Source organism: Thunnus thynnus, chromosome 10, assembly GCF_963924715.1.
Source record: "Thunnus thynnus chromosome 10, fThuThy2.1, whole genome shotgun sequence".
NCBI classification, from domain to species: domain Eukaryota; kingdom Metazoa; phylum Chordata; class Actinopteri; order Scombriformes; family Scombridae; genus Thunnus; species Thunnus thynnus.
The window spans coordinates 20,131,433-20,244,539 of record NC_089526.1 but is presented as its reverse complement, the minus strand read 5'-3'; the positions used below and the strand labels follow the sequence as shown (position 1 = coordinate 20,244,539).

General features: G+C 40.2%; 5 protein-coding genes across 7 annotated transcripts; 2 read left to right on the top strand and 3 right to left on the bottom strand.

Annotated features, from left to right (window-relative positions):
* Positions 1-8,345: 8,345 nt before the first annotated feature.
* LOC137190596 (endothelin-2) lies at positions 8,346-11,336 on the bottom strand. Its single transcript, XM_067600138.1, has 5 exons — positions 11,169-11,336; positions 10,313-10,454; positions 9,954-10,055; positions 9,183-9,245; positions 8,346-9,068 (listed from the first exon to the last, which is right to left on the bottom strand). Exons 1-5 carry the CDS (start codon positions 11,224-11,226, stop codon positions 8,999-9,001), a joined length of 435 nt encoding a protein of 144 aa, XP_067456239.1. The 5' UTR covers positions 11,227-11,336; the 3' UTR covers positions 8,346-8,998.
* A 6,152-nt stretch (positions 11,337-17,488) lies between these two features.
* LOC137191680 (transcription factor HIVEP3) lies at positions 17,489-59,852 on the bottom strand. Of its 3 annotated transcripts, XM_067601974.1 has the most exons (10): positions 59,580-59,852; positions 37,191-37,236; positions 28,570-30,928; positions 27,605-27,894; positions 25,267-27,291; positions 24,938-25,083; positions 21,017-21,192; positions 20,746-20,847; positions 19,368-20,017; positions 17,489-19,196 (listed from the first exon to the last, which is right to left on the bottom strand). In XM_067601974.1, exons 3-10 carry the CDS (start codon positions 30,575-30,577, stop codon positions 18,540-18,542), a joined length of 6,054 nt encoding a protein of 2,017 aa, XP_067458075.1. In that variant the 5' UTR covers positions 30,578-30,928; positions 37,191-37,236; positions 59,580-59,852; the 3' UTR covers positions 17,489-18,539. The 3 variants fall into 3 exon arrangements, with proteins under 3 accessions (XP_067458075.1, XP_067458074.1, XP_067458076.1); XM_067601973.1 differs by lacking the exon at positions 37,191-37,236; XM_067601975.1 differs by lacking the exon at positions 37,191-37,236 and having other exon boundaries at positions 19,368-20,014.
* A 4,175-nt stretch (positions 59,853-64,027) lies between these two features.
* On the bottom strand, positions 64,028-72,146 carry serinc2l (serine incorporator 2, like). Its single transcript, XM_067601972.1, has 10 exons — positions 72,009-72,146; positions 70,752-70,913; positions 70,073-70,260; positions 69,540-69,619; positions 69,286-69,423; positions 68,982-69,151; positions 68,016-68,106; positions 67,041-67,191; positions 66,717-66,926; positions 64,028-66,236 (listed from the first exon to the last, which is right to left on the bottom strand). The coding sequence occupies exons 1-10, from the start codon at positions 72,045-72,047 to the stop codon at positions 66,098-66,100; spliced, it is 1,368 nt and encodes a 455-aa protein (XP_067458073.1). The 5' UTR covers positions 72,048-72,146; the 3' UTR covers positions 64,028-66,097.
* A 3,231-nt stretch (positions 72,147-75,377) lies between these two features.
* On the top strand, positions 75,378-78,497 carry stmn1b (stathmin 1b). The gene is made up of 5 exons (XM_067601971.1): positions 75,378-75,484; positions 76,698-76,741; positions 77,512-77,684; positions 77,770-77,961; positions 78,068-78,497. The coding sequence occupies exons 2-5, from the start codon at positions 76,726-76,728 to the stop codon at positions 78,125-78,127; spliced, it is 441 nt and encodes a 146-aa protein (XP_067458072.1). The 5' UTR covers positions 75,378-75,484; positions 76,698-76,725; the 3' UTR covers positions 78,128-78,497.
* Positions 78,498-81,788: 3,291 nt separating this feature from the next.
* On the top strand, positions 81,789-88,257 carry paqr7b (progestin and adipoQ receptor family member VII, b). The gene is made up of 2 exons (XM_067601970.1): positions 81,789-81,988; positions 84,816-88,257. Exon 2 carries the CDS (start codon positions 84,822-84,824, stop codon positions 85,878-85,880), a length of 1,059 nt encoding a protein of 352 aa, XP_067458071.1. The 5' UTR covers positions 81,789-81,988; positions 84,816-84,821; the 3' UTR covers positions 85,881-88,257.
* The last annotated feature ends 24,850 nt before the right edge of the window (positions 88,258-113,107 follow it).

The window sequence follows — 113,107 nt, the reverse complement described above, 5'->3', positions numbered from 1 at the left end:
AAACATTGTATATGCTACTAGACTTGCATTCTATACGTTTAATTCAGAGCTTTTCTTTTCACATGTGTCCTTTTGGACATATCACCAAATATTTTCACAATAAAGCCCCCAGATACAAATGCATAACCATGACCTACCAACTCAAAAGTAAAATGTGCAGCTACAGATACATACAGATGTCAGCCCCCCCCCCCCCCCCCCTTCACAAACTGCAGGTGCTAGTTTTTATGTTTAAAAAATAAATTATATTATGCTATTTTGCAGTGTTGTGATAAAACACTCTTTGAACTGTCACATTTATACATTTTCTGACTTGAAGGAAATTCCTCATTCTCCTGAACTGAGACTGGCTGAGGTCTCTGGCAGCTTTCTCCATCACTGACTTATTGTGCAACAACTGTTGTGGGAAAAGTATCATTTACTTCAGTAAAAGAAGCGACACCGATGTTGATAAACTTTAAAATTAAAAATTCTGAATTTATAAGTCAGGTGAAGATTGAGCAACAATGCATTAGAAGTATTTTTAAGGGGAAATCCACAAATTTCATGTTTTGCAATTTTGTTGATCTTTGCACATTAAATTACTTGTTTTTTTAAAAATATATACATTAATAAAAAAGTGTATGTACAAAACTAAACTATGGTCTCCCTAAGTTGTTACCAGGGCAGAAAAATTGTAACTGTCAATGCCAACAGATGATACTTTTTAGAGTTATTAGACTGACTGTGGGCCCTCCCATCAACACAAAAGGCAACATGAGAGTGTGAGAGATCTGTTCTGGTCTGAGTTTGTGGTACACAGAGGCCATCTAATGGCCGACTGCAGTGATAGCATGATTCTCTACTTGGTTCTGAGAGAGTCAACGACTATGACCTGAGTTTTCCTCTGTGAAATCAGGGGTTTACTTTTAACACTGTATCATAAACACAAACTTTGAATTGATAAGACTGCATAGTTTGAAGCTTTTATAGGTGTTATATTACTACAGCAGGGAAAACCCCAAACAAACACAATCTTGTGTTTTTATCTTTGGGAGCCTTTGATTCAGTTGATGAAACCTGGTACATATATACTTCACATCCGCAGCCCAAATTTCCTGGTTCAATAGGATATCTTCTATCTGCAATCCATAATTTCCTTAATGTTTGAGATAAGAAACAGTATCAAATGAGGTGTTGATGCTTGTGATACTACTCATCTATAATGGTACTTCTTGTTAGCTCTTTTTTAAAAAAAGAGCTAACAAAAACGTTTGCTTTTCCTTAGTAGGAAAAGCAAAGGTGTTGCTAATAACATAGCGTCCCAAAAAATCATGACAGTGTTACAGTGAGCCCAATACCAGGACCCTGAAACTGATGCAGCTAAATTAGACACCATCATCATCATTAATTTTATTATTTAGACCTGTACTTTTCCTACCGTGACATGTCAAAATGTGAAAAAAAGCCTGTAGCAGAAACAGACCATTCAGTAACACCAATAATTTGAAGAGATTAAATTTGTTGATGTAAAAACTGGTATGAGGAGAAGTTGAAGATTTTTAAATGTTTGGAATGAGAGGTCCACAGCGTGACACTGCATATATACCAGTCAAATGTCCCATACTTTATATCAATGTTACACAGTATGGTCTATGCTATTTTATATAGTATATCTGTCACAGTTGATCCTAAATATTCAAATCATGAGCATAACATAAAACTAAAGCACTGGGTTACTACTCTAAGTTTCATCAGCTGCGATCCAGGAAGATTGACTTTTTTAAAAACAGCAATTTTTAAAAACATGCAATCAAATAAAATACAAAACATATATACAATACATATATAATACATCTGCATTGGACTGGGTGGCACTTTCTGGCACTCATTTGAATCCTATATTCAGGAGAGGTATTATTTTGTGACGATTGGTAAGTACACATCTGAGCATACAAAAATTACATGTGGAGTTCCTCAAGGGTCCATCCTCGGGCCTCTTCTGTTCAACCTCTACATGCTCCCACAAACTCAGATTATGAAAATCAACAAAAAATCTCATTATAACTCTGTGGATTACACACAGATTTATATAACACCAGGTGTCAATGATGTGATAAAACTTCTCTAATTAAACAAAGACAAAACTGAAATAATTGTTATTGGAGCCAAGGAAGAATGCTTAAAAGTCAGGGCTCAGCTTCAATTGCTAGTATTAAAGATCATAAACCAAGCCAGAAATCCCTGTGTAGTCATGAACTCTGACCAAAATTTTAATAACCACACCATGACAATTATAAATCAGTCTACTATCACCTGGAGAACTTATCAAGAATTAAAGGACTTATGTCTCAGCAGGACTTAGGAAAACACTTGGCTACCAAAGACTAACAATGTCTTTACAAGTCCCTGTCTCTTAAAAATTTGATTTGATTTGATTTGATGAGGCTGATTCAGAAGGCTGCTGCTGGAGTCTTTACTAGGACCAAGAAAGTGGATCACATCACTACAGCTCACAGATCTTTACACTGACTTCCTGTGTGTCAAAGAATTGATTTTAAAATACAAAGCACTGGATGGTTTAGGGCAAAAAACTTCTCTGATCTGCTTCTGTGAACCCGTCAGACCTCATAGATCGTCTGGGACAAGTTTGCTTACTATCCCCAACTAAACATGGAGAAGCAGCATTCAGTTTTTATACACCACACATCTGGAATAAGTGCCCAGAAAACTTGAGCTCTCAATTCTTTTAAATCAGCTGCACTGTAAATATTATTTTTCTATCTTATGCTATTTTAGCATATTATTATCTTCTATTTTATTTTAACATTTTAAAATCATATTTATCCTATTTATATCTGTCTCTTTATATTGTTTTGTTTCTTTTATACCTGCTTTATGTAAAGCAGCTGTGCAGTACAGTGTCTACACTATATTTCTGTTTTTGTTTTTGGTTTTTTTTCATATATAAATGCCTTAATAAGATGATATTGCTAGCTAGTATCTTTGAATGAAACAGATATGATCTATAAACAATCCATAAATGAATAAATGAATCATTTATGACCTTGAATTGCCCTGCAGTGATGACGACAGTACGACCTTTTCATGACACCACCTGAAGGGCGTGGTGGTCAAATTTGAATATCTATTATTTTGATTGTAGTGATAATTCCTTCAATGTCATATCCTCCTCTACACGAGAGCTTTTCAATTTGTCCTATACTTTGTTAGTCATTTCTCTCAGGCCAAGTCTGACAAACAGCAAGGTACCTCCCAGAGTTGCACAGTATGGATTGTTCCTGCATGGGTTTGGATGTTGACACAAATAGGACAGGCAGCTGTCTCAGCCCACATAAAGAAACATGATCTTGTGCCCTGGTGGTAAAGAATCATTGCAATGCACAGTAGAGGGTAAAACACACACTTGCTCTGCTGTAAGGGTTAGTTTATGTTTTTGACTGTAGGATCTGCTTGTCTTGACATGATACTGCACAGAAAAACATCCCTCATACTAAATCTGCAGCAACAGTTGTGTGCATGTGTGTGTGTGTGTGTGTGTGTGTGTGTGTGTGTGTGTGTGTGTGTGTGTGGTGTGTGTGTGTGTGTGTGTATGTGACTTTGGGCTATTGCTGCACTGCACATTCTTGGGGAACAGCTGCGGAATATTTGACCACTGAATGTATCAGAATTGTTTCGATCCCAGTCTCTGCTTAAACACATTTTCATTTGCTTATAACACTCATAGCCTGTGAAGCAAGGAGCCTGTGACTCATGATGAACAAGAAGAGGGCAAAGTGCATCTTAGCCTCATTATTTATGATTTTTTAAGCAATTAATTATGAGCATAATTTTCTTAATTTATTGCAGAGCTCTTTCACTCAGTTCACTGAGCTGAAAAGATGTACGATACAGCGATTTATTTTAAGAGGCGGAACATGCTGTTACCAATCATGATCAATGCCAGTAGGCTGTGACCCAAATGACCCAAATGCCTTTTGAGTAAATCAGAACACATTTCACTTCAAGCATTTAAGGAATGTTTACTGAGTGTGTTGAATCACTATTGGTTGTATTGAATGTGATGTGACCATTTAAAGCTAAATATACCACAGGGGTCAGTGCTGGTGCAGTATATGAGTTATTTAGAGGATTCAATGCTTTTCAGATGGATCACGCTCACAATATGCATAAATGAGATTACGCATTCTGAAACATAAGAGCATTACTCGGCCTCAATCCATCGGGACTTTAGGGAACAGATGTTAATTAGACCGTGGTCACTTCCCCTCGATGAAAAATATACATGCAGGCATGAAATATCTAAATCAGCACCAGATGTGACTGATTCTACACCTGTATCTTTTCAATTTTACTCAATTTTTGCAATTTCAGGTCAGCTGTCCTTTAAGTTCACTGAAAAAGAAATATCTCCAGTTTCACATGCATGAACTCCCAACCACAATGTATACAAATCTATCAGTTACATAACAGATATTTGGAGCGCTGCCAGGTAAAACCGCTGAATGTTAATATTAGCAACCACATGACTGATACTGGTGGTACAGAACCTGTCACCAAACTTACGCTAGTACATTTTTTGGCCAGGTACATATTGTACCTGCAGTGGGAGCCTAAACCTTGCATATCCCAGACGTCTTCAATAAAATATCTAATTTTGATTAAAGACTGAATTTTGACTTGTGAAAATTTTGACAACCATGTAAAGATATTTCACATGATAAAATTCAGGGACCAGACAGAAAGAAATGGGATTTGTAAAAAAAAGTGTCATGTAACTGTTATGTAACTGCCTAAAGCCACAATGTATAGACTGAGAACACAGCTGATTGTGACAATGTGTTATATTATTTGTGTGAAAATGACTCCCAGATGGTTTTACAGTAAGAAGCACCCTGGAGAAATGATTTTGCCTTTGGTGTGAGATTAAAACAAACTTGAACTTTGAATTAATGGACTGTCAAATAAGTCCTTGTATGTAAATAACGGTGGCTTGTTAGTGTTTTCCAAAATGATCCATATTACAAAAATGACTCGTAGAAATGTTTTTATTGATAGAAGAGGCTGTCTAAGATTTGTTCTTTAACTTTTTAGTAACCTTTTGTGACTGTTTTTTTTAAACTTAGAGAAGAGAGAATCAGATCAAGACTTAAACTTTTAAGAATTAATTAAAATGGTCTCATTTATGGCAATCTTGAGTAACTAAACTTCATAAAGAAAAGTGCAAATTTTGATTTAGACATATAAATGTTCTCATACTCTCTTGTGTCAAATATTTCCTGGTTTATATATGCATTATGTTATGGTATACTATCATTATTATGTTATAGCCTTTCATCCTATTGGCGTTCATTGAAAAAACACTAAAACAGCTGAGTTAAAAAGGTTTCACAAAGTGTTGCAACATTTATTCACACAGAGCATCATGTAATCCTTTGACAAAAGCATGAGAACAACCAGAACAGGAGATACAAGACATTTACATGACAACAGCAATATTATGGTGTATGTGACCTGAACTTATTTTTCCTCTTCAGATTTTTTAATCTTTCCCATAACAACACTCCACATAAATGAATTATCTACAGTCACGTAATGTAGATTAAAGCAGCTAAAGGAGCCAAACAACACAATGCCAGAAACAACACAACATCCAGTAGCAATAATGCCTTGACAGACTAATGGGGTGACAGAGTTCGCTGGACAATGGCAGAGAGTTGGACTCACTGAGGAGAAAAGGTGATTTGTTTGGGGGAAGCAAAACTTCCTGTTTTGAAGCTCAAAGTTGGCTGAAGTGAAATAGTTTCAATCAGTCAAAAGTCGTGAGAAGTCATTAATACAGTAGGCCTACAGAGTTTAACCTGCAACTCAAGTAGATAATTAGCAGGTTAGAAAAGAGTTGAAAGCACCAATATCTGTGCATCTGTCATTTATATATAGAAGAGCTTTTTCCCCACCACTATTGCAAATGAAGACAATTGTGTCCTTTTTCACAGCAGACGTTTTGCTCATCATAGAAGGAAGAGAACAGGTGTTACTGATGAAACTAATGATATCTCTGTTCTATTTAAGCATTCCTGGTTAATTAATTACACCTGTGCTTTGCCTGCAATGAGTATAACTTCCTGCTGTGAAAAGGACCTATTGTCAAGATGAACTAAAATCTATTTTAATCCCAAAGTTGTTTCTGTTTGGAAGATACCTGATGTACAGTACACCTGATATATGTGTGTAATTTTGCCATCCTGATTTTCTATTATGTAATTTTGCTGTTTTGGTTTATACACACAACATGTATTGTAATCATCCTCTGCTGTTCTTCCTGAAGTCTCGTCTGTTTTTTCCCCCCGTAAGCTTTATCTAAATTGATGGTGTAGAGATGAAGGCTATTGTGTTTACGTATGTTTAAAAATTGATTTGACTTGGCACTTGATATGTATTGAAGATGTGATATTGATAAGCTGTAGTAAAACTGCTTTCAACTTCTTGACAATCAATCTGATACAGTATTGGAATGTGCATGCATTACAATCTAGCTTAACCTTCGTATTATCAAACATGCATTACCATTTAACAGTATAAGGTATTAGCATTTTATATTTAACGATGATCAACTAGTGTGAAAATGATTCATTTGGATCTAAGTATGAGTTTATGTATCCTCCATTCAGCTTTCTTTTCCTTTTTTCTGTACACCTATTAGGCTGTTATGTTTTGACAGATAAATCAGGCAGAATATTGCCTGCATGTGGTTTAATTTGTTCCCATTGGGAGGGTGTGTCCAAACTTTTGACTGGTGCTGTATATGTATATGATAATATCTCTGAATGCATCCAAGTGAACACAAAGGTTACATTCAAAGCTTTGCTGGAAATCTTGTAATGTTCTGTATGTTGTCAACAGTGAACTGATTCACCAAAGTTTCTGCTGTTCCAGCACCATGGACAGAGTTCTGCCACTGCCTGTGGTTTGTCAAAGCTCAGCTGACAGAGTTATTTCCTCATTACCTCATATTAGTTAATCATTAATAAGCATTCCTATGTTTTTCATGTAACCTTTACCTCTTTACACATTTACAGCATGGTCAATACTGTTGTTTATTGTGGCTGTTGGTGCCACCTGGCAACTGGATTGCTGAAAAGCCTTGTGTTAAAATGTATCCACCATCTCGTCAACCCGCAACGACCACATATCGCTTCCGGTGATTGACCCGAGACTGGCGCGAGACTTCCTGCCATTTCTCCTCTCTCTTCTCTGAGCTGGCGGGAATGTTGGAGTTGTATCCTGTTTTGCTGTGTGACCATTAAAACCTAGAGAGTTCAATATTAGCAACGCAGATTGCAGAGACAAGAATGTAATGTTAAGTGTGTTTTTTTGTGAATGCCATGAAATATTTTGATGCCATTCAACTTTGAAAGAACTTGGAAATTGACATCAAATAAAAACATTGTCCTGATTGATAGAACATAAGTCTCTGAAATTGCATGTATTTCATTCTGAATTCATCCACTAAGTTGAGATGTCAAAGCTGACTGAAGCAGACTGGAGACTCTTTTGGATGCAGAGCAGAGTGTTCTGCAGCCTGTCTGCGATACTGTCTGAAGCTGAGCTGCGGCTGCACTTGGGCCTGTTAGGAAAAGATGGCTGCAGGCGCTCTTCCCCCCCCCCCCCCCCCCAGAAAAAAAAGTTGAAGGAGAAGAATGACAGGAATGAAATGAAATGAAATGAAATGAAGCAGGAAAACCTACTCCTGAAGTCAGAGCCACATTAACACTTGAGTCTTATCGTTCATCAGTGTTGTTAGATCAGACCAGCAAAAGCAGGTCAGTCAGCTGCCGCTTTAATTCATTAGATGACAGATGAATTATCTCCCGAGATTGTTTTTCTTGGGCTCTGGCTCTGTCTGCCTGCTTGCATATTCATGCGTGCGTGGACGGTATGTACAGTAAAAGCAATCAGAAAGGAACATGGGGTGACAAGACCACATTGTACCTCTCTCTCACCCCCCTGAGCAAAGTTACAAAACACTGCATTCTTTCCACAGATCCTTATGATAACACAGGCTGCACTGCTTTTGAATAGCAGGTAAACTTATTATTGATTTCAGTCTTGAATTCCTGGATCATTCATCCATCTCAGGCCTCCTTTTGAACTCAGAAAGGTGTTTGCTAGTCACACACAGGATTTGTTTTCTCTCATATTATTCTTCCCGTAGGGTTTCTTTACAGTGATTTATTTGTTTACTCAGTACATTTTCCCTAAAGCAAACAGAGAAGGCATCAAGCCAGAGTCCCTGTTTATTTTAATAATCAAAAACCTTGAAAGAGTGACACAAGCAAATATCGTCATGATTCAATATTTAATTTATTCACTTCACACACTTGCACACAATAATTCTCGATACAGAGATGTTCTAATTCAAAATTGTCACTCTTGATAAGTTGTCTAATATAACATTAATAAAATAAAATATAAATATATATGTATATAAAATATATTCCTAAAATGTCTTCTGGGTCACCCATGACAAAAAATCTTTAACTAAAATTATTTAACAAAAGAATAAGTTAAAAACATGTTAAGAATGTCAGACATTCCTGTACATGTATGTACAGTATGTCTCGCTCTTTTACATTCTTCTTTATCAGTGCTGGTCTGGTCTCTCTGTACAGTCACAGACTGTCCAACTCTTTGACGACAGGAGGCAAAAATGGCCACAGGCGCAGCATTCTCCAACCCTGATAGTAGCCCCCCTCGAAGCTGATCCTCCACATCTGCTTTCCATGATGCGTCTGCGGACCTCTGTCATGTTTTCCACCCTTTATATTCCCGGGTTACAAACAGACATCTTTGTGGTGCTTCGGCCTTCCTGTGTCAGACACATCTTTCAGCAGCCCTTTGTTTCTCTCCTTTCTGTCAAAGGAGCATCATTTGTTCAGGTGCTCGTTGCTCTCTTTCTTCCTCTCTCTCTCTCTCACTGCCTCAACAGCCACATTGTTTAGCGAGTGCTCTCTCTCTGAGCCTCGGAGGACTCGTCTTGGACTCTCTTGGACTTGCTGGCCACAGCTCTGAGGAAAAAGTCACATAATTAAAAAATATGATCAAAATGTAAGTGAAATCATGAGATCCCCTGTTTTTCTCGGGCAGTAGCAGTATATGTAATCATGATATTCAAAACTCACCTTAGGATGCTGAGTATGAGTTGACTTCTCTTCACAGATGTCTTTGGGGAAGTGGTTTCAAGGCTGCACACAATGAAACAGTATAATTAACAAACAGTGACCACTTCCTTTGAAATAATCTGACATTGCAGTTTGACCGCTTTAAATGCTTTATTGTTATTGCTGCTGTTAAAGAATACCCCACTTACATCACACTCTCAATAACCCAAAATGTCCTATCGTTAGCACATTTAGCTCACTAAATGTTTTATGTTACAACATCAAAAAAACAATTGCTCCCACTCAGCAAATATCATTTCTGTTTAAACACGCTTTCATGTGATGTCTCGGCCTGTCGCTCACTGTCTTTGCTGTTTCTAGGTGGTGACAATGTTTGTTTTCTATTTCCAGGAAATGTGAATTCTCCACTTTAGCTTTGCCTCCAAACTCCTACACACCTTACTCCTTGGTCCCTCACAGCCAATCAAAAACTGAGTTATGTGAACTTTGTGCACCAGTCTGAGATTATTCTACTCCCTTAAACCTCAGCTGTATTGCTTTCATGAACACACCTTAAAGGACAAGTCAAACTTATGGAATACAGTAACAAAGCATTAGGCTAACAATAGCACTTCACCACTCCTTGTCATCCACAAAGGGAAATAATAGCTGCAAACATAACCTCCTAACAACCCATGATGGAAACACAAATGTAGACTCATAAGGGCCTTTAGGTGATGCTTGACAGTCTGCTGTGGGTTTTGTGTGTGGGATGCAGCAGCCTTGACTTACCCGTAATAGCAGAAATTGGTGCAGGTGCGATCATCAGGGTTGGCACAGGTGCAGCGGCCAGCAGACCTTCGGAGTCTCCCGAGACCATAAACTGTTGTCTTACTGCGGAGAGAAAAAGAGACTCAGTGCCATGCTCATGATATAAACACAGACTTTGCTCTCTGATATGTTATGAACCACTGCCCATAATTAGACAGTGATAATGACAAAAGAGATGGTGCTCTGTCTTACAGGATATGATAGAATTAATTCTGACCTAGATGCTTATCATGATAAGAATTTCTGTATTTTTTTCACTGTACAGGTGAGTATACTGCATTTGTGGGTGTGTCCAATGCAGTGTTTTTTCCCATGCTCACCTAGGTGTATTGATCCAGATGATATCCAGGTGGCAGAAGTAGTGGCACTCAGAGTCCAGCGGGCTGCTGCAGGCACAGCGTTTGGTCCTCACTCTATGTGTTGCCTCCATGTCCTGGGGTTTCATTGCAGGAAGACCAAAACCTATCCGAGATGAAGAAGCTCTCAGTGATCCAAGGTTCAAAGCATCAACTCCAGGAAAGCCAAACCAACTAACTCCCTGTGCTGCTTTTCACTTTATGGATATGTCACATCACTAGTTTATAATATATAGAACGCACAAGTGAGAACATGAACAAGACTACAAGACTACTCATCACTCTTATATGTTCACTCTTGATATTTTACACTGAGCAAACAGGATGGTAATGCTATGGTTATGTCAAAAAGGCTCAAAGTCTATTTCTTTATGGTTTTAGATAAAAGCCTGCATGATATAGAGAAAGCACAGCCACATTCATACAACTTGTACTTGAGGTTTTACAAACTGTAGCTCATATAGCAACAGGAAAAGTCTCCTTGAGATAAAATGAGCAGCTGTTGTGTGATAAATGGTTCCTATTAAATGTTCTGTGCTCCTAGGGCTTGCCAAAACATGTGTGTGCACCGACATACAGTGATGACTGCTGCTGCTTGATGCAGCATAAAGATTAATGCAAATACAGTATGTGAGGCACAGTCTACACTGCTGTTTAACAAAAACACAGAGGCATAGCAATATGTTTCTCTCATCTAGCATAACTGAGAATGTTGTTGTTGTTGATGCAAAGACGATGGACTTACAGCTTATGGCATGCACATCCCTCTAAAACAAGAAAAAACAACAAAAAAACAAAAAAAAGTAAACAGTAGACTTACCTTCCTTCATAGAAACCCAAAGAGTGATGAGAAGAAGAATGCTGGTGTAAAAAGACATAGTTAATGAGAGATCGATGGAGCTCTGCAGAGAGACTATTATCCAAAGAGTTACAGCTGTTTTCTTTATGTGCTGCTGCTCTGATTGTGTGCAGGTGCAGAGCTCTGTCCCTCTCTTTATACCTCACTCTCTCCCTCTGCCTCCCATGATATCATGGTAGAAGCTCCACCCACGACTTCCTGCCGTGGAACCACAATGTACGACCCCAGGGTGTTCATACCTGTCACACATTCCAGGAATAACTGCCACCTGTTAAGTGACATTTATGTCTGCACTGATTTGCATTTATTTGAATGAGGAATTGTCTCTTTCCTCTTGCAATACATGAGGCTTGAGGGGGAGGGAGAGAGTCATAGGAGACAGGAAGTCTAAATGGGTTAGAGAGAGGACTTACCCACATGACAGAGGTAAAACCAGTGGGAACAGTGGGAACACAAGTGGGAGGAGATAAGAGGGGAGATACTTATGATATTCATCGGGTTTTCCCAAGGCCAGTTTCTCCATTGGAACAAAAATTAAATAAAATAAAGGTTAATAACTGATATGGAAATCACAAGACCAAAAGCTTTGCATTTTCAATATTAAACTAATGTGAAGCTCCTGATTTAAAGACTGACACGATATCGCAGGTATGGGTGATTTTTAAATGTAATATGAAACTGTATCAACTTTCTTTTTTTTAATTACTGAAGCTGTTTTGAGCTATAATGGATTAATAAATGTCCTATTGTAATGATAAAAAATGTATAGTACAACCTGTGGCAATTCAAATTAAAATCAGTTGACTAGGTGTGCTGTTCAAATTCCCTTCTATTTTAATGATAAAAAATCTGCATTGGACTGTCCTGAGTGGCAGAATGATAATCATTTTTGATTTGATTTGATTTGTTTGCACATACTGCATGCAAAAGTTGATATACACAGAAACAATGAAAAAAATGTGATGGAAGAGGTGCCAAAAAACACTTAGAAGGGCTTGATCATCTCCCCGATGCATACCTTACTCAATTAAAAAAGAAGTAAAAAACATGGGAACAAACAAACCATTTTAATAGTGACTGTATAATTTGTTTTTTCTACTGATTCATTGAGCTGTAGACCCAGAAATCATGTAGACTGAACTTTAGCAATGATAGTAGTATTCATTTTTACATTTATTTTATATTTCATTATTACTTGGCCAAATACGAAAGTAAAAGTTTTCCTAATATTGACAGATGATTTGTTGCAGTTAAACCAACCACTTATCTTAATGAGGTCTTTATTTAATAATTTAGCTATTTCATCAAGGTCTTTATGTAAGTAAAAAATTGTTGTGTCATCCGCAAATAATACCTTAGACAATTTGTTTGAAACATTACATAAATTATTAATTTAAATTAAAAATAATAATGTCCGAAGGACTGATTTTGGAGTTCACCACAAGTAAAGAATTAATATCATTGTAAGAGACAAACTGCTTTCTGTCTTTAAGGTAACATGAAAACCAGAGAAATGCAGATTTTTTTTTAAATACCAAGATGGGAAAGTTTATGAAGAAATATGGGATGATTTACTGTATCAAAAGTTTTAAATAAGTCTAAGAAGATTCCAGCTGTGCTTTCCTTTCCTTTCTATCTCAAACTCTACAGATTTCATTCACAACATATTGACATTTAATATGCACACACTAAAATTTTAACTTTATTAACATTTATCAATAGATTTTGACTCCATGACAAACAGTGTAATGGTCACAAAAGAAATTCCAATGGCACAGTCAACTGAATTGATGCCTTCCTGATTGGTGGTGAAGGCCCACACACACACGCAGATAAGCTGATTGCTCTTCCCTGCCCACAGGCAGTGAAGCTGCTGGTTATTTCCCTCCCACATGCTGCACAGTATGCAGTTCAGACATGCCATAGCCATGCAAAAAGCCATCACTCATGTAAATGTAGTAAATGCACGCTCAGATTACCAGCATGGATATTATCTTTACCACAGTCATTATGCTCAAGCTGACAGGTTTAGTGTCAGTTATCCGATAGAGAAATGGACTAATGACTATGCAAATTTGGAGTAGATTATGATGTAATTGTTTGCAACTGTAAGCTCTGATTATTATTTTTTTTTTTACATTATTATATTTGTTGTGTGCATCACAATAATACACACAACATAATTACAGTGCTGATTGTAGGCCTGAACTAGAGGAGAAAGAAAGAGGCAAAAATAAAAATGAAAAAACAATGAAAACATAAAAACATTTTAAGACACATACACACATAGACACAAAGGTAGTGGGGGACCATTGTTCCTCTACACTGTAAAGAACTTACAGGACACATTTGGTGCACATTTACACTAAATGTTCGAACTGTCCCTTTGGATTGAGTCACTTAGATCACTGATGAATCTACTGGAGGCCGTCATGTATCCATAGAGCTGTTGCCATTTCCCTTTATTTTGGCAATGAGCCTCTCCAATCAAAAAAAAAAACCTCTACACTCTCTAAAACACTGTATTACTGTGGAAGATTTTTTCAATGCATCTAAGTCTCGGCTGCTCAGGTGATTTTTGTCCAGTGGAAACATGTGAGCAGATGAAGCAGGCAGTGTTTGACCAAAGATCAAACATGCATATGTGACTTTACAGTTTGTTTGTTCAGTAGCTCTACCTATGAGGATAGATAGAAACACATTTTCTACCTATTTGTCACTGTGTTTACTTAAAGATGCTTATAATCCACTTTCCATGAAACCTGATACCTTGACATATAGAACGCAGCAGAGAGCAGACAATACTTTACCTCCGAGCAGTGGGAATGTTCAGCACTCACAAAAACACAAGTGCCGATGAGAACAGAGGAGAGGATAAATTGAAAACAAAAAAGGAAAAGGGGACGGACAGAACAGAGCATAGGACAGTCTTTTAGATTATTTTGCTATACAATAATATACAACACAGTGTTTAATACATTCAAAACACATTTACACAGTGTGTTGTGTTTAAACTTTCATTCAAAGAGCGTAATCATAAACACTGCCTCAATCTATTTCTAGAACCTTTCTTCCCAGCCTCTCAGGGGAAGATATAGCCAGAATTCAATCAGGATACTCCAGTATGTAAAACATAATCTACCAGACTTCCGGTGGGGAAGGGAGAACATGTTCCACTTGCATATTAAAGATGTGTGGAATGTGTGACACGGTGATGAGATTGCCACATAGCATCATGATAGCATCGATTTTTACAACACATTCTTGCACCAGAGGTCATAAGTTCAGTTCCCTCAGGAGCACAGATGTGCCCCTCTCCACAGGCATCACATCACATTAGGCAGCCCGGTCTCTGAGAAAATGGATAACAGTGAAGGATGCAAGTCAGAGGACAAGACAGTCTTTTCTTAAGCCAAATCCCGCTATTAACACTCTCAATGTGTCTGCTTTTGTCCTAGAAGCAGGTGTTTATTTTTAATTAGCAGCGTTACCTCCTCAGTTTACTCCTTTGAAAATGTAATCTACTAACCCTGCACAGCTCTTTGCTTAACTGTTGTCAGCATGTGAGGGGCTTCGGAGGAGGAAGAGGGATCATTCACTCCAGACTATTTTTGATGTGGTGTTTCTAAAAATACAGGTGCCTCCCTGTAGCCTGTTTTGTAACATTTTCTGTGGAATGTCGAGTCACAGCAACAATCATCATTTGACTCCTTGTCAACACTCTCGCTGGCTGTGCCTGAGTGAGCTTTATGTAATCCATGTCTTGCTGTGTTTAATGTTGTTGTACAAAGGGACCAGAGAGAGTGAACAAGAAAAACTGGTGGGGTGTGATAGGAGTGATACATTTTATATGAATATTGATTTATGAGTGGATGTGCCATATAAGAGTGCTTTGAATAGCCGATGAAATTACACTGGGTCAATGTATATCGTCAGCATAAAAGATATGAAGGTGTTATCAAAATCAGTCTGACGAAAGTGATAAATGTGTGTCTACCTAATAAAAATGGGGCGGTGTTTTCAGGAAACAGAGTTACAGAATGTAGCGAACCTATAAATAGTTAACGCATAATGATTACCATAGTTGAGAATTTATGGACGTGTTATTTGAGCTTGGTTCAGATTTGATAAGATGAAGTTCTTAGGAAAGGTGTGTGAATGTACTCTCCTGACCCCAGTCAGCACTAATGCCAAAGAAACCAAGATGGCAAATGACACAAATGTCACTGTATGTCAGGTTTAAAAGCACATCACATATCAGCTGCATGGATGAGAAAAAATATTTTGATGGATACCTGAGGGTTAGTGACTAAGTAAGGACATCTAGTGGTACAACTGAAGACATACAGCTGTAAAAGGGAAAAAAAACCTATTTCAATTATTTCAGATGCTTCTACTGTGTACAAGGTGCAAAGGGTTGAGTCATTGAAAATTTAATATATACTATGGCTTTTGCAGTCATCAGAACTCAACCCATATAACCACCTGTGGGGAATTTTGGACCACTGTTTTAGACGGCAGACTCCCATCATCAAAACTGGTGTACAATCACTGTAGCAGAGCTCAAGTCTTGAAAAATCTATGCCAAGAGGCATTAAAGCTGTTCTGGTAACTTGTGGTGGCCCAACACCTCATCTGTAGGTGCATCTCTGTCCCAGTATTGTTTTTGTTATCTCTCCAAAGAGATATAAGAGATGTATAATCATATAATCTACAGTCTCTTATATGTCACATTATATAATAATCTTTCTTTAAAAATATGTTACAGATCATCTACAAAATACTACAATTTGATTCACCAGAAGATACATCAAAGAAAAGTGGGAATTGGAAGCCAATATAATAATTATAGACAAAGATTTGGAAAGGATGTGCTTGAGTAGTCATAAAACCACTAAAAGCCCAACTTAAAAAGAATTTGATTGGAAGACCAGAACAATATTTTAAGTGACCTCTACATTCACTTGGCTCATCACTATTATGTTGTAAAGGCTGTGGTCAAATTGGTGACCACACCCACATTTTTTGGGACTGCCCAAAAGTATTGGGAAGGCATACATGCTGAGATCAAACATTGATGTACCTTCAGAACTGTGTTACTTTATACTGGGAGAAGTACCAGCTGGTAGAGTTAAGAACTCTATTGTTAATTGTGAGTAACACGATTACTCTTTGATGGGTACAAAACCAGCCACCAAAACCAGCAATGGAAGGAAAGACTAAAACAAGTATACATGATGGAAAACATGACTGCAAATTTATGTATGAAAATTGACTTTTTGAATAGGTGGACCCCAGTCACCACATACCTTGACTGTCCCAGCAAAACTCTATGAGATTACTACTTTAACTCAATCTGTTCTTTTTTTTTGAGAACCCTGAAAAGAACTAAATAAAAATAAAATGTATTATTATTATGTATGAACATATGTGCATGTACATGCAAGTACAATATGCATGTATGTGTCAACATCTTTTGTATTTCTATGTGGACACTCCTGCCAGAGTAAGAACACTGCCTTCCCATTTTCCCTCTATTATTTTTACTAATAATTACTATCATTATTTTAATTTCTCTAGTTAAAAAGTAAAGAAAGAAAGAAAAAGAAATGCTAAAGATGAGACATATTTAACATTCTAAGACAAAACCACTACTTGTTTTTCGTAGGAAGGAAACAAGAAAAACTATCTAAAGGGAGAACACATGAAATTTAAAGTTGTTCTGTAGCCACCAATCGCCACATATTATCACATGGAGTCACACAGTTCAACTTAACATATCACAAACTACCATTTACTGGAAGTACAAGGTAAGACCACAAAGTTCTACAAGAGATGTGACAACATACTGCAAAGAACCACACATAACAAGAGTGCATTACAAAGTAGTGCAATGTGCCACATGAGGTTCTGCCTCATAGTACAAGAACCACTAAGTGGGACAATGTGTATTGTTTGTGACTGTCTCTAGCCTCGGTCATGCACCCAGCAACAACTTGTGTTCTTCTAAAAGGAGGTAAACACTTGTGATCCAATATGCTGGACACCGTTGTAGGTGTTTATGATGTAGTTTTGATATTTTCTTTATCCATGTTCTAACTTCACTCATCTCTTGTGGAAAACCAATGTTGTTAACAATCATTAAACATGTATGGAACAAGATGTCCTAAACCTCTCACTGTAATTAAAGAGAACTGTGGTACAAGCTCAATTTGAGCAAAAACTATATTTATATTACGCTATTGTACACAAAATGGAAGAAAGGCACAACCTCATGGGAGTCTGGTGCATTTTTTTTTAATTTTTTCAATGACTAGAAATTTTGCTGTGTGTGAAATCTGCAGGGCACTTGATCCTCCGGTACCAGCCAAACTCAATCCCTCATCTTTGTCACCAATTCAAGTCACAAAAACATCATGTAAAAGACACACATATGTAACAAAGAAAACGTCATTTTTTTTCCAATAACAAAAAAGTAAAAAAAAAAAAAAACAACAACTTCCAAACAATGATCATTGTCATCAAATAACAATAAATAAGGAGCGCTCTTCCCTGTACAGAGATATATTCTAATCTAAAGTCTTTTGTAATAAAAAATAGAACTTCAGTGCATTTCCTTTCACACGTTTCTGCTGCTCCTTCAATATATCCTCGATGCGACTCTTGGTTACCCTGGCATTAAAGCAATGGCCTGAAGAACAGAAACAATAAGAACACCAAATATAAACCCTCCTTGACGACACAAAAAGCGGATATAAAATTTCACAGCCTTCTCTTTGTCAATGTGTATTGTACACCTCAAAACACAAACCTGGACAGAAAAGGCACAAGTAACTACAATTTGAGTAATACTGGACAAAATTTGGACAAACAAAAATGGAATTATTTTTGATTTAAGATTTTGGTCATTTACAAATGTATTCATATTCATTTTACATGTATTTAAACAGACATTAAGATTACCAGTATCAATAGAGATACAGGAGGGATATATTCATATATATATATATATATATATATATATATATATATATATATATATATATATATATATATATTTATATTTATATGTATATATATATGTATATATATGTATGTACATATATATATATTTATATATATGTATATATATATAGATTTACAGAAACATTATTTTCACAAAGAAAAAAGTGCTTTTTTTTTATAACAAACCTGAATATTGCCAAAGAACAAACATTTAAGTTAACAATTGTATTGAAAACTGTATAAAAACAAAGCAATTAAAAAACAAGACTAGTGTAGCAACCAATAAAGCAAAAATGGGATGCATGATGCATCAAGGTGTAGACACTGTTAAGTTCTCTGGTCTGCTCTGGCAGAATCTCCTTTAGCTCCTCCCTCCACCAGATCACTTCCAGGTAGTGGCTCCTCCCCCTCTGACTGCTGTTCAATGACACGCGAGGCTACGTGGGCTGCTAGACTGAGGGGTGCTCTGGAAAGACTGTCTCTGACGCAGCGTTCGGTGGTCTCAGTAGCAGACCTGCGGGTGTGGGCGGAGCTATGTGAGCTGCCATATTGCTTTGAGTCTGTGGTCTCCAACTCCGGTTTGGAACATGTTAGTGCTGCGCTGAGACCGCACCGCCCTGACTGGCTGGTTCCTGCTTCCTGGTGCTCTGACCAGTGGTCTCCAGGAGTCCTAAGCCCTTGAGTTCTGGGGGTCCCGCCCCAGTATGATTCAAACCTGGCCAGTGACGGCCCCTCCATGGGGGGAGACGTTGGGGACGAGGGGGTGGTAGGATGGGACCTTGGTCTGGCCTGTACCATTTGGATCCCTCCAATGGGGATCATCAGATAGGGGACCTTGGCTTGTTGGGAGTGCATGGGAAGATGGCTGAAGATGTTGTCCGCTGCTTGGTGGCCAGGATAACCCTCACAGGTGGAAAGACGAAAAGCAGGTGGAAACAAGCTGGTTTCTGATGTTTGCCTTTCCCCTGCTGTACCACTTTTCTCCTGTAGGGGGAGCAAAGACTTCATCATTACAAATTATGAACGGTCAGCAGGGCAGGTACTGTGCACTGGGAGCCTTCACCGGAGGAAAGTGCAGAGAACATGCATTGTAATGTTGTCTGTTTCTCTAATTAAATTTCTAGGCACAGATGCAAACTAATAAAAAAGACTTACTGGTTTGACATGACTGCCCTTTGTACCGGGGCTCTCCCAGGGCAGGTATCCAGGGGTCCTGTGCTGCAACCCGAGAGGAGAGGGAGGGGTCTGAACTTGTGATGACCGGTAGCAGCTGGGAGAGATGGGACGAAGAGGAGAAAGGGGTCTGATGGGAGATGGTCCTCTCTCAGGTGAAGGTGAGACATGTCGGCCAGGTGAGGACAGCTCGGTCCTGGGGGAGAGGCTGTGAATGGGCGAGGACAGCTCCAGGCGTGGGGAGAGGCTGCGGCTCGGGGAACAGCTCTTGCTGCTGGGGGAAAAAGCCCTTTGTGATGCCTTCCAGCCCCGCTGGGAGAACAGTGCTCTCCTGCTGCCTGGTGAGGTGGCTCGTCGGCTGTGCCAAACCCCCCTCGGGGAGGGCTCCTGACCAGGGCCCAGGGGCTCGGGCTCAGGGGTGCCCTGCTGAGAGTGTCTGCTGCAGCTGGAACGCCCCCCTGTTGATGGATGGGTGTCTGACGAACAGGAGGATGGCGGGTCATCATGAGATGCGGACTCCTCTTCCTCATCATCGTCGTCATCGTTATCGTCATCATCCTCAGACTCCTCCACATCGGAAAACTGATGTTCCTCCTGTTCTTCTGAGCCACACACACGTTCATCACTTCCTACTGAAAAAAACATACATTCTTCAATTTACATCCCTTTACATTCATTTTGTAAAATTTAAAACTCCTGCACTGACAAAAATCCTCACACTGAGAGACATTAACAGAACAATTTTCAACAACAAAGGGTTAGGACAGCGTGCTGTATCTTTCTGACAAACCTCACCCACCACCCATCAAACCCATGTTATAAATAGACCGGAATTTAATTGAATAGCACCATGCCTCTATTCACAAACTATCTCAACAGCCTTGTGAATGGAAAGACGGTTTAAATGGCACGTCCTTGGCTGTGATGAGTGTAGTCTGTCAGCAAGAAAAGGACGGCAAGGGGAGGGGTAGTAGAGGAAGGTTAGGAAGCAGATTGTGAGGTGGCTGGCTTTGAGGCTCTTTTGTGGCTTTGACGGAGTGGGCAGACGTAAGTGTTGGAATGTGTATTGTTTTATGCCAGCGACACATCCTTGACAACAAGGTATACTTGCCAGACTGCCACAACTACATCAGGAGACTGTGGAATGCTCTGTATTCTTCATTTATTTATCTTATACTTTTTTTTTCCATGTTTCTTATGCAAGGCCAAAAGGGAGGAGAATAGTACATGGTGTTGCATAACCTGTCAGTGCTGAGCAGCTACAATTCTTCACAGGCAGAAGTTCATCCAGCTGTGTGCCAATATTTCTCTACAGTGGAAGGGAAATATGTGAGATGGCTCCCCATCCCCTCTTAAGTACCTGTCTCCTCACTCTCTGGCTCGTCCAGGGATGATTCAGATACTCCCATTGCCTGGCATTTTTTCCCATGAGCCTTTGACTTCATGTGTTTAGTAAGGTTCCCTTGGAAGGAACAAGAAAAGCACATTAAAACTGCCCTCAATTTACACAGGGCAAGGAAAATGAGGATATGTCAACAACAGAATGTTGCTGTAAAATGTCATCACCACACAAAAAGTAGAGGAAAGAAGAGTAATAAAAATCATGTTTGAAGTGTAAATTGTCCCCTTACCTTTGGTTTTGAAGGCAAAGTTGCAGTGTTTGCAAATGTACGGACGGACGTCGGTGTGTGTTCGGATGTGCTTCTTCAGCATGCTGGGCTTCTTACAGCGGATGCCACACTCTCCACATATGTACTTTCCCCTGCCGCGACCTCGCACGTAAACATACTCTTCATTAGATTTATACCTGAGACACAGGGAGACGGAGAAGACGTGAGCAGAGAAACAAACAGAAACATAAGATTTGGTCACAAAATCACAAATTAGAGTCACTTTAATATAGACCACTGATCTCACTGCCTGGTAGAATGTGGCAGCTGAATGTATACTGTATATCCAGCTTCTCCAATGATCAGAGATAACCAGATGTAAGATTTATAATCAATTGAACTAAATTGATTTGCACTATTAAAAGTGCATTAAATATTTTTTGTCCACTTGGTGGCTGAAAAAACAACACTGACATATTATCGCCTTGTAAAGTTGTGTTAGCAAACAGTTGCCTAATAACACATCCAACACAGAGCGACAAACATCAGGTTACAGTTGGAATTGTGTTTCTGGCCTCTTGGTGAATGTTCATTCAATATTGGTCTCCACTAACTCATTTGAAAAATATCTGGCTGTTTAGCTGCCAAATGCTCCACTATATTCACTAGCTTTTCTGTTAGTCATGGTGCTGGGCAAGTTATGTACAGTTGATTTATCAGGGCTTTTTCCCTGAAAACTTGGAAACAAGGTTATGAGAAGGGAGTTTGTGGGCCGAAAAAACCAAAACAATGAACTACAGAGTGGGGTGATAATTGTCTGAGGCTTTGTCCCTGCGAGCGTCCCCTCATTTGACCTGTTGTTCTAATAAAAATATTGATTTGTGCAGCTTAATAATAATGATGACTGTGGATGTGGGTTTGTGTTTTTTTGGCACAAATACACGCATACACATGCACCCAAAACGCACACACGTACACAAGAGAAACTGGGAAACAAGGCTCTCTTTATGGAGGCGGGTTAGGGAAGCCCCACCAAAACCCCAGCAGCACTGAGTCCCTCGGTTGTTCCCTCCACTACACCCTCGGCACACAGAGAATACCAGCCATTCTGCTGTGTTCGGGTGGCCCTGCCAACAACAGCAGCAGCTAAAGAGAGGGAAGGGAAGCCTGGCTATGGCCAACAACCTAAAATAGACACTATATATAAAAATCAACAGCACATTTGGGTCTATTCTATAAAAAACATTGTTTATACACAATCTTGATGTTTACCAAAAGGCTATTTGTGGACATAGTGGACCACAGACATGTTATATTTGAATGAATTGTCCTCTATGAAAAACTCCATCTGCTCTCACTACTTATGAAGAGACATACAATCCATTCTGAATTGTAAATATCCAATGTGTGCTGACTGTGTTTAATTACAGGATATGCACCACATCTACAAGAACCCAGTCTGTGAATGCTCCCTGTTGTACACCAGAACCAATAACAGGAAATCATAACAAATTGTTACACAAATGTAAAATAGTCTCAGCAGTGGCATTATGTTGTATTCATTCAGGAGCTGGCTACTGTTCACTGGCATGTATTTCTTGCCACTGCTAATAATATCCACCCACATCTCAGGAAAAACAAGGCAGAAGTTGCACTTCACACATTGAGCATTAAATCAGCAGCACGTCTCTCGATAAACTCAACCGACAATCTGCCCCCGCTTGTACTGTAGCTTTACGACCGCCATGGCAGATTGGTGTCGAGAATATCACTTCCAACCAGAGTGTGATTGATTGATAAGGCAGTTGAATTTAAAAGCAGCTGCAACTGAATGACATTAAAAGGCATTTCAATCACCATTTGGCAGGAAACAAGTTCGACACACCTAATCCTCTTGACAAACTCTGCTCAAAGGGAACGGTTATACTCTTTAACCAGTGCAGTTAAAGTGTTATGACAAATCTGCAATGTTAACCACTTACACCAAGGAAATCAATCTGCACGTTTCAACAGAATCCAGAGGAGAGACGGTTCAGCTTGTGCTCTCTAAGAAGGATTAAAGCTGATGTTCCATGGACTTTTGCTGCCACCAAGAAGGAACAGCTATGCTTACTTAATTGTTGAGACAACTGTTATTGAGGAGAAAGCTGTCTGGATCCCACATCGTTTTCTTTAGCTACGTGATACTAATAAACTCTACAGACTCCAGCAACACTCTTTCTTAAAGGAATCTCTGAAATTGGATCAGAATTCAATTGTGCAAGTCACTGGAACATAAAAAAAGCTGCATGATGCATATTTATATTTAAAAAAGTGTTGCTTGTTCTCCACAATAAAATGAGCGGCACACAGTCATGATTTCAAAGTGTCGACAAAAGGGAGATTGGGATAATGAGTCCTAACAGAGTCAGGGTACAAAGCACTCTGTTGTGTTCAAAGTGTGGTTAGCTGTGCTTATTTGCATGCATGAAGAAAATACAGGACATCAAGGGACGCAGGTATGCCGAGAGAGAGGAGACAGAGGAAGTTGGGAGGGTGTAGCATTTATTTACTTTGTATTTTTATATCCTTTCAGAAACACACCCATCTACAGTATACGTCCACATACTGTATGGAAGAATGAGTGACATTAAGTGACAATGAAAGAAAGTGACATTTGGTTTTCTCTTATCGTACACCCTTCAGTGGACATGGATTTTGTTACTAACCAGCTATAGCAAATAGTACTAGGGTAGCACCACCTGTGTCCCCCGTTTTTGACAGAGGGAATGAAGAGAAAATAATAATAAAGTAAAACTGGAAGAGCTGCCAGAGAGAAAGAGGCAGCATGAACAGAGGGAGAAGGGTGTTAAAATGAAGACAGATGAGCGGAAGAAGGAAGAGAGCTGTAGGCTGTTTATGGATGAAAATGCACTTCCTGAATGTGTGTAATGTGTGGCTGCAAATGATAAAGACTAGTAATTAGTGCCTTATCTACTGTTAAGCAGACAACTCTTTCACACTCAATCTGTGTGTACATAAGCACAAAAACCAGGCCTTAATTTGTACGTGTTGACACACACGCACACACACACACACACACACATATAAGCAAAAGCCCTCCCTATAAATCTCTTATATCTCCTCCTGAATATCCCTCTAAAATATTTCCATGTCCATCAAAAGGAAAACCAGTGTGTTCTCATTAATTTGGAACATTTTACTTTTCTCCATTACACTACAAATTCCATCTTTTCTTTCTCTTCCTTTTTTATTTCTTATCTATTTCTAGAATTCATAAAGTTCATGGAGTTCATTGAGAACAGAATCAGCTTCTGGGGAAACTTTCAGCTCTAAACACAGTAAACCTTGGAAGTGAGACAGGCTCCACTGGAAAAGCTCACTCAGACATTTATGGAAAGCACACATAGAGTATGTGTATATGTGAACGCAGTGAAGTACACAAACACGTACAGGTTTGAAGACAAATACATCGCACCCCTACACGAAAATCATGACTATGACTGTGATTACTTGCAGATTTCTTCATACTGTGACTCTGTCTCTTCTTATATAAGTGTAGAAAACAGGTATTAATGAGAGCCTCACAAAGTGAAGTTGGCGACAACCTTTTCCCCTTCACACATTCACATGCACTCACACACTGCCATCTCTGCAAATTAACACTTCTAAAACACAGAGATTCATGCCAGCAGTAAGAGGAAAAAGCTTGGCTACAGGTACAAATGAAGTCCCTGCGGGCTCCACTGCCTCCCATCTGTTACTGTAATTTTCTGTGCACTCTTGTCTGCTCTCCATAGTTACTGTTTTGCTGTCATCAGGCATTGGTTTGTGACAGAAGAACAGATTACTTGTGTAATGAGGCACTGCCATTATTCGCAAATATTGAATGTTGAAATTAAAAGATGTGCGTTTAAACGGTCTTACTCTCGTAGCTCTTACCCGCCTTCGAAGATGCGAACACGAGGGGCCTCACTCTGTTTGGAGGTGGAGGGTCCTCCCTCTTCTCTCATCTCTTTGTTTTCCTCCTTTTCATGGTGTTGCTGATCCTTTACTTCAGTGAGGGTGCTGGGTGGGGTGGCATGTACCTACACTCAAGACACACATAGGAAAATTCAAAACAACTTAAAATAAAATGTTATATTGTTAACTGTTTTATTGTTGAGCACATTTAACCTAATAGCTAATTCTATAGAGGTTTAGTGTCTCTTTAACAGAGTCGTCTATATCAACCTATAAATACAGTAAGTGTATATTGTGGTTATGTTTACCTCTGACACACGTGGGGTCCTGCTACTGGCAGGGGGCAATTTGCTTTGGGCTGGGATCGGGGCCATGGCCATGGTGTACGTCTCTGAGCTGTGCTTCTGTTTGGAGCACAGTAGAGACAAGGCCACCTTAGTGCTGAGGCCCGGCAAGTTAGGGTTGTGAGCACTGACACTCCAGGTAGAATAAACTGAGGTGCTGGGGTCCCTCTGTGGAGATGGGTTAGGTTTGACATAGTTCCGGTAGCACCAGTTGACTGACGTGGCGGTGTGGAGGCTGGGGTATGAAGGGGTGCTTGGTCTCTCAACCCCCTTTTCCACAACTAGCACCTCTTCCTTTTTTTGACTTGTCTTCCCTGTTGACTCCTCCTCATCCTTTTCCTCCCTGTTAGGTTTCCGTTGTGCTTGCTCCTGCTCCCCCTCCACTTTAACAGCTGTCACCTCAGCCCTCTCTGATAGTTTCTTCTCTCCTTCTTCCAGTTTTCTCCCAGTAGCTTTACTTTCGTCCTCCTCTCGTACCTTCTCCTCTACATCCTCCTCCTCCTCTCCAGCCTTATGTTGCTCCCCCTCCTCTTCCTCTTTTACCCTTTTCTGGTGACGCTGGGCCTCTGTACTGAGCTCCAGACTGGCCGCAGGAGAGAGCATGCGTTTACTTCCTCCAGCCCCAAGTGGACCGTATCCCTCCCCAGATCCTGAGGCCAGCTCCACAGGCAGGGACAGGGGAAGGAGACTCTTGATGTCTGGGGAGGGGACCTTCAAATAAGACCTCTGCAGTTTGTCCCTCTCCACCTGGCCCATGATGACCATAGCTGTGCAAGAAATGGGCTCCTGTGAGCAGGTGGAGGCCAGGATCTGGGACAGGGTGGTATACATGGCACTAGCATAGGTAGGTATATGGGTCTGGAGGCGTACTGGCACCACAAAGGACACTGCTGGTGTAAGCTGCGCTAGGCATGTGGCGATGACTGGCCGTGGGTGGTGGTAGGAGACTGTTACAAGGGATTGATGGGTAAGAGCAGAAGACATGGAAGAGACAGAGGGTCTGCCCTCTGTAGTGGTAGGGGAAGGAACATGTGCACTAAGTCTTGGAGGAGCAGGCAAGTACAGAGCCGGACTAGCTCTAGTCCTTGAGGAGAACTGTGGAGGAACCAGAGCAGGAAGCTGATGGAGTGGTATACCCAACCGCTCTGCCATGTGGAGCTGTGCTGGGTGTACCTGTATAGGTGGGGGTGCTGTCTGTGAATGTAAGAAGGCTCTGTGGATGATTTGGGTGGACAGCACTTCAGAGATGGCTGTGGTGACTGGGAGTAGCTGGGATAGTGATCCTGGAAGGAATGCCTGCTGGCCTCTGGGCTGTAAAGGGAGCACATCCTGAGAGAGGATTCGTGGCTGTAACAGTTGCAAGCATTTCCCTGTGGCTTCCAGGCTGAACCGGGAGCTTGCCTCAATTGAATGGAGAGGAGGATGGCTGGAGCGGGAAGGTCCAGGCTTAGGACTCTCTGCTCTGGATGACATGCTGGCCCCCTCCTCTTGCTCAGGTTCCCCTAAGGTGGCATGCTTCACAAGGAGACACTTTCTCCTTTCCTTCCAAGAAGATGCAGACTGCTGAGGGGACAGGGAACCATAGTCAAAGGACTTACTTCTGGTCTCTGAGATCTGCTCTGTTTGTTGGGGGCTGGCTGGGGCCTGCTCTGAGGCTGAGCGCCTCATCTCCTTGTGGCTTTGGTGGTGTTGGTGGGAAGCGGATGGCACCATCAACATTTGGGAGCTTTGGCTACTGGAGGCCCAGACGGCAGGCTCCGATCTTGCTGTATCCTCAAAAGAAGTAGAAAGGCTTGAAGTGTGTGAGATGTTGCTCTCTTGACTGGGGCTGCGAGGCAGAGACACAGACTCAAAGCTCGACTCCCCAGAGGACTGGGCTGCTTCTGCCAGGCGGAGTCTCTTCTTCTTTGGTGGCAGCTTCTCTGCAGGAAGCTGGGCCAGAGTCTGGCTACGCTGAGGCCACTGGAACTCCTCCACTCTCTCTGCCTCCTAGGACAGATAAATAGTTTACCAATTTAACATCCTATGTGAGATGAAAAGAAATTGACTGCTCACCTGCTCAAAAATGTTTTTAGGACATTTAAGTTAAAAACAGAATTTAAATCAAGAAGGAAAACACCCTTAAGTCAATGCATGTTTCACATTTATTTAACATGAAACCTGCAATGATTTAAAAACCTTGCGTTCTGTGGGGAGGCGGATGAAACAGATGAACATTCAGTGATAGATAAAGGCAAGGTGGCGAAATTGAACAAAACATATAAAAATAATTAGCCAAATGCTCCTTTAAATAATCATGTACCTTGGATGAGGATGCTGTCACTGGTGGTGACACAGATGGCATGTCAGCATCAGGCTCCACAGTAACAAGGATCTCTGGCACTTGGATGTTGGGCTGGCGGATGAGGCGAGATGTAGAGGGTGATGGTTTTGGCTCGGGTTGTTGTGTTTGCTGACTCTCTCTGATGTCTGGTTCCTGACTTTCCATGGATATACTCTCCTGCTTCTCAAAAGAGCTTGTGTGTTGGATGACAGACACACCCTTTCTGTCCTGCTGCTGTTGTTGTTTTGGCTCAGTCTGTAAAGAAACACCTAGAAACAAGCAAAGTGATACAACACATTAGCTATCATATTATATCGGTATACTGCTTTTAAATTATGACATGTTTATGGATTTATGGAATATAAGTTTTTAAGATGGTGCCACGGATGGCTTCCCCTGTGTTGCACGCTAATATTTTTTTCTGTTTTAAATGTGCAATACATTTCACTCACTAGTGTATATCTGAACAGGCTGTATACACTGTATGTATATAATGTAATGTCTTTTTTTTTTTACCATTCAATACTTATGTCAGCACTCTTATGGTTCACAGAAACGGTTTCACCTGTATATTGTCATTCCTTATGTATATTTCTGAAGATTTAAGTGTTGTTATTCTGTATAAGTACACTGAGAGCCACTAAACCGGAGTCAAACTCCTTGTATGTGTGAACATACTTGGCCAGTAAAGATGATTCTGATTCTGATTTCATTCCCTTCTCAGTAGTGTAGTGTAATTTCACACAGTAGCTTTTCCTTTGTTTTCTTTGCTTTACATCAGTGATGCAGATGCAGATACTGACTCGTTATGTATATATTTTAGTATTCAGGTTTCTCAGATATCAAAGGAACAGAAAAAAAAGTTTGAAAGAAAAGAAACTTATTTCTCCCACAGGATCATGTTATAATTTTATCTGCTACTGCAGGGATACACAAAAACAAACCTGAGAGGCTCTGGCTGTGCTCCGGTCTGCTTGGCACTGGAATGAGGCCTGCAGAGCTTCCTGACATGGCTACAGACCCAGGGCTGGGAGGATCCTCCTCCAGACTCTCCTCTTTCCTCCTCTTCCTCACAGCCATGGCCAGCGCTTTAAACTTATAGTGCATCATCATCTGGGGGCGATCCTCCCTGCATGTTTTACTGGCATCCACACTCTCTTGTTCCAGTGTTTGCTGTCCTGGGCAGATGCCTCTGTGGGCCTCGTAGCCTTCACTGTGTTGGAAGCGGGACCCACATGCTTCACATTCAAACAGGCTCAGACTCTTCTGCTGTTGTTGTTGCTGTGGCTGCCTGGCTAGTTCAGTGCCTCTGGCTGAGGAGGAGGAGGTGGGACCGGTCTCCTCCAACATTAGCTCAGCTCCCAAGGGAACTTCTATGGCAGGCTGGCGCCTCAGCATACGCTGGGCATGACCAGCCCTCATCTCTGCTACCACCGCTTGCTGCTCATCGAATGACTGGCAGAGACGGTAACCTCTGGGAGACATGGTGCCAGATGTGGAGGGCTCTTGTTGGCTGGTAGATGATGGCATTGAGTGGCTTCTAAGCAGAGGCACTGTTGACAGATCCTGGGTACTTGGCGGATCAGTCTCAGGATTGTGGGTGTGCCTCAAACCGCTGGGGCCGGGGACCTCTCCTTTGGGATCGAATGCGTATGGATCTTTAGGGGCGGTAAATTTGGGTGACTCCATGCTGCTCTTCCTGGACAGAGAGGAACGTCTGGGCTTTACACTGTCAATCTCACTGGTGTCTACTACTGCTTCATTGATAGTGATGAGCTTGGTAATGTGTTCTATTACTTGAGTTTTGGGTACAGCAAAGGGAATGGTCTTCTCCTCCGTTCCTGAGGATGACGAAAGCGGAGAATGAGGCTGCTGCTGATGGGAACCACGCTGCTGCCCGCCCAGCCTTCCATATTTCCCTAGAATAATTTCTGCGTAGGTTTTGGCACTGGCACTAGGAGGACTAACTTGGGACAGATCAGTGCTTCCTGATCCTGAGAAGTAGCCAGACTCTGTGCTGCCCTTACTGCCAGGGCCTAGAGAAGAAGATGAGGTGGAGAGGGAGGAAGGAGGGTCATCTGGGGAAGCCATGGGGGCACGTTTCCTTTCACTAAGCCTCAGTGCCAGCCTCTGCTTGACAGCCTGGGAGTCTTCAGGCCTCTGGCTCTCCTCTGAGCCTCCAAGCAGCTCCTTAACACCTTTTCTCTGCTGGCCCAACATCTCCTTAGAGGAGGATTTTCTGTGTTGGCCTGTCTCCTCTTCAGACTCAGTGCTTTCTCCCTCTGCGGGTTCCTGTGGGTCTTCTCCAACGCCACTGCCCTCTGGTCCACTCAAACTGGGCTCATCACGACGGGACGCCAGGCCTGCTTTTATGCGATGGGCATGGGACTTGCGGTGTTTGTACAGGTTGCTCTTGGTCTTGAAAGAAAAGCCACAGGGGACACAAGGATAGGGTCTTTCTCCTGTATGGGAACGAATGTGTTTCTGAAGAACGCTTGGCTTGGCACATGGACGGCCACAGAAAGTGCACTTATATTTCCCTTCTTTTTGGGGTTTCTTCTCCCCTCTTCTGGGTGAGCTGACCCCTTCTCTGCCCTCTTGGCTCGACTGAGATGGGACTCCGTGACCATGCTCACCCTGGGTGGAGGAAGTGGAGGGGAGGGATGAGGTTGATGAGGAAGCTGGAGAGAAGAAGCTGCCGCCTGAGGGACCTGGGGTGTCTGATTGCTGCCATGCTACTGCTTGCTGCTGCTGTAACCGAAGCAGAAGGTCAGTGCGTTTGGGTTGGCGATTTTGCAGGCGGCCCAAGGCTCTGTGTACAGGACGAGGATTAGGAGGCTGCTGGGGCTGCTGAGGTGGACAAGACCCTTGTGAGGATTCAGCTGACACATGCTGCTGCTCTTGCCTTCCAGAGCGCTCCCCATCAGCCGGACGGCTGGGCTCAGCCTCCATAGAGTGGGGAGGAGGCCTCACAGACACGCAAGGGAGGGCTCTCTGAGCCTCATGGGGCTAACCGCATGGCAGCAGGGAGGTCAAAGGCAAGGGATCATCGACAGACTGAGTTGTAAATCACAATGAAGGGCCTTTTTCAGTGTGGGCCTAAAGTTATTCAAGAGGACCAAACGCGGCATCATTAAAAGGTGCCCTGGAGCTGCATGGATGCAGGTAAACATAGATCATCTCTCTGTACAAAGCAGCTCTGCTTCTGTCCAGCCTCAGCCATTCTAACAGCCCTCCCAAGGTCTTCTCTGCATCTTCTTTGTTGGCTCTCAAGAGTGTTAGCGGTTCAGCTTCCGAATGGGTCTAAAGAAACACAGAGAAAGACAAGCATTGAGTCATGAAAGTGGAAACATATTAATGCATATATTAGATTCTCTTTTTTTTCACGGAGAGGTATGGTAAAGTGCTGTGGAAATATTAATGTTCAAAGTGAAACAAATATTCACCTGTTCTCTTCAATATGCAATTTAAAAATTGCATATTGAAACAAAAGCAAAAACCAAAAAGAGAGGTGATAAAGAAAGGTTTAGCTCTGTTAACTTGAGTCGTCCCCAGAGCTCATTACAGCAACTTCAATAAAATCAAGAAAACACACAGGACCTTGTGAAGGTGACTTACACTTCTTGACATGCTAAGGGTTTCAAAGAAGAGTTATGTTGGTAGAGTAGAAGGCCAAAATCATTAGTGTCCTATTATCAAACTCCTCATTAAAATATGCTTCCACATATCATATTTTGACAAATAGGGTTATATTTCATGGTGTGTTATTGTAAGAGATGTGGGTGTGTGAGATGGAATAAAACAGTCAAACACGTTTTGAGTTTTCCTCATAACTTTTTAGTGAAGACCGAACACAGATCAGTATGCTGCCATTACACTTCTCCTCTCAATCAAAACCACTCGCTGTCTGAACAGCGCCACCCAACCAGAGCAGCTGACACTAGAATATCATTCAAACACTGCAATCACCAAACATATGCAGACAAGATGACAGGCAACAATTCAATGAGAACACAGTAAACCCATGTTTAAACTCATGTTTACATAAGTTTTACCCATACACCACAACTTCACTCTTACAATATTGAGTGGGGTCAGTGTTGTAATGGGAACATTAGCAAGGTAATTACCTCAGCAGCATGTTATTGCTGTCATCTGTGCTGGCTTCACCTCTTAATAAGCAGATTGTGTGCAGTGATTCAGGAGACAGAGGCAAACCTGCTGTAAATCTATTTAGAAATGTTAGGTCAAGATGTTCTGTTAAAAAGACAAAATGATCTGAGGCATCTAGTACTATGTGCATGTCCACACAGTGTACAAACACGTGTAAATCTCTTTAGAATTTAAATAAAAACTAAAAACACCTTTCAAATTGAGACCCCTACTCAAAACAGATGTATCTGATTCATATCTGACCCATGACTAGCCTACTCTGCAGGAGTCAGAGCAGCTGAGGGCCAGCCAGGCAGCATCCACAGCACTGGCACCAACAGAGGAGACCACAGTGTCAGGGCAAGGAGTCAAAACAAATGTTGGCTATATAGCCTATGCATATCTGATCTGGCAGTAAACCTAAAGGGGGTAAATGGAGGGGGCTGTTTTCTAGTGGATAACTGTGTTTAACTCTGTCTAGTGGACTACTGGGTCTACACCCCTCACACTCTACTATTATACAGCCACCAGGGTGCAGTATTTATAAGGGGCCAAGAGTGGTTGCTTGCTACGAAACTCATTGAGAGAGGGTACTGTGAGACCTTTTATCAAGATAGATCTATTGTAATATTTCCCACTCACACACTGCTAGAGAGCTGCCTTTATGAGGATCCAAGTACGGCTGATCATGAAGACTTAGAGATGAAGGTACGGTGAAATCTCCTCTTTTATCAAGATGTATGTGCTGTAATATTTCCCCACTTAGTACAAATCCTGCACTCCGTCTCAACTCGAGACATGGGATTCTTGCGCTGCAGCCAATCAAAACATACTCTGGGAATGGATGGGGCCAATGATAACATTTTCACTGAGCAGCCATGCTCAACCGCTGACAATCCCAGCAAAAACCTCATCCAGAGTATCAATCATCGTCTGAGACATTGACACTACTCGCAGCTCCCCGACTCTGTCTGGAGATCAGCACTCACTGAAGGAGGATGCTGTGTGTGTTCACCTCATAGCTGAAGATCTCTGTGATGATGTACACAACATGCATCGCCTCTGACAGTCAAGAACATGCCCGGAGAGAGGATAATGAGGGACGGGGGCTTCGAAAGTTTCACATTGATACAGAGCAAATGCAGAAACTGACTGAGAGGAGGTGAGAGAGAGAAAATGTATAGATATAATATCATAAATATTCATAAGAAGTAGAGTAAGAAAGAGTGCAAGATGAAGTGAGAAGAGGTGGGGAAGAGAGAAAAGAGTGAATCAGTGATCCAGAGGCTGAATAAACAGGCCCAGGCAGAAGACTGCAGCTTAAGGTGCCAGCGGTGGCAAGGCAGCACTGACAGTTTTTTTTTAATGAGCCATACTTCTGCTCTCTCTCCATATGTCTAAAAAAACCACTCTGCACAGTCAGCCTTCATTAGAGCCAGTTTACACTGGGAAAAAAAAGAAAGAGAATCACTCTTCCTCTTGGAAACAACTTGACAGATTCGCAGCTCCATCTCCACATTCCCCCACATCTGCTAAGGACCGATCATCTGTTTAGTGTGTCTCTCTCCAAGCAGACCAGTGCTTTGATAACAGCAGATTTTTTTTTACCATCAACAATCAGCAATTAGGCAGCACAACAAACCAAACCAACACCATTAAAAATCACTTCTCCGTTTTCATTTTGCTCGTGTTTCACTTTCTCAGCTGTACAGGAAGACTTTTGTATGTATATATATAGCTTTTTCTGTCTTGAGCTATGGAGTTACATGTAGATAAGTTAGATCAGGAGGGAAAGGGGCTCACAAAGAGTTAAATATCAGATCCTGTCTGAATAGTGTTATTCCTCACACACATGAACATAAGAGAGGAAATTGAGATGACAATAAAAACATTAAAAAGTAGAGAGGGAAAGGGTTAGAGAGGCAACACAGTGGGAAAATATGGGTACAAAGTGAGTGGGTCTGGATGTGAAGAAAGATGATGTTGTGCATAGAAAATAGAAAGATTGAGCAGGAGGGAGAGCACAAAAAGCAAGACAAACAGTCCTCCTCAACCCCCCCCCCCCTGTAATAAATGTGGTTGGTTATCAGAGTCTAAGCTTAATGATCTCTGGCATAGCTGTTGATGCAGCCCTTAAACAGGACGATTAGAAGGTTTTAAGGTTGGGGAGAGCACTACTTACATTATTCATAGCAGCCTAGACTGCCAGCTCTGAGCAGGGGAAACACACAGTCAGGGCCTTGCCAGGAAGATGAGGGGAAGGAATGCCAGAGTCTAGCCTACATTAAGCCAAAACACACACACGCACGCACACCCTACAGCGCGCATACAGTGTTACAGTACGACTCCCCCAAGAGCTGTACCCGCTAACTCACAGCAGCCTTAAATCTACTCTGACAGATCTGACCAGCCAATCAACTGCACTGCCCTGAGGTGACCTGCCCTGGTTCTACTCAGGCAATCCTCCTGCTGTTGGACCAGGGGTTTTTCTTTCTCATCGTCCTCATTCCACAGACATGACTTGTTATCAACGGCGCCTCAAATGCACTGCGGGCTTGTATACACATATTTAATGGAAATCAGTTACTTGTAGATGAAAATGATATCAAAATAAGACGTCACACACACCTTGTCTAACCTTATTGATGATGGTGGGGCAGGGCTTTTCTCTGTGCTCTATTTTTAGATTGTGGCGCTAACAGGAAACCACTGATGCAGCTGTTATACAGTGCTATTTATTTATTTATTATTTTGATTGAAGGTCAGATTAAAACCGCAAAGCTAATATTAGTAGCCCCCCCCCCACCACCACTACCACCACCACCACCATTTTCCCACCTCCGCACCATGTTGAATCATCGGTATGTTTATTCACAGAACAGTCTCATGGTATCTGCAATGATTTGTTGTGTGAACTAGTTTCTGGTGTCTGTGCCTAAAATGTGATTAATGACTGGTCCACAGAGAGTAGACGAGAGAATGACTGAGGAGTGCGTGTAGAAATGTGTGTGTATGTGGGGTATGTGTAGATATGCAAAGAGGCTTTGTCAGCAGAAAACAGGCCCTGATGCAGGTACCCAGGGGAGCCCTGACACACGGAAGAGCTCACACTCCATCTCCTTCACACACACACACACACACACACACACACATGCTGTCACACACTGTCTCCTTCCGTCATCTCTGCTGCATCGATCAAGTCCGGCAGTTATTCTTCTACAACTGTAAATCCAATAAAACAACCATTTAGCTCAACTTCTGCTCAGTAAGTAGCGCAGGAGCTTTGCAGCAGTTTTACAGTTAAAACTTCATTATCATGCACAGGAGAGGACGACCGAAAGATTTTGTGTTATTTCCTCATCAATATCTAGACGTATTCATGCAGCTGGTAATGATGGATAAAAATATGGGCTAAATATTAAATTACCTTGTGCCCCGAGAAGAGATAAACCCTCTTAAGTGCTTTTTAAAAAAATGTGCTGTCATACCCCCACCCAAACACACACACACACACATACACACACACACACACAAACAAACACACACACACACACACACATCTCTCTCTCTCTCTCCCCATTCTCTCTTACTGGCGGTAGCCTGGTGCAGGTTCCCATGGAAACCAGCCTACTCTGAGCAACGGCAGATGGAGAGGGAGCTGGAGGTCTAAATTTATCTCCCAGCATCCTCTCTGACTACAGGCACACACTGGCAGCAGGAAGTGAGGAGAGGAAATGCTCGGCCTCTGCATGCATTGACAAGCTGGCATGACCCTTGACATCCAGCCCCTTTGAGTGACGACGGGTCGATGTCACAGCAGACGAACACATACGGTAGCGTCTGCGACAGCTTGAACCGCACTAGTCCTAATCTCAGTGAAGCGTTACAGCATTTGATCTTGCACAAGAGGCTCTGCAGCATTCTCTAAATATAAGGTGTATGGAAAAAACTTAAATCACAGTCCTTCCCCTGCTGCCACCACCACCACCAAAACACAGAGCTGTCAATCAAACTCAAGCCCCAAATCCTAGACAGTAACACTAACTAATCACAGCAGTTTGCTTTGGTAGTAAATGACAGGAAAAGAAACCCCAAAGACAGAACCAGACGCCAGAGAGAGTGTAAAACCTCAGAGACCAAGACTCTCGCTCACCCAGGGATATCACTTCTGTCAGTAGCACTAAGGAGGACGCCGTCTGAAAACACAACGCATACCAGAGCCCTCACTCATTCTCTCTCTCTCCCTCTCTCTCTCTCTCTCTCTTTCTCTCTCTGAGCTCAGAGCGGGATGCGTCTGGATTGCTGCACCTCTGAGGCGAGAAGGTGTAGAGAAGGATTTCACAGGGCTTTGATAAGACAGGCAGTTCACAACCGTCGCAGTGTTCACTTTGATTAAATACAAGCCAGTGAACTGCAGGTCAATACCGGCCTTTAAATCAAACACGGGAGGCTCAGCGGAGCCGCGTAATGCACACCTCGACGACAGGAGAAGATTGCACTGAGAGTTTTAATAATATCCCTGGTCCTCTGGTGACATAATCAACTGTAAAAACAAAGTGACCACAACTTTGACTAAATTGCAGGTTGCTGGGTTTTCCATCATTTTATTTGAGGCCAAGACCTTCACGGATGGAAATCATGTTTTTGTCGCCACTTAGTCAGTGAGTCAATTCAATTCATGTAGCCCAAAATTTGTCTCAGAGGGCTTACAATATGTACAACACAGAACATCCTTAGACCCTCGATTTGGGTAAGGAAAACTCCACAAAAACACTAACTTTAATGGGAAAATAACAGAGGAGTGATCCCTCTACCAGGACAATCACACAATAAGTGTCATATATATAAAGTCTTGTACTGGAAAGGAAACTCTTTCCAACTTGAATTAAATTTGTGAAGTAAAATCCTTGTGTTGTGTGTCCAACACCTTCAGTGACACCCTTTGACATGATAAAACACTTGTTATCCTTAAACCAGTGAAAAAGAGCGTCTGACATTCACAAAGTGGATGAAGTTAAATCCTTCAAACACCTCTGGGTGTTAAACCAAAGTACTGAGATACATCACATTACATTAAATAGAACATTTTCAATAATAAATCATCAAATACATACACAATTCCATACAATTACAACTGCTACAAAAACTAAATAATTCTGTTTACTGTAGCTGACAAGTAAAGAAATAATGAGTGAAAGAGAAGAGGGGAAGACTGAGGAGAGTTAGACTAAGAGAGAGAAAGACAAAGATGGATTAAATAAGAGAGGAAGACAGAGAGTGAGGGGGGAGAGAGAGCGAGAGAGAGAGAGAGAGAGAGAGAGAGAGAAAGAAAGAGAGAGAGAGAGAGAGGGAGAGAGGGAGAGAGAGAGAGAGAGAGAGAGAGAGAGAGAGAAACAGACAGAGTTTAGATTACCTGACAGAGCAGTCTGGTCTTCCCCCTCAGAGACGCTTCACAGGCACTGTGAGACAAGCAGGGAGAGCCAGAGAGTGAGAGCGGATATGACTTTTTGAGTGGGTGTGTTGCCGAGAGAGGGAGAGAGGGACAGAGAGAAAGAGGGAGGGTGGGGGTGAGGCAAAAACAGAGTGATGGAGAGAGAGAGGGAGAGAGGAAGACACTAAAATGAATGTTTCCACTGTATAAATGTAAGGGGAGGAGGAAGATGCCAGCGAGAAGGAACTGAGAGCGATTCCCGTAGAATGAGTAACATCTAAAAATCATCACTGCAATGCAACCAAAGTTCATGACAAACCAAGAAAGTGAAACCAAAATCTATAGATTAGGGACAGGAACTGCCTGCTGATGTTTCTTGAACTTGTGCACATTCATTGGCAGTGGCACACTGCCCATAGATAGGATTACAAACAGGTCTTACATGGGGTTTTCCCCTGCAACACAGAGCCCTGGAGGCAATTCCCTGCAATTATCACCTCCTTATCAGCTAAGTTATCTTATTGTAGCAGTGGATGAAGAAAAAAGAAAAAACAACAGCCTTCTTCCGAAGTGATAAACAAGCAGCCTACATGGCTCATTTACGTAAATCTCCCAGTCCCAGCCAGAGTGCCACTGTGCCGCATCTGTAAATGAATTCCAGAGTGGCATCCATTCAAGCAAGCCCCCGCATTACGCAGAGCTCGGGTTGGGCCTATCAGCGGTGCAACATGAGAGAGAGGGAGAGAAACAGAAAGAGAAAGAGAGAATTGAGAATGAACGGAGGTCCTGCTGTTCCATAGAGCTTTGCCTGCACTGGCAGAGCACAGGAAGTGTGAGTCACACACTCTAAAATAAACACACTCACACAGCGACGAGCCGGCACACAGAGCTAGTGGATGGCTGGGCTACTGATCAGAAAGCAGGCAGAGGGAACATGGATCCTCACAGGACAGCAACATGTGGTGGCCTGGCGGGAGTCACAGCCAGATGATGGGATGAGTCAAAAGAAAGAGCTGCTTCCCTTTTTGTCTAATTGCTCAATTACAGTACATTTCATTTTTGTTTTTCTTTTCAACCTCATTTAAGCTGTCGGTTTGCTCTCTTTATCAAATCTCTACCAATTAAGTTTTGTTTCCCTCTCGTCTTCCCCTGTGCTGTTTTTCTTGGATCGTCCAAATGCCCCCTATTCTTTCTCCTCTGCTCTGTGTTTCCTCTCTTATTTTATTTGGTTCCAGTCAATAGGAGTGTTGTTCAGGACTTGGTGATTACCCCTCGCTCCGTGTGGCTGCTGGCTTACTGCTGTAGGGACCGCTGTGCTGGCCTGATGCTGGGCTACTCTCACAGGCTGCTGGCTATGCTGGCCGAGGCACTGTATTGTGTCTGTCTGAATGTGCTCATTGTCACCCTTTACAGCACACACCTTCTATACTGTACTTCCCTGTGAGGGACTTTCACCCATCCATCATCCCTTTGTCCTCTGTTCCTCAGACTGAGGGGTTCTGACGGGAAGGTGGGGAGAGAGGGCAGAGGCCCGGGAACAAAACTGCCACTGTGGCGATGATTGACAGGAAAGTTGCTCTACACAGACGTAACGATTAGCAAGGCCGGGGACCAGGCTGCAGACACACAGTAGTCTGGTTAGAAGCTAGAGAGAGCTAGGAGGTGTTAAGTTCAACAGCCATGTAAGCAACAACACAAGAGATAACAATTTGGAGTATTGGGATCAACATGGGATGTGCAAAGAATGTGAAAGCAAGCTTTCATGATGTTGTAATAAACAGAGACCATATGCTACCCACTGGCCCCAAGCATGTCAGGCTCACATTATGCAAAGCTGTTCTCATTTACAGTAAACGGAAACAATGGCTCCCCTGTGGTATGGTCACATGAGGCAATTTCACGTATACGACACAAACGTACCTATATAATATAATGCAGAAGCACCTAAAATGCAAATATCATGCTTTAAAGAAACTTTTAATGTTGCTTTGGTTCAGCCACAGACTATAATTTAGACCAAATGAATGGTTTGTGCAGTTACACACAACCATACACATGACATATTTTTGGTCTTTCACCCCATAAACTGCAGACACAGGCAGTAAAAGGTGCAAATATGGGAAAATTCAGAGAGGGTTGTCTATGTTCTGAGGGCAGATTATTTCAGACGTGTGGTGTTCCAGTAAACTGACCCTCTTCTGTCCATATGACTGCGGTATTATGATAGAAATAAGATCCATTTAAAGAGGGATCCCACCTAGTGTATAAAAGCCACTGTGGCTCTGTATTGCTCTACCTGTTTACATTCATTTGGAAAATAACTGAGTGCAAAGAAGACATCTATATATCCAACGGGCGGACAGAAAAACAGGATGTCAAACCTCTAAATCTAGTCATTACGCGGGCAAATGTAGCTGTATCATTGCTTCGCCCTCCACCTCAAAATAAAATCTTAAAACTTGATTATTCCATACATCTTATGCAGTATTCTCCTGAGGTACAGCTACAACAAGTTTGGTTTGATAAGACAGCATGACAAGCGGAACATCTGCAGATGATTTTGACTGTAGCGCCCCAGTATATAGTATTAAAACACTATTGAGCAGAGGAATGAAGATTTTAATATTGATACCAAAACAGTTTCTGAGGAAATAAATCTTGGATCTGACAGCAATTTGTGAAACAAAAAGGGTGCTCTTGATTCACACGTGGGCAATGAATGGCCACAAAACAGTTTTTCAGGACTTGTGTGAGTCAACATTTTCACAAAAAACTGTTACAACTTAAAATTTAAATGTGTCCAGTATTTTGATGACAACATGCCTGCAAAACAAAACACGTTTGATGTTAGCATGATGTTAGCATGCTACTGTGCTAAATTAAGATGGGGAACATTGTTGTAAACTCTTTAAAATGCATCATGAATTTTTCCTAGATAAAGTACATCAGATAAAATATCTAATTCAAAATAATCAACATAATGGTTTAAATCAAGAGATAAAAGTAAGCAAGGAAGAATAAGCAAGGCTAAGAATCTAAGGCAATCTGTGCCAACTTTCAGTACACTGTTGATATTTTGTTCCATGGACACAATTTGGTTGGTACTCAAAATTACTGAGGTTCAACAACCAGGTTTAATGGTGCCTTGGTACAAAACTATAAATGCAGTGAAGCATAAAAGGCCAAAGGCTTGTCTTCAAATATACATAAGCACATCCATTTTCACACAAACATACTCAGACAGCAATATTATACAGCTAGAGGAGAGAGGACTTACACATGCAACCAACCAGCCAGCTAATGGAGTTGAGCATGCTAGTCTTTTGTTAATGCCGATCGATATGTATCCTCAGCAGATGTGATATCTGATCCTGTAAAACACTGAAAGACTGACCACCCTCTGTTTCACTCAGCATCTCTCTTTTATCGTAGGGGCTTTCTAACTCCTTCTCTGCTTCTCTCTTTTCTATTTCTCTTAGACACAGAGAAATGCAGAATTCTCCCCTTTGTGGCCACTCACTCCCCATTTACAGTAGTTCTCAATTTCACCCTCACAACACACTCTCATTATCTTTTCCTTTTCCAGGGCACTGAGGCATTAATAAAAACCACTGTCTTTATATGCAGCAAAGTAAACTTTACGTATATTATGAAGAAGGCTACAGGAAATCATGTCTCCAGGGTTGCTCTGGTTAGTGATTGTGGAAAGTAGCCTGGCCTGAGTAAAGTCCCTGACTGGTAAGGCATATCATATAATGACCTAATCTATCATTAGCAATTTGTGACAGTGGTGAAACGTCATGATAGTTGTACAGTATTAGTATTTTCTGACTCTTAAGCATTACTGCCCAGAGGGCAAAATGGTCTTGTGACATGATACAAGTATGTTAGTGACAAAAAAAGTGAGCTAACAAACACATCGAGTGTCTGTCAAAGAAACATAATCTGCCTTTAGACAGCTCAAACATGAAAATGCAGCACGAGTGGTGTGCAAATGAAATAAAAGAGTGACAAAGCACGGAGAGCGGGAACGGATAAATATAGAAAGAGGAACTGACATTTTCAAAAGCTGTCCTCCCTGCACCCACAAGTTTCACTGATGCGTGGATGTCAAGATCACAGTGCAAATTCTCCCACGCAGCTTACTGTACCCGTCGTTCACAGTTGGCTGCTTTATATTTGCTCTCTCAGTCATGGCGCAACAAAAAAAGAGGAAAAAAAATGGGCTTGAAGCAAACCTTTGATGAGACGATAGTTTTCACTTAACATGATAGGAGAGAAGAAAAATAAACAACTGTCTGCTAACTATACAATGCAACAACTTATCATCGTGAGAAAACTATGCTCCTTGCTTTATACTGTAACTTTCATTAGATAACTACCTGCCGGACTTGAGCTTGAGGTTACATAGGTTAGAAAGTTTTGTGATTATTCGATAGTGAAAACATGATATTATCAGTAATTTTATGTACTATAGAATAACAAAATCTGCTTCTACATGTTGGCCATAGACAACTGTCATATGTTTTTTGTGATTTTTCTTTTTTCTATGAAGTCACCCGTATGGATTCCTCAGTGATGGGACAGCCTTTGCTAGTTCCTCCTTTCTGCAGCTGCTGTACTACATCCTGTGTGAGGCTGCAGCAGGTACAACGAGCGCTGCTGTGGCACTGTGCATGACCTGGCGCCATGCCTTATCTGCACACCTCAGTAACCTGTGACTTTGTTAATCTGAGCTGTTAAATTGGAGCTGCTCGTGCTTTTAGTGCTGCACAAATACAGACACGGGGGAATAGTCAACAGGTGAAAAGCTCAGCCTGAGTGTGTTCAAACACGGGGACCAGGCCGCAGAATGTTTCAACACGGCCTCCGCGCCCGGCATGTAAGGGGGGCACCCTTCTGATCAGGGAGTTTACTTAAGGCCAGTCTGGTCCAAGTAATTGCTACCTGCAGTGACAAACAACTCCATTCAGCTCGAGTGTTGGTTTACAGTTTCCTCTCCCTCCTCTCCTGCATAGCCCCTGTTGCCCATTCTGCCCGGTGCCACGCTGCATTAGTGGCCTGTCAACAGAGACTCTCAGGACGCATCAACGCCTAGTAAGCCGCCTTTCAAACCCAACACACATATACAAAAAGTGTGTGCCAGAACCTGTCTGTTTATATGTGTTTGTTTCTGTGAGCGCTTGAATGTGGAGGTGTGTGAGCTCATGTGTTAGAGAGAGCTGGAAAAAGTGCAAAACTGTGGGTGCGCCTCAATACTCTTATTTGATCTTTCCTCACTCCTGGCTTGAACTGGTTGAGGCGTGAGGAGCGAGGATAAACGAGAGCAGCCTTCATGGATTACTGGCCAATATGCTCTCTTATTGGATATCGGTTATTGATTGGACGCTGCAGCTGATCAGACTGATCTGATACATCACAACATCACTGAGTGGACACAGATTACAGATTAAACTCAAATGTATCACTCCCAAGTTTTATATTCTATTTGTTTTCTGATTCACTATCTAGTTAAACATCTGTTGTCGGCCTGATCAACAAAAGAACCATAAACAACTTTTTTCATTTATTAGAAAGATTTTGCTTTTCATGATCCCCATTAACTTTTGTTATGGGTAAAATTAAAGTCAGGGAGAGTCTGTCAGCAAGAAACACATTTTAAACACATTTATATTTTGCATAATTTATCTTCATTTTCATTCAGTCACGTGAGGTGGAAAACTCCTGAGCGTTGGGTTCGATATGAGTTACATCATTTCAATTTTCCCTGAAACATTTAGCCTAATAAATAATTTCCAGTGGCACCCTAATCATATTCTGGGTCAATCAACAATGAATTCACAATCAGAATATCAATAAATACAGATGCAAATAATGAATAAATAATATAAATACTACTCTGCCAGTAGAAATGGTTCATGTGTCTCTGAGCAGGACACAGTACACAGTATAAATAAAGAATGTCGGTTTTTATTCATGTGCAGGTGTTTGTTAAACAGGTAACAGGCTACAGAGAGAAAACAGCTGCTCTGACAGTGATAACTGTGCCCCTTTATTAGTATTAGCACAGTACACATGTGTGCAAACACAAACTCCGTCTAAAGTCACTATAGCTGTTAAAGCTGACTGACAGCTGATCAGCTGTGATCAGCTGCTGCCGTCATCAGAAATGGACATCACTTCATGTGACGCTTCAGAGGAAAGGACGTCTCCTTTCTCTAAAAACATGTTTCCTCATTTCCTCTCCTTGTATGGTTTCCTTGCATCTCTTCATGAATTGGTGGGAGGGACTAAGATGCAAGGAAAGGACGCAAGTGAGGGAAACGTGGATGCAGTTTAAGGAAATTGAGATGCACCTAGAGAATAACAAGAGGGAAAGATAGGACATTTTATGTCCTCAGCACAGAGCTCTGACCCACAGTAGTGACTCTATCAGCCATCTGAGACAATCGTATGAAAGGCTATCAAAAGCGCGTGCGGTGTGCAGCCGCTATATCTCGAGACTGCAGCTCCAGGGCTGAGTTAGACAGCTCATCAATCACACATGACAATCAAGTGCAGCTAAGACAGTCTTTTAGTAAATTGTGTGTGTGTGTTTATGGAGTTGTGAAATGCTGAATCAACTGAAAACATGAATACATGTCTAACATAAATTGTTCTGAAGGCTGCTTACTATATGCATAAAGGTTTCTATATTTCTATTAAAATAATTGTGTACAACAATGCTTTAAAATCTGAGCACAATCCCTCGTCCACATGTCCAAATGTTCACAATGTTTTTCTTAAATTTACCATTAATTACAAATGAACAAATGAAACCAAAAATGTTCATGTTTCCGCATGAACAGACACCATTGAATTTATGTGAGAAAACTGAGTATGTTTTTTCATAATTTATGGCTGCACCATTACATCAAAAGAAAGGTTCCAGATGTTTTGCTAATAACTTCATCCTCACACATTTGTCTATATGGAAAGTTTGGGATCTTCACTAAAATTTAAAAAGAAGTTCTTTCAAGTTGGTATATGCTCGTCCACACAACATGAGCTGGTAACGATGGATCCACCAAAGGTTTAATGAGACCAAACATGTTAAATCATCATGCTGCTTTCTTATCTTTACGGTAACAGTTGTCAACAACAGAGAGCTAAAGAAACAGTGCCTTGCTGTACTGTAAACACAAGGTCGAGAAGGATTAAGATGTCAAGATCAGTGTCAATACCTTCACGCTGCTTAGTAACGACAGGCCAGGAACAAGCAAACATACACTGGCGTCCAATTTTTCCACCAAAAGTCTCACTACAAGGAAATCGAGTTGTGGTAAAAGGCTTTTTGCAACAACCAAAAATAATAAAGCAGCCCACTCTACTGCAAACCAACTGGCCCACTTTGCCTTACCAGACAGACAGAAATGTGTCGCTGGCTGTACTCATTGTTGCTGGGAGGTGCAGTCTACTCTGGCCACTGGGGAAGGCCACACACCACCACAACGTCTGGTTCCAGGCGACACTAACAAACCCCATATTCCTGCAAATACACACTGCTTCTGATTGAGGTAAAATTTACAGTATATGACACACACACATTGTAGGTGAGCATTTTTCTCTCTCTGACGACCACCCGGCCTGTTCAAATAGCTTTGGACGGTAACCCAACCCGAAGGGTCACGTGACCCACGTTAGGGGAATTAGCGGTGCATTCCTCCAGCTGTCATCACCTCATGAAGATCTGGTTGGGAGAAACTTGACTCCAAAAGCCGACTCGCCACCTCTCTTCTCCTCCTCTCCCACCTCTTCGGAGCTGCATCCTCCTGCCTGTGAGCCCGATCATTTGAATACAAAGCAGAGAAACAAAGATGTCCTTAAAATAGAGATGCTGTGGCTTTCAAAGAAGCACACTGCAGAGGCACAGCGAGAAAAAAAAAAAAAAAGAGAGAGGAAAAAAAGAGAGCGAGAGAACAAGAGGAAGAGAGAAAAGACAGTGATAGGAGCAGGCTTATGGCGAGAAAGTGAGACACTGTATTGATGTAGTATAGGTGGCTGGATACATTGATTTCCTGTTAGTTCTTGCCCGGTTACGTACGGCTGATTTGTCATCCAATACAGGTTGAAGCGCTGTCTCTGAGCATGCCCTAAGCTGGGCTTTACTGGCTTCTCTGTAAGGATATACACACATTGGATCATTATGTTACCTCAAAGAATGTATCCCCACTGGGAATGTTTACTGTAAGAGCTTTCTGTCATGTCAGGTTCCTAGATAACGCTGCAATCTGAGTGTTACCTCTGGTGCACAATTTGCTCACCTCGGGACTGCAGATTGGTTATCGAGCAGTCGCATGATGAAGCAAATTGTCTTTTATAAAGCAGAAAGTTCCTATCAGTTCTGATAATAAGGCTGATACCTGTTTGTACTTAGTGCAAAATACCCAATAAAATGCACTCCTAAAACCACATGGCTATTAATTTAATATTATGCTAACCATAAATGACCTCATCTCACTACCATCTCATACAGGCACTTAAGAGCTGCTTTGCAAGCAGGGTTGTTAGCTACTTTTCAAGAACTTTTAATGATTATTTCATCATTACTCACTAAAATAAAGGGTTTCTGGACATTCTACCACTTTATATAACTGTTTTTCTAAGTTAAATGAGCCACTCCACTCACACTATTTTTGCCCTGATTTTGGAAAAACAAAATCGTTGGGCATGACGCAAAGCTCAGCCTCTCATATCTAATTGTTTAAATGCAGGTAGTCACATCAGGATACAAACAAGTCAATTGCACCAACATGACGAATAATATAACAGAATATAAGAATATAAGAGGCTTTACAGAGGTATCTGTTTAGAATTTTGTAGAAACCAATAAGTCTCTAAGTTTATGAATTCAATGATGAATCTTTTAAGGACGCCTGAAAAGTTGCACATAGCCAGAATATTTGTAACATAAATGGAATGAGAAAACTTAGCTAATATTATTTACATAGTCCACGTTTCATATCGCACTGCCTTGTAGTCTTTTGTTTTTGGTCTCCTGATTAATCTATGTACTTATTTTTATTTATTTTTTGTTTTGCATCTGGTCGTCATAACACAACGCTGAGATGCGTCAGATACACACTACTAGTCTATGTTCATCTGTGTGTGTAAGCACAGTATATACTAGTAACAGATACATATATCTACAAGTCCATAACATATGTATTAATGTTTGTTGAACAACTTTTCAAAAATGATGTGTTTGAAAGTCAAATAAAATATAAATAGCAACAACTTTCCTCTCTCTTGTGCAAGCAAATATTTAGGACAGGAACACCCTTTTATGTATCCCAGGACATATTTTCTCACACTGTTCCATTTTTTTGTTGCTGAAATTTCAATAGTTTTCATGCTTTGAATTCACTGCCTCTGTGGTCAGCACGGTCCAGTTCACCCTGCGGCTGCTGATTCAGCTGTGCCTCCAGAGTGCACCTCTCATATGGATCTCAGAAGGAGAATTCTCAAAATTCACTAAATAAGAATTGAATTGAAGCTGACTTTGATAATAGTATGCAGAATATGAAAGGGTATACTGTATCTTCAAACCGTCAAATAGCATGTACTATTGTACAGATAACTGTATGAGGTGGGAAAGTTCACTTTCATACAGTCTCTTGTTCAAGAGATTTCTTGCTTTGCTAATGTACCGGTCAACTAAGAGGAACTGAAACCACACTGATGTTTGCCCAAGCAATAGTATTATGAGGTTGGATCCCAGTTTCTTTACAGCCATTAAATAATATGTGTACATAAAAAAGTGGTTCATCAAAACAAAATACTGACTTCATTTTTTTCAGGGATCAAATTCCTCCTCTGCACACAGCCCTTCATGATAAAACACAGACTGTGCATTCTGACCATATATTCACATTGCAAGCAGTTTAATCAACAGGTCACTGTTCATTTTCTAGAGAGATGACCAGTGAGGGAAACCTGGATGATGATGATGATGATGATGATGATGTGACTAACAAACTTGTCAACTGACTTTTTGTGGTCAGCAGATGCTGATTCAGTTTCTCCTGACAAGTACAAAATGAAGTTGATTGCTGCCAATCTGGGTTTCCCTGCTCCCCACAACACTAATTAAAAAAATGTATTTCATTGTTTTTTTTTCAAATATAAATGGAAAGATAGCAAAACATGCCAACATCAATATCAAAAATGCACAATAATGAATAAAAGAAAACAATGGTACAGCAGTCCTAAATAAAATTAGAGCTGAGACAATTGATCAACCAACTGATCATCAGAAAGACAGTGTTTTTGATAGTCTATTAATCGTCCAAGTCATTTTTGAAAGCAAAGATGCCTAAAAGTACTTGTGCTAAATGGGAATTGATGGTATGATTTAGAGAAATTTCTTTTTTTCAGTTAATTTTCAAATAATGAGATTTATTTAGTGATTTGAATCAAGCTGTGTTAAGTGAAACATAATGTAACACTATTTCCTATTCAAAACCACAACACTGATGTAATCTACTGCAGACCTCACACTAAACACTACTGGTCATCAACCAAATTACACACAGTACAACGCCACTAGTGAAGAGTTCATCAGCAAAACAAATCTACAGCCCAACAAAAGAACTTACTGGGAGAATAGAAATTTGTTTATAGACTGTTAAAATAGCAGATGAAGAAGTCATAAACCTGAATCCACAAAATATAAACAAATGGCAAGACGTGCCCTCCAGTGAACTGCTAAACTGAGAGGAAATCTAATCTAAAGACCAAGAAAATCAAATCGGGGGACTGGCAAGTCTGTTAACTTTCACTGTTGAAGCAATCTGACTACAATCTTAAGAAAACTAAAACTGTGCATTCCATCAAAGTTTAACTGCATCTGAACAAATCCAACTAAGGAGGTACAGTAAGGAGCAGCTGAGGTTTGTGATTCAGAAGATGTGGAGAAGGAAGTGTGAATCAAGATGGCCTCAGACTCACTGAGAACACTGCCTGGATTTTATAGTCAGGCAAACATACTGTATATATGCACATACACACTTCTACATACACATGCAAACACTGACACCTACCAAGAACATAAACTGCCACATTCACATGCAAAATCACATTAGGCAAGTCTTGGCACACCCTGGCCTTGCTGACCCACAGTTTTCACTTTACTCATTGTGGTCTGGCAAGACTCAATAGGCGTTTGGTTGGAACGGACGTCATTTCAAGTAGGCTGTATAACAGATGATTGACAGGTCTCTCAGACATCAACATGAACTCTACCTCTGTTTACTGTAAGTAGCAGCCTAGAAGGTTTCCATAAGAGAAAAGTCCTGTAGAAACATTAAAAGCAAGAGCTGATTTGGTGTAAAACATGAACACAATTCCCCTTTTTTGCTTTATTTTGGGTTTGTTTCAAATGAAAAAGGTTAACTAGTGGATGTAATGGAGCCTGAGGTGAAGGACGGCCAGGCTAGACTATGACACAGCATGTTTTTTTCTTTTTTAGCCCTAGCCTGATTTATTTTTTTCTTTTCCGGTGACTTTTCTTCTTGTTGATGTCTTCCACTAACTACTCTAGATCCCCAGTAAAAAAAACCCATTGGATATGCCTAAACCTGAAAAGCAACATTTTTTTTGATGTGATATAGTAACTGAGTCACCACTGAATCTATTTGGCTCTGATGTGTGAAAACAAGACTAGGCTTTTCAAACATTAAATGGAGGAAATAATCACATATCATGCTGAAATGGCTGTGATGTATGAAACAACTATCAGAAAATTTCTCACAGCTGCCATCCACTCTTAACTCTGACGCTTGATTTTTCAATCCCATCCCAATCCTAGTTTAACCATATACAGGGGTCAGTATGCCTCAAAGTTCTTGTCGACATCGTCCACTAACCTTTCCGACGACGCAGTTGGGACGACTGCATCCAACAATTTTTGTAACTTTCTCTTGAACGTCTCTCTCAAACTCTATTTTTTTTAATTCTTCACTCAACTATGTTACTTTTTGGATGTGCAAACATATGAAACACCATGAATGCCTTTGAGAAAAGATTGTTTGTTTGAACAATTGACACGTCTCACAAGTCTCACCCCTTTCTGTGATGTCAGGCTTTTTTCCCTACCTCCCCTTCCTGAGTATGGCCCTTTCAAACAGCTATGAACACTTTTTCCTTCCCGATATGATTGAATGACACATCTGAACTATTTATTTCAAGCATACCTCAGCCATAAAAGTCCAACGGTTTTGTGAGGTGAATTAAGTTCCCAAAAAATGTTGTTGTCATTGGAGTAGTTGTTCACTATGTGTCAGAGTTTCAAGAGGCAGTGAGTCATGTCATCTTGCAGTACCCATAGTTCACTGTGAATATTGACTTGAATCTCAAAGTATCACTCAGACAATAAAGGGATGTCCCATTAGTGTGTGTGTGTGTGTGTGTGTGTGTGTGTGTGTGTGTATGTGTGTGTGTGTGTGTGTTATGAATAACTAGTGCTTTACCACCTGTGACAGCCAACTGGCAAACAAATGTCTCTGAACTGGATACACACAAAATAATTGCAAAATCATTCCTATAGTACTTCACTGATACAGTATGAGAAAAAACATTAAACTCATTATTGAGTAGCTGCAACAGAAACTATGTTGCTATATCATATGATACATTTCACAAGAAAATTAAAGTTGGATACTTAGTGACAGAAAATATTGTGAGTAAATATAAGAATACCTAAAAAAAATAGTGGATTTAGACTTAAAACATAACTACATGAATAGCCTACCACCCTCAAACAAGAGTTCTAGTGTGATTTTGGAAGGGTAACATGTTTGGAAATCTTTATACGAGCCTGTTTGATGACACACAGACCGAAGCAGTAAAGACTTGGAGGATGAGAGGCAGAACACAATGTTACACAATGTTCACCATGAAAAACCGCACCGAGGATAATCTGATAACACTGTAGTTACACAGAAAAGCAATAAACAGTGCATTACATAGATTGATGGGATGAAACACTGATACAGGAGTTTCTCTGCGAAGTTAACTGCAGTTTCTGAGAACTGCGTAGTGCAGTACTCAAGCAACAAAGAAGAAAATGTTCGAACAAAAAAAAAAAATACATGCCCTCTTTCCGTTCTCGTACATTTACCACCTGGGCAATAAGATAACAACCTATGTGTTTCTGTAACGCTGATAACACGATGGCCAACCATGCAAGCAAAAACATACAATTATGGCCAATGAAAGAAAGGCTATTGCTGGCGTAGCAACAAGGGACAGCTCACTCTCACAAGACCAGAAAAACCATCCATCTCGCGGGCTGACAAAGAAACATTATACTTTCTTTCACACAAAAACAAATCTCTCCTGGAATCCAGCAAGTTAAACTAAAGACTTACAATCTTGTTAAACTTCCTGCTATGAAGCGAATTTTGAAATCATGTAATCACACACAGGGCATCTTTCTTACCCTGGCAACAATGTTTGCGTGTGTGTCTCACACACTCTCTTTCGCTCAGAGACAAATTGATTTCACCATTCTACACCCTCCAACGCCCCTCCTCCTCCTCCTCTCTCCTAAACTCTGCCTCTCACTAGGGTTTCACTAGTGTTTCTCCTAATCTCCCTCTTCTTGTGTAATTCAGGCACTCCCACAGTAATGGACACCCTACTCAGGGGCAGTGAATGGGAAACCACCCCTGCTGCTCCAGCTACTGTACTCTCATAGAATCCAAATCAGCTACACAGATAGCTAGTTTGGAGGCTGTTCAGATGACAGAGAAAGTGAGAGGGTCCTGGAGAACAAAGAGAAGAGGTGTCGGGGGAGCTGAACCCTCTGTCCCCCTCTGTCACATGCTACCAGCCGAGCCGTTCCTGGTTTCCCTATGGGTACGGCTGTCAAGAGTGAAATATGTCTTCCCGCCCTGAGCCAGAGATGCACCAGGAGCACCATGTGCCCCTGTTACTCCGCCACCTCCTTCTCCTTCCCCCGGCTTCTTCGCTGGCCCGCCAAGCTGTCAATCAGCTGACACCAGGGCGAGGGGGTCCTCAGAGGACGAGCGCAGTGCCATTAAGCATATTAGAGTCGCAGAGTGTTGATGAAAAATCTAAATCTGCAGTGACTTAGCTGGGGTTGCTCCCCATAGCACTGTGCTGACAGTGCAAAGCTGGAAAAAGAGGGAGGAGGTGGGGGACTACCTGGGTGCAAACAGTGGGACTGCTGACTGTTTGAGGTTGTTGAGGACAGCAGGATTACATAATAGAAAACACTGTAACACCTCCGACTGAAGAAGAGCTTCCTACAGCGTTCTGTGTCCTTTTCCCCCGAAATGTATGGTCCCGTATCTTTTAAAGTCTTACAGGTTATGGCTGCAAGTCCTAGTTTATAATGATTTATAATTACCAGTAAATTTAACTTTAATATTATGTGCTGCAGATCTCATGTCCCTGCATTGATGGATGGATTATGTGATGGACTTTCATGTGTTAGCCTCAACTATTTGCCTTTGCTCTACCTCTTTACCCAGCCACTCAGCCACAATCCATCCCACCTCATCCACCCGAAAGGTGATGAAAACCTTGGCGTTAACATCCAGCAGCAGAGGATAAACATGTAGCCCTCTGACGAGCGGCACACGCTTTTTTTTTTTCCTGTCATCTGTTTATTTTCTCAATTACAATGGGTGAGTCTGTGTCAGCAGCTCTGGGGTTTTGCTCTGGCAAGAGGAGGGAGCAAGGGAGGATCCTCTCCTGGGGTGCAGAACTTTCTAGAGGAAGCATGGCACAGACGATGTGTGTGTGTGTGTGTGTGTGTGTGTGTGTGTGTGTGTGTGTGTATGTGTGTGAATGCCACTGAAAAACACCCTGTGTGATCACTGCCGTAAGTGGAGCAAGGTGTAGAGGGAAAGAGAGGAATGTTGAAGCTACTGTGTGACAGAACATCTGCATTATCAAAAAGGTTTTCTCTATCTTCCATCCACAACTTCCCTAAAAGAGGGATCCATGCTGAGTAGCACCGTCACCTGATTCATCTTCAGCTGTTAATCCACCGTGACAGTGTGACAAATGTGACAGAAGATTACTTCACTGATGTTGCAGTGCTATGTGAGTCTTGATCCTACTCAAGATGATTCACCTACTGTCATGCCTTTTGTGTGACTACAAGTGCGGTGGATGAACTGAACAGTAGTAGCAGTCTGTCACATCACATTTCACACAGGCACCTAAATAAGCGAAATACGGGGTTTGTCCGGAGACCCAGTCAGTAAAACATATTCGCAGACTAATACTAAAATGAGTAGTACAGTAACAGTCCAAAAACTTCTAGTCCCATGCAGCGCAGAGTTCAAAGAGTCATACCAACATGTTTGCAGGTTTTAGCTCATTAACAAGTCCAAGCCATGCGAGAAGCTCAAGGCTGTACTTAGGCACTTAGCTGTGCTTGAGCTAATAGCTAATATGCTTACAATGACAATACTAACATGCTTGTCTTTAGCAGGTATAATGTTCGCCATCTGAGTTTTGCTTGTTAGCATGCTAACAAGGCTAATGAGAGGCTAATGGGAATGTCATTAATTTTGCATGTGATTTGTCATAAAGTATTGGACAAATGGAAATTTAGACCTCATGACAGCATTAAACGGAACTTTAAGGGATCACCAACGTTATAACAATGGATCATGAGGAGAACTTTGGGATCACCACATTTATCAGGATAAACCCTCTGGGCACAATGAATGTCTGTACAAAATTTTATGGCAATCAATCCAATAATGATTGAGTTATTTCAATCTGGACAAAAGTGGTGGACCCACCAACCACACAATAGACTGACAATGCCATCCCTAAAGCCAATAGCATGGCTGCTTAACATTTTTGAATGAATGCTATTCACTTTTAGAAATTTTTATGTCATTTTTCTACATTTTTTTTGCTAATAGATATTCACATTGTAGCTACAGAAATGAATGAAAATCAATCAATGCCTGGAACAGCAGTTCAAAATCTGTAACATAGAGCAACATGGCTTGAAAAATGTTGGTGACGTACTAAATGGGCTAAACCACTGATATAGTCCTTACACTGGGTCTTTGTTTCTTGTATCCGCTGTGACAGTGCAGTTTTCTCCGTACACTTAGTGAAACTTACAATGCAGTGACTCAACAGATGTGGACCACTGAAATAAGCCCCTGATTGGCCAACTCCTGCTTTCTGCTTCCTCTCCTTTCTCCCTTCTTTCTGAACTGTTACCATTTTCAAAGTCCCTACACACATTAACTATCCAATAGGAAAATTCCCACATATTTGCTGAATTTAATTAGCCAGGTGCCAAATGCTTCTCAGAACTGTTACACAGCAGTATTTAACAGGAGAACTGATGGACTTTGTAAACTTTAGACCAATCCTTGATGATTCTGACTGGTTTAACAAAATCAAACAACCATGAACATTTTTTATCTCTCTCTCAAAATAATAGTTGTCTATGAAAAACCTTTCTACTGCTTTAGCATGGTATAGATAGATAGGTCTAGCAGTGCAGGACTAGAATATGACAGGCACTCTGGTTTTATTGAAGTACAGTGGTAGCCTGTGTTCTATCGAGACCAAGCTAGGAAAGTTGTCTGTAGGAATGCTCATGCAAATATTGACCTTCAATTAGGTCAAACAGACGCCCTCGCTTAGGGGCTGCAATATGGACGCATCAGCAAAACATCATACACACAAACAGTCACAAAATATATATAAACATGTAGAGCCATACCTGCACAGTGCACACAAACACATTTGTGTAAATACACCTTCGTTTGCTGTGTGAACTGACATCAAATGGAAGACAACTGCAAAACCGTAAGCCTTTAAAAGGTAGTTTTAACCTCAAACAGGATGTCAGCACAGCATCAGTAACATCACAAAACCACAACAAAAATCAACAGTTTTAGCCTAACATAACACACACACAGACAGAAATCTGTTGAGTTTTGTGCCCTTTAATTGGGTGAGAAGCAAATGACCTTCCCAAGTGATGGCAGTCGACCACACTCTTGCATAATTAACAGCATCTAAAATTAGGTTTTTTTTTATATGACCTTACCTGACAATGTCAGGGCGCAGCTTGCCTACAGGGACTCTGCGGTAAATAACAAATGTACATATGCGTGCCCCCTACACTCACACTGCTCATACAGACCTACTTTTTTATTATATATCTCATTTCAGATATTAGACTATTTAAAGTTAGTTTACTAGATCATATTGTAGGGTATGAACCGAAAGACAAAAAAAAAAGAGTATGCCAAGCTCCTCGCAAGCCAACACATTTCATAGCATGAAGGCACGTCAGGTGAGAGGGAGCGTTCCTCAAGCCTGAACACAGTACACCGCAGACTGACAGCACCATGTGAGAGACAAAACACATCTGGATTCTACTGAAGGCTGCTCCACAGATTTTACAGGGCTTTTAAGGAGTGCAGCTGAGGAGCAGGTCCAGGGGTTAGTTCAACTGCTCTGCTCCAGTGACAGTGACACGGCAGGGGAGGATTGTGCTGGAGCATCGGCTGCTGCCTTGATTTGCTCGGAAGATCCGCGGCAGGGTTGGAAGGATTTTCCCCAAAGCCCTCTTACCCTCCCGCAGAGTAGAAATCCCCTCCAATCCTTACTAGCAGTTCCAGCCAGAGTTACTGCAGGGACGCCTTACATGCTGAGACAAAGGACTAAAGAAAGGGAATTTGAAGAAGGAAGCCAATATAGGGACATCAGTATCATTAGAAAAGTATATTAATTAAAAATGTATAGTATACTCTCACTCTTCCACTCTCACCTATACATGTGTATATTTTTACAGATTGCTATGGGACCAGCATAAGACTATACAGATGGAGACAGATATAGATGAGAGATGCAGAGGCTCATGGAAGATGAGGGGAAGAGGTGCAACAATGGAGGCTGCAAAATTAATGTCAAAAACACATTTCAGAGGAGGTAAACCACAAGTTATCTTTGCAGGTGTTAGCCATTTTTACACAAATCAGTGAGGTGAACAAACATCTGGAGATAGTGATCTGTATGCAGCTGCAGCGTGTGCTGTGGGGTGTGGTCAGAGGGTGTCTTAGGACCCAGAGAGAGCAAGACAGAGGAAGAGTGAGAGATTTGGATATCTAGTCGGGAAATATAATACCTCGTCTGCATCACCGATCAATACACACACCAGGCGTGCATCTATGGTTTATCTTTCAAGGCAGCACAGAACCTCAAGGAGTTATGTGCCCATCCTCCTGAAGGGGAGATTTAATTCCTTCATTCAAATCTGAATATCCAGTGATTGATAAGCTACTATGTGTGTCATCACTTGTTTCAGCCTCTCCCCAGTATTACACAAATCTCACCAATGAGATCTTGGCCAAGCCCTTCCCAGACATACCTGTGGTGTGCAGCACAGAAGCTTACAATCACACTATTACACAACACTGGCCACTGTGGAAAATGAACACATGCACAAAAACGCCCTCACTGTTGATACAAGGGGAAAACACATAGACTATAACGTATACAGAGGAGAACAATAGAAAATGTAAATCTTGTCGGACACATTATGAAAATCCCAGAACTTGAAGACTTGGAGTTATAATAACAATATATATAATAAACTTGTGGCCTATTTTGAGGGAGGATTGCTGCTAAAAACAGCAAACCCCTTGACATTCCACTTTGCAACTGTGCCAAAGCAGGTAATGATTAACTCTTATAAAGGGAGTGTTTGAATGAGTAACCCCTGCAGAACCTGCGCTGCCTGCCCGGCTGTACATCACCATCCACATATATCATTACATAACCCAGGCTGGCACACATGGGAGCGGGCCAGGCAGTCACACTAATACACATACAGTACAGAGTCTGCTCCCTGGCAAACACAAGGATATTCTATCTCCATTTGAAGGGGCAGCCAACAACAACTGGGCCTGGACGAGAGGCTGAGTTGAGGCCAGACACTGATAAACAACAGCGCACCCCTGACAACAACACATACTGACCAAAATGATACAAAAGCAGAACCATGACTATGGATGTGACCATAAGACTAAATAACAGAAAACATTCAAACTTCTTCATAAAAGATCTATTCAGAATGCATTACAATGCCAGCAATAAAAATTATTAGGCCAGTGGGGCATTTGTGAAGATACCAGACTGGCTCCTGGCCTCCATATTTGGTTGTGAGTGTGTATTTTGTGCATGTGTGTATCCAAGGTCTTGTTCCTGGTTCACTCTGGTCTCCCAGCACTACAGTGGGTCTATTCTTCTCGGGTGCTTCAGAAAACAGGATTAATGACCAGCAGCAGGGACATGAAAAGGTTGTGTCCACCAGCCACCAGGATTTTACGGCCTGGGTGTGTATGTGACTATGTGTGTGTTTATTTTCCTTGTAGGAGACTGATAACAATGCCACTCTTCTTACGTGCGCTCCGAAAGAAAACAAAACTTTAACATGCTTGTACATGCCATTTAATACTTGGCGTAATCTGTCGAGCCGACAGTCATGCGTGAAGTGGAGCAGGCTGCCAACAGCGACCTTGTTCACTTTTTCCACAATATTACAGACATCACACCAGTCATGTATCACCTAAAAAAATCACATCAAGGGCTCAGACTAAACTGTCACTCTTTCTAGAGAAAAATCCCTTGATCCCATCAAACCTTTCTATCTGTCGGAGGTGTGTCTGAAGGTCTAGTGCAGCAGGAGCCCCACGCGACCCTCTCGCTGCTGATGGCATTTCATGCGTCTAAATCAACACGTCGCCACCTGCAAGGCTGACTGAGTGTGTGAGAGAAGGAGAAGTGGAGAGTGTATGCCAGGTGAGTTTGTGTGTGTGTGTGTGTGAAAGCAGCGATATAGTGTTTAAGTGTTGAGTGGCTCTGTGTTAATTGGCAGAAAACTACCCTTTTCCATCTGGAGTGTTTCTTGTGCCAGGGAGAGATATAGACACACACAAACCTGTCTGACTAACTGACTGAGGCCTTCTGTAATCAGTGTCAGAGCTGACAGAGAATTAGGTTTCACTTTTATTGTACCTGAATAAGCTCATTGCGCAAGTCCAAAGCTACAATGCTGAATACCGAGGCTTTTTGTAATGAATTGGCACCGTCAAACTGTTGACTGGTATGAAAACAGGTCCTACAGCTATACAGACAATAACACATTCACTTCCAGCTTTAAAACATAGTAATTATTCTTAACAAGCCACCTTCTAACATTTCTGCCAAGTTACAATGGTATAAAAACATCAAAGTAAGTCTGACTCGTAGCTTTTATCCCCATACACGTTGAAACCATAAATGGCAGTAATCCCTAAAGCCTAGATTTTTTTCAACGATCAAATGCTTTATGATGTCAAGCTCGTCGAAAATTTGCAAGCAAATGGAGCAGCGCTCTCCTTGGGTGCCTGCTGAGCTAGCGCCTTTCTTCAGCCAGCACCACAAGTGGTCTTGATCCAGACCAGAGCGGAGCACTGTAAGGCTGCCACTTTGTGCTGATTCAATAAGAAATAATTGCATATTGGCCTCTCTCCACTCATCCCCCTTCACCACCCCACCCTGACACTTTACTGTATTTCTGTGCTGTAAGTTACAATACAGGCTCAGAGCTGGGGAAGGACACTGCAGCATTGCCGCTAGTGTTGTTTTTTTTTTTTTTAACATCAGACTTCCTCTGGACTGAATGTGAAGCTGCATATATCAGGACCTCAGCTGCCCCTCGCTTTAGAGCAAAAGCTGTGTAACCATTGTGGTCTTCATCTACAGAGAGCGACACATTTCAAGCGGTAACCTTACCTCACTTCCTGTCAAACTGGCAGAAGAGACGCACATAGAACAATGGCTTTGCCTCATGTCAAACTTAAAATGTTCTGATTAATTCACCAGATGTAATATTTCTTTTATATCACTGTACTTATAGACAATGGGGCCCTGGGCACAGACATGTAAAAGGCCCCCACCCTCCTATGTAGGAGCAACACACCCAGAGATAATATACAAAATGACTACAAACAATTCAGCTGTTCCAAAGAGTCTGATCAGGATCAGGAGCTAAAAAAACCCCATGATCATGACATTTCTAGTTTTTAACTGAGCACTTTCCAACCAGAAATATTAACTGTCACTTAATATTAATATAATATAGTATATTAATATGAACTGAGGCTGTGGCTCAGGGGCCCCCTGAACCCTTGGGCCCCTGGACCTGTGCCCACCAGGCCAATTCAGTAATCCAACCATGAGACAGACTGATAGATATCACTCAATACTGACTGTGATTTCTTGTTACTATGTTGTTTAGCACTGTGGTTCTCAAACTTTTTTAACATTAAGGACCCCTAAACTGACACAGATGGAAGATTTTGTCCCAGGGTCACCCATCTGATAGGATTTTTGCTTTTAGATGTTTTATTACAGAAAGCGTATGAAACCCATGACCAAAATAATCATACATTCTGTCATTGTGTTACTTATGGATGCAATTACAGTGAAAATAAATTATTCCCCCTTTCTCTGGGGACCCCCTGGAACCCCCTCAATGACCCCTGGGGGTCCCCAGACTCCTCTTTGAAAAGCAATGGGAGTACATGGGACTGTGAGCAAACTATTTTGCATTGTAAACATGTCATATAACAGTCAAACAGCCGTTCATTGAGTCTGTATGCAAATGTTTTTCAACAACAATACTGTCATTACCTTAAAATGAAACCTGAGCAGAAAGTCTAAATAACACAGAGATTGAAGGTGAAGCAGTATCAGTGTTACTAAGTGTACAGCCGCCAAAACAAACCCGTTTTGGTCAACTTAATCCATCTACCATCTAACAGTGAATCAACTGAGTACAAAAGCATGATGTCATCCTCTAAAAATCTGGCAAGTGTAGGTGTAGTCCATTACAAACAAGTTCACAGGCCTGATCGTGAATCCTACGTTTTTTACGTATCCTGCGTGCGTGTGTCTGCCCGCACTGTTGCTCTCTTCAACTGGTTTGTTATTCAGGACAATCGGGGTGAATGAAGGTACACGATGAAGCATATGCTGTCAGCTGTATGTGCAGCGCCCCCGCCGCTACTTTACTCACACTGCTGCACGTAGTTTGGACCCGCACAGTCCCCCCCCAAAATCCTAGAGTGGATGCTACTGAGGTCCGTTGCATGCATCATCACATTTTAATTTATAACACAGACAACTTCATGTCACTCTCTCGCTGTAAAAACACGAGTGAGATCCTGCCCCCAACTTCACACCACATCACTCCCTCTCTGTGACAACCGCTGCAACACAATCGAAACTAAGTCATAAACAAGCAATGATATGAGGGTTAATATTTACCAGCTTGCTACAGTGCGGGCGCTGCAGCCATTTATCCCGTAGCGAAAGGGCCAGAAGTCCGCATTTCCTGGATTATGATGCGCCGGATAGAGCTGCTCTCGGTGCCCGCGTTTCTGTGGAGGCAGAGCCGGAGGGGCTCGGGGTGCTTCCAACTGTTGTGTCAGACCGGACAGCGATGCCACATTCAGCTGATCGCCACAACAAAACAACATCTCGCCCTACGCAAAACACACTCCGCGGCTCCGCACCACCCCGCACGGCAGGTCCGGTGGGCGCCGCCCCCCTCTCTGCCTCCGCCAGTGGGCTGGTGCGCCGAGCCCGCCTCATGAATAATCATGAAGTAGCAGAGGCAGCCATTGGTTTAGAGGAGCAGTTCCTGGTTAATGCTATTAATTCTAATTAGCCAGGCAACCCTCATGCAGTTGCTTAAATGAGAATGAGTTCAGGTCAGTAGACTGGCTGAGGTAATCTGAGTTTCAGATTTCTTTCAGATTCTGCAGCAATATTTCATCTGTGTGTGCAGCAAGTTGCACCACCACACACGCACACCATCCTGCTATACCACAAGAATGAATAGTCTACCTAAAGTGATGCTGACATAGCATCACACAAGAGCGATGTAGGCCTAACGGAGGTCAGGATCTGAGACCACAAATCAATTAACTTCCCCTGGATGACTGTGTGAACTGTCAAAGGGTCACACGGGGCAGTGTTTTGCAATTTTTGCACACATCTCAGTGCTCTGACAGCATTTCCTGCTGATCTGATGACCCTGTCTGTCTGACCTCCCTGTACTTGAGGGACCGAGAGGGGTGGCAGGGGGGAGGGGGGGTTGTTGAGGGTCACATACAGTAAAGGTCATAGAAAGAGAAGCAGTCCTGGTGGCTGTGGCTGCCGCAACGGTACCCTGGAGATCAAATGGAGCTGTAAAGGCCAGTGGACATCAAAGCGCGCAGATGGTGGTGACTGGCAGCCTCTTTTCACCTGACTCACCTCACATCACTGTCAGGTGCACAGGGAAGCCCATGAGGGGATAAATTTGTCCTTAAATACCCTGTAAGGACTATAAAACATCCAACAACTGAACGGCATGTTTCACAGTGACTAGTAGAGGAGAAACTGATGTAGAGCAAGTAACATTACGTCCTCTCTGCACATGAGTATACAGTTAGTCCCACTCTTTTGTGTCTCATATTTTCAGAGCTGTCTGTGCATCTGCATCCAGCATGAGCTAACTCTTTGTTCCCGGTGTTGAAGAACAGCGCTGCAGCAAAAAGGAAGAGGAAAAGTGGGAGGGAAGGAAGGTGGGGAGAGGTGTAGAAAAAGAGGAGAGGAGAGCAAAAGAAAGAAAGGCAGTGGGAGGAAGTGAGAGACAGAGCAGGAGACGGTGGAAGGAGTGCAGGGACACGCTGTGGTGTGAGCGCTCCGTACTGCTACAATATGACTCTGACAGGCTTATGTAACCAGACTGGCCTGGCATTTGGCTCACAGCAGACGCCGGCTGCGCTGACTGTTATATAACTGCATTTAGCTGCTCCTCTGAGCCGGGGGGGGGGCGGGGGGGGGGGCATGCGCACAGGAGAGCCCTACAGACACACACACACACACACACACACACACACACACACACACAGACTTCCAGCTTAGGACAGAGTGACTGCATTACAACGCAGCCAGGGTTCACCAAATAAATGAACAGAAAAGGGATCGAACGAAATGAGAAACACCCTTAAAGTTCAGTGGAAGTTCATCAGGTTATTAGTGCCTACATTTCACTTGCTGGAGAGATGAGTCTGACAGGCATCAGCATCTTCACTTCCCATCATCCAGCAACAAGTTTCCCATCCTGAAAAGCCTAATTGGGGCTTAATGTTGGGTAAATGTTTCCAGTGCACATGCAATATGCCAGCAGGGCACAAACTCAATTAGCTCCCCTGCATGCAGCACATAATTTAATGGGCCTGGATCCCACTCTTAAAACCCAATTACACCTCAGATAGGCATTTCCAGTCATTCTGTCAAAGAGGTGGTCAGGGATGCACAATCCTCCCACAAAACAATGCTTATCAACATCAGAATCAGGAGCAGATGATTTGTCGTGATAAGAAAAGCCTGAAACAACGCTGAAATATTGTGATATCTATGGTGACTTTATTCTTGATTCAAAATGCAGCTAACCGCTGACATTTCCGAAACGAACGTGGGAAAAGAGAAGTGAAGATTAAGGTCAGGGATAACACTGCAAGTGATAATCATTGTTTCAGTCAATCTGCAATTAAAAATCCCAGGATGCCTAACCAAGCATGGCTGCAGAGCTACACTAAGTGGTTCATAATCAGCACATTACAGCCTCTGATCTCTTATTACAGCGACAAATTGCATCTGATGATAACAGAGGAAATGAAGGTGGGATTTATGACACTGGAGCCAATGGCCAAAGATGGAATGTGTCTTAAATGTGTCCTAGGAGAAAAACCAAGTTCACATTTGTAGGCTACACCTGATGATAACAGGGGAAATAAAAGTGCGATTTATGACGCTTAGCTAATTTGTTCTCAGATGCTGTTGGCTGTGCTCAGTTCAATTTCAAATGGGACTAATGGAAGAGTATAGTGCAAAGAGTTATTTAGTCTCATGAAACTAAGTCTGGTAGTTATACACTGTAAATGCTTTGATCAATAAAGAGAAATGAAGAAATAAGATTTATGTTTAAAAGAATGAGGGCAGTTCTTTCAAGAGTAAAGACTGATATTATGTTAAGATTAAAACATTACTAAAATAATTTAAAATATAAGATCAAAACACCAGAGATGGTGGCTGTCTTGTCCTGTTAAGAGGAGTGACATCACATAGTGTGTGGTGAGTTTACCCAACGTCTGTGCATTTAACAATGGTGATTGCACAAGACTTGATATACCCCCCTTCCTCTCCTCCTCCTCCTCCTCCTCCTCCATGTGTCTGACCCATTAAGTGAAGCCATGGGTCAGGCCACTATGCTACAAAGAGACAAGACAGGACTTCCACTTTGCAAAACATTCACGCAATGTGCGATGTTCCAGCTTCTCGGCAAGTCCAGTGCAGGAACACTGAGGGGGTCAAAGAGTTTATACAAAAGCACCAGACCTCCAGCTATCAGTACTGAAATGTTAGGAGTGTTTGTAATGGCACAGAACACATTTTCATTATATTTAAGCTATTGCTCTAGTTTTTGAACAATTTGCATCATTGATTTTTCCTTCAATGACTCCGTGTGAGTTTGGTGCATTACTGCATAATATTCTGTGCACAGTGTTCACTTTTCATGTGAATTCCTATTATGTATTTGAACTTTACATACATCCCCTCAGTGTTGATATAATCTGCATTTCTGCCCGTGTGCCAATATTGTGAATTCATTTGATTGATTGAATATTATTTCATAGTTCTACACCGTCTCCTCCTCTACCTGTGAAGGAAGTGAGAATTTATTTTCATTACTAAACTGTTACACAATTCACCAACTCAGGATTGTCATCGATAGGCTGAGCAAGGGGTGGTGTTGGGGGTGGGTGGAAGTCGACAGGAGGTGGTGTGTCCTGTACAGTTCTAGACAGTGCCAACTGGACTGAGTGACTGTAGCAGCCAAAACCAACAGGCCCCGTCTGCCAGCCGGGCAAGAAGGAAATAACACAGCAGAGGCCGCAAGCACTGGCACACAGTACTCTGTCTCTAAACCAGCACAAGGGACAGGTCAGACATGTTTATTGCCTCAATTTGCAGTGGAAAAGGTGAAATCTTGTCATTATTATTTGCTGGGCTTTCAGTTTAGCTTTGGAATTCTGTCATAGGAAGCAAAGGGTCAAGACATCAGTGGCTGACTTGACTGTGTCACTGTTCACACAACTGCTGGAAAAAGGGCATTTCAGACAGAAACAGTGTAACAGTTTATAAGCAGCCAACGGGGAAACCCAGCAGGGGCATTGCAGCGTAAGGCAAAATACTGAGAAAACCCATCACACATAAAATGCTTGCATCATAGCAATGTCTCAAGCATATGGTTTGCTTGTCTTGGGGTGTCAGTCACTGCTTCACTCTGGGTATGGAACATCTTGTGATGTGTTTACTAGCTCATCCTCAGTCCCCAATTCTGGTGCCTCATGACCCAAATCTGTGGTTTGCAGAACAGGAATGAAAGGGAGCGCTATCACACTACCTGCACCCTGGTGACACACTAGAGATAAGGAGATGTTAAGTACAATCAACAGCATTCATGGGGTACCTAAATCAACCTTAATGTTAACATATTCATTACCTTACAATTAATTACTGTACCTTAGTAAATAATGCTTTTAACAAATATTTAGCTTTATCTAGTGTAATTATTAAAATTATGTTACTCTATGTTAGGTATGAAATTCTTCATAGTACACTTCTGTAAAGCTTGAATTGATACGCCATCAAAGCAAAGAGAGAGTGAAAGATTTCCATCTTTATTAAAAACAATGTTTATACATTAATTACAATATCAATTCATGTCATAAGCTTGTGCCTTATGGCATGCAATGACTGACTCATGTGTATGGCAAGGCATAATAAGCACACATCAGCATTAGTGATAAATTCTTTTTGAAACGCAGGACTACAAAAAGGCACTTAATAGTGTTTTTAAATATTACATGTTATGATACGACACTGGCAATTCAGCCTTGATGAGTCTTCTTAGTAGGGTGATAGTGTTAAAATGTACAGTGCGTTTAAACTGTTTTATAAAGAAAATCAATACAAAAAGATATTTCAACTTAACACAGCACTTCAAAACTCCATTCACAATTCTCATCTGCTGTCAGAGAAACAGGACATCTGATTCATTTGTGTGGGAGTGGAAATGCTGGAACATAGACAAAGGATAACATTTTAAGGATTGTACCAAAAACGTGTTTTTCACAAGTACAAAATATACTGACTTCATTTTAACTCATTCCATTCATACTGATATTGAGGTAACTACTATATAATGCATAAATTTACTGTACCACCATAACAACCATCAACATACTATGTACGTCAATACCATTTAACATCAATTATTAATCATTTCTGAAATGCTTTGTTGTGGTTTTGTACATCGTAATATTTAAAAATCCTTTTATTCCTTAAGTTAATCACATACTCTGCAAAATTCTTGAAATAATGGCTTTTGTGAGAGCACAGGTGGTGGAGAGGTGGAGAGCACACGATCACCTCCTGAACCGTACCACACTGCACATTGCATGATGCTGACTGCTATGGATCAATAAACTGTGTGTCTCCCTGCTGCAAACTGACTGCTATACAGGTAGAGATTGTTGCCCGTGGCTGTACAAGGCCAAACACAGTCAGACATGGAAAGGTGTAGCACCAGAGATAAATTACCTTAGGTTGGAGTAGACAAGGAAGAGCTGAGAGAGGGTCTATTAAGACTCTCGAGGTGCAGTGACGTAGTTTTGCATACAGCCTGCAAAAGGGAAGCCCTGCAGGGCGTGTCATATCAGTCTTATCTAACTCTCGCACTCCCCTCATGCTGGGGCTCCTAAAGAGGTCTCCCCTCACTGCCCCCTCGCACTAAAATAGTCCAGCTAATCAGGGGGATTCCAGACCTGGCCAATCAGAGAAGTCTGATCTTGTTGGTCCTCAAAAGGGAATCTGTAACTGAAACATCTGAGGTATTGAGAAAGTGCACTGTTGCGAAGTCTTTGTGATAGTTCGGTAACTAAAATTCAGCAAAAAGATAATGGAGCGCATAGAGTCGTACCAAACCAGGTGGAAATTAGGGAGTAGCCGATCAAGGTGAGTCATTGGCAAATAAAATAACCGCTACTCAACGAGAATAACTGAAAAATCCACTTTTAAAAGGACCAGTGTGTAAGATTTAGTGGCATCCAGCAGAACAGAAATGGCAGAAATGGAATAAAATATTGATAAGTATGTTTTAATTTAGTGTAGCGTATAATCCCACGAAAATAAGAATCGTTGTGTTTTCGTTACCTTAGAATGAAACCTTTATATCTACATAGGGAGTGGGTCCTCTTCCACGGAGCTTTTCATGTTGCACCGTCATGTTGCACCACCATGTTTCTACAATAGCCCAGAACAGACAAACCAAACACTGGCTCTAGAGAGGGCAGTCACTATTACTTTTGCATTTTTTTGTGAGTTTTGTGGCCACTGTAGGTTCTCCTACGCACTTGGAAGAGGAGGGTGAGCGGTGGTGTACTCAGTTGGTTGCAATCTGCAACCTCATCACTAGATGCCACTATATCCTACACACTGGTCCTTTCAACACCTGTAGTGATTTTTACATTCAATCATTATATTGAGAGGAGTAAAACAACAGAATCACAAAAACAGCAGAGACAATTATTTGAAAAAAGGAATAAAAAGAAATGAAATGTATTTCCTTTATAATACCCTTCTTATTTCCTTTATCGTATCCTTCACACTACCTAATACACTAGGCAAGAAAACAAAAAACAAATATAGCTAAAAGACAAGGAGGAGACTCAGCTGAAATCCCTGTCAGGGAAGATGAAAGGGGCGATGAGGGTCCAGAGGTAGAGCCCGAGGCCCAGCCAGCTGGAGCTCATCTTCACCCACACAGCTGGCATACTGCTCTGCATGGCCTGGGTGGTGGTGTCTGGTCTGAGAGGGGACAGAGAGGGAAAAGTACAGTTTAGTGAAACCAATTCCAAAAATCCACACATACTAAAATTCATCTACAGATATTTTTCCACATATGATACATGAATGATTAGGAAAAGTTCTTATGTAAATTTAGATGACTGATAGTGCCCTCTGCTGGCCATGCTTGAGGCCTACAATGCATTAGCAACAACCCCCGAGAATGATTTCAAAACTTTTTCTTTTTTCAATTCTTCACTGCTTGCTGATCAATTTGTCACTCGCAGATTTAACAATTTTGTGTTTACATGCTCTCAACTTGGATAATAAAAATAATTGTAATCTGTCTCACAAGCTGTATTTACTTGTTTAACCACAATCTTATTAGCAAGTGCTGCACTTTCACTTCCCCGATTTGTCCCTACAGTCAGAAGTCTACTTCTCCAACGTTTGCGTGCCTTATGTTGCCTGTCTATCAATCTGTTGGCACGACATACTTACTGGTACCAGTTGGTGAGAGTCATCATGATGTACAGGGAGGCCAGACAGAGGTGGAAGTGGAAAAACGAGTAGCTGTAAGTGACTCCCTCCTCTTCATTGTCCACAGCCCTGCGTATGCCGTCCTCTCCCACCACGCCCTCTCCACTTGACCCTCCGCCCTCCTCTGTTTGCATCAGCTTGTTGACCTGGGTGTTACTGGATGAACGGATACTAGAGGAGAGACAGTCAGCAAGAAAAATTATAAATATCACGAATAAAAAACAAAACAAAAACAAACAAAAAAACCCAACATAAAATATAATTTGTGATGGTGTTAGTGCTTACCTAGCATAGAGAGTGCAGAAGAGGAAGATGATCAAACCAACAATGCCCTGAGCATCCCACCACTGCACCTGTCCTGGAGTGCTGTCACCAGATGGTTCAGTGGTGCTGACATTCGACACGAGACTCAACAGGCTGGGGTTACACTTTCGATCTACACACAGCACACAGACATTTTAATAAACTATAACAGGTTATGAAAAATACATTATCATACAGTGTGCTTGTTGACACTTGACATTAACTTTGAACAAAATATCTGTAAATGTATCCAATATGTAGTGAAGATGCCCAAAACATCTCAGAAGGTGGTATTAGATGAACTTGGTAACATTAATATATTAATAACAAAGTGCACAAGTTCTCCAGTTCATAAATAAATTACTCTCCGTTGAAATAAATGTCCATGTTGAGCAGTTTCTAATGTTTTTATTTTTCCCTTTTGTGATCTAAAATAAGCAGTTGTAGCCTGTGATAAACCTAACATAAAGAAAACATGTGCATGCAGTGTTACAACAGTGCAGTGAGAGAAAGCTACCCTGAATTACATTCTTGATTTATTTGCATTTTTCAAAAAGTAAAGTAAAATCCAATTTTATGCGGGTAGTGAAGATGCTTTTTAAATGTTGTGTAAGTGGAGCTCAGATGCCAACAACAATAATGCAGTCTACAAAAAGGCAACTGAACACTAAGCTTACATTTACAACAAGCTTGCCCAATGTCTTTACAATGACATTTGCTTAAGAAAGGCAGATCACAAGACATGAAACAAGGAAGGTACGCAAACTATTAGCAAAAAGCAGCTCTTTGTTCTTATAGTGTGCCATTGAAAACTCACCGGTATGATCAAAATGCTGCAGCGGATAAACAGCGTGTACATGTATTCAAAGAGGACAGTGTGTATTATCACAAATGAGCATGCAACAAGCAGCACAAAAGAAAGCTGCAGCTGTTAAAACAAGACAACAGGAGACTCACTTGGATTGTTGGTCATTGCAGACCAAGTGACGTACATGGTGTAGAGAGAGATGAGTGAAGCCTGCAGTAAGCCGGAGTGTGGCTGGGCTTCCTATAACAAACAGGCCAAACAGACATCATGACAGATTTTCCACAAACAATAACACTGTGTTTCATGCTGTAAAACTGCACAAAAGACTCCATAAAACATAGTGTCTTCATATCTGATACAGTTAACTAATCTATATTTTGTTGTATGCTCTAATTCAATTAGCCATATAACTGTATGACCACATGTGAAGTGCAAAGACCTCTGACAGGCTTTACAAACAGCAAAATATAAACTAGTATTTACCTGTCCTTAAATCAAGTAAATTAAAATAAGTGTGTCTGAATGTAGTATTACTAAGAAATCCTCAACTGAGACTGTAAAAATGAACTGGGTCAGCCATAGAGAAGAGGAAGATCATGCTTTATTTGTAATTTGCCATGTTAAATTTGACTGATTGTAACAGTAGCAGCTTCTGCTGATGAAGCACAAATCCATTTCCACAAAGGAGCTAACAGCAAGGAGAAAAATAAGGCCATGTCCATGCTAAGGGGAAATAAATGTGAAAATGCTCTTTTCCTCTCAACGTAGTTCCACCCAAACTAGTGTATTCTAAATTTTCACCATCCATATTTTAAATGTGGTCTTGTAGCGTAAACCAAAAGAAATCATTGACATTCTCTGTGTTGTCTGATTGGCATTGTTACACAAAATGAGCAAATAAAGGGGGAGACGGCACTGACAGAAGGTTTGCCTCTTCCTTGCGTTTTCTGATTTGTCAGTTCTGGGGAGCTTTTTAATGGTTCATTTTTGGGGTACTTTTGGGAGAAGGAGCAGGCTAAATATAGATGGAACGTCAAAAATGGAGAGAACAGTATGCATTTTCATATATTTACTGCATTAGCACGGACATGGCATAGGACTGGTCCACACTGTACCTGTATCTTGGGTAGGATGGAGACAATGGAGATGATGACACAGAAGATCAGGTTGAGGCTGATGAAGACTTTGTGCTCTGTGCAGCCATCAGGCTGCGTGTAGTAAATGTAAAACAGAACCACAGCAGTGATAGCCAGGGCGTAGTGGAGGACGGTGAAAGACAGCAAGCCTGGAAATGACATCAACATACATTAACATGAATGGCTTAAAACAGCAGAGCAGATCTGTATAATTCATTCAAATGTTGTATCAAGTGTGTAAATAATTTATATGGCAAACACCAATATTTTTTTAATGCTGTACCTGCAAACCAGCATTTGTTGTCACTGTTTTCAGCATTTTCTACCCACACCTTGTTCCAGGAGTGAGCAAAGTCGATGAGGAGAATAAGTTGGATTAGAATGAAGATGAAGGATCCCACCACACCAAAGTAAAACCACACTGTGAAGCGCGAAGGAAAACACACATTTGATACCATAACCTAAAACTGTTCATAAAAGGACATTTCACTATTGCCTGAGTCATTGATAAGTCAGCATAGGAGAGCATGTTAGTACCAGTATGAAATGTTCCATCAGGGATGAAAAAGGCTCCCACTGTTATCCCAATAAGGATCAGAAACTTAAAGAACCAGAACCTGGAAAACAGTTATAACACTACCATCAGTACAGCAGACAGAAAAAAAGTTGTACATGTAAATTTGAAGATTTTGCCACTGTGAATAAATTCCTCTCATCCAGGATAGTACAAATATTTACCCACTAGACACATTTTAATGGTAAATAGTAAATAGATTGCACTTATATAGTGCCTTTCTAGTCTTTCGACCACTCAAAGCACTTTTACACTAAAAGCCACATTCTCCCATTCACACACACATTCACACACCGATGGCGCAGCAATTTGGGGTTCAGTTCACTTCGACATATGAACTGGAGGAGCCGGGGATCTAACCGCTGATGTTCTGATTAGTGGACAACCTGCTCTACCTCTTGAGTCACAGCCGCCCCAAGCTAATAGGCAGTTGTATCAATTTTAACCTCAATGCCTGCGGTTATTTGGCTCCATTTGAACCACATAAAACATTTACCCGTTCTGAATAGCTGCACGTGGATCTTTGCTGGTACGGACACGTATCATGATGGCGGAGAACATAAAGAAGAAGCAGGTCATGGCGAAGCACATACGGTACACAGACTTGTAGCCCACAATGATATCACAGTTGACATGGTTTTCAATACCAGGTATAGTAGTTCCTCCCTGGCAAAATCCTGGGATCTATAAAAACACAAGAATTAGATTTAGGCTAAGTAACTTGTAATTAAGCTTATTGAGAAAAGTATTTCAATGAGAAAATATGTAACAATACTTAAAATACTTCAAGGCAAGTGATTGAGGATTTTCTATGTGAGTCTTAAATTGTAAAATGACTGCTGTAACAACATCTAGCAACACATTTTATTACACGTTAGCCATTTACTAAGTACTTAAAAATGTATATCCACCTGCATTCTGTGCAGCATTTAATGTGTAACTATCTAACCTCAAGGTATATTACATGGAGTCAAGCAGACACCTAAGTTGCACCTAATTTTAAGATATGTCATCACAATTACTTGTATAGCATCTATATAATGTCAAGTACAGCATATTAAAGAATACATATGCATGGTAAACACATATTGTAGCTCAAGAAATCTAAAGTGATGCCCAAAATGCAATACTATGCTGTGGTAAAGTAATAACATTGCTAGGAACTGTGCTCTCACTTTGCGGAGCTGTGTCTCCATTCCAGGAAGGATCATGATGACAGACACCATGGTCCCCAGCAGCAAAAAGAAGGAGAAAATCAGCCGTGTGACTGTGGAGTTATTGGAGGACGGACAGCAGCCACACAGAAGGCATGGTGCTGAGCCACACAGACAGGAGGCCTATACAGGGATGAAGAAGGGAGAAAAAAAAGACAGAGAATTTAAACTTTAAGGAGGAGTGGCATTTAAAATTAGACAATAGTCAAATGCATGTGGGTAAGTGCTTTATCAGAATGCCAATCATAAATTGGTTTTCTTCCATCATAAAGTACTGGGCCAGTAAATTATTAATCTTGACAATGAATTTCCAATACTGGATCCAAATAGATACACATCAGCCACATTTCTGACTCAAAATCTAGATCATAATACAATCTCTAGCCTAGAGCTGCAACAGCTTTTTATAACCAATTAATCATTTGTCATTTTTCAAGCAAATATTTGGTGGTTCCAGCTGTCTTTCCTTGTCATATATGACATTAAATTGAATATCTTAACATTGTAGGCTCACTGAGGACATTGCTGTGGCCTCTGATAAATTATGAATATCCTTTTTTTCACTGTTTACATACTGTTAACATTTCAGACTAAACTATCAAATGAGAAAATAATCGGCAGATTTACTGATAATTTTATTAAAAATATTGTTAACAGCAGCCCTACTAGGGTTGTGCCCCAGAGTATTACTGCCCCCTGGCTTTTATAGCATTAGTCCACACAGATAAAAACAAACAAGACACCACCTTGTGACTTAGCTTTATTTATGCCAACACTACTGTTTTACCGGCCTGTATCCTGAGCATACATATCACACTTTGTGTGTCAATAACTAACCAGCGTTTACAGCAAGGTGACATATTTCTAACGTTAACTACCAACACAATGCAAATGGCCTGTTTTGACACTTCCTCCATCATAAATGCCATGCTAATTCACTAGCTTTTTAAGCTAACTTCCTTGTACTGTATAACGTTAGCGTTAGACATGTCCAGTACAGAGACTATCTTACGTTAACATGTTAGATATGGTAAAGACATTTAAAGTAAGGTTTGTTGTCACGAGGAGCTTAACACGGTTGATTTCTGTGCTAGCTTTAGTTTATGTTCGTTAATTAGCGTTAGCTCAACTAAGCTCGCTAATGTTGGGACTACAACAGTGAACAAAAACCTTGCGATAATATATGAGATAATATTTATCTTGAGATGAGATACTTACACAGCTGGCTAAAGAGCACAAGGCCAGACAAGCCCCCATTATGACATTAAAATGCTGAGCTAGACTCTCGTTTCCCTGTAAAATAGCGTCAGAAGATACAAACAGGCGGATGTTCCTCTCGACGGTTTTTCAAAATAAACGTTTTCAACCTCAAATGACAAGCTTTTCAACATAAATGTTCACCTGAAAAGTGTGACTTGTGTTTTACCAAAAACGTTCTGCATTCAATGTATGTTTTAAGGATGAAAACACACCTTTATGTGGTTATTGGATTAAACTTTTTGTTTTTTTGTGTCACTGTTTATTTCAGCCAAAACAAAACAACCTCGTTGTGTGGGTGGAGTGCAGCGGATAACAAGACCGTTTATTTGGGGACTTTGAAACCTACCATCTGGCCTTTCACTCAGCATCCTAGGAGCTCAGTGTCTGTTGTTTAAAACTGCATGGCTAGCAAAAGAGAGCCTGTCAGGTGCTGATAGAAGCCTCTTCAAAGCCCCTGCTGCTAGTGATGCACCAGCACAGCAAGGGGCCAATGCTGATTGGGTTATTAATAGCCCCTTAATATCTAACCTGGAACAAGGAATATTTCAGGAACAAAGCAGGTAGGAATAAAGTACTAGTAGGTAAAGTTTGCAGTCTAGAATTCATGTTGCCTTTCACCTTATTGATTAGGTAATGCACACATAACCCACTTCTTGCAGGATAAGCAGATAATGGTTTTGGTCTATGAAATCCACACTGCACTTGTGTCATTATTCCTGGAGCAACTAGACACATCTGATTGGCTTCTTGAAACAAGAGGCACAGTATATAAAATACATTTTACTCCTACATGTGTGGATTATGGATTACAGATGTGTTTTAATTTTACATTTTTTGTCTAACAGTTTGATTCCTATATCCAGCACTAGGTAGCAGCATTTAACCATTTACACTGCTGCCATTCAATTTGATGGGTTCCTATAAATTATACACTCACCGACCTCTTTATTAGGTTCACCTGTGCCATCTAATGCAATCCAATACAACAGCTCTGCCATAAATTCTGCATTTATGAAGCTCATACATTTTTAGTTTTTGCTGACATTGTCAGAAAGGTGATAATTCTACTTTTTGTTTATTATTGAGGTCGTAGTGGGTGGTGGTGGTGTACTGGGGTGCATTATGTTGAATGGTGTTCTTAATATTTTGTCCACTCCATAAACATACATGAGGGGGGCAAAATATTAGGAACACTTTTCAATATTATGCACCCCAGTACACCATCACCACCCACTATGACCTCAATAATAAACATAAAGTAGAATTGCCACCTTTCTGACTATGTCAACAAAAACTGAAAATGTATTAGCTTTGTAAATGTAGAATTTATGGCAGAGCTGTTGTATTGGATTGCATTAGATTGCACAGGTGAACCTAATAAAGTGGTCGGTGAGTGTATTTCACATTGCAAAAGATGAAGCAACATCAGTCTCCAGGGTGGCCCTGACACATCGACCTCACACAAACATTTAGAGCCTCTACCCTTACATGTTCCTGCACAGGAGAAATACTGTACACAGGTTTCAACATACTAGAATTAAATTTGGTTTTAAACTACAAGCAATATCCCACAGCCTAAGGTGAAGGGAATGCTGTAATATTTTGGGACATGCAGTTTCTCTGTGATGTAATGTTGCCTTGCACTACGCCAGCAACAGCAGCAGTCAACTCCAATCAGTCAGAACGTTAGAGAGCTGTTTATGACTTATTCTCACTACTAGAGGGTATACTGATTTGACAGAAGCATCTGGTGGCTGAATATAAGGCAGTCAAAGTAACACCCTTTGCTATGTCTATCTGTACCAGTCTCAGTGATGAATGATGACAGGGGCCCTGTTTGCAGGACTGACATTAAACCAATATGAAGAATATCTTGTATTTCATTATGTGAAAATGCATGTGATGGAGTAGTTTTATAGCTCAAAGTAAAGTTCTGCCACCCATTGGGCATTTTTAGCCACTTGCCCCGGTGCGGCTCCGATAATCACCTCTTTGTTCTTGAACTGGCGGGCTCACTTGGCTGGCAGCAGTTGGCAGCTGATGTCTGCCTTTCTTTTTTATTGTTCATAGGACGCAGCTGCCAGGATTAAATCTTCATTCTCATCTATCACTACTCATTCATCACTCACTCCAAGGACACTCTTGTACTTTCCCCTTAAGTAAGCACTGCAACAAAAGAGGAATGTTTGAAGGAAAAAGATTCTTGTTTTAGCTTTTAAACACTTTTTTTGTCAGGTAAAAAAAGTTCAGGGTCCGGAATAATTGACTTAAATCAACTGATTAATCTGTACCACAGCTTCTTGTGCCTTAAACATGCCTCATTGAAGGCACAATACAAGGACACAAACAGAGAAAAGACTTTGATAGTATGTTTGGAGGTTGTCTGGAAACCACTGGTTGCAGATATTTTGTAAATTATTCCTTTACCAGTTTCAGAAAAGGACTTGAAGCACACTGATGGATTTGCAGCCTGTTAAGGCTCTGAGAAGTAATTAATTCAGCTGAACATTGCACATTGAGCTGCACAGAAGATGCACAGAGATCCTCTTTTCATTCAAATAATTGGATTTCTGTTATTGGAATTTTATAACAGTTTTATCATAAGTGCTCTAACAGAGAAATAGACCCTTCTGTTGACTAATTGACCTCAAACAAGTGGTGTCATTATTACATACTGCAGCCTACATAATGCACAGTAGATTTCTTTGTCTGTGAATGACTTTTTGGAAAACAAAAGGAATACATATATCTTCATGAATAGCATTCATAAAAAACATAATACATAAAATATTTCATTATTCAGTGTAATAACAATACTTCCATCAAATGTGGAAGCTCATTTTATGGAGAAGGGAAGTGTTACTAAATACTATATTTTTAATAAGGCCAGAAGAAAAAAAGTAAAATAAATAATACATTGATTAAATATTTGGTTTGCATTTATTATTATTTCTACACAGGTTTTAAGTAAAGCCAATGTCAACAAAACACAAGTGTTAATTATGCACTCCATAGTTAAACAAAACGAGCTCACTTTGCTGTGACATTTCAATAATACTTACCAGGTAGGTCTCTTTCAATGCAACATACTGGATTACATATTTGTCACCACACATTGACATAAAACATACATAATACATGTAATGTCAGGCCTGTGAAAACGTTGAATAAAAGCATGGTCTTTTTTAGCAGGTGTTGCTTTCACATGGTGGGCTCTGTGCCATCTGTGCCAGCTTTGTGTCTGTTATTTATCCTGGCGCTAACAGTTTCAACAGTTTCTGTGATTGGTGGATTTGGACCAATGAACGCGAACCGCTCCGGTGACGTTTAGGGTCAGTAGTTTTTCGCGCGAAGGTGCAGAAGTCGGCGGCTTGAATAGAGAGAAGAACAACCTGGTTGGCGGAGGTCTGCTCTTCAGGCGCAAGCACTTGACGGTGAGAACAATACTCTTATGCAAATGTCCAACCAGGCTCTCAGACTTCAGTATTAGTGTTGGATGGATAAAGGTCAATTCACACACTTTTTATAGCTTTTAAAGTTCAGTTCAGTGTCACTGAAGTCAATTTTAGACTTTAACGGACTTTGTTGACATGGCCGCTGTAAGTTACTGGATGTGCCATTTGTTAAAATACAAAGAGCTTATGAAAATACATTAAAAACACTTTGTATTCACCAATGAATCATTGGTATAGTTTATTCTACTGTAACATCGGCCCATATACTATAACTCAAGCCAATGAGTAAATTTACAATACGTTTGGCTGATGTAATGTTTTTATTCGATATTATGTAATGATGACCATGAAATGACACCATAGTATGTTTAGCTAGCTAACATAAGTGCTATATCTTTCTCACTATTATTCGGGAAACCGAATTATCAATATCATTTTAAAGTACTTTTTCAAAATTAAGTTTTGTGCTTTAGTATTTCAAGTGCGTGTGTGTGTTTGTGTTTGTGTGTGTTTGTGTGTGTGTGTGTGTGTGTGTGTGTGTGTGTGGTCTCTTTCCATTTCTTTTGCCGCGCCCCCGCCATTTTTGTAATAACATACCTTGCAGAAATGTGTGTGCACTCATGTCTTTTTTTTAGCAATTCTTTCAGTGTCATTATCACTTTCTAACATTGTATAATAGCTGAGGCAGCAGTGAGGCAGAGAACTTGTTTTGTCATGTTGTGTTTTGACTGGTAACCGATTATGTAACGTTATATCAGTATCATTTGCGACTATAAAGCACTTGCTACTGTATAATTCTTATTTACGCTGAGAAAATGAATCATTGCATCCACATGTGTGACCAGTCCTCAAATAAATGACTTAAGTATACATATTTCTGAAAAAATTGAGGTTATCAGTTTGACTTTACCAGCCGAAAACAATGTGTTTTGACTCTGTTGGCCAAAACGGGAGGGAAGACTAATTGTTTTTTTAAAAAGGCATGCTTGCATGCTTGATCAATGATCTGTCAAAACATGAGCTATTATCGTCGCTTCAATGCTTCTCTTGCTGTCAGGTCATGAACGTGCTGCAAAAGTAGCACTTCACTCTTTCATTTGACCAAAATCATATGAATGAACACTTAACCAATGTGTACAATTAGACTTTATTATTGTTTGATACTAATTTATATCTTTATGTTTTCCTCCAGTTGTGTTACAAGCAACAATTCTGCTGAAATGGAAAGCGTTGGAGGTGGGTGTAAACTATGCAAATAATTTGTATATGAGGATTATAATTTTTTTTGAATGCAACAATACCTTAAAAGCCTTTAAAATCATATTAATGCCTTCTGAAATAAAATGTAAATACACTTTCATTCCAACATATGTCAGTACAGTAAAAACGAAACAAAAACAAAAAACGTCAGCATTTAACTGCTAAACCAGAAAAGCTTCTCACCAGAAAAGCAGTGCAAAGTGAAGTTACTGTGTGTACATGACTTATGAAACCATATGCAAAACCCAAAAACATGTTTGAACTGTTTACCAGTAACTGAAGTTCTTTGATGTGGTTAGTGCAATATGTTGCAACCGTGATCTGTAAGGCAGCATTCACACGATGGTTAAAAACAGTCTTTGTCTTGTCACATCTTGTTTTCATTTCTTCTTCATTGGAAACACAAGATGCTACCACAAAGCTGTCTGGATTATTGTTTTCTTTTGACCTCTCTGACAGAGCAGTGACCCCTAAAAGGTAGCAGGAAGCTGGCTTAACCTCTTTTAATTATCCTCAGTCGGACAATGAATGTCAGTGGAAGCACTATCTGAGCGCAGCAGTTAATTAAACACATTTTTGATAATCAGTTAATTGTTTGTCATCCATCAAATAAAAATCAATCATTTCTGATATTGGAATCAAATTTTGTGTTTTTTGTGTCTGTCCTCAAACAATCACAGATCTGCTGTAGCTTGACCATCCCGTGTACATCCCGTGTCAGCACTAACAAATATCTTGTTTTACAGACATCCAAGTTAAGGAGCTGAACAAGCGTGCTTCAGGTCATGCATTTGAGGTCATCCTGAGACCCTCAACCCCTGATGCCAAGGGTGAATTTCCTTTGTCCCCTCTTGTAAAAAAGGAAACATCTCTGGATGGGATTAAGAGGAAACTGGAAGCTGCAGAAGAGAGACGCAAGGTAATTGCTAACAGATGTAAACAAATGATCATGAGCACATGCATTTAGGATTCAGGTTCAGTAAACTCTTTTGTCATTTTATCAGAGCCATGAGGCTGAAGTGCTGAAACATCTTGCTGAGAAGCGTGAGCATGAGAAGGAAGTCATCCAGAAGGCCATAGAGGAAAACTGCAACTTTAGCAAGATGGCACAGGAGAAACTCAATCAGAAAATGGAGGCAAACAAAGAGAACCGCAATGCACGAATGGCAGCGCTCAACGAGAAATTCAAGGAGAAGGTAAGCTCCTAATGGTTTATCAACCTTATCTTCATCTTTAATATTGGAAAAAAAATGAAAACAGTAACCCGAGCCTTGTGATTCTTCTGTCTTTAAACACAAACAGGACAAGAAGCTTGAAGAAGTGAAGAAAAACAAGGAGACAATGAAAGAAAAGGAGAATTAATTTGGTCATAATCTGGAAAACGGTTTTTACATCTCCAAAGATAAGTTATATTTTTTTAACTGACACCTACACGGTATTGTTTGTTGTGTTAGTTTTGATTGTTGGTATGGATATGGGGTGAGTTTTCTTTTCCTTTTTTCTTTAGATTTACCTTCGGCAGCTGATTACACTGTTTACTTTTTGCTGTATGAACTAGTATATTTTTACTTTCAGAGGCATTCTGTTGTAATAAATTGGTTCATGTGCTGAATACTGTTTAATATACTGAATACATCCCATAATACTGTTCTAAACTGTTGATAATGTTTGTGAGTTTGAATAAGCTGTACAATACCACGGTTCCCCATTAAAGTCAATGTCCAAAATTTAATGTTTTCTGTCATGATGTGTGTTGAATGTATCTGTTCCTTATGAAAATTACATCATTATTTTTCTGTATCATGTGATGAAGACATAATTTGAATTTAAAGTTAGAGTGCAGAGTCGTTATGGTACATCCTGTAGTAGCGTAGTAATGCTGACATCTAGTGGCAATTTTTGTACTCTTAGTAACAGTTTTGTGATTTACAGCAGTGACTCCCAAGATAAACCTGAAGGGTCACCAGATTAAACAGAAGAGAATATTCTGTTATCATTTCTTACTTTTACTACTACAGTACTCCTTTTAATCCTTCAATTAAGACAAATAGTCAAAGCCTTCACAAATCACATTCACAATGAGGCCGTAACCTGAGATGATAGGCCACACAGGCCGGGAACCACTAATCAGAATGATCAAATGAATCAATTAAGAAGAAGGATCTTTTTGTATCTCTAAATCATGTAAAGAATATTTAAATAAAGCAGGGAAAAGTCACTCTTTGGTTGACCTAATAACCAACATATATGAAACCAATGACAATGGGTGACAAGTAGAAATAACTTCACTTTAAGCAGTCACAAGCCAAATATGTGATAACAGACGTAGCATGTAGATTATTAATGGATTAACATCTTTCCTCAGCGTTAACCATCTTTATACCTGCGTATTCTTCAAGGTAGGGAAACACCCATCCATCACCATGGTACTACATAAACATTCACACGTTTAAACTGACTGTATGGGCAAATTATAGTTTCACCTGACCTGTATATCTGTAAATTGTAGGGACACCATTATGCTTTAATTAGTACAAGAAAACGTTAGAGGACAAAGCTCTGAATGTCACCCTTGTACTGTAAGAGTTGATGTCATCATGCATAAGCAGCTAACAGTACTGACTGTTACAAGTTGTCAGAGCAACTGCATTGTCATATATTCATGTAGTGAACTGGGACATGAGGTTTGGAGTTTTAAATGCCCGACTAACATCTATAGACAATTTGGCAGCACAGACCCTCTTCAGGTGTTTATAATTGATGTCATCTTACAAATACTGTGATTTTTTTTTTTTACAGGTTTTCTTTAGGACAGGTGGAGAGCAAATACCGTTTCAGACAACAGCTGCACACCACATGATCTGCTCAGTTTTATATAACTAGTCATAAATCAGATGTCAATTGATTTCTCTAAAGCTGCTCAACCTGTTTTCATTTCAGTTCCACAGCATGTAGAGTTTTAAGTTTTGTGTGTGTGATTCATGTCATTTGAGTTATTGTTTGCTTTTTACAATTTGATATCAGGATTTTTTAACTTTTGGCTATTTAAACAGGCGCCAATATGGTTTAGAAACTTAAAATATGATTCAGTAAAATCATTTATAGTGTATAGTGTATAGTAATTATGGTCTCATTTAGTTTACAGATTTTTGCAGAAGTTGCACTGTAAAATGCTAGAAAATGATTTCACGTGGTTGACATGCATAGTAAGTCACACACAACTAAACTCATGGATAAACCTTTTTCAGCTTGCATCAGTAAAATAAATAAATAAATAGAATACATACTGCACTTAAATCCAACAAACAACAACACTTGGGATATTTATTGTTTTTTAAATAACTTTGTGGTTTTATACTTTGTGCTCACAGTATAGTAATGTTTGTCCAAATGTGACATATTGAAAATTTACACATAGCTGTTTGTGTTAGGGGTGAGTCTATATTTCTATGCACACACACAATGCTGCACAATCTCGTCTTTGTCATGTGTTGGAATGAAACTGCCATACTCATCAGCCCAGCCTGCTTGTCCCGTAGTGCCGTGTTCCTTGAGTGTCTGACAGCATAGGGGACTGAGGCTGGCTGGACTCCAAGACCCAGTTTTGGATTCTTGCTCACGATCAGGACTTTTCCTGGCTTTACCAACAAGGTATTATCAGCATCAATTGTTTGCTTTATTCCATATTATCAATGATGTTCTGAGCTTCTGTTGACACTTTTTGCTCATGTTCTCAGAAGTTGACCTTATTCAGGTTAATACACAGATCATCCTAGAGTTGATAAAAGACCGAACATATTAAACTTTATTGTAGACACGCCCTGAATTCATCTCTGTTGGGAAAATGCACTGAGTAGGATGGCTTAAATAAGGAAACAATGTAGATCTCTGACACACTGAGTCCAACAAAGGAAACATTGTTACTGAACGCCTAAACCAAAGAAAGGCAGAGGCCATAAAATGGATTTGACCACACTAGTCAAGCAGAAAAATTGCTTATTTTGATAACCAGATGAGATCCAGTGATGTTACCACTAGATCTTTGGAAGGCAACTTAGAAGCCAAAACACTGACAAAGAAATGCATATTTCTGTGTTGTATATTTAACTACATATTCTTCTTAATATTCCTCATTTTGTTGTTTTGCGTACTGTGTGTTGTGTCCTTTTGCTTTTAGTTAGTACCTGATAATGCAGCATCATGAAATCCTGAATGATAAACAGTATTCTCTAACATTAATGTTTTCTTTTTAATATTGCACTGCATTATTATCAACTATTTTAACATCTGTTTTAATATCAAATAAGGGCCACTATGTAACATCTGTCCAGAGACTACAGCTGAAAAATATACTTATATTACTATGATAGAAACTAAACCTTATTTGAATGTATTTGGGATATAGGAACTTTGTATGGATCAGTTGGGACATTGTTCCATTCATCATCCACAGGGTGCTGACAGGCTTTACATCCAAGTTAGTTCACATGGCTTTTGGGGGAAAAAATAAGCATATTGATAGGAATAGCATGTGCAAAATTGTCATGTCCCTTTAACCTCTGTTAAATGTACTGAGACTTGTTTGTATTTGCTTTAATGCAGACACACTGTGATACATGCAGTTGAATATGTGCATGTATATTGAATACGCTGGGAGCAGAAATATGATATTTCTAGAAACAAGACCACAACAAGTAATGGCATTATTTTAAAAAAGCTTTATATAAACTCCTGTATCACTATTAACATTACATGACTTCTAAGCTAAACGTTAAATCTTAAACCAGTTTGCTAAATGTAATTATATCATTATATTATGTTACCTATTTGTATTATTTGTCATATTGTATTAATAACCAACAGGTTATCAGTCAGAAATGCCTCATGTGAGTGCCATACATTCATATAACAGTGGAAGATTTCCTGTGGAGGGTAGGCGGGCTGTTCGGCCAGGCGACACCTGTCATTGGTCGAAACGATACGTTCGGCCGCAGAAAAAGAGCAGCGCCGTGTTTGCTGATTGGCTAGAAGATCCGTTTGTCAGAATTCTTTCGTATCCTCCCAGCATCTGCGCTGTGAGAGCCGCCAGGCAGGCGCTGCTCTCTTCACCGCCATCCTTTCTCCGTTTCCTACCGTCAAACAATGTTATTAATATTCTGCACGGCTCTGAATCATTCATCGACTGCTAAAATTAAGACTTTGGATTGAGTCTATCATCTACAGGTATGTGCATTTTATTAGTGTTTTTTAGTGTTATAGTGTGATATATATATATATATATATATATTTTTTTTTTTTCGGTAAAAATGATAAAGTGGTATACTGTAGGGTGAAATACGCTCAGATGCGCCTTGGACGTTAAACCCGGGCAGTTTTTCCTAATGTGCAGCGGTATCTTTCTAATTCAGCACAGCCGGGGCTTGTGATGCACATGGGGAATTAAAGGAAGCCCCGAGGCTCGGAGGAAGGGGAAATGCAAATTTATTTCGGACACCGGATCTCAGTTTTTAACAGGCATATCGATTAGGTGCAGATTTAAAGCAATTGCTTGTGGGAATTGACTGCAACAGGCCCATATAGGCCCGTGTTTAACACACAGGCTACTCTATGAAAGATATATCCTGGTTATAATCGAGCATTCCACACACTCATAAATATTTTAAAGGATTGCGACCCTTGTTGGAAACAGGGTGTGGACGTCGGATGGGTTATGTTACGTAATCTCCTCCCATTCATCACTCTACGCCTTTCCTCCTGAACCCCGGCCTGTGTTCATCCCACACAGCCTGATCTCTATGAGGCTGCTGCCTCTGCTCTCTGCCCTGCCCACATCCCCGGCAAGCAGAGTGCATGAACCTAGAAAGATCTGGAGTGAGCACATCAAATCAATAGGATTTTATACTGAATTCAACCTCGATTTCACTATATGTCGATGGCGTTCAAATTACTAAAGCTCAAAAGACAAAATCTGTAGAATAATGTCCAGTTGTTAGTGTTGCAACAAATAGAAACATCTGTATTTGTTGCAAATCATTGTAGGTACTGTCAGGCATATTTTCCCCCATCTTGTGTCCGAAGCAGAAATCAGGCTCCAATATACAGTGTATATATAGTGATAATAGTGGCTTAGCTGTGTGTGTGTGTGTGTGTGTGTGTTTTATATATATATATGTAAATTTGTCAGCTCTCATCTATTGATTTATGATTTATGATGTGAATCCTGGTCCTTTAACATTTCTGGGAGTTTGGGGGTTTCTTGATAATCCAAAACAGACACTCCTCCACTTCTCAGGCAGTAATATCTTGTTTGCGATCACTGGTACTGATAATTGGGAAAGAAGCCTTATTACCAGACTATAGGAGCAGCTAAAGCAAATCTTTTTGCTCTCCTCATCCTTTTATTAGCAAAGAATCATGGAAAACCTATAGGTAGAAGGCTTCTCATTTTTAGTTAACTGTTGCTGATTAAACATGAACTCATCACTGAAACATCACTGGCAGTACATTAGATCAGCTGTAGCTAATTAACGTTTATTCACTTACGACTGAAATGAAAAGTTTGTCTGTTCTCTGGTTAATGTGCTCTCTGTATCTATATTCAAATAAAGATGGTTTGTGAGTTACATCACGCTCTAACACCACTATACAACCGCCAGTGAACTGTGTGTGCTGCTATTCAACAGGGACCAGCAGAGTGGCGACTCTTAACTGGCAAACTTACAAAACTCCCAGTTTACCTTGATTGACTTATTAAACATTTTTATTGGCTCGACTTAATAGAATCAGGACCTTTAGTATTTGGAGTAAGTAGCTGCTGAAGTACAGCAGGCAGTTCAATGTGTCAGCTACATTTAATCAACATTTCATATATTGCTCATCTCATTTTCAGGTTGTAGGTACAGATTATCAACATTAACTGGGGCTTTCTCAGCCAACAATAGATGATTAGATATAATTGAGTTGCCGTTATTTTAGCATTTAGTTATTTGTTGGAAGATGTTGAAAGGTAAACCTAATAAGATCCTATAAGGGATTTGAGAGGATTTGAATTCAGTAAAATGCTATTGAACCCCAACCCTACCCTTTTGTCAAGCATAAATCCAGCTTCATGTAATGTAAAAGCTGTTGCTCTCAGTGTCGAACACACAGAGAATTACCACCCAACACTGCAGTTTATTAATATGGAGCTTTTTAATCTATTTTGGATCATTGTTTTGGTTTTCCGGCTCACAACTCCACTCTCATCAACCTCATTTCCAGCAGCAGTAGGCAGCTGTTTTTAGCAAAAAAGCTAAGATAAATCCACTGTACACTACCTGCCTAGTCAGGTCTGCTCAATCAAAGGCAACTCACTTGCTCTTCTCTCATCCAAAAAGCCTCTTCAGAACTGAGGGAAACTTTCATGTGAAAGGCTTCTTGAGTTCTGATGAAGCATTTTGGATGAGAGGCGAAACATCTTTGATAATCTAAAGCACAGTTGCCTTTGACTCAGCATTTCTACATATACGATGACCTGGATGACTGAGAATCTTCACAGACACAAGAGATTTAGTTTGGTTTAGTGTTTGAGTGTTTTCATTTACTGTAATTTAGGGTTGCAACAATGATTATATTCATCATCAATTGATCTGTCAACCACCATTTATTATTTAGACTAAAAAATGTAACAAAACAGTCCAAATTGTCTGTCACAGTTTCCCAGCGCCCCAGGTGACATCTTTAAATTGCTTCTTTTGTTCAATCCACTTTACAAAACAAAAATATATTCCATTTGCAATCATATAAAACAGAAAATCACCTGTGTCTGGAGCCAGAGAATATGTGACAATTTTTGCTTGATAAATGACTTATTGATTTTCAAAATTGCTGTTGATTCTTCTTCTGTTCATATGATTAATGCATTGCGGTACGTCTTTACTTTGTAATAATAGTAGTGTTTGCGGCACACATTTACACACAAAGACCAAGAGATGACAATATCTCAAAGCCAGATCGTTATTGACTAACTGACTGTTCGTTCATTCTTTCCACCTTCCTCTCCTGCCCCCAGTTTGCCATGGCGACGGTGGTGATGGAGCAGATCGGTCGCCTGTTCATCAATGCGCAGCAGCTGCGTCAGATCCCTCAGCTGCTGGAGTCGGCCTTCCCCACTCTGCCTTGCACTGTGAAGGTGTCTGATGTTCCCTGGGTATTCCAAGAGCGTCACATCCTCACTGGCTACAGACAGCCGGATCAAAGCTGGCGCTACTACTTCCTCACCCTCTTCCAAAGACACAATGAGACCCTTAATGTGTGGACCCATCTGCTGGCTGCCTTCATCATCTTGGTGAAGTGGCAGGAGATCTCAGAGACAGCAGATTTTTTGCGAGACCCTCACGCTCAGCCCCTCTTCATTGTCCTCCTGGCAGCCTTCACCTACCTCTCCTTCAGCGCTCTCGCTCATCTTCTCTCTGCCAAGTCCGAGCTCTCCCACTACACCTTCTACTTCCTCGACTACGTGGGGGTCGCTGTCTACCAGTATGGCAGTGCCCTGGCGCACTACTATTATGCCATAGAGGAAGATTGGCACACTAGAGTGCAAGGGCTCTTTTTACCTGCTGCAGCGTTCTTGGCCTGGCTCACTTGCTTTGGCTGCTGCTACGGCAAATATGCCAGTCCTGAGATGCCCAAGCTTGCCCACAAGCTTTTCCAAGTGGTGCCCTCAGCCTTGGCTTACTGTTTAGACATAAGCCCTGTGGTCCACCGCATCTACAGCTGCTACCGGGACGGCTGCTCCGACCCAGTCGTGGCGTACCATTTCTACCACGTGCTCTTTTTCCTAATTGGCGCCTACTTCTTCTCCTGCCCTCACCCAGAGAGTTTGTTCCCTGGGAAGTGTGACTTCATCGGGCAGGGCCACCAGATATTTCACGTGTTCGTGGTGGTTTGCACCCTGACGCAGATCGAAGCGCTGCGAAAAGACTTCACAGAGCGCCGCCCCTTCTACGAGCGTCTTCATGGCGATCTCGCACACGACGCCGTTGCACTCTTCATCTTCACTGCCTGCTGCAGTGCCCTTACCGCTTTTTATGTGCGCAAGCGTGTACGTGCTTCTCTCCATGAGAAGGAAGAGTAAAAAAAAAAGAAAGAAAAAAAAGAAAAGTCTAATTTATTTTACTCTTTAGTGACCGTTAATTAAAATAATTTAAATGTTTTGTCAATGAAAGTTATCAGTTTGTGACAGTGACTTATTATTTCTTCTCTATGTGATCTGCCAAATACAGTGAGCTAAAAAAAAAAAGTGATGTTTTTGTGATTTACAGTGAGGAAAAGGGAATCTTGTAATGTGTCTGTAGCAATACAGGTTGTATTTAAACACTACAACAAGTCCTTGCATCTTTCTTCTGCTCTTTTATTGGTCTGAAAGGGTTGTTTTTAGTCATAGTGTAAAGGAATGTTTCAGTCACCATACAAAAATACGCTTTCTGTAGAGGTGAGCAGAAAAATGAGGAGGCTAGTTTCTTAAGATGCCCTTTACCCAAACATATTTCGAATAATCTGACTGTCTTAATCAAATTGTAGCATTTTAAATCATGCAAGCATTTATTTTTAGAAATTACAGTCCCATAACACTTTCTATACGCAGCCGGGTACCAATCTCAATTCAATTCAAATTGGTGTTCTTGATGTACCTTTCTGACACTTTGTCCTTTTGATTCTGCCTCCCTCTTTAGGATCAAAGCAGGGTTGGTTTTTTTTATTATTATTATTATTATTATTGTTATCAAGGCGCTAACACTGTGTCACACAAATGTAAGAACATATTCCAAGAACAATGAGAACCTAATTTGAAAACCAAAAATTGTACCTCTTATTAAAAAAAAAAATTAAAAAAAAATCTATTGAATCATGTTGAAAATGAGGCTGGCACTCAGAAGTAGTTAAAAAAGACGGATGGAAGATTACTGATGTCTCTTTGTTGTTGTGACAATGTTAATATTTTGTATTCAAAGGGCTGGAACGTCAGCTTTTGCCTTTTCACAACCCATGATGTCAATGCTTTGGCGTGCATTGTTAGTTGAGTCACAGAAGCTGTGTTTGACTGTTTTCTGCTTTTGGTTTTTTCTTTGTTTTTTGTTTTTTTGTATGATGAATATGTATGTGCCTCAAAGCATGTCTTTTGGTATATACTGTGGATGTAAAGTGTGTGAATGTCTATAAAAGCTTTGCCATGCACTTCTTTCCTACCCTGTAAATAAGCTGTATTTCTCTAGAAAGTCGTTTGCATTCCATCTTTCTCTCCAGTAGCACTCAGAGCTTAATGCATATTTTTCTGGAATACAGCACCTTCCTATTTTGCCGCATCCTTTCAAAAAAAAACATATTTTGTGTTCGGTGTCCTTCAGCCTATCAGACTTTAAGAGCTATGAATACATCATTTCATACTGTTGCTCTGAAGTGTCCATTTGTTTTTTTTTTTCCTCTTTGTTGACTTTGTTATAAAAAATATCCTGCAGATATGGCTCATCGATAATGTTGCCTAGATTTTTATCTCACAAAATCTCAAATGCTAATGTCAGAAATGATCTATATTCATTACAGCACTCTCTGTTCATGATGGTGTTTAATGTGCCAATGAATCTGTGATTGCATCAGTGATGGTACTACTGAAAGATGAATTTCAGAGGCTGAATGTCGGAAATGACAAGTTGATTTAAATGATGTCTTGACCTGACTGCAGACATGTTACTGATGAGATTTAACCCTTATGCCCTTCAATATGAATCCTCTCTTGACTTTGGCATTACTGACCTGGTCTCATCATGCACTGCCTGAATCAACACTGTATATACTGTAGCTGACAACACTGGCTATGTTTACATGCATGAAGATTTCTACTGTTGATGTGGTTATTCTGGTTTTGTGTTGACATTTTGCACATGTAATAATACAGAATAACTTGCGTGAACTCCAGTTAGGAGAAACTTGTGCAAGATGCCTCCCTTATTGTGCAGGGTTATAAAATTGGTTGGCAGCAAGATTGAAGCTCTCAAACATGCATAGGACAAATTTTATACATGTGAGCTAAGTATTATTTCTAGGTTAATGATATCCAAATGGCAAATAAAGCCTGTAGGTCTCTCACCAGTCCTGCTTGTCACATGAGGTGGACCAAAGCACTGGGAATATAATTTCTTCCCAGGTGTTACGGATAACAGGGAGCAGGCATATGACCAGTATTTTATGCTGCAACATGGATAGTCTGACAGATTATCTGAGTAGCATGCAAAGCAAACCTGACTAAGACTTTAACTGGAACTTGGCCTGTACTCTGTCTAAATGAGTGTGTGTGTGTAAACGTAGCCTCTGATGCCACCAAAGGTTTCCCTTCATCTCTTTATGAAAGCAGGGTGACAGGGACCAGAATGTCTTCTGCCTCTTAAAATATGTGTGACTGACTGTACTAATATTCTATGGTATTTAAGGAAATAAAGTGTTACAGTAACTTCAAATTCTCCTATTTGTTTTTTTTTTTTTTTTACAGGTTAGGGATCATATGGAAGCAAAGAAAGGCCATAATCATTTGAATCTTTATTGCAAAACCTGATTGATGCAAAGATCACTGAATTCATATAAATGTATTGAATTTCAAAAACTTTTTTTGTATTTCTTTGGGGTTCATAAATGTAGGAAATTCAAGAATCTATTATTTTAAAAGACTTTACTTAAGTTTCTCAAATTCAACTGGTCATTTTTCAAGTCAAGAAATTCAAGTCAAGGTAAAAAAAAAAAAAAAATCAGGTCGCTCAAATTGGATTGCTGTTATTAGGGCACCAAAGTTCAAGTTCAAGGCTAGCCCTGACTATGTTGATGCCCTAGGCAAGATTTTAGATTGGAGCACCCTGCCCCCTCTGCCACTACCCCAAATCCTCATTGCTTCCCAACACTGCAACACCACATGTTCACCTGATTTTGGCCGACTCTGCAAGCAGTGCAGTGTCATTGTTAAACAGACTGAAGTTAAAATGGCAATACCACCATCACCACTCACTTAATTAAAATATTTAAATTATTATGGCCTTTCTTTGCTTCCATCGATCATAACACTTTAATGTCTATATATTTCAAATCAATGGAGCTTCATAGTGATTGAATCTCACATCTGCCCATAGAAGTTTATGTAGCATTAGGAAATAAATTACAATTTAAAATTAATTTAAATTCTTGGTGAAAGTGAAGGTTTTTAAGGGCTAATTTTAAAGGCATTTCACTGTAAATCTTACATTTTAAGTTTTATTTCCTGACACATAAAGGGAGTATTTCAAGATAAACGGTTGATTTACTTCTAACTGGAAACTGCAGATATACTGTCTCATCCTGATGCAAGTTGACTTTACTCTCTTGAGTAACCTCTTCAGTAATGTTATAGAGCAGGTAGCTGATTTTATTCTCAGAGCCTACTACAGGCAGAGTAATGGACCTGGACGATAGGTGGTAAGTGCGAGGTGGTAAAAGTAAATAATGGACAGTAAAGAGAGGTCCGCTGTTCTTCAGACATGCCTCAGTTCCATTATTAGTCATTTTCCCAACACCACCAGAGGGCAGCCTTGTTGTTTGGTAGGACAGCTACAGTTTGATGGTGAAGGGAAGACTATAGTGTGTTGGAAGGATTGTCTCATCTTTGGTAAAACTGGCGTTGAAGAGGTGTGTTTGGGTAAAAAAGGGGGGAAAGATGTTCTTTTTGGAATGGTTTTGCAAGAGCAATTAATCACAAAAATGCAGTTTTATCAAGAGAACTGAATCACATAAAATATGTTATACATACATTGTTGGGACTAGCATGGCCTCTTGATGTTGATTCATAAAAAAGAACAGTTTATAATATGTGCCCTGTATATCTTTACTTGTTTGTAAGTAAAATGGCTTAGGATGGTTAATAACTTTGAGAATGATAACTGGTTAAATGTTAATTATTTGAATTTAATTTCTTATATTTTTAAATGTTCATCAAAATTTGGATGGAGCTGTTTACTGCTGCAAGTTGATAAATGCACTGTTGTGTTGGTGATACTCTCTTGGGTTACAATGGCAAAAATGCAAAACAGGTGGCTTCTCTCCTCTGTACAGTATACAACAATTATTATCTTCTCTGGAAAAGAGCTCTAAATTGTACCTAGTCATGAAAAAGTTTCATCTATTGGAATTATTTTCCGGACAGATAAGCTCAATAACGCTGCCAGATTTACTTCATTCTACAAAACCAATTTTTGTGGAATGAAATTCCAAGAATGAATGTTTACAAGAATGAATGTTTCCATCAAGGGGCACAAACGATCTCCATTACTTTGCTAACATAAACATCAGAGCACTTTAAAATGAGCTGGCAGGTCAATCAAGATGTTTTTTAAAAAAAATATTGATGGTGCTGCCCTGCTGTTGTAACATATCAGAATATTCATTATAAACCATCTGCAGCATACTGTCGACAATTTCCTTTGTTGAATTGCTGAAAATGAACAAACGTGAATTACTGCTGTAAACATTTGCTTAATAGGTTAAGAATAATATCACATGATTGAATCTAATGTTTCTCTTGCAGATGCTCCTCTGGGAACAATAGTCGGTGTGGCATCCTGCTCCCTCTACAGCCTGGTGGCTGGCACATATGATTTATGCATATTATATATGCACGTTCTGTATGTGTGGATGAATGGCTCGGGTGTCAACACTTTTTTTGTTTTAAACATGTCTATAATTTTGTTTGTGTTCCTACATTAGTCTAAATATGTGGAAGTTTGTGTGTGTTTACATAGCATGATTCCTTTTGTTTACATTTGTCAAGAGCTTTGCTAAAGATGATTAAGATGGCTTGTACATGGTGAATTTATATGAGGTAACTGCCTCATCAAGCTCAGCCTTTTGTCTCTCTCTCTCTTTCTCCTTCTGTCTCTCTCCATACATACACAAACACAAACACAAACATAACAATATAGCCGCAAATGGTGATTCCGAGGTTCAAGCCAACACAGACTGTTAGAAATTGAAAGCTTCAATGGCTTAATTAAAAATATCCACCAACTTTGGTGATGTTTGGATAAACTGACATTGATTTGTGCTCAAATTTGCGCCAGGCCCATACACGTGTTTGGAACTGGTGGCCCCCCTATTGAGTGATTTCATAATAGTTTTATACACATGGTTCAACATTGATATGAAACATATCTTGTGAGTTTTGTGATGATTGGACAAACAATTTCTTTTTTTTGTTATCAATTGTTTTTATTTCCAAAGGAGAAGCAGAGCAATAATCATTGCAATTATGACACAAAATAACAAAATATAATAAAATAACCAAATATAATGAAATAAAACCACTGTAACCCCATCTAAACAAACTGGACAAACAATTTCTGATTTATAGTCTGGTTTGTGTTATGCCATGCCATTTCTTGCACATGTAGCGCCCCCTAGTGGTCGATTTGGGTGAAAATTTCAGGTTATGGTTCAGGTACATATGAGGACATATCCTGCAAATTTTGTAATGCTTGGCCAAATGGTTGTCGACTTTGGTCTATTTATGTGCTGAATCACGTCCACTTGAAGTTCATCAGTCAACATCTTGAAAACTAAATAAGATATCAACAAGCTTTATGCAACTTTTGATAAGCTTAATCCAATAAAGATCCACAGAAAATTTGGTAGCAATCAGACTTACGGTTTAGGAGGAGATGTCAAAAATGTGTTTTTCAAACATTCAAGATGGCGGAAAATCTATCTAGGCGCAAATGGATGTGGCTTATATGGATAGATTTGTCTAGATCCACAGAATCCAGGGGAAAAAAATTGTTTTGGAGACTTACCATTCAAAAGTTATAGGCCAAAATGTAAAGTTTGTTGTTATAGCATCCCCATCTGGCCGATTGGGGTCATATTTCTTGGGCAGCACTTGCACACAAAGAAAAATTATACAGTAATAATAAGACAGCACAAAAACAATAGGGTTTCAGCCCTTCAGGCTTAAGCCCCTAATTATTATACCCTGACTGAGTGGAAATTCACATGCTGCGCTAATTAGAACATCTCTAAAGTACATTTTCCAGTGATGGAGAAGAATCATTGAAATTTAAGGCAGAAATGGGCTCCTGATGTATCCACGTTGGATGTGATTAATTCACAGTATTACACACTCAGACGGTCCTAAATCAAATGGCAGAGATAGTGATAATTGCCTTACAGCCTGCTTCCTGTCCTCTAACTATCAATTGCTTCCCCAGACTCCATCAATTTTCATATGCCTGCTTGTGGAGCAGCTCACCGTCTCTCTCCTTGCAACTTCCCTCGTCTCCTCTCCTCTCTGACTCGGTTCCTCTCTCTGCGAGTTGCACTGCAAAGCTTTTGCTTCTCTCCATTCCTTTTTTTTTAACACTTCATTTACTTTGTATGATTTGAATCAAGGTTGCCGAGGTAATATTGGTTGGCCTTGGTCTTCTATCGTGTATTGTAATTAAAGGTTTGACTTGCTAGAGGGAACGGCTTTGTTCAGTTATTAAATCGCCTTCTCTTTTTGCCAGGCGACAGACAGCCAACTTCTTTTCCCATCTCCGTCTTTGATGAACCTCTTCAGTGCTGCCAGGTATTTTGTTCCCACATCCTTTGTTATTGTGGCATTTTCATATGGTCTCTCGCTTTTGTTATTACGTTTTGAAAAGCTTTGGGAAAACCACTGTATTATGAGGGATGTAATCATATGAGGAACTGAACAAAGCTGTAAACTGTAAATTAGAAATGAATCAAAATGGAAAATGTAATCCTCCAGTCCTTATAATGTCCTCATAACTAATAATGGTACAGAGTCAGTGTATGCTAGCTATTCAGCAGAACTGTCCTACATTTCTCCCACCAAAACCTCATCTTCTTGATACAGTAGATTTCATTCTCATTACTATATAAACAACAGTCTATTGTAAGTATGAAAAGTTTATTGAAAATACTTTGATATTTTCATTTGTTTTTTTAGGTTTAAAATATTTGGTAGACTGAACAGAGGTCAGGTAACATTTAGTGCTCAGCATATACTCCTGGTTCACCTAAAACCATGCTGGGTTTTGAAAAATCTGTTATTGTTCTGGGTTAGATTCAAAGAAATAGTTTGACATTTTGGGAAATATGCTTGTTCACTATCTTGCCAAGGGTTGAATGAGAAGATTGATATCTCTCCTACATCTGTTTTTTAAATCAGAACCTGGAGATAAGGGATAGTTAGCTTAGATAGCATAAAGACTGGAAACAGCTGCTAGCCTGACTCTGTCCAAATGTAACAAAATCCACCTAGCAGCACTTTTAAAGCTCACAAATGTGTATCTTGTTTGTTAATTAGTGCAAAAACTAAAGTGTAAAATGACATGTTAGGGTTTTTTGTAATTTCTAGGAGATATTTGCCCTGTCCCCAGTGTGCTAAGCTAATTAACCATCCCTGTCTCCAGCTTCACATTCATCTAACTCTCTGTAAAAAGACAAATAAATGTCAAACTATTCATTTAATTTTGCTCTGTAAAGTGACTTCAAGGCAGATACTTTTGACAGATTAAGAAAAGACACAACATTCTGATAATGCTGAAACAAAGACCTGATTGTCTACAGTTTGTGTTCAAGTAACAAACTTACATTGTGCCTTTTGTTCAGCTAACATACAGACAGCACTGTGCATGTTAAAAACTATACTTGTCTCCCAAACTCTCCTCTTTTATAGTACCTTCTGTACTGCATTTGATGCCATTGTTTTCCAGAGACATATTTAGCAACTGAAATGGGTATTGTACTTGACAGTGTTCGGTTTATTCTGGCGTCCCCACCAATCCTAACAGTGTTTGTCATCAGTCATCATACTGTGCATTGTTGAGCAATGGAAGACACTGCAATAGACAGATAAAGGCTAAAAAAAAGAATACAATATAGATAACAGGGTAGATGAGGCAGACTATCAAGGCATGTAAATTGTGAGGCTCCAGCCAATCAATGGTTGTTTTAGACCGACTATGATCCTTCTAAAGATACACAGTGAGTGTGTCACTGGCTTTGTAAAAGACAATGAAGCAGCAGCTGATTTTATAGTCTAATATTTGTGCTGCTTAAAATAGTATGATAGAATCAGCCTCTGCCTTCATAATCTCATAAACATTGTATTGTCCTTGCTGGCATTGATATATACTGTAGCGCTCTTTCCACACTGCTGTCAGAATTTAATACAACCCTAATAGATTCAGTTCGTTCCAAAAGAGACACTTCTTACCTCCTCTTCATCTTTGTGGTTGCCTCGGTTCTACTTGCTTCACCAATCAGCTCGTCCACTGATCGGGCCTATTCATCATGAGCTGGTTGAGGAGATACTGGAGGCTGGCGGAGGTGAGAAGGAAGCACGTATGCCCTATCTGAAGGTCTCTCTCTCTTGCCAAAGCCTGTAGCTGCTCAAGGATAATGAATTCCCTCCTCCTGCCCCTTAACCTCTCCGTATACAGCAGGGTTACAGACTCCCAACACATTATACCCAGATAACCAGAAAGTGGGAAACTTTAAGAAGGCTGGACTTAGTGTTTTTCTCACAGCAGGCTTGTGCTCAGGGATAGATAGACTTGTTTTGTGGGTGTTATCGTCTGAATAACCTTTTGCTCACTTCGAGTTGAGACATGACAGCCAATAATCCATGCTTCTGTAGCACATTTTCTCCACTGTAACCTAAACCTTTGGATTTCTTCAGTGGTGGAAGAAGTATTGAGATCTTTTTCTTTGGTAAAAGTAGCATCACCACAGCCTAAAAATGCTCTATTACAAGTAAAAGTCCTGCATTAAAATATTACTTAAGTAAACATATAAAAATATTTGTGGCAAAATGTACTTGAAGTAGAAATATTGAAAGTAGAAGTACTCTACTATTATTCCACTATTATGGAAAATATATATTTTATGTGTGTGTGTGTCCACTGTAGCAGAGTAAAAACTACAATATTTTCCTCTGCAATGCAGTGGAATGGAAGTATAAAGTAGCAAAAAATGGAAATACGCAAGTAAAGTAGAAGTACCTCAGAACTGTACTTAAGTACGGTACTTGAGTAAATGTACTTAGTTATATTCCATCACTGGATTTCTATCTCATCTGATAGGCTGTAGCTTAACCATTAATTAGGTTTCAGCTGATTTTGGCTATGTTGTTAACAGCAGAATACATCATGTGAGGCTCATTTGAATGTTGAATAAATTATCGTATTGACAAAATGTCAAGACCCCTGATCCTCTTACTCAATGTATTTTCCCCCCTTATTCTCATTGTGCCTCACAGAAGAGTCTTTATGTTCCAATTCTGAAAATCCATCACCTGGTGAAGAGTCCCTTCCTCCTCCTCCTCTGCCACAGTATGAGTTTTCTCAAAAGACTCCAGATGGCCCTGGATTCTTTTGTTGAGGCCTATCTGTATGCTTCCTCTGCTCATCTCTGTTCCTTGATACACACTATTCAATTACCCATGCACCTGCAGCGCTGGTTTCAATTTTCAGACGTAAGTGTTTGAACAAGCTTTTCATGTGAGTTGCTATAGAAAATGAGAAGCCATTTCGAGTTTCCCTACAACCCTAGCTTTAATATCTTTATGGTATTCTATATTGGAAATCAATGTTGAAGAGTTGTTTCATGATGGAGCAGTTAAAATAACTTCCTTTTCCTTTTTCAGTGAATGATGAAAGTGTTGAGCAAGACAGAACAATGTTGTATAGTTGATATTCGGAGTTATCCATTTCACTTGTAAGTCTGAATGTAATTCTTGCATTATGCAATTGGATGGGGCTCAGTTATTGTTGTGACTTTTTGAGGGATTACATCCGCACTGAGGATTAGTACAGAATTTGTTAAATTGAATTTTGTCGAGGTACAGAGATGGTAAGGGGAAAGTGGTGGTATATGGTACTTTGGCTTAGCAATGCTGAATAGACTTGCTCTTCTTCAAAGAGCAGAAGACCTGAAAACTGCTTGAAACTGGTAACCCTCTCTGATCCCTTTTCTACAGTCTAAACCGGCTTATTAAGCAACAGTTGAACATCCTGTGGGAGACTGATTTTGTGTGAGAAGTTGAGCACCAATTGTAGAAAAAAGTCTATCAAAGCTGTATAAAAAAGTACCTGTAGTTGTGTGAAGTGGCTGCTATAATGATAAAAAAAGAATGATGATAACAAAACTAATAATCAAACTGAATTTTTGATCTATGAACATTGAGACAAATGCCCCGGGCCAACTACAACCAGAGGCAACATGAAAAGAATTCAAAAATAAATGATTGTACCCTAATCCAACGCTGCAAAGGTGCAGGGCGAGGGGGTTTCTGAAGCTGTTCAACCGTCCAATATACAGTTCTGACAGAGTATACTGGCCCCTCAACTATATCACATCCATTTCTCTTGTAGGGTTGTCCACCTAAATTAAAACAGATACAGATACAACAAATGTTGTAGGCTGTACAACATTTTTGAAGCTTCACTGAGCAATTATTTTATATTAACAATGGACTAAATTAATTTTGGATTTGTGCCGTGCAGCTTTACTGTTTTGGTTCAATCTCATCCTTCTCCAGCTGAGGCAGACAGTTGTCTTCACTACAAAAGCTTTGATGTGTCCTCTAAAAACACAACAGCACTTTTATAAGTCAATTAACGCTGAATAAAATTCACCAAAAATTATATGAAGTGATTTTTATGTTTGTTTTGGGGAAACACACACATCACAGCTCTGATGTATGTTACCTGCTCTAAGACAGCAACTAAAGAGTCAGATATTTCCCTTACGAGTTGGTGGAGAGCAAACCGAAGCTAAAAGGAGAGTGAACCTGTATTATTATTATGACAAAACATTATTTTTGAAAATGACCACAAATAATGAAAAGATCAAAGTCTAACTTTTCAGTGCTAGCAATGAGTGAAAGTGTTACACATGCTTACATCCCTCAGGCAGCACAGGAGACGCTAAAAGGTTAAATCACAACACTATATTGTAGTGATTACCTTCATATCTTACATTGCATTACAACTGGGTCACTTTGAAGCAATTAAAAAGCTTTACTTCAGTTTTTATTTCCAAGTGAGCATGTGCCTTTTTATATATTTTCAGTCACTGTGATGAAGTCCTTATATCAAGAGCTTAATCAGTATTAGAGAGTAGATTAAAATGCCTTTATCCTCCCAAAACAAACATTAACAGTCAGTAGTGGGTAAATCTTGGAGCCACAGGTGGTGCACAGATCCATATCGGTTTCCTCATTCAAGACTTGTAATAGCTAATAAAACAAGACCTGCCTTCGTTAACTGGCCCACAATAATCTAAACCTCTAAATAATATAAACCTCTAAAGCCCTGTGCACATGTAACACATCCTTTTTCTTATCTTTGAGGAGGTGAGTTGGGAGCATTAACACAAGGAATGTGAAGATATATTAAAAAAAAGAGAGAGAGAGAGAGAGAACCCCCCATGCCTATCAGTCTGAAACAATACATATAATGTGATGAGTGTATCTTGACAAAATCTAAATAGAAGTGTCTGAGCAAAAACAAGGGATGGGTGGAGGCAATCGCTGTGGTTTGGAGCTGCCGGCTCTGTGGATCGACACAGGCTGATAGATGGTGCTCGGGCTGGCTGACAGCACTGGCACAGTAACTAAATCACAGAGAGGAGGGGCAGGGCTGATAAAAACTCTGGGACTGTCACACTGTTTCTGATTAAGGTTTTCTTCCAGCCTCTCCATTGTGTGAGAGCAGTACTTTTAAACTTGTATGGAGAGAATTTTTAGGGAGGTGAAGAACTTTCTTCTCATCCCAATTAACCTGAGCACTACTTCTGTGGGAGTAGTCTATGTGCATTTAATTTGTCAAATATATATATAATGTGAAGACCTGACCACTGAATCTCAAGAGCCCCTTCTGCTGAGGGAATAATTACCAGTTAGATATGTAAAAAAATATGCTAAAAATATTTATTTATATACCTTTTTTGGGCTGTGACAAAAAAAGTTGTATAATTGCTATTACATAAGAATAACAAGGTCTATCTTTGTTCAGTTTGCGGTCAATATGAAGATTAGTCGTGGTGCTATTTAGAATTTATTCCAGCATTTCCTCTTTCAAGTCCAAGTAAATCAGGTTGTTGATTTTATGAGAGACTGAACATATGTCACTTCAAATAAACACTAGCCATGAAGATAACAGTACTTTGTACTTTGGTGGAAACTCAAGAGTCCTCTAAAAGAATATGCCCTTGAAAGGGACCACAATGCATTTCAAGTCATGTGAAGATCAACTCTTTGTGGTTTAACAAAGCAAATGTTTACAGATGGTTCAACAACTTATATGGAGCAGAAAATAAGTAAACTCACTGTAGTAAAACCAGACTTGGCATCAACATACTTGCATTTAATTTTCACAAAGGTTAATGTTTCAGTTTATGCCAATAAACATTAATATGTCCATACACATATATGAAACAGAATATAGTCATTTATTATTGAGATGTATTCTTTAACATATAATGCAAATATTATGTGATAAATGTTAAATGTTAGATGTAAAAGACAAAGCACACCAATTTAGGTCAGTTACAGAATTTAATTTTGTTAAAAAATAAAAATAAAAAAAAAGTAGTGGAATGATATTCAAATTACATTAATTTGCAAGAAATTAAGTAGACTTTGTGTACAACTTGTATTTTCCTGTGAATCAGTACTCCAAACTTGAAAGCCAGCAACTAAGATGTCAGCACAGTTCAGTAATTACAGCATTTCAGCTCTGCTGAAATCTAGAATACAGGAATGTTTATATTCACTGTGACTTTTTGATCACCATGTATCATTTTGTAAATGATCACCTCCAGCGGAGTTCCTTCAAGCAGTTTCTCTACAAACCTGAATCAATGCAGATTCAGAGCGACTTAAAGGAGTAGTTCAACATTTTGGGACATTTCTTTGCTTTCTTTCTGAGAGTTAGATGAGAGGACTGATACCACTTTCATGTTTTTATGGTAAACATGAAGCTTTAGCCAGAAGCTTTTATTTCTTTTTGGTTTGCACCTAAAATATTTAAGTGTATTGTAGTTCAGGCTGCGGCCATCACACTGATAACCATGGCCCAAAAGACTTAAATGAATACATAGTATATTAGCACAGATGGGAATGCAGTTGGAACACATGTACAAAGTGAATATAAACATATTAAAGCCAAGTGAATGAGAGGAAGAACAGATGCTGTATTAATTTACTTGCTGTTAATCCAATACTCAGCAGCATGCCACACACTTCTTCCCCTCGGCATGAAGGTCTGCTGACATAGAATTGGTATTCTTCTGCAGGCGCAACTTTCTGGGGTAAATATTTATAGAGGGGACTGGCATGAGACGATAAGGAGTAGGGGTCCATTCATGATAACGCAAGGGAATTTAAACAGAATATTTAATCAAGCACAGTGTTGTATCTCTGGGACAATAACAATTCAGAGCTTTTAAAGGCCTACCTTAAAGCATTTTGGCAAAGGTCAAGGAGGATTTTTACAAACTTTTATTCACCCTGGAGCAGTGTGCTATTTAGGGGCTGTTTTCATGGGGTTGTAATAATCATAGACAAAAACATGGCATATTTGTTGTCCCAGAATACCATGCACATTGGGCTGCCAACTGAATATAAAAAGATTTCGGGATGCACACAAAATGCAAAATAAAAACTAAACTTGCGGCTGCATATTCTGATATGGATGTATCACAGACAGGGCTGTAAATTATGTTTTGCTCCTCAACACAGTAGCTGCTTATTGCTTCAAAACCACTTTCTATTTTCGACTTAAACCCTCACAGTGAAATCCAGGGTGTGCAAATGGATTCATAAAAAAAAAAAAATACTCATGACTAAAACCTCTGATCGCCATCCATTCCATACTGAAGTGATTTGCAGTAATTTAAACACTGCTATTTTTTTATGTATTATTAATCCATCCTCCATGAAATGCTCAACATGGGAATCGTTGTTCATAGCCATGTCAGTACCATTCTCATTTTACATAAGATAATCATTTTTCTGTCTTCACTAAGGTGTGACAGAAAACACAGAGCTGACGGCGCAACAGGAATCAATACATCATTCAGATAACAAGCCCCCAAGCACTCATATTCACGGGTGAATAAGCCTACAGTTAATAGTTTCACTTCTAATGTAACAGTGCAAAATTTGAATCTCAGTGCGAATGTGAAGGGGATCCAAATGACTGACTCTTGGTAGGTCACAATTTTAGGCCTCTGCATTAAAAAATGACATGTCTCTCAAAACTGGGAATATGATGTTTACTAAAATAAATGACTTAGTGTTAGACAATCTTTGTATCTGTTTGTTAAATTTGTTTTTTGTATTTGGATATATGATGCAGGAAAATAATAAACATCTATATTATGTCCTACAAAGGCAGAGAACAGCAACAACAGAAGCAGTGAAGTTGAGAAAAAATCGTTGTAGGTTTTCAGGCTGTCTGGTAAGCTGCGTAAAAGATAAAAAGGTTATGCCTTTTTAGACGTAAATAATTCAGATACTGCACTCTGCACTTGATCTTTCAGCTTTTCTTGTCCATTTTAACCAGTTTGTTGAAAAAAATATAATTTATTTTCCATTGTTTACAGTTCACACTTCATATAGCATATGTGTCTCTGTTTGGCTGTCTGTTAAAGTAATTTAAACGTAGCTTAATCACGCTAACTAGCATGAATCCCACTAGTGAAAAGTGTCGACGGCTGCTGCTGATAATCTGCTAAGCTAGTCACCATGAGCAAGACTTTAACAGTTTGTTTTCGCCATCATGATTGGATTTAGCTACTTCCTTATTTCGTTATGTGGAAAAAATTGAACAACAAAGGTGTCAGTTCATCAAAATAGATATTTTTCATTTAAACATTACAGACAAAAATCAATCAGTAAATTTAATTTTGCTTTCTTTAGCTGTCAGCAGTCTTTGTGACAGTATGACAGTGGCTTCTAAAGCCCACATATTACTGAGCCAGACTACAGTTTGACCTCACAACAGTGATCGGTGATGAACACCGAATTAATGTATGTACTGAAATGCATTTGAATGGTGATGTGACTTATAAACTGTGTGAACAAACGAAATATATAGTCAGTGACTATGATTCTTTGAACTGAACTGAATTTTTCGAATCAGCAAAGTAATTCATAATTTCCACCTCTATACTGCAGGTTTGTTTGTTTGTTTGTTTTTTTTTTTGTTTTTTCTGTTTTTTATCGGAATTATTTGTAGATTGTAGATTCAACTTTGACCAGATATGTAGTTACTTTGTTTAACCTTTGAAGGACAATGATTCTGCTACATTTCATATGCCTTACAATACAAATATCTCTGAATAAGGGTGGTAAAATACTACATCTAAGATTTAATCGTCTATGTCTTGTAGTCAAAATTACAAATTCAAGAATTAGCGTGGACCTCTATATTATCTGGATCTACAAAAATGGTAGAACTAACTAAAGACGACAAGAAATAGTTCATTTAACCAGGAAAATGTTGAGTATGTGATAGAATGAGCTTTAAAATCTTTTCAAAGGAGATGCTTGGCAGCGAGGACCCTACTGTGACAGATGGCTAAGGGAGGTAAGGGAATAGTGGAGAGCAACAGATCAGACCTGACTCGGGATTGAAGGATTGGAGACAGAGTTTTTTGGAGCTCAAGATGAAAAATGGACGATAAGAGGAGGGATTGCAGGATTGACTCCAAACATGAATCATATAACTTTAATGACACTTTGGAGTGTCCTGACACACAGAAGTTTTTCTAGTGCTTTCAACGAGTTTCCATAAACATGAGACATTTCATTAAGATGCTCTTAGTGAAGTACATTGTTATGCTGCATTTAGTTCTCATGTTGAGCCCTGTGATGAGCAGAATTTGTTGCTTCACATCTTGAACCTGGGTCGCTCTTATTTGCATGCAATTAAGAATCACTTTAGTTGTGCTAAGAACATGGCTGCTCGATATCGCATAGGCTTACAGATGGCTTGCTGGAAATATTAGGGGTGGCGCCGGCAACATGAAGCCTTTCACTGCTCTTAATTAACTGTTTTGTGTTCTGGCATTGCTAGGAGAAGCCTGCAAGTACAAATGAGTTGGTGAAAGCTTCATGATAAGTAGGGGGATCGCTGGTTTAGTGATTAGTCTTCAGGCCCAAGTGAAAATGTCAGAAAGATAGAGGGAGATCATGCCACTTTGACAGCAATGACTGCATAGATAGAACAATCCTTGAATAGTGTTGAATAATTGTGAAATGATACTTTGGTAGCTGCAAAGTTTGAACATTGTGTATTAACGTGAAGTTCAGTAACACACACTGATTAAAAATGATTTTCTCCCCACAGATTTCTTGGTTTGGGGGAGCAAGCGTTCTCTCTCATTCTTGGCATGGTGTGTTTGACCCACGAGCCAGGCTTAATGAGTTTACTGGTTCATCTGTTTTTCAACATTCGACACTTAGCACCATCTGTTGTGCTCAAGTACACGCAACCCGTAAGCTCAAGCCTCACCACCTGATTCTCAAGCCATGCCGCACTGCTCCACCTTCCTTTTATCCACTCACTCCTCCTGAGGGAGTCTGTGTTTTTAGACTCCGGGTTGGTGGATAGAAAGTATCCAATCTATCTGTCGTGTTGGGTATTCAATCTTGTCGTATTTTTTCTCTCTCTCTCTCTCTCTCTCTCTCTCTGATGATCTCCGCAGTCTCCCCGAGCTTTATCTTTCAGATAGGAGCACCTATCTGCATCATCTTCCTCCTTCTGTAAATTGTTTTTTCCACACCTCCGCTGACTTATTGTAAGCCATCAATATGATTTACTGAGTGATGCCCCACTGATTTTAGTATCTCTGTGGTGAATCAAAGGGGACTAACAAGGAGGGCAGCAATTTAAATATGTCTTTTTCTCAGCCAAAATATGAGGTTCTATTCTAGTTTTAAGACAGAGAAAGAAAGAAAAGAAGACCGGAAAAAAGAAAGAAATAAAGAAATATGTATTTATTCACTGTAAACTGCACAGAATCAAATAACATAGGTATAATAGTGAATGACTAACAGTAAACTCTCAGCAGTTAAGCAGGGAGACCATATGACTCAGTATTAAGCTGTTGTATATAGATTTTTAATTTGGCTTATTTTTCTCATTCCTATCACATCATGAACAACATTTTCATGTTCTGACTAGCAAAGGTCATGCCGGAGATCATTTATCTGAATAAAGGTGTGATATTTCTTTTTTTTCTTCCCCCTTTTAACAGCACCGTTTGCCCTCCTTTCCTGTAATTACTTAAAATGGCTTAATGAATGTGCATTAAAGAGGAGTGTTTAGATGTTGGTGCCTGCACAGAGGCATTATGAGGCAAAAAAAACAAAAAAAAAAACAACCCCAGCTTGCTGTAACCTCACAAACAGCTCCAATAACCTCTGCTCCACAGCAGCTGGAGTCCACTTCAGTTCAAGTCCAACTGTATAAAAATCTGCTTTAGTGGGAGCTGAAATATTATGCAGTATAGCGGTGAGATCTTTGAGGAGGCACTGAGGTGAGATCTTTGAGCAGGCATTGGCTTTGATGTACATGCAAATATTTGCGTTTGAACACCTCCTACAGCTCCTGAAATTTAAGAAGGTGGCACATCAATATAGGAGCACTGATATTTGGATGACACAATAACCTGCTGCTCAATCCAAAGATGCCATATGACTGTATCATGAGACAAGTGCTAGAGCTACTTTGTCGACTGCAGTTTCCAAGGTCAAGAGATAACTTTTATCTAAAACTTATCATCTTTTATATCTTGACTCAAGCAGGGATAAATCAGTTTTAACCTTGGGAACATATCTGTGATAAAAAGTATTCTAAACTCATTCACTATCATTTTCCAGATATTTTGGCCTTATTCCATGGCCTTCTTCACCAAACTGGTGTTATTATGTGACCTAAGTACAGTACAGAACTTTGGTGATATGGTGGTCGTCAGTTTTATATTATGTGGACCTTTGTTCCTTTGTGTTCTGTTTTTTTCTGTCCACATATTTGTATCTCATGTTGCAGTGATAAATAGTTCATGATAGCATTGTTGTCCATTCTTCACAGCTAAATGAGGAATTGCCACTGCTGATTAACTTTGCTTGTATTTTTCTGGTGTTCTTATACTTTCCCTTTCAAGGCCCTTATTTTGTTTTTTTTCTGTAATTACTCCTGACAACAACTTACATACATTAGCATAATTTCCTTGCAGAGCATTTAAGTGCCTCTTGTTAGCATTGTGCTGCACTGCCATAGCAATGCAGAGGTCATACTTTCCTCATAAGTGGTCTGTCTCTCCGGAGCTAGAGTATACTTTATACTGTGTCAAGTATCACTTCATTTTGAAGATTGAAGAAAGGATAAAGCTATTTTTTAAAATTATTATCATCAAATCTAATGAAAGTACCAAAAATAGCAAATTATCCCAACAACAGGTATTGTCTATGAGGCTAAACCTAATTTAACTTATGCCTCAACTCCACAAATCTTCATTGTTGTCCAAAAAACTATTTTAAAGACCCAAATGAGACATACCTTTTCCTCAGGTGACATGTTAATTTATTCAAATGAATAAAGTACAGTAAGTGCAGTTTTTTCAGCTCATCAACTGCACAGAACTGCATCCCTGAGCAGTGATGTCTGCCCAGCACAGGCAATGTCTGTAGCAGCGGTTAGAAGAAGTAATCAGATCATTTACTGAAGTAAAAGCAGGAATTCTACGTTACAAAATTACCACCATTCATATTCTTACTTAAAGAAGGCAAGGCTGCAATTTTCTATAATTTTCCTATCGACAACAAATCTCATGTGCAGAGCCAAACCAACAATAAAATGATCCTGCCTATAAGTATTGTGTATGTATCCAAAGTCTGATATATCTTATTCCTCTGTACTGTAGACCTCCATTGTTAAAAACACATCAATAAGCCACACTGCTGCACTGGATGTTCCTTCACCATGAAGAGTCTGACCACATTAATTTGTTTAGAAATGGCTCCAGACTCATACCAGTGTTTAGTGCTTCGCTAGCTTGTTGTGATCACAACCTCTTGACTTTCTACTAAAATTCTTTGAGAAATTTATAAAGACAAAGTACACAAAGTCAAGAGGTTGTGATGTGAAACACAACAAGCATTGCCGTGCATGCACAGTGGTGACTGCCGTACATGGAACTACTCTACGGAGACTGAAAATATGATCGCTGTTTTTACTCTTTGGAGCCGTTTCTAAACAAACTACTGTAATCATCTTTGTGGGGAAGGGATGTCACCCAGTGCAACGGTGTGGCTCACTGATGTGTTTTTAATAGTTTTTGGACAAAAGCAGAGGTCTATGGCACAGAGGAATACAATATATCAGGTTTTTGATACACACACACACACACAATACTAAGTGGGATTGTTGGTTTGGCTCTGCACATGAAATTTGTTGACAGTAAGAAAAATGTAGAAAATCGCCTTATATACACGGCTTGAGTAAATATACTGTAAAAATAGAGTTGCAGAGTTTCATAATAAACTACAATGGCATGGGATTTGTTGATAAAAAAGAATGCAACACAAGCATTATCCTGTAAATAGTACTAAATAGTGCTGTCTTGTACTAGCAGTACTAAATGAGCCAAAACTGTATATCAAACTAAATGGCATCTGTGCTTCACTAACAGCTGTTTCTTTAGCCAATCTCGCTATTTTGTAGCACAAGATAATTACATGTCCAAAAAATGTGAACCAATTTTGGTTCAAATGGGGTAGCCCATTATATGCAAATCTCTCCAGGAGGAACAAAGGAGGACAATGGAAACTTGCTGGCTCAGAAGCAAATGGGACACATTGTGACCGACTTATTGAGTCTGTTTTCACCCAGAAAAGAGAAAAAAAGGGAAAAAAGAATCCCAAGCAAACTAAGCAACAAAGAGATCTACAGTATGTGATTGACGGAAACTATAAGAATGAGGCCATTTCTGTCCACCAGCCTCGTGTCAAGGCCGCTCCAGTTTCTTTATGTAACGTGTTAATGCTTCTATGACTGAATTTGAGTGCAATACCATTGAACTGATGTAGTTATTTCAACAATACCGAAATCTTCACAGTTTTATGATACATCTCTGAGTTATGAGTTTTATTTTTGAAAAGGCATCTGGCATGTCATTTCAAAATGCTATTAAATGTTGACAAATGCTTCAGATTACAGAGAGCTAAGATTTTTTTTCTTTTTAATATATTTTGCAAGATGGCGCCGTGCTGGGTGGCAGCCTGTTGCAGCAGCTCCCATTGAGTGTTTGATTTTTTTTTCTTTTAATTTTCCTGTTTGTGTGTGTGTGTGTTTTTTGAAAAAACTATTTTGTTTCAGTGACTGAGATACTTTTTGTTTTGCAATTTTTCTTGTGGTTGCACTGTTACTTACTACACTCTTTGTAACAGGGAGCCATACAGAGAGGCATGAGGAGGCAGAAGAGAATCGATTTGATTAGGGATTACAGACTGTTGGACTTGGTAACCGGTGGATCGGGTGGGGAGTGGAATGTGAGAGTATCTGCTGACAGTCTGTATAGGTCTGTTAGCGGTACTCTCACGCTACTTCTTGTTGACTGCTGTACCAGGACATTGATACAAATTGTTACCAGTCAAGTAAATGCTGCATCTGGAGCAGAGCTGCAGCAGGGAAGTGTTTGTTCGGTGTACAGAAGGAAGAAGTCGAGTGGTGAGTCCTCTGCAAAAGGAAGATAATCAGTGGGGATTTTGAATCTTGCAGAACTGGTAGAAATTCAACATTGTTGGTGATAAATCAGAGCCAGCCCATGCTCACGGGATGTGAATGAGATAGGGCTGGGAATCGAGGAGAATGGAACGTTGTAAGCAGACCTAAAAGAAAACATTGGGAGAAAGGGGGAGAGAAGTCCCAAGATACAGGTAAAAGCAATGAGGTCAGAGCAAAACAGTGAAGAGAACTATAAAATCTAATTAAAGCTAAGGCAGGCCCTGGATTTTCTTCTGTCAGTTCCCTGAAACTATCAAAAGAACTTAAAATGGAGATGGGTGAAGTGGTATATGCTACTATTTCGACAAATGGAATGATATGTAAGTCAGCTGTGTAAAACAAAAGATCAGATGTGGCCTGAGAAATTGCTTCTAGGCTTTAAGAGAATAAAACCACAGGAGATAGGGGAATTTACTCACTCCCAGGACAGTGAAGGACAAAGAGCAAATGGGAATCAGTACCTATAGAGAAAGCAGACATGATAAGCAGAGATGGAGATTATGACGATGATTAGCGCCACCTGCATAATGTTTTACATTATGCAATGGAGTGCTATAAGTTTAGTTGCAAATGGGCAAGAATATCAAAAAATTTAAATGAACTTAAAGAAAAGCCAGAAATAATATGCATTGAGGAGACATGGTTAAAACCAAGATTAGATTTTGTAATACCGGGGTATAAATGTGAAAGAAAAGACAGAGACCAAATTAGGAGAGGGGTGTGCAAAAAAACAGAATTGGAGTGTGTAGCAATAGAGGTGTGGACTACAGGGAAAGGCACTATTATTAATTTGTATAACTCCTGCATTAATCTAGAAGAAAGTTATTTTCAGTAAATTATGGATAAGATTAGGGTACCAGTAGTTGCAAAACTGAAGAGATTCGGAAGATTTTATAGATAAGAACAATCTAGTCGTATTAAATGATGGTCAACAACATGGTTTAGAACAAGTCAGGCAATTTCATCCTCTATAGATATCACAATTACATGAGCGGAATTGGCATTAATCAGTGGGTGGGAAATAATGGATCAGAATACAATGGGAGGTCATCATGTGCCAATAACAAGCAGATTTGGTAGATGCTTAATTGAATGTCCAATCAATTTGTAGTTTTGTCTTCATTTTAAAAGGGCAGATTGGATAGAATTTGAGAAAAATGTGAATACAGAAATATCAATGGTAGAAAATGAGGGGTAGACAAGTGGAATAGCTCACTAACTAAGGTAATATGGTCAGCTACATCGAAGACTATCCTCAAGAAAAAAATTCTGCAAAGAAGAACAGTGTTTTTTTCATGTTGGAAGGAGGAATGTAACTTTGCAGTCCGAGCTGTAAAAAAAAAAAAAAAATCCACTAGAAAGTTATGCTATTGAATACAACAGACTTAGAGCCAAGGTAAATATGTAATAAAAGAAGCAAAGAAAAACAGTCGGAGAGACTTCTGTAGTAAATTAGGACATGAAACACCCATAAAAAAGATCTGGAATTTAGTTCATAGAATGACAGGAGTATTTCAGCAGTCCACAATTCTCAATGGTGTTGAGGCTGTAAATAATAAAGACAAAGCAAATATGTTGGAAAAGGAATTCCAAAAACATCATAGTTCGAACAATGAAAGTGAGGAAAACAGGAGAAGGGGAGGGGGAAATATTAGACAAACAACAGAATAAATTACAAATTAATTGGGATAATTCTTGTGCTATCAATGTGTTTTTCACATTAGAGGAATTGAAAAGAGCTATAAATCAGGGCAATGATACCACTCCAGGTAGAGACGGATTAGGATGTCAACTATTTAAACACACTGGAGGGCTGGTGCTAAATGCTAGCCCTAATCAATAATGTGTAGTAGATTGGTTGTCTTCCAAAGGAGTTGAAAAATGCTGTAATAATCCCAATTGTTAAACCCGGGAAGGAGCTGAACAACACTCATTCTTATAGGCCCATTTCCCTGACCTCTATATTATGTAGAATTACGGAACAAATGATAACAGACAGACTAGTGCAGATGCTAGAAAAAAAGGGATTATTTCGTGCCATATCAGAGGTGATTTAGGCAGGGGCATACAACAATGGGCTCTGTCCTGAATCTAGCCATTGATATCAAGAAAGCTACAGCAAATAAAGAAGCATTAGTGGCAGTCGTTCTTGACATTGGAAAGGCGTATATGCTATGGAACGAAGGGTTATTAATTGCACTATTTGATGCTGGATTAAAGGAAGAATGTTTCACTGGATTAAGGATTTTTTTATGCAACAGGTCAGTACAGGTGAGGGTTGGAAGTGAGTTATCTGGAGAACCTGAGGTGGAGAATGGGCCCCCCAGGAGAGTGTTATTAGCCCCGTTCTTTTAAAATTTTAGACAATGGAATATTTAGCAGCATGTTTTCACCCAGATTCAAGGAGCTTTCAATTAAAAAAATATCCATAGACAAAATACATGATATGTGGATGTACAAAGAAATTGCCAAATCAGAATCTGCAAATATATGATAAAACTCTTGAAAAAATCAAAAACTTTAAGTGTCTCAGAATGTTGAATGACATGGAAAGTACACATAGAGAAGGTTTCATTAGAGTGTGAAAAAATAATAAATGTCTTTAGGTGTGTGGCAAGATCTGATTGACAGAGAGTCAATGATGATGATATATAGAGCAATGATTAGATCAGTTGTTGATTATGGATGCATGGCTCATGGATCAGCACCTCCTACAGTGATTAAAAATATATAGTACAAGCTAAAGCTCAGAGATTATGTAGTAGAGCATTTCACACTATGCCAGTACCTGCCATGTTGATAGAAATCGGAGAGATGCCCTTGAAAAATAGATGATATAAACTTGGATTGAAATACTGATGAAAAAAAGGACATGGTGAAACATTTCCAACAAAATGCCTGCTAGATCAAAATGGGGAATTCCAGGGAAGAGTGAGAAAGGCCAAAGCAAACTTTGGAAATAAGCTAAAATCTAAGGCAGATGAAATTGGTATTATTAATATTAATGTGTGCCCTCCAGTCTGCTGGTCAGTTGTACCATCACAGCTAATCCCAGAACCTGAAGTTGATCTATGCATACAGAATAATAACAAAAGAAAGAAATCAGGAATTATAGTCAAGGAAGTCTCATCTGCAACAAGAATAGAGGTCATATTTACAGATTTATACAGATGGATCAAAAGATTCAGAGTGTGGGAGAATGGCATTTGGAGTAACCGCTCCTGAATTAAGAATTTAAAAATGACATAGAGATTCAGATCAGATGTCAGTATTCACAGTAGAGATGCTGGCAATATTATTAGCACTTTGGTGGGTAGAAGACAATAAACCCGACAAGTCAGTCATATGCAGTGATCCAGCAGCAGCTTTAACTACAATATGAGAAATCAAATCCAAGTCCAGACCTGATATATTGATATATATATATATTTATCAAACATTATATAGAATTCACATGGCTGGGTGTGAGGTGGGTTTTATTTAGGTACCAGAATGAGGAAGCAGATTACTTGGCAAAGAACGCTGCTCATAGAGTAGAAATTCAATCTCCAATATGGACTGTCTGAATACATTTCAATCATAAACAAGTCAGTCAAAGAAATGTGGCAGAAAACATGGGAAAAAGAAAAGAAGGGGATTGTCATAACCTAGTTGAGGCTTGGGCATTGTTTGCTTAGGAGTGGGCTGGCTCTGATTGGGAATTACCTGGATGGCAAATGTGAGTGTGGAGACTCAGAGGCAGAAAGGCACATCCAGTGCAAGAATTACTAACTTCGAAGGAAGAAGCTGTTCAGAGACCTGGAAGCAGCTGGAGAAACAGTTTTTACTCTGCGCACTTAACTCAACCTGAATAAATGGACTAAAATGAAGAAACTGCTGGACTATCTGGTACTGGATTATATAACAAAATATAAAGAACTGTCAAAAGGAGCACCAATAACAAACAATAGAGGGTAGCAATACACCATTATGGCGTCTAGTCTGCCTTATCCAAAGAAGAAGAAGAAGAAGAAGAAGGAGGAGGCTTGAGGGCATTGTTTACTCATGCGGCCAGCTGATCACGTTGAGTAAACCCGTGCTACTGCCCAGAGAGAGACCTGAAATCTCAGAGGAGCTGCAGAGGTGATGCCGGGGTTGCAGAGCTGGAGCTAAGCGGAGAGCAAAAGAGAGGAAATATAAACCCTCCCTTCCAGTAATCATCATGGGGAATGTAAGGTAGGCAATAGGATGGACAAGCTTGGCGCACTGATCAAGACCCAGAGGGAATACCATGAGTGCAGTGTTTTGACATGGCTGCACTCGCACTTCCCAGACCACAGTGCGGCTGTACCTGGGCTGACAGGGACATTATATGGAGCAGTAAGAGGAAGGGAGGAGGGCCTTTGTGCATACTTGTAGCTCTCTCACCTTCTGCGGCCCATGCTATAGTGTCTTGCACAACTATGAAAAAGACTTTAGACCACAGGTGAAATCATCGCTGGACCTTCTGCAGTTTGCCTACCAACCTCATCTGGGAGTGGACAATGCCATCATCTACCTGCTGCAGTGAGTTCACTCGCATCTGGATGGCACTGGTTGCACTGTGAGAATCACATTCCTTGATTTCTCCAGTGCATTCAACAACATCCAGCCACTGCTACTGAGGGAGAAGCTGCAGGCGATGCGGGTCGACACATCCACCATCTCCTGGATTACCGACTACCTGACAGGAAGACCGCAGTTTGTCCAACTGTGCAGTGCTCTGTCTGAAATGGTGAAGAGTAGTACAGGAGCTCTACAGAGGACTGTGCTGTCTCCCTTCCTTCTCACCTTGTACACCTCAGATTTTCAGTACAACTCTGGGTCAGAGCGGAGCAGAGGAGGGAGACAGAGACAGCAATGTAACCTCACTACACTATGAGTCCTGACCTGCGTGCCGTTATTTGACATGTTTTTTTTCTTTCTGAAAACAAATAATTTTAAAAATATTTGTATGAAATAAATATTTGTAACCCCCCCCCCCCAAAAAAAAACTATTTGTGCTTTTCTAAATACCATATTCAGATTAGGCTACACCCCTACTTTCACTAATATGCTGGTTCAACTTCACTGTCACAAGGACTGATACAGGAAATCTTTCCTGCCCAAAGCAATAATTCTCTACAACACTTCACCTCTCTCTAACAGAGAACTCTCAGAACTGTCAGCTTTATAGTATCTGTCTCAACCAAACTCTACTCTGTTTTGCTCCTTCAGTAAGCTTGCTCATGTTGAATCTATCTATCTATCTATCTATCTATCTATCTATCTATCTATCTATCTATCTATCTATCTATCTATCTATCCATCTATCCATCTATCCATCCATCCATCCATCCATCCGTCTATTTGTCTATCTGTCTATCTGTCTGTTTATCTAAAATAAACCAGGAGTAGATTCAGGTGGTGGGTCAGAGACAAATCACTGAAGCACTATTTATAACAGACAGTAATGAGAGTAACTGTAGCTCGGCTGGTGAGAAAAGAAGGATATAGGGACTTGAGATGAGGGATAGAGAAGAAGGTCATGTGTTGACGAAATTGGGAAAAAATGAAGGGGCAACAGTTGTGAGATAGATTCAAAGAAATGTTGAGAGACGGTTTGATATGCTCTGCTGACAGAAAAAGCCGATTTTATGGAGAGGGAAGCAGAGTGGCACAGTGGTAAGGGACATCATCTTTAAACTGGGCGAGTGTGTTTGAGACTGAAGGCTTGGTTCAAACCTCCATGACAGCAGATATCCATCCTGCTGAAGCATATTGACAGAATCACTGAAATACTACTAGCTCCAGGGACACTTTTTTTTTTGAGCTGGTGTCATTCTAAAGGGAGGGGAAAGTGCTAAAGTTTAAGTCAGGGAGATCACCAAAGTCACTAGGCCTCATCTTCTGAGGACCATGAATGTCTTTATAAAATTTCATGGCAATCCATTGAATAGTTGTTGAGGTATTGTTGAGATACAACCCCTATTTTTCCCCCTATTTTTTTCAAACAACTTGTTCTCTTTCTTGGACATTTAAGTCCTCAAAGCTGTTTCTCATCCTGCAAATGAATGAACACTGCTGAGTTCTGACCTGATATTTACCTCTTTTATGTTGTGTCATATCGTTTGTGGTTGAGTCTGATCACTCCTCACTGCACTTCACTGCATCTGTTGCTCTGCGGATGTTTACGTATACTGTGTTGCCAGGTTTGAAAAAATACACAGCAGAATGTTGTTGTTTGCACAAATCCTCTGGCATTTTTCAAAGACATAAGGGATGTTTGGATTTAAACAAAGGCCTGCTCAGGGTAACCGCAGGTTCTCAAAGCCTGTTGGATGTGCCTCTGTATCCTGGTGTTATTTTCTCTCCTCAGTGGTGCAAGGTTCTGATTCTGGCCAATTTATGCTCAAGTGGATGGTGAGAATCAAACAAGAGGTGCTGGTCTGTAGTTTTTCTGAAAGCATCACCTTCAAGCCCCCCTTCTTTC

What these genes read in the sequence shown, in the direction of transcription:
- LOC137190596 (XM_067600138.1), bottom strand. Translation starts at nt 11,226, where the DNA reads ATGTCTTTTTACACCAGCATTCTTCTTCTCATCACTCTTTGGGTTTCT. An exon ending in ATCTGGATCAATACACCTAG is followed by an intron (nt 10,056 to 10,312) that starts GTGAGCATGGGA and finishes TTCTCTCCGCAG; the next exon opens with TAAGACAACAGTTTATGGTC. An exon ending in CTCATACTCAGCATCCTAAG is followed by an intron (nt 9,069 to 9,182) that starts GTGAGTTTTGAA and finishes CTTTTTCCTCAG; the next exon opens with AGCTGTGGCCAGCAAGTCCA.
- LOC137191680 (XM_067601974.1), bottom strand. Translation starts at nt 30,577, where the DNA reads ATGGAGGCTGAGCCCAGCCGTCCGGCTGATGGGGAGCGCTCTGGAAGG. An exon ending in GGACCCCACGTGTGTCAGAG is followed by an intron (nt 25,084 to 25,266) that starts GTAAACATAACC and finishes TCTTGAGTGTAG; the next exon opens with GTACATGCCACCCCACCCAG. An exon ending in AGGGCAGTCATGTCAAACCA is followed by an intron (nt 19,197 to 19,367) that starts GTAAGTCTTTTT and finishes CTCCCCCTACAG; the next exon opens with GAGAAAAGTGGTACAGCAGG.
- serinc2l (XM_067601972.1), bottom strand. Translation starts at nt 72,047, where the DNA reads ATGGGGGCTTGTCTGGCCTTGTGCTCTTTAGCCAGCTGT. An exon ending in CGTGCAGCTATTCAGAACGG is followed by an intron (nt 69,620 to 70,072) that starts GTAAATGTTTTA and finishes ACTGTTTTCCAG; the next exon opens with GTTCTGGTTCTTTAAGTTTC. An exon ending in TGATGGAACATTTCATACTG is followed by an intron (nt 69,424 to 69,539) that starts GTACTAACATGC and finishes CGCGCTTCACAG; the next exon opens with TGTGGTTTTACTTTGGTGTG.
- stmn1b (XM_067601971.1), top strand. An exon ending in CTGCAGAAGAGAGACGCAAG is followed by an intron (nt 77,685 to 77,769) that starts GTAATTGCTAAC and finishes TCATTTTATCAG; the next exon opens with AGCCATGAGGCTGAAGTGCT. An exon ending in ACGAGAAATTCAAGGAGAAG is followed by an intron (nt 77,962 to 78,067) that starts GTAAGCTCCTAA and finishes AAACACAAACAG; the next exon opens with GACAAGAAGCTTGAAGAAGT.
- paqr7b (XM_067601970.1), top strand. Translation starts at nt 84,822, where the DNA reads ATGGCGACGGTGGTGATGGAGCAGATCGGTCGCCTGTTCATCAATGCG.